General features: G+C 40.3%; 5 protein-coding genes across 5 annotated transcripts; 2 read left to right on the plus strand and 3 right to left on the minus strand.

The window, feature by feature from the left end:
* Window positions 1-4,279: 4,279 nt before the first annotated feature.
* Window positions 4,280-6,631, plus strand: CCDC184 (coiled-coil domain containing 184). The gene has a single exon (XM_033117284.1). The coding sequence runs from the start codon at window positions 4,810-4,812 to the stop codon at window positions 5,398-5,400; it is 591 nt and encodes a 196-aa protein (XP_032973175.1). The 5' UTR covers window positions 4,280-4,809; the 3' UTR covers window positions 5,401-6,631.
* Window positions 6,632-20,249: 13,618 nt separating this feature from the next.
* Window positions 20,250-53,383, minus strand: LOC117028798 (olfactory receptor 10AD1). The gene is given in 7 exon segments (XM_033117665.1): window positions 20,250-20,669; window positions 20,671-20,735; window positions 20,738-21,001; window positions 21,004-21,080; window positions 21,082-21,248; window positions 50,415-50,555; window positions 53,282-53,383. Coding segments are annotated over 7 exon segments (1,236 nt in total).
* Window positions 53,384-59,293: 5,910 nt separating this feature from the next.
* On the plus strand, window positions 59,294-61,573 carry LOC117028799 (testis-specific H1 histone). Its single transcript, XM_033117666.1, has 2 exons — window positions 59,294-59,473; window positions 59,574-61,573. The coding sequence occupies exons 1-2, from the start codon at window positions 59,294-59,296 to the stop codon at window positions 60,447-60,449; spliced, it is 1,056 nt and encodes a 351-aa protein (XP_032973557.1). The 3' UTR covers window positions 60,450-61,573.
* Window positions 61,574-71,328: 9,755 nt separating this feature from the next.
* On the minus strand, window positions 71,329-78,952 carry ZNF641 (zinc finger protein 641). Its single transcript, XM_033117478.1, has 6 exons — window positions 78,819-78,952; window positions 75,847-76,055; window positions 75,160-75,251; window positions 74,094-74,223; window positions 73,347-73,460; window positions 71,329-72,459 (listed from the first exon to the last, which is right to left on the minus strand). The coding sequence occupies exons 2-6, from the start codon at window positions 76,028-76,030 to the stop codon at window positions 71,705-71,707; spliced, it is 1,275 nt and encodes a 424-aa protein (XP_032973369.1). The 5' UTR covers window positions 76,031-76,055; window positions 78,819-78,952; the 3' UTR covers window positions 71,329-71,704.
* A 26,332-nt stretch (window positions 78,953-105,284) lies between these two features.
* On the minus strand, window positions 105,285-106,202 carry LOC117028639 (olfactory receptor 8S1). Its single transcript, XM_033117479.1, has one exon. It carries the CDS (start codon window positions 106,200-106,202, stop codon window positions 105,285-105,287), a length of 918 nt encoding a protein of 305 aa, XP_032973370.1.
* Between the last annotated feature and the right edge of the window lie 24,631 nt (window positions 106,203-130,833).

A 130,833-nucleotide genomic window follows, 5' to 3' on the forward strand; every position in this document is an offset into this window, starting at 1 on the left:
CCCAGATACTTCCTCTAAATTGAACTGATACTTGGGAAGAGGCAATTTGTCAAGCAAAATTGTCCCATAACAACAGAAATTGTGAGTGTCCTCAGGGGGTACAGCACTATCACAGCCTGATGAGGAGTCTGACTTGGAGCCAAACCAGGCCCTGAGCTGTTGGCAACTTTCTGGGGGCAGAAAATATATGGAGAGGATGGAGGGTGCATGAGGCCCTGCACCAGGGCTCTGAATGCCTGTGTGAGCGTGGCCAACTACCCAGCACAACCTAGACTGGGACTAGTCATGTCAGAGTGGAACAGGATAAAGGACTGAATGTGCACTAAAAGTGGGAAAAAGCCCCCGCAAGTGTTGACACAAGAAGCTGTTGCAGTGGGCAATGCAGAAAGGGAAGACAGGGTGAACACCAGAAAAACAGGTCTAATTGGAACGACAGGTTATTTGGAATGACAGGTGGAAATTCAGACTACAGGAGAGGTTAGAAGGTCTCCTGGAATTCTTGCTGAGTAGTTAATATGGAAGAGAAAGGAATGGGGGTGACATGGGGGTCTGTCCTTTAGGACTCCTAAAAGTAGTTTGAGGGCACACAGCAAGCAACTAGAAGTCTAGTAACTCAGGCCTTAAGTAAGGGGTGTGTGTGTGTGTGACCTCGTGGCCATGTCTATGACACTAGAGTCTCTTGAGAGAGTAGGCAGTTGGAACCCCTCTCCAGTCAAAGGCTCAAAAGATTTGAGGGTTCTTGTAAACTACCATGCCAATTTCTCTGTATAAGCATGGAGATGAGCAAAGAAGGGTGGCAAACCCCCATGAGAGGCAAACCTCCCTCCCAGGCTGATAAAATTTAGTCTAATATGTGACAGACAAAACCTGCAACAATACCAGTATTCTTAGCCTCTCAATATTTCTTACCCTCTAGGAAGGGACCCCTGTCATTGACAGCTGGGGCTCCTGACATCTGTGCAGATGAGGGGAAGGGGGGACAGAATCAAAGGAGCTGAAACAAGGAGTTTCTTCTTGTAGAAGAGAAAAAGGATCCATCCAAGAAGTGAAGGGGGGCAGGCAGTGAAAAAGCAAGGGCCATGCTTGAGAGAAAGTTTGGGGATGTTTGGGGAGAAAGGAGAGAGAATGGCAGACAGCTATGCCATAAAGAGAATGATGAGGGAAGAGAAGTTTAAGATGTCTTCCTCTATGCTAAACCCCTTTAGAGTTTTCCCAGAGATTATAATAAAAAATATAAATTGCTTTTTAATTCTATTTGGCTATTAGATATGTTTCTTTTGAATGTGATATCATGCCGAGATGGGCCACAAGGCAACTCAGCTTCATAAAAGTTGAATTTGGGGAGACATATCGGTGATTGTGGACTTAAGGATGAAACAGTTATTCTAGATCTAGAGGAACAGAGCAAGCGTCTTCACCATGACTGTTAGATTTATAATGCCAAAAGTATACCAGCTATATAGAGACTGGAGATAAACTACACAACAGCTAGAGAAAACTGGCAGAACTACTGAGAATCACAATTTTAGAGAGAATGTGACGTTTGGGACTAAGTGTACCTATGTGGAGACTTCTGTGTATGCAGCATGGACTCTATTCCCCTCCTTAGCCTATGAGACTGGAATGAAGGAACAGAACAGCTAGGTGATTCCCAGAAGACAGAGAAAGGCGGGAAGCAGAAGAAGAGTGTGCAGGGTTTCTTTTTTTCTTGCTATGTGGCATACTTTTTATATGTGAATACTCTAGTGACATGGCCAGAGTACCCATTCAGCCTCTTTTTCCTTGGGAATGGACCCACTCAACAAACGCCAGGGAATTGGAGTCCAGAGGGCTCAGCCCTGTATCCCAGCAAGATAACTGAGGCTCTACTTCACTCTCTGCATCTGTCCCCCTTACTTTCTGAGACTAAACCCTTCTCCTATTTTCCCTGTCTCATGTTCACATGGAATTCCTAAAATTATCTGGTTCTGAATCTGAGGCACCAATTGTTTCCTCCTTATGTTTTCAAGTTCTGCTACTTGTCCACTCCCCCACTTCCCACCACCCCTGGCTCTCAAATGTCTGACCTGGAGCTTGACTGGATCAGCCCCACCCCTTGATCTCTGCACTTGTTTCCCAGGGTCTTTCATGCTTCTCCAATAATTTCCCCTCCCTCTAGGCTCAGACCCCTGGCACTCTCAGTGGACTTCTGCCAGCACCTCTGGGAGCATGATGTAATCTTATGCTGAAAACCTTGACATACATGGTATCCCCAACAATAGTGGCAAAGGGCCTTGTATGATGGTATAATCCAGCTCCTACAATATGGGGGCTACATTTAATGTAAGGTGAAGGCTAAGAGGGAGGCCCTATACTGGGGACAGGGTCAGTCCTTGTAGATGGAAGCAAGAACTCACCTGAAGGGTGAAGGAGCCGACAAGTCCATGCCAAGTGTTGGTCAAGAAATGTGAAGCAACAGACCCAAGCAAAAAGACCTGCAAGTCACGACTGTCTTTTCTAGTTAGAGCAGAGTATAGATTTTTTTGGTAAAGTCAGCTGTGCTTAGGGAAGCCAAGGAAACGCATTTTTGTCTTCTCCTGAGCTTTCTGAATAACCTGTAGGGCACATGACAAAGGTGGGAGAGATAACCAAGGTGAGAGCGCCACAAGTTTGTGGAATGAGTAAGGAAGGAATGAGCAAGCAAACAGGATTAGATCATTTGTTTTAGAAAATACAATACCGTAGGGGTTTTAATTTGTTCATATATTTGTTTAGAAAATCAAATTTCTAATGGGTGCACAATACTTTATTATATCAGCAATGCCTTAAACACTCTGCTGTTTAGGGTATTTTCCCAATTATTTCTATTTTAATAGCAGTAAAACAGGCATAAGCCAAACAGTTCTTTAGTGCCCATAAGAGTTCCTCTGGGCCAGTCCTACTTTTCCTTACCAGAGTACACAACCAGGGAAACCTTGAACCACCAGGATACAAAACACTCCCTCATACCTAGCTCTTCCCCCATCCTGGAGTGATACAGTTCTTTTCTCCTCCCCAGATTTATTTCTTCTCGTGAACTTCATTTTTGGTTTCTGATCATTTGGCCTCTCCAATTGACTAAGGTTATATTAGTATGCTGCTACCCAGGTGCTGTTTACTTCTGAGTCTGAAGTCATCTGTAAATATGTGAAATCCCATTTTTCTTCCTCCTGCTCCCCTCCCACTTGGCCCCTTAAGTAGGGAAAGGAATTGTCACGAAGGTTGAGACACTCAGTGTAGGTCTGTACCTGGGCACCAGGCCTGAGGAGGGGCAGCTATCCTTACACACACTGTCACCCTTTCCACCTGTGAGCTGATGCACAGGGTTACTCAGAAATAACATTATAAATTATCCAGTCCAATCCTCTAACAGATCAGGAAAACGACTTATTTAAGGTCTCTGAGTTAATAAGTGGCAGATACAAAACTGAGTTCAGGTCTCCTAAAATCCACTATGTGTGGGCTGGAGGGTTACCGATGGGGGAACAAGACATAGGGTTCTTGTTCTTCATTCAACAAATGTATTGAGCACTTACTACGTGCCAGGCACTATTTTAGGTACTGGGGATTCCCTGATGGTGATGGAAGGCACGGAGGAGACAAAAATCTCTTCTCTTATGGAGCTGTCTTTTTCAAAACTTAAGTACTTTGCCTCATCATCCTGGAAAAATTCCCAGTGCCCTGGGTAGGAGTGGGTGGGTCTCATACGGGAGGGGGAATCTCATTCTTTCTCGGTTCCTGTGCTATATCTACACGCAGAGGGCTGATTTACTGCAGAAGCCGAATAGAGATGCGGAAACCTCCAGAGTGTCCTCCCCCCTACACCTCCAAGGCCGGCCGGGCCGGCTCCAGGGCGCCGCCGCGTCCCAGCTCGTCTAGGATGCTGTATCCTCTCTGCTTTCCTGCGGACCGCTGGAGGACAGAGAAGCAGAACTCGGCTCTAGCGCAATCCTCTGAAGAAGGACTGCGGGCAGATGAATATCCTTCCAAGGTAGTAGGCTCAGTGTGTAGCACCCAGACTAGGAGAGGGGATGACCTCTCCCGGACCTGGGGGTTTATGCAGCAAACTGCTCTCATGCTTCCCTAAGAAATATTGCAACCACACGCTCTTTCCAGCCTCAGCTGAGGCCACTGCAGCGTACCCTCCCCTCCCGCCCCACCCGCTCGCTCACACACCAGAGCCCCACTGCAGCTTCCCAGCCATCCTCCCTTTTCTTCTCCACTTCCTGGTTGCCATGGAGACACGTCATTTACGTACCGTGCGTCGCCTTGGAAACGGGAGCATCCGCGGCGCTGCTGGGAAGCCCGCCCCTGCCGCTCCTGTCACACTTGCAGGCGCTGCCAGTTAATGGCCGGGGGGGAGTCCCGAGCTGGACCTGCTGCTGGCCTTGGCCTCGACCCGGGTCCCTTCGCAAACGCTTCTGTGATCCAGGGAATCGGCGGGCACTTGCTGCTCGTGGCTCCGGGAGGGCGGCGCTGACACGAGCGCAATCCAGAAGGCGAGGCAGCAGGAGAGGGCACTTTCGCCCCGGGGCAAGCGGCAGAGACACCGGCCCTGGGACTCTCGTCGGGTCTTAGTCCCGCAGGCTCTTCCGGGCCTCCCCGGATCCTGCCGCACCCTCTGCCCGGGACTCGTCTCCTCACGTCGGCTCCCCGCCCCTCTCAGGAGCATCCCCTTCCCTCGGCTCCTCCCAGTCCCTCCCGGGACCTCGCCTCCTCCCCGCCCCTCCCCCACTCTGGAGGCCGGGCTGGACCGGACCCAGAGCGGCCACCGCCCGCTTCTGCCATTCAATGGAGGACGGTCTGCTGGAGATCATGACCAAGGACGGCGGCGAAATGCCGGCACCTCTGGAGGTGTCCACCGTGCCGGCGGTGGGGGACGTGATCTCCGGCGAGTACAACGGCGGCATGAAGGAACTCATGGAGCACCTGAAGGCCCAGCTGCAGGCCCTGTTTGAGGACGTGAGGGCGATGCGGGGGGCCCTGGACGAGCAGGCTTCGCACATCCAGGTGCTCTCGGACGACGTGTGCGCCAATCAGCGGGCCATCGTCTCCATGTGCCAGATTATGACCACGGCGCCCCGCCAGGGTGGCCTGGGCGTGGTCGGCAGCAAGGGGAGCTTTCCGGCAGCCCCGCAAGAACCAGAGACCCCTTCTCCTGGAATCGAGGACAGCGGTTTGCTGGGTCGAGATCCTGAGGACGAGGAAGACGACGATGAAGAGGACGAAAAGAAGATGCCCCGCTCCGCCACACCCACTAGTCACTGTGAGCGCCTTGAGAGCCCCCGTGCTGGTCTCCTTGGTGGGGCCGGGCCACTTGTGGAGCCCCTCGATCTGCCCGACATTACCCTGCTGCAGCTGGAGGGCGAGGCCTCCCTGTGAGGGGACTCCGAGGGGCACTACTTTCCCGGGCTGGCTTTGGGTTTCCGAGTGCATGACGCCAGCGGACTCAACAGCGCGGTGCAGCACGCTTCACTCCGATCGCTGCTCTTGTGGGTCAGGCAGAGAGAGACTCCCTGGAGGAAAGATCGATAGGGTGAAGGACTTTTTGGGAGCATCAAGAATTCTTTCTGCCTAACCATGCGAGACGTAGCAAACTGCGGAAAGGTGAGGTTCCCGGAGAGGAAGCGCCCATCTCTGGACTCTCCCATCCATCCTCTACCCTTCCTTTCCCCCTGCCCAGCCAACAGGAGAACCCCTGAATTGTGTAAATAAAATTCTGCTTTTTCTATTATGAAAAAGGACTTTTCTAGGACTATGGCAAATAGTCTCTAACGATTTACCTAGAAATTAAGGAATTGGGGTATTCTGTTCTGGCAACAGAAAATTTACCCTTCTGCTGAAATCCAAGATATTCAGCGCTCTACAGAAGCCTCTCCCCCTCACAGATCTCTGCGGCTGCTGATTGGTAAAGAAAGCTTGAGGAGGGAACTGCAGCCCTAGGAATCTGAGAGAATGGGGTTCCCAGGGCCCCCGGGCTGGGAGGAGCTGGCTGTGAATGTGCATGAAGACATAATAGGTCGACCTCTAGGATTTTGCATGCAGAACGGATCCTGCCTTGCCACTGACTTCATCTGGAATTGCTTTATCCACTCACTGGGGCTTAGAGAACAAAGAGCCCAGTTCACAGGCAGAGACTTGGGGTGCTCAGCAACAGCCCAGATTTAGGGGACATTTGAGGGACTCTTGGGAGCTGCAGCCAAAAACTGTCTCTCTCCTGGCTACACCCGCTTAACTTCAGTTCCTTTCCTGTCAATATGTCCCCTGCCTGCTGCCTCTCGGTGTTGCCTCCATGTCTTGTGTGTGTTACGTGTGTTGACTTGTGTAGTAGTGTGTGAGCCCTTAGGGGCAGGGCTTGTGGCTCTGGTGTTAGGTTCAGGGGGCTTCAGACCCTTCTGTGAGCCCCTGGCTATCATGGCGCTTTCCCCTCTCCTTTCCTCTTTTCCCCCACAACCAGGGCATGGAGCATGTGGCTGTCCTGAGGTTCTTAACTGATGTGCCTCCCTCCCATCTCCTCAATTGGTGACTTTGTGTGCCCTTCCTCCTCCTCTGTGTATTCCTTCTGAATGCTTTCCTTGGTATTAATCTTAATAAAGAGGTGTCATCTCCCCTCCTTGCTGACTGGTCCTAGGGCGATGTCAGTGTCGGGCTTCTGGGCCCGTTGCATGGACCAGGACTTAGAGGGAACCACAGGGACCATGCCTTCCCTCCTCTCTCCTTGCCTCCAGTTCCAAGGAGTTGACCATCCCTGCCCTGGTTTGGACAGTCCTTGCCAACTCTATCTGCTTTCCCTTCCATCCTGGACCTTGACTTCCAGCTGGACTGGGAAAAGAAAGGGTACGTGTTGAGACTCCCAAATTAACAAGGGTTTTTAGTAGCCAGAACTCCAGATGTACAAGAGACTTCTTTTCAAGTGAAGCACCTGGCCCCTGATACATGATTTCCAAATCTGAGTCCTGGAATGGCAGGCATGACACCTGTTTCCTGGGAGGTTTCCGGAGAGGGTATTGTTCGGGAGGTTTTGCCGGGGATCTCTGGGCAGAGTGACACATCATAAAGGAAACCGCAATAACTGCCTCAGGCCTCTAGTGGAGAATGCCGGTAAGGTGTTCCCCAGGGAGCTTAGACTGACATCAGCTGTAGTCAGCTCCCTTGGGCGTTGGAGATTTCCCAAGGCTATCCCAAACAAAATTTGGGAGAAGAATGAAATAGGATGCTGTGTGTGTGTGTGTGTGTGCGCGTGTGTGTGTTTGCTGCTGGTTGCTGCAGAGAAGTGAAAAGAGCATTGGAGTCAAAGAATCTCAGTTCCAACACTGACTGACTTCTTGAGACTTAGTTTCTGTATGTGTAAAATGGGGACAAAAAGTTGTAGGGGAGAAAATTATCTAAGGCCCCTGGGAAGTCTTGTGCAAATGTTAGTTTTCTCATATGTAGTTTTCTTGGTGGGGGTCGGGAGGTGTGATGGTGATGACTGCTCTTCTGGGAAAACAAAACTACCTAGGGAAGGTTCTAGAAACTCTCTTGTTATATAATCCTTCCCTATCTAAAGAACTTTTATCCTTCAGAATAATCAAGTAAAGGGGGATGATGAGATTCCCAAGCTGAAATGAGTCTTTTCATCATAAATGTCATGCAGTTATGGGCCAAAAAGGTCTTGGGGGCCAGCCCTGTACAGGTAGTATGACCAGAGGAAGCTTTGAGTTGTAGAGCGGTTGGGGAATGTGGGCTGGGGCCCTAGAGAGGGCAACTAAAGCATATTAGTGGGGATGTGTCCCTGGAAGTGGCTAGGAGATAGGTTCCTATTATGGTTCCAGTATTCAGCACCAATATCAACAATAGTAGCTATCATTTATTGAGCACTTACTATGTGCCAGACACCGTGCCCAATATTGTCTCCCAACAACCATACAAAGTAGGTACTATTATTTTCACTTAACAGTTCCAGAAACAGATTCCAAGACTTGCTCAAGGTCACACAGCTAGTAGTTGGCAGAACTTAAACCCAGGTCTTCTGACTTAAAGAACCCTTGATGGGAGCCATTCTACTAATTGCTCTTTTATTTGGATCTTCAGAGAAGAAAGTCCCTTATTCCCCAATCAAGAGTCTAAGAGTCCTGAAAAGGAAATAACATTACTTTCAGTCACTTTTTTATCTTCTCAATTGGAACAAGAAATTGCAATTCAGGTTTTGGTGACCCTTCTCAGATACCAGTGGATGGCAATACAAGAATGGCACCAAGAAGATGGTCTTCTGGACCTGCTCCTTGCGAGGAAGAAGCCGATGTTCCCAGATACTCCCTGACACAGCTCCATTCTTGTTCTTTCCCGTTCCCTATAGCTCACATTCTGCAGAGGCTGATGTGAATCCCAAAGCAGTGTAGCCCTTTTAGCCTCTGTAGAAAGGTCTGGTTGAACCCTTGAAGCCTTGACTCTATTTTGGTTCCCCTTCCTATGCCAACTGTCCTAAATGTGTCATCAGTCCCTTAGCCCTGCCTCCTAGAAGTCTTCCACCTATTCCTTCTAAGTCCAGATAGATAAAAAATATCTCCCCAATAAAAGCAATTCTTCACCTTCCTTCAGTGACCTGCACCAGCATCTCACAGGGATGCAACACAGATTAGTCTCCCACCTCCTCCTTCCTCCCTATTCCCCACTCTCCTCTTGCATTTCTCCTTTGGAATGCTCCTGATGAGTGAGTTTCAGATGAGATTCCTAACCTGGGACATGATGGGAGTTCAGGGGCCATAGCCCCTTGAAATTGAATGCAAAAATCATGTAAGTATGTACATTGTCTAGAGAAAAGGTCTGTTATTTCAACTTAATTCTTAAAGGTAAGAATTAAGTCAAAAAGAATCACTGAGCCAAAGAGTAATGAGACTTTTTAACTTGAAAAACACCAAAGAAGAAAAGATCCTGCCTGAACTGGTACTATATTGAACTGGCAATACACCCTTGCTTCCTGGGACCTCCAGGGTACTTCCTACACTGAATGGAGCTCTTCACATGCGTCTGATTACTCCCCACCTACTCAACAAATCCAAATTATACTGGTATCCATTAGAATGTGCTAAGAATATAATAATACTTAGAATCTGCAAGGGCACGACTGCTACACAGAGCTGAGGAAATGGTCCCCTCCGTAGCTTTGTGCTGCGCTTCACATCTGGGCCCCACACAACATTGCATGTAATTCATCGCAGCTCTTTCAGTTCCTAGCACTCCTACCTCTTACGGTCTAAGGGAAATCTCTCAGGGTTAGCTCTTCATCTCAAAAGACAAACGCATACACATCTGTAGAAATAAGCTACAACTTTAGCCTGGTACAACTAAAATCTGTACTAGAGAAATAGAAATAGCTTATTTTTCTAAGAGTTGCAAACTGGCCTCCAACATAAGTCCACAGTTTTATATGGACTCAGTATCACCACAGACATGGTCTCCGCTTGATACGTATAACGAAATGGCTCACCCAGTTTCCCCACAAATAAGGAACAGTTCTTTCCCAAATATATTTAAGTCTATACTTCTTACAAGAAAAAAAAACCTGCATCTTTGAATAGGCAGGTTTTCCAAAGCATTTTCCCCCAGCTACGTCACTATAGAAATTCAGCCAAGATACTCAGCTACAATAAGGCACGACATAGAAGTACAAAAGCAGTATTCTTGACTCTTTTATCCCAGCTTTCACTCCCCGCCTTCCCACCTCGACTATTTCCAGAGGTGAATTCCTCCAGAGAAACACAGCCTTTCTGCTTGGAAGCACTGTGCTTATAAAAAGGAGCCTGCTTTGTAAATACTGCCGTAATGGTGCCACCTGGCGAGGTGCGGGATCATTACAAGGGGACCCTCAAAGGGAATTTATGGCTTTCAATTCAGCAAGCACTACCAAACGCTTACTAACCGCCGGGCTCTCTGCCAAATAGTGGGTGGCAGGGATAGAAGAGGAAATTGAATAAATAAAATGTATTTGGAGAATATAAAAACAAACTGCGATACATTCCTAACACGTCTCCCCCAGCCTCATACACACCTATAATCCTGAAGATTAATCTTTCTAAACCACAGCTCTGAACACATTCATTCTCCTCAGAAATCTGCATGATGTCCCCATCACTTCCTGAATTAAATACAAAATCCAGTGGTGGAGGGGAGTCAAGAGCCTCCCTAATACGACCTGGCATGCTTTTTGCCCATACATTTCACTTCCCAGGTACAGTGACTAGTCACCAACCCATCAATTGGAAGATCGTATCATACGGTCAGCTAGAAATGATTCCCAAGGGTGTCCCAGTTCTTTTCATCTCTGGATGAGTTCCGCCTGGCTGTTAATTACATTTCCCTTAGTCTTCCCAAGTGCAGTCAGATACAAATCTTTACTCCAGAAAAGGGACTTCTACCTCTGTCGCCTGCACCAGCTTCTCATGGGGTGTCCACCAAGGCTGCTTTTCCCTCTTCCCTCTTTTCTACTACCTGTAAATGGGAAATCCCCAGAAACAATACGCGAAGCGCTTTGATTATGAATGTGTGCTTTTATTTCTAGGCATAGGATTCATAGCTTTCATCAAATTCTTAAAGTGGTCTATAAAGCCAAAAAGATGAGCAAACCCTATAGTCCAAATATGCTTTCACCATTCCCCAGAAATGCTCGTTTTCCTGATCTGATTCTTGCCTCATTCTCTTTACTCTTCTTACTCCATTCCAGTCCAGTGTGATCTCTTCCTCCTTTTTAAGTGCCCCGATTTTTTTTTTGTTTGTGCCTCCTTTTGGGACAATTACTATATTTTTTCTTACTTCCATTTTTCTTCATGTGCTTCTTATTCCCCCTTCCAGATTATGAAGACCTTGAGAGCTGGACCTGGTTTTTTATTTTTACAGTCTCTGAAGTATTTACCTTATTTTATTGACTTTAACGCACCATCAATTGTGTAGTACATCATTATTTTAGGTGCCATTAAGAAAGAAAAAATACTGCCAATTAAATTATCACTATGCTTTCTTATCTCTTATATTTTAAAATCTCACTCATATTTAAAGAGCTCATTTAGACTTATTTAGAGATAAAACTTTTTTATATCACTACAATGCACACAAATATAACTTAAAAGTCATTACGATGTTCTTATACTTTCTTCATATTGAGTCTGACACTTCTGAATCACGTATTGATTCAAAGTTGTTGATGTCTGTATTTTTCCATGCATTTATATTCTCTGGACCATGTTAGTGTTACTGAAGCAGCATTTCTTAAAACGAGAGTGTCACTATTGTCTCTGGGAATTTCTTCTAGGCCACAACACCTGTTCCACAAGTTTTAAAGCTGGGACTTTTTTATCGTGCCAAAAAGTGTTCAAGGAAGATGTTCAGACAACAGCCAGGACTAATATTCCTTCAAATGATCTTTAAATTGTTAATTAAATGAAACACCAGGGGATTGTAGATTTCTAGTCATGCCACCTAGAATCACAACAAGGCCCAGCCAGGCATATGTAGGCAATGACAACTGAGCCATAACTGCTGCTTGGCCAACAGTAATTGTAAGCTGACATCGATAATTGCTTATGGACACATCCCATTTCAGAGATGTTAAACTGTGAGGGGAAAGTGTGTCTGGCATCAATGAAATTATCAGCAAGGGACCTTTCTCATTATAGGCAGAAAATAAGTGTTTAATTGAGTCTTAAATATATAAATGAAAAATTAAAGGGTTTTAGAGCTGGGAATAAAAAATAATATGCCACCATCTCTTAGAATCTTCAAAAATGTTATTGCTGAAAGAAACCTTAGTGACGCTCATACAGCCATTTTATATTAACTCACATGTCTGACGAGACTGCCAATGTCTCAGATAGATGATTAAATGTGGCCCAAAGTCAATCTCCAAAACCTGGGAATTCCACAGCATTTCATACAATTTCTACAATGTCCTATGGTTTATTTGCTTCTGATTCCCTCTGTGTCCACACCCTGAATCCATGCAAGCTGCCTCAGTTGACTTCTTATCAACTCTGGGACAAATAAAATAACGCTTTTACTGGTTTCAATAAGAAATATAACCCTACAAGGCATTTAACAATTTTTACTGTAGACTTGAATAAAAAAAAAAAAAATAGACAGGGGGAGTGACCACAAGGGAAGTTCCCACTGAGGACTTTATACCTTTCACAGGTCCTTCACCCTATCCTTCCTTTACTCTCTTCCTCCTCCTGCCTGTTCCAGTAAGGAGCATTTGAGAAAAATATTTTCTCTCACATTTCATCCCCTGGGTGGTGAAAATTTACCTATTTCTACCACAAGTACTTTATTAAAAAGTATAGCCTCCTTCTAAGAGGATTTACAGTGAATAAATATTATTTCATTGCATATAATTAAAGAAATGGATGGGGTGACATTCCCAAGGTTGCAAGTTAATGACAGCACGAGGCCCAGAACGCTGTTCATCTGAATTACAGATCAGTGGGTTTCCCCCCGTTAAATGGTACTGCACCTCACTCTGCTATAAGTGATCACCATCTGCTAAGGAAAGCTTGGGGTGGCTTGGATTCAGCTTTGGGAATGAAAAAGGAAAGTCAAAATTCCTTCTGGAGCAAGCAAATAATTCTTATAAGCATGATGATAAAAGACATCCAAGAAGGGAACCATGACTGAATTTTGATGTCAGCAAATATTTCACCAACTGCCTAGCATGTCTTATGGAAAGTGTTAGGCTCTGGGGCAGACTCCAAGAAATTATGCTGCCCGCCCTTAAGTGGCTCACAATCTAATGATGAAGGAATGACTTGGGACAGAGTGCTTCTCAGAATACTGAAGGTAAAATCTGTGTTCAGTTGGCATTGTTAACTGAATTAAAAGCACTTTAATCTAAAAATGGGAATGGTATGTGTGTGTGCTGGTGGCCAGGAGGTGGGGATGACAAGATAAAATGGAGAGGACAAACGTTTTAAAAATACTGAGAAAACCGCCCAAATTTTATACTACAGAGGACATCAAGTATGACATTGGAAGAAAAGCAGTAGCAGGGGTGACATCCTCTAATTCTCTGGAAAAAGTAAGTAGAAAGGAGTTGGGGTGGGGGGCAAAGTACTTATGGTCTTTACATCGGTGCACAGAATACAGGAAATACACAAATAGAACTTGAGATTGTATACAATGAGGAAAATAATATCTCACAGATATAAAAAAAACCACCCCTGGTAAGATGGGACTCATGCCTGGAACACGCAGTAAAAAAATGATACAGTGCATTGTTCCAAAGAAACAGAACTGGGTTCCAATGTGTAATTGGAAAGGAATTACCAGTTATGCGACACACACCGCATGTTTGTGAAGAACCTGCTTCTGGGACAGAAGCAGCAGCTTTACTGTGATCTACAGAAAGTCAGCCCTTGCCTTCAGCGTTTCCAAAATTGGAACAGGGAAGGAGGAAGAAAAAGAACAGGGAGGGAAGGAAGGAAAGAAGGAAAATGATAAAAAAAAAAAAAAAAAAAAGTAAGTAGGAGGAATAAAACAAAAACGAAAGAAAATGATAGTAGAATCAGAGGAGCACTTCACATCACAAAGAGTCTTATATGGGATTATATGTGCTTGAGAGTGGAAACAAGAAAGAAATTATCAAGGTGAAGATAAAAGAGAAGAAAAGAAGTGATATCATTATAAAAATATGCTAGAGTCTGCCAAAACATAAACTGGATCATATAGATCCCGGAAACAAATAAATGAAACCAGCGCAAAGCCAAGTTCCAGATGTGAGGGGAAAGTTCATTTAACGTAATATAGTCCTTCAGAAGGAAGAGGATGGCAGAGCAGAATAACAATTCTGCATCTAATTCTGACCCACAAAGATAGAATTGATTAGTGAAATGGGAGTGAGGAAAATCTTAAGAGAAAGTAACTGCCATTTTGGTTCTTCCTGACAGACAAGGAGATGAGGTGAGATGTGTGTCCAGCACTATGGGAAGTCTAACTTCAAAGAGTTAAAAGATGTGATTTTTCGTAGCCTGAGGGAAAGGCTCAAGGAAGATGAAATTCTCTTAAGAATGAAATTCAGTCCGTGCAATTACTTTGGAGTCGAATGAAGAGGTGTGGATAGAATGACTCTAGGGACCTTTCCCATGAACTCAGATTGAGAGATGTCAGGCAGAGAGTAGGCATAACTAAGAAAGTAGTCCACATAGTTCAACACTTTCAAAAGCACAAACCATAAAGCAAAAACTGAGGAATTTGATTACAGAACAATTAAAGATTTACGTTCTATAAAGGGCACCATGGACAAAGTTAATAGGCAAATGGCAAAATGAAGAAAATATTTGCTTTGTCTAAAACTGACAAGGATGTAATATCATCTTAGAATATATAAGGAACTCCTGCAAATGAACAGGAAAAAGATAACCCGATAGGAAAAAAAGGATGCAAAAGATATCAACGAACAATTTACAGAATTAAAAAAAGCTAATATGTATATGGAAATTTAATGAAAACCATTAGTAATCAAATGCAATTTAAAGTCACAATGAGATAGCAGTTTACACCTATCAAACCAAGAAAAATTAGAAATCTAGATAATTACAAATGTCAAATATGTAGAAATATAGAATCTTGCACTGCTGCAAGAATGGTTGCACTACTTCTGGAAAGCTATTTGGCATTACTTGGACACATTAAATAGAATCATACCCGATAGCCCAGCAATTCCTTTGCTAAGTAATATAAAACCAATTCTTTACAAGTCCAGAAGGGGATTAATATGAGGGTGTTCTCCGCAGGGTTATTTGTAGTGGCACGGAGTTGGTGTTCACCACTGGAGGAGTGGATAGGTACAATGTGGTGAGCACACACCATGGAATGCTAAACGTCAGTGTGAAGCAACAGACTGAATGTTAGCATCTGGCAACGTGGGTGGAGACGAAACACAGTGCTTAGTGAAAACACTAAGACACAGAATGAGACATATAGCTCAGTAGCTTTGGAGTACATTTAAAAATACATGCCTACAAAATAATAACTATTTTCTGAGAACATATTTAAACAGAAATGACACATTAAGCACATTAGAAAAATGCCTATAGTGGGGTGAGAGGGTAATGGGGGTGGAGATAAAGGGTATAAAGAAAGAAAAGGAAATAAAGATAGAAAACAGAGAGCCTTTCTTTGCCAGGGACCAATGATGGAGTCCACACACAATGATGGTGTGTCGTGAACTGAGGAGTGTGATTAACTCAATCCTTTGAGGAACAAAAACTTCAATACAAAATATAGCAAAACACAAATATATCAGCATCTAGAGCATGAACAGAATAGCATTTGGACGAGGAAAAGCTGGAATGAGGAAAACCTTGCAAAATACTGACAGTGAAATGGGCTTGTTATTCCCAATAAGAAGTACAAAGGGACAGATCAGTCTGATGTTTGGGACACATGAGGTGTTGTTTACAGTTAGAAGAGTAAAAGGAACATTTTTGAAGGTACTGATTTAGATGTTTGAAATATTTTACCTAATTTAATCCTCATAACCACATTGAGGTAGATATTATCTTAATTAAGACTTGTTTGGTTGCAACAAATAGAAACCCATCTGTAATAGTTTTTGTTTGTTTGTTTGTTTTTTGGGGGTGGGAGAAGTTTATTAAAAGGATGCAAGGTTTTATGTCACAAAACCCGAAAGCAAGAATGTAGCTGGGTCTCCCAAGAAACAGATGACATACTCAGGGTAGTTTGAGAAGAGTCTAACAAAGGATTATTTACAAAGGTGTGGCCTGGTGTAGGAAAATCACAAGGTGGGTACAGCACCCAGAATCTAGTATTAGAGGGGCTAAACCTGAAGAGATCACAGGAATGGTGGCTCCAGAACTCAGAAAAAGGGAGCTATCTGGGGTTCCCTTCTCACATTTTTGGCTCCTGGGGTGGGGTATAGTAACTAGAGCCTGGCGTTGCACCCTCCAGACACCGGTAATGGGCGATGGAGGTTAGAAATACTCAGAGAACTCGGTAAAGACAGCCACCTGACAGGACTTGAGCTCTTAGCTAAAGGGACTCACGGGACTTTGCCACAACCCCCACAGGGAAAGAGACAGAAGATTAAATACCCCACCCTCACACTTCTACTTCATTTTGATCTCCTGCCTATGCTACTCATTGGCTGAACCCAATAGAAAGCCAGAGGTAAGGGAATCTGTTGACTTGGTCCCTGCAGGTCAGCCTCCCAAGCCCAGAGCTAGGGGAAGAGCGCGAGGCTCTGATCTGAAGATGCAAACAGACACCTAGGGCTTTAGACTGGAAAATAAAAACAAACACCTGTAATCAGATTGGAAGTCCAAAAAGATGAGATTTTTAAGACTGCCCCTAGAAGCTCTAGACATGTTTAATTTTCATGTCCTGGGTAAACCATATTTCAATATATTAAACTGAATATTTCGGCTGAAGTCACTATTAATAGGCGCCTCAGGGCTTCCTTGTGGGTTCAAGGGCTCTGCATACTCCCTCTCCACTCCTTTCACCTTTGCTTTTGTTTGGTTAATACATGGAGGAAATAGAGCTCCTATGTCCAGGTACTGTGCTAAGGACTCAAAAATAAATCAGAATAGAAGGAAGACAGTAGTACAGTGTACAGGAAGAAGAGTACAGTGTTAGGAAAACGCACAAGTTATGAAGGAAACTCGGAGCAAGTCCAATGAACCCAGAAAGGGCAAGGGATCAAGGAAGGTTTTGCGGAGTGGATAACTGGAAAGGGGAGGTAAGGAAGCTCAGAAGACATTGCCGCTCTACAAAAGAGGTCAGAGGAACCCAACAATTATGCAATTCGCTAAAAGGCGGGAGGGCGCTATCACCTGGAAAGACCTAGGCTAGGGATCCGTGGACAAGGCTAGGAGCTACCACCCCGTGTGACTGGCAAGATCTCCGCCCGGGCCTGCCTCCAGCCTCGCTCCGCCCGCATCCCATCCCATCCTCTGACAAAGGGACGCGGCATTTCAACAATTCCACTCTGCTGGGAGGGGATCCTAAGCCCAGCGTCTGCATCTTCCGCGGGGGAGGGTGGCTGCCCAGTCTCCAAAAATAGCTCTTGTTTCCCAGAGGTGGTCCAATTAGCGCGATCCAGCCCTGGCGGAGCGGCCAAGGAGAAGGCGCACATTGGTTGCCATAGCTGTGATCCGAGAGGCTGTGGAAAGCTGATTGGTGGCAGGCTGTCAGCGCGGACCACGCCGGCTGTAACTGGGTCAGAGCCCGCAACCTCTAAGGTAGTTTGGCCATGCGGGCACCGAGCCTGGCTCAAGGAAATGAGAGGGGACTGGGAAGGGACACGCACTTCAGGGTAGCTTCTTGTCATTGCATTTATGGGCGTTTTCACGGCCTCTGGGATCTCTGGGGATTCCTTGTGTGCGTCCCAGGTCCAGGGACCAAGGCAGAGGCTGCAGCAGGGGAGACGCTTCCAGGATCGCTCATGCGCGAGAGCCCCCCTCTGTGTGTTCCCGCCTGGCATCCGGAGCTCCCGGGTTCCCAGGACCTTGAACGAGAAAGTGCTCGCCCTTGAGAATACAGTTCTAGGTCGCTCAGCCTGCTTTTTCAGCATTCTGGTTCCTGCTCACCCTCTGCCATCCACGTTGAACGTACCATTTAAACAATCATGCAGGTCCTCTTGCTTGGAATCACTCCTCCCTGGCTTCTGTCCCCTCTTCTCCCATTTTCTACCTTACAATTCACAGCTTGTTCTTTAAGGCTTAGTTGTAATATCACCGCCTCGGCATAAAGCCTGCCCCATTCTTCGAGACAGTTATTCGATTACCTCCTTAGGAGCACTAGCTCTGGAACTGGTGCCCCAGTTAGAATTGCCGCGGTGCCATTTGAAGTGCGGTGTGATTTTGAGCAAATCACTTATCCTCTATAAGCCTCGGCTTTGCATCTCAAAATGGAAGTAATACTAGTGCTTCAAGGGTTTTGTGAAGATTAAATGTAAAGCTGCTAGAATATAAGTGCTTAATAAATATAAGCTGCTGTTATTATCTGCCCTCCCAACGTACTTTTTATAGGCCTCTTACAACATTTTTCCTTTGTATTACCATTGTTTGTTCTTGTCTGCCCTATATGTGAGCTTAAAAACTAGAATTGTCTTGTTTATGATGTCAGCAAACAACAGTGCCGGGCCAATGTAAGCTACAAAATTATTTTTCAGAAAACTTTTTAAAAAGCATCCTTTCCTCTCCTTTTCCTTTTTTCTTTTTCCTTGACTTTTTTCTTTTGCCTTTTAAAGGCTTGTTGAGGCAGTAATTTTCAGATTTGGAGAAGAAGCTTAAATCCTATGGGAAAGAACAAGCACTTCTTTTGTTCTCCATGGTGACCAAGAAGACCTTAACATTCTCCTTTCCACTCGACTAAACTTTACACAGGTTTCTTCTTGACCATGGGCCCCTGACCTCCCCTTTCTCAGAGTATTTACTTGTAATTGCAAATTCTTTCTCTGCCCCTTTGAAATGTATATAAATCTCCTTAAAAGCCTCTTCCTATTTCTAAGACCCAGGGAATGTCTTTCTCAAGGACCTGGGAGTCATCCCTTTGAAATGTAATCCTCAAGGAAGATAGCACTCCTATTTCCTAGTCTCTGTGGGAGGGTGAGAGCAAAACTTCAGTGGGCGCCTTGTTCAAAATTGTGAAACTACCGCCAATAAGCTTACTTTTTCTTTGGGTGAGGCTCCCCGCCATTGCAGCTCTAAAAAACTCCCCAGCCACTTGTTTCAGCAGAGTTAAGTTCAATCTCCTATTGCAACAGTATTAACGTCTTTCCTGCCCGTTTAACTTTTCCTGGTGTAATTTTTCTTTGATAATGGAAATCTTTAGGTTTTGCACTTATTGTTTCTTCTTGATTTCAGTAGTACCTCATTTCTTCCACCTCTCTGACTAAGAAGTGCTTCTCACCTGTCCCATGATACCTAGAGATTCACCAGTTTGGACTCAAAGGATTAGAGCTTGTAGAGTGAAGCTACTGCTTTAAGTCATTGCAGAGGGTAATATGCGATATAAAGATGTGGAAAGGTAGAACATCTATTTGAGGGCATCCTAAATGATTTGCATTCATCTTATGGAAGTGGTACCAGAAAATAAAGAACAGGCTTATCCTCTTTTCTTGCCTATCTATTATGAAAGGGGCATGAGAAAGATGCAATTTTCAAAGGAAGAGAACAGCTGAGAATGTAATACCCTCTTAAGAGGTGCTGGGTTTGGTTAAGGAGAGAAGCTAGAGGAAACCAGAGAGGTCAGGGTTGCAAATAGAAAGGCTTCTGCAATGGTGAAGGTAGGGTGGAAAGATATTCTTTAAAGTACAGGAAATGAAATGGATCCATTTCAGATGAGGAGGTAAGGTGGAATAGGATTGAGTTGCAGTGAAATGAAAGATGGTTGAGAAAAAGGATGGCTGGAGGGAGAGGGGAGTTAATTTAGGGTATGAATAACGGAAGGAAACTGGTAGTCTGAGAAGCTTGGTAGAGGCACTTACTATTTGGATCTGAAGGGAAATACCAAGCAGTCATGTTACTTTGGAAACTAGAGGATTTAGGAGAAGGGGTTTGACACACTGGCCTCTCCCACCTGTCCTTCCCCAACAAAACACAAATATAAATATAAAAAGAATGCAGTGTTGGCAATTTAATGCCACCACAAATTCTGCCTCAAGGACTAGTGGAGGTTAAAAAGATGGAGTTCGGGCTGCTGATCTTTAGTTTTTCTTCTTATCTCTAATTGACTTTTCTTAATATCAACACTGCTCTCTAATTATCTTTTTCTTACTTCTTTCCCTACTTTTCTCATATAGGAGCAGGGTGGATGAGGGCATATTCAGGATATGAGAGTGGAATGTGAGAAAGAAAAATAGAATGAAATGAGAAGTTGAAAGAGGAAAAGGTTTACTCCTAAATGTGTATGCAAAACTCAGGCTGGGAATAATAGCTTGTCAAAGTACTACACAAATGAAATGGAGTTAAATGCACTTATGTATTTATCAGATTTTGTTGTGAAAACTTAGAAGAAATAAAAGCTTAGAAACATCTCAAATTCTCCTGAGGAAGGTCCAAAATAAAATAATGCTTGAAGTAAAGTCAGACAGATGAGCTTTAGACATGAATAGGATCTTCCGGGTGTGACTGCTAGTACAAAGGAAGCTATGAGTACTCTTCTTTCCTGGAGCCTTTCAGCATTGGTGAGTTTACCCAACTGTCAGAGCTAGAGGAGGGAGCTTCCCTTCCAGGAGCCTTCTAGCTAGACAGACTCCGCCTGCGCCAGGCTGGTCTGTCCAGGGCCCTCACCATGGCCCCCTTCCTTTCCTTGTTTTGGAAACTGTAGATGATGGGTTTGCACATGGCGGTGGTGATGGTGTAGAGGAGGGAGAAAGGCGTGTCTTTGTCAGGGCCATGTGTGCTGTGGGGGTTCATGTAAGAGAACAGGGCCGAGGTATAGCAAAAGCTGACCACAGTCAGATTGGAGGTGCAAGTAGAGAAGCGCTTCCCCCGAGCCGAGGAGGAGGCTCTGCTGAAGACAGAGGCCCAGATCAGGGCATAGGAGACGCCAGTGAGCGTCGTGGGGCTGAGCAGCCCCACAATGGCTTCAGCAAAGATCACCCTCAGACTAAAGTGGGGGTCTCCACAAGAGAGGGTGGTCACTATGGGGGCCTCACATACAGAAGAAGTTTTCTATGTGGTTGTCTACACAGAACGGACCACGAAATGTCATGTAATCAGCCTGAAGAACCAGGCAGGACCCACCAGCCTCACACAGACCTGCTGGCTCATGATCTGGGCATAGTTAAGCTGGTGGCAGATAGCAGGATAACGGTCACAGTCCATAAAAGCCAAGAGGATGCACTCGGCCACACCCACACCAAACACCAGATACATCTGGGTCATGCAGGAGGCAAAGGAGAGAGTACAGTTCTTGACCACCAGGTGGATCAGCATCTGCGGGAGGGTGGTGGTGCTGAAGCAGGTATCCAGGAAGCACAGGTGGCCAAGAAGAAGTCCATGGGGCTGTTAAGCCTGGGGTCTGTCCAGGTGATGAAAATGATGAGGCCATGCATGGCCATGGCAAGGAATTAGGAAGAGGGAAAAGAGCAATACCCAAGTGGAAAGGCAACTCTGCTCAAAGCCCACGAGGATAAACTGCCACTGTGCCCCCGTTCCTTCCGTCCACCATCTGGGGTCTGCTTGAAGAGGGAGGACAGGAAAGGCACAGACGAGGTAGCTTTGTATAGGGGCTACCTACTTGTATAAAAACAGATTGGGAATAAGGGAATGAGAAAGATAAGAGTTTCAGAAAACTCCATGTGAGTCAGCACAGGGCAGTGTCATGGGCACTGAAAACGTCAGGGCTATTGTAAGCAGCAAAAGGTAAACCATATTATGAACCAAGGGAGATTCTATTGTACTTTGTGTGGCTTGGGCTGTACCTGATATATTGCATCTAGTTCTCAGAGCTCTATTTTAAATGATCATCCACCAAGGGGATTACGTTCAGGGACAAACATGGTAAAGTACCTAGGAATCATGTGACAAACTAGGACTAGAAAGAGGCTTCCACGTCATAATTTAAGGGGTACAAAGATTGTTCAACATACGCAAATCCATCAATGTGATACATCACGTAAACAAAATAAAGAACAAAAATCATATGATTATATCAATTGATGCAGAAAAAGCGTTTGACAAGATACAACATCCATTTATGATAAAAACACTTAATAAAATAGGTATAAAAGGAAAATACCTTAACATAATAAAGGCCATATATGACAAACCCTCAGCTAATATCATAATTAATGGTGAAAAACTGAAGCCCTTTGCTCTACATTCAGGAACACGACAGGGCTGTCCCCTATCACCTCTGCTTTTCAACATAGTGTTGGAAGTCCTTGCCAGAGCAATCAGACAAGAGAAAGAAATAAAAGGCATCCAAATTGGGAATGAAGAAGTTAAATTGTCACTCTTTGCAGTATGACATGATGCTATATATAAAAAACCCTAAAGACTCCAGCAAAAAGCTATTAGAAACAATAAACGAATACAGTAAAGTTGCCGGCTACAAAATCAACGTACAAAAGTCCATTGCATTCCTATATACTAACAATGAAATCTCAGAAAAAGAAATTAAAAAAAGCAATTTCTTTTGCAATTGCAACAAAAGGAATAAAATACCTAGGAATAAACTTAACCAAGGATGTGAAAGACCTATATGCTGAAAACTATAAGACACTTGTAAAAGAAATTGAAGAAGACACAAAGAAATGGAAAGACATTCCGTACTCATGGATTGGAAGAATCAACATAGTTAAAATAGCCATATTACCCAAAGCAATATACAGATTTAATGCAATCCCCATCAAAATTCCAATGGCATTTTTTAAAGAAATAGAACAAAAAATCATCAGATTTGTTTGGAACCACAAAAGACCCCGAATAGCCAAAGCAATCCTAAGGAAAAAGAACAATGCTGGAGGTATCACACTCCCTGACTTTAGCTTGTACTACAGGGCAACAATAATCAAAACAGCATGGTATTGGCAGAAAAACAGACACGTAGATCAATGGAATAGAATTGAGAACTCAGAAATAAAACCACATAAATATGGACAGATAATTTTTGACAAAGAAGCCAAAAACATACAATGTACAAAAGACAGCCTCTTCAATAAATGGTGCTGGCAGAATTGGAAAGCCACGTGCAAAAGAATGAAACTAGACTGCTATCTGTCACCGTGTACCAAAATTAATTCAAAATGGATGAAAGACCTAAGCATAAGACCTGAAACAATAAACTGCATAGAAGAAAAATATAAGTACTAAACTTATGGACCTTGGGTTCAAAGAGCATTTTATGATTTGACTCCAAAGGCAATGGAAGTAAAAGCTAAAATAAATGAATGGGACTATATCAAACTTAAAAGCTTCTGAACAGCAAAAGAAACTATCGACAAAATAAAGAGGCAACCAACTGAATGGGAGAAGATTTTTGCAAACAGTGCCTCTGATAAAGGGCTAATATCCAAAATATACAAGGAACTCATGCAACTCAACAACAACAAAAAAAACAACCCAACTGAAAAATGGGCAGAGGACCTGAAGAGATATTTCTCCAAAGAGGACATACAAGTGGCAAATAGATATATGAAAAAAGGCTCAACATCACTAATCATCAGAGAAATGCAAGTAAAAACCACAATGAGATATTACCTCACCCCAGTCAGAATGGCTATCATCAACAAGACAAATAGTAACAAGTGTTGGAGAGGCTGTGGAGAAAAAGGAACCCTCATACACTGTTGGTGGGAATGCAGACTGGTGCAGCCGTTATGGAAGGCAGTGTGGAGGTTCCTCAAAAAATTACGAATAGAATTACCATATGACCCAGCAATCCCCCTTCTGGGTATCTACCCAACAAATCTGAAAACATTTATACATAAAGACTAGTGTGCTCCAATGTTCATTACAGCTTTAATTACAGTGGTCAAGACATGGAAATGTCCTTCGATAGATGAATGGATAAAGAAGTTGTGATATATATACACAATGGAATACTATTCAGCGGTAAGAAAAGATGAAATAGTACCATTTGTGACAACATGGATGGATCTTGAGATTATAATGCTAAGTGAAATAAGTCAGAAAGAAAAAGTAGAGAGCCATATGATTTCACTGATATGTGGTATATAAAACCGAAAACAATGAAAGAACAAGACAAACAAATGAAGGAACAAAAACTCATAAACATAGACAATAGGGGTTACCAGAGGCTGGGGGGGGGCTCCAAAAGAGAGAAAGCGGGGTCTAATATATGGTAATGGAAAGAGAACTGACTCTGGGTGGTGAACACACTATGTGAGATATAGATAATGTATTACAGAATTGTACACCTGAAATCTATGTAACTTTACTAACAATTGCCATCCCTAAACTTAGTTTAAAAATAATTTATCTAACTTAAAATAATCATAATACATACCATATGTTAAGTATTGTTTGTTCTACATGGTTATAGGTAGTAAGATTTTTAAGCTTCAAAACAATACTATGGGATAGGTAGTCTTTCTTTTATTGTCATTTTACAGATACACAGAAAGGGTCAGTAATTTGCCCAATGTCACACAGTGAGTAAGTAGTGAAGGCCGAATGCAAATCTGCAGTCCAATTCCAGAAGCTGCATTGTCTACTACCCCCACAGCTTCTGGATTTTGGATGCCCTACAAGGATTAGCAAAAGCATTTGACAAATGAACTAAAGGAATGGTGTGTTTGTATGTGTTTAACAGATGGGTCTGTGAGGGGCACCTGATTTGTAGCATTTGCCAATTTCATGGTGTAAATACTCCCACTGTGACCTATTTCAAGCTAGAAATGTGACACCATTAAACATGGAGTTAAGAAGGGACCCATATTAGGTCACTATTATATGGTTTTCCAACCATACAAATACAATAGATGTAAATAATCTCGAGGGCATAGATAATAGTAAAATGTAGTGAAAAATCTTAGGAAGTGATGAATTTTGAGTATTTATTACCTTTGTTTTGGAATATAATTTATTTAGTAGTGAGTTTACATAATTTGTTTATAACGGCTGTATTTAACAACCAATTCTTAACATTTCTGAAAACTTAGCAGTTGGCTCTTGAGGGCTGGTACCAACTGGCTCAGCACACCACCACAGTAAAAAGGAGACGGTAGAATTATCGTTATTTGCAGAAGGTATTTCTAGGAGCAGGATGACTTTCTCCCTCTCTGTGCTTCTGCCTCAACCTTTAAGGAGGCCAGAATTTCTACCTAAACTTCTCCAATCAGGAGGAAATAAACACTTCTGACACCACTGTTGATCTTCGCTCTAGAGATAACCTAACTCTCCCTCAGTTAGGAACTGATGACATGTATGATGTACAAACATAAAATGGGGCAACCTTGTGGAAATCATGTCTTACCTCACTCTGTTGCTCTAGCTGGAAATGGTCGGTTTCACTGCAATCGGTAAGAAAGACAATCTCATGGAGCCCGAGGATGAGCTACCCCAGGGAGGACATCTGATGTTGGGGTCCCCTCTGGAAGAAAGAGTGCCCCTTTTAGTTTATATAATCCCTCACATGGAATCTCTCAAATCATTCCTGTGACTGTCTACTCAGATAAAACTTCTTTACCTATTTACAGTAATTTATAGTTTACAAAACATATTCACATATATTATTCCATTTAACTCTTACAAAAATCCTACAAAGTAGATACTATCTCTGTTTTACATCGAGGAAATTGAGGCTCAGAGAGCTAAAGTAATCACCCAAGGTCATACAACTAGTAACTGAAAGTAATGGAACTCAGACCGGGCCTTTGAAGTCCTTACAATAAAACCAAGGTGCTAAACCAAGGTGTATAGGGCAGAGATGCCACTACTTTCTGTAGGTTATACTATTAATTAATGTCTCATTTAGTCAGGGACACACACACCACACGCATGTGCACACACAGGAGTGTTACAATTTCATTATAGTTATACTCCTCATTCTTTAAATTTAATCCATGGTAAAGAAAGATTTATTATGAGGGGGGAATCCCTTTGAGATTTGAATACATTTACTAACCATTTTTTCCTCAGGCTAAATATCCACAGGCCTATTACCATGCCTTGCTATCCTTATTTCCTCATTATCTTTAAAGTTTCCAGAAATAAGAAAAGAAACAACTAAAGAAGAAATTGCTTGGAGACATGAAAGAAAGTATATAAGAACTAAATAAACACATACGTTTTACATTTTAAAAAATTCAATATATATATAATGCCTCTGGTCAACAGGCTGACCGGATCATCCCTGAAACAAAAAATTATATATCACAAAGGGGGTTGAATCAGAAGAACACTGTAAAAAGAGATTTAAGAGATTAAGAAAAAACATTCTGGGAAATATCCCTATTCAAATATGGTGACCAGCTGTTGTCCAACTCTTACAAGACAGAACCACAGGAAATGGAGGTTAAGTGCAACAAGAGTAAGAGTATTAGATTAGACAAAAGGAATACTTCACTAATTTTAATGAGGGATTTAAAAGCATCAAAGTGACTGACGAAGGAATAATGAAAAATCTTTTCTGAGGTCTTTGGAAACAGGACAGGTTCCAGTGCACAAGGTCTCGTTTCAGCTCAAAATGGCCCCAAAGCAGAGTGGACTGGAGACTATGCTTCCTTCTGTTTGCTTTCTTGTTTAGTAATCTCAAGATACATCCGCTCACTTAAATGGGAGACTGGGTGACCTCTTCCACTTCTCCCTCACTGATCTCCCCATCCAATTGGCCTTTCATTGTCTCATTTCAACTTCCTCCACCCCCTTTACACACCCTATATGCTAGTTACTATTTACCATACACAAATCCATTCATTTGTTCAGTTTTTATTTCAAGCCTCCTGTGCACACAGTCTTCTTGCCTCCATGCTTTTACACATGCTGCTCATTTTGTATGTAATGTCCTTCACCCCTATTAGCATCTGGTGAATTCTTTCCCATCTTTTGTGATGCAGATCATATGCCACATCCTCAGCAAAGTTTTACCCAGTAACTTAGAATTTCTTCCCCTTTCTTTTAGTGAAAATAGCTTAATTACTTTTAGAAGTAAGCTCTTTCAATCCCATTATTTGCTCTTTGAGCCACATGTGCTGTGGACAGTTTATACAAGGCCCCCAAAACAAATAGTAGAATTAAATTGGCTTTATAATAGACAATTCTTGGCAATAGACCAATACTGAGATATTTGACAATTTTATCATTGATTGGCTAAGAAATACATACTAAATATAACTGATAGAAATAATCGATACAAAATACAACTGAAAATAGGTAAAACTGTATGTGGTAAGGTTTAGGTCTACAAATTTTGACCTGGGAAAATGGGATTGGATAAAAACAATGCCCACAAAAGAAAACTCATAATAGCAGAAGCTATTATGGTAAAAATTGATTTGGATGGACAAAAGACTGATATAATAGAACTGTGTTGGTAAGTTAAACATAAATTAATTAATCTGGGTCAAAATGATTTCAGTATTTTTATTCACATGACAAAATTGGAAATATTCTAAGCACTATACTATACTAGAAAACTGATCAAGGAATTAATTTGAATTAATGGAATTAATTATTAGAAGTAATTTCATATCAAGAATCCATTGGCGTTGGTATAATTCTCATTTAAATGTTTGTATTCATTAACATAGAATCAATCCCAGTGTCAAAATAGTGAGGGAAACACAAAGGATCACAATAGTGGGACAAAAATATCTACTGGTTCTAAAGCACAGAGTAAGCTTTTCATTAATAATTTTTGAACAAGTAAATAAATATTTAAACCGTGTGGTTTTTGTTGATCACTTTCTAACTATATAACCCACTAACTGAAATCTGCCTGAAATTCATACGTATTTATCAAATTCATGTTAATCAAATTCGCAATATTTAATACATGACTAGATTGTTCAATCCTCTGAAATATTTGCCTTCTTTTGTGTATATCTTGTTTTCTATTTAGCTTTCTATTTAGCATTTCAAGGAGTTTTAAATTCCAATTTATCTATGGACCTTTGTTCCTTAATTTCCAACGAACAAGCAGATCACATTCTGTTAATCATAAAATGAGAAACTCAATATAAGTTCATCATACAGAGAAAAAGGGACAATTGTTCCTTTAAATTAGAAAAACCACCATCATAACATTTATTATTTCTTTATTTCATTATCCTTCTGCTTTCCCAGAAGAAAAGAGGGAAACTTGAGGTCAAGGGAAGAGGACTGAAAAATGTAAATTAATTTATTTCCTTTAGTTTGTTTTAAGGAAGCAACTAGATGCTTCACACCACAACCTAATTATAGTTGTATAAAATTCTGAATATATTTCAAAACCCACAGAAAAACAGGAAGAAAGTAGAATTGAATTTTGAATGAAAGGGAACTTCTGAGCCAAAGGTGGTAAGTCGTTAGCCCTGTGGCCCATATAGAAAGACATGTTTTATTAAGCCCGCAGCCTTTCTTTCCTTGGAAGGATATCTCACATAAAAATCTAGAGTCTAGCTTCTCAGGGAAAAACAATCTAGACCTTGCTGCACTGTGCCTATTCTAATCAGTAACTAATTGGAGTTTTGTGGTGCTTTCCCTGTTTGAAAAGCCTCAAATCCTTGCCAGTCCCAAGACTCCCAATTGTCACTTCATTGCATTATCTCTATGACCATTAGAGGGATTTGAGCTTCTGGGCTTTGTCTAAGTCATACAAGAAATCATGAAGAGAAAGACAGATTTCACTACATCAAATGGAAAACTTTGGTACGATCGAAAAAAGAAACAAAGCTACCTTACTTGTTTTTAACAGGTAACTGATTAGAAATAGATACATATACAGAGGCAATGATATATTAAATTTATTATGTAAAGAGCTCATCAAAAACACCAAGATTTTAAGAGATAAAAGGACAAGAACTCATATTTGTAGAAGTGGTAAAACCATCCCAAAGCATTCAAACTTCATTAGTAATCAAATAACAATTTTAAAACAATTAGATACCATTTCTTACCCATTAAGTTAAAAAAACAATTTTTTAAAATGATAACATCAGTGCTCGTTAAATGGTACTCCATTCTTGGTTGTAAAGCAGTTTGGCAATATGTACGAAAAGCTTCAAAAATGTTCATTCCTTTTAACATAAGATCTCTTTAATAGTACAGACCCTGGAGTCCAATTATCTGGATTCAAATACTGGTTTCTCCACTTACCAACTGTGTAAACTGAGGTGATTTAAATCAATATGCCTCAGTTTCCTCACCTCTAAGATGCAAATAATAATGATAGTACCTACATTCTTGGATCATTATAAGGACGAAATGAGTCATACTTGTGAAATTTTTAGAATAATGCTATATAAATTTGCTAAATGGGAATATATTCAACTATTTTTAAAATTTACTCTAAGAAATTAATTACCAATTGAGAAGGTGGGGATGGTTCTGGCTAAAAGAATATTGAGATGTCTAAAAATACACATCTCAAAGGATTAAAACAGATTTAGAAGGGTTGAACTCATGTGTAACTAACTAAAATCCATCAAATTTAATAATTCTTAGACATATGAACTTTAGGCAATCATATTCTGAGATGATTTCCTTAGATATTAAAATTAAGAGAAACAAAGACAGACCCCCTAAACAGATGAAAGAGAAAACTCTAACAAAGCTGATATAATCTTATTACATACGAGATGTTACAAATTTAATAAATGCGAATTTTAGGTGAACCTGTCATCGTGAAAATTAATCATTAGGCTTACAGGAGGATTGGTTTTAGGATACTTTGTTTGTTCCCTTTAGGCCATGGTGAAATTAATATCTAAATGGCTTTAGGGAATTTTGTGGGAATTAAAAGGGATACTGCTATTAAATGCCTGGCTAGGTCTAACCTACACCTATTATGGGACAAGTTATATTGTCCTAGCGTCATCAAAGACTGAGATTTATGTTCAACCATTTCTTTACCATGTAGTAGACAAATTTAACAATTTTAAAAATTGCAATATTTTCTATTATTTTATCTAGACATTTTTCAAGGTAAATGTGGTTTCTTTCCCTTTTTTCTCTCCTTGATTCTACCTTGTTATAGTTGGATCCACGGCAAAGTCTCCATATCTCTGTACTTGAGGGACCCTGAACTATACTTTATATCTACTGATGGTCTGACTAACATCTTGAGGGCGCTTGCTTGGCGTGACAGATCTTTATCACAACGGATAAGACAGAAGCATAAGCTCTAGTCACAAGCAAACTTCTCTGGCATCCACATGAGTGAGAGACAGCACCAATAGCCTTATTTCAGGTCTTTATTTTCATCTATCTTCTTAATTCTAGATGGATCTCACATCCACTCATCCTATCCATTAAAATACTTGATGGCTGTTCATAATCTTCCATCCATCCAGAGTCACAATCTAAACTATATATAAAGCAAAATTCAAATACATATGAGAATGCATTTCTCCTCCTGAAAATAGCCACCTCTAGAAGGGGGTTTAAATAATTTAGGGGGGAAAAAGCCAACCCCCCAAACTTCCTCTTTCCCTCTCAAACACCCTAAAAGATAGAGGGAAAACAAGATGAAATGGTGACCAGTTAATATACACATAGAATGATTAGTTCCTGAATATTAAGAGTTTAGCTATTTGTGTAAGATAGGTTTGTAGGAAATTATGTAGAAGGACTTTGTGATTACTGAGGGCAAAGCTGAGCATTAGCTTGGCTCTTTTCAGCAGTCTTAGTGGTCATGGTTAATGTGAACTAACTATGCTGTCTCTAAAAATTGCACTGATTGTAAAAACAATCAGAAACACAAAGATAGGGAGATGAGATTGTCCCATCTGAAAGTCTTGGAAAGAACTAGAGAGTAATCTGGTCAATGACATCAATAGTATTAAGAGGTAAAATAGATACTTTTTTGAGACCCAATATCCACATTTGAAATTCACATATATATGGCAGATGTGTAGAAAAATATTAGGGTTTGGAATTTGATAAACTAGTACTTACATCTCAGCTTTACAACTTACTAATAGCACTTTGGGATAACGTCTCTGACTTGTCGATTAATGTAAAGATTGATAATAGAAATAATATACTTAATGTGACTGACAAACAGTAATTACTTAGTACATGTTCATTAGCTTCTCCTTTACTTCTTTTCTCCCTTCTTCCTTTGTTTTTTTCCTCCCTTCTCTTTTCTTCTTTGCACCTCATGTGTTGGAAGAGATCTTTTAAGGTCTTGAACCATATTCCACTGCCATGGAAAATTCCTGGGTGGAAACTATGGTTTTTTTTAAAAATCACTTATCTGGATCAGAAAATTCTTTTGTATAGCAGATTAAACTCCTGTCCCATCTCTGACTCCTTGCCCCATTTCCTTTTAATTTTATTCATTCTGTTGATCTTAAAGAAAATAGGAAAAACTGAATCTTCATGTTACTGACCTTATTTTGTAACATATCACAAACTCTTTGAGACCCCTCAGCCATCTTTTTTTCAAAGGATAAAGAAAGAAAAATGCACAGATAAACTGGAAAACTATTCATGCAGGCAAATGGATTGAGAGTAAAGCACAAATGGGAAAGGAGGAAGAGAAATAAATTGTGAAGCAGATAAAAGAAAAAAAGGTGGATGAGAAAAAAAGCAAAAGATGACATTAATTAGGGAAACAATGTAAAAGTTAGAAATAAGAAGAACTTTTGAAAAACACCATAATCACAACAATCCCTCCCCTCTCTGTGACTTCCATGGTTTAGATTCTCTCATAAGCTCCTCACAACAACCTGTGAGGAAATTCGTGCTCTAAAAAGGCATCTCTAAGACGACTTTAAGATGGGGAAATGGAGCCTCAAGAAAGAGTAAGTGACCTTGTCAAGTAAGTGACTTGTCAAGTAGTAGCTAGAGAGGGATGGGGGCAAGACTCTAATTGTCTTTTAGCATCCTCAAAACCTCTGTGGATCGAGGCCACTTCATCATTAAAGTATTAAAGCCAAAATAAATTTTCTGGCTCCTGGGACAGTGCCCTTTTCTGCTCTTCATGCTGAAAGAAGATGGAACAATGAGGAAAGGGGGGGATCTAAAGAGAGAGATGAAGGACACCGTGAAGACAGACAGAGACTAGAAAAAGAGGTGGGAAAACCTCCAGAAAGATGGAAAGCCAAATAGGAATAGACTGAGAAGCCCACAGAAGCTTAGTGACACATGCTCTTGAATGATAAGGAACCAACCTCCCAATCTAGGGGTTTAGAACCTTCTCACTTCAACCGGTTGACTCTGAGAAGAATTGGTCTGTTCTCTGGGCTCAAAATCAGACCAGTCCTCTCATCTAAGCCATCTGCCCTTCAGCCAGAGCCATGAGGGCAGGTGGACAGTCTCATAGAGCCTGATAGAAACATGGATGGGAGATACAGAGGAAAAAGCAATTAACTGGAGAGAGTTGGGAAAGTAGTGACATCAGCTAGATGTCTAGAGAGGAAGAAGCAGCAAGTGAGAGGTAAATGGAGTCAAGATCTATGATATCTCATCCACAGCCACTGTGTGCAGAGCCCTGGTGTGATCTGAACAAAGTTGTTTGCTGAGGGAGCCAGTGAGTGTTCATCTCCAATGGATGCCAACAGAGGCAGAGTCGCTTTCCACACAGAAGTGAGCACATTCACTGACCTTCTCTATGGGCTTTGGCATATACAGGTGAAGACATTGTCTGTGCTCATATCACGCCCAGAATGGGGAGCAGTGAGTTCTGCTGCAAACCAGCTGCTCATGGAGTATGAGCTCCTGATTCTCTATTCCCTCTGACTCTACTGTACTCTCCATGCTGTCTCCTCACTCTTTCCTCACATACACAACACATCCACACACACACACACACCCAGCGTAGCAGGACATCCAACAGGCTCTCACCATCAGGGAGGTGGAAACTGCCTCTCCCTGGTCACTGACTGGAAACTGACTGTAACAGATGAACAACCCATTCTTGGTCTGCCATAGTCTGACCAGGTCTCTGGAGTTTAAGCAGATCAGACCAGTCGTAGGATCCTCAGGGAAACTGGTCCAGTGGCAGAGGGCCCTGGACTTTCTGAGTTAGTTTGGACTGCTGTTTGGAAGAACTAAGGGTCAGGATGTTTCCTACCTCCTGTGCCAGACAAAGAACCCCCATCCTCAGGTAGAACCAATCACCTTGCCCCCCAACCCAAAGGGTTTAGGGAGATCCAGTCCAACATGAGATTCCAGGAAATATAAAGGGTAAGTAAGGTTCCTTTAGAAAAAATGTCTATTCAGAAAAATTCCTAAATTGAATCAACTATGCAGTCATGTTCAAAATTTCCAGCTTGTCCCATAAACTTTTTTCTTTTTAAAGTTGGTTTAATATTATAGAATGAGAATCCAAACAAGACCCAGAACTTATAAGCAGCACAAGAAAGAGTGGGCCCAACAAGACTAATTCTGCACACCTCTGCTGGCAGAGGGGAGTTCTAATTTTCTGTCCTGCCTTGTTCAGATGGGCTTTGCAATTGCACAGGGCTGAAGCTACTGGAGCAGCATTTCAGTCTCTGCAGTGAGGTTTGCCAGGGACTTCCGGACTGGTACTGAGTTAATGTACCACACATAAATCTCTATCCCCATTTGCATCTTCTCCTCAAACAATCATTGATACCATGTGCCAAGGGACAGTCTATTTGGATGCCGAAAGCAGCCTTTTTTTAGGAACTGCAGGCGCTTAGGACATTAGTGCAACATGAGGAGAAACCAGAGAGAGAGTGAGGCAAAGGAAGGCCCGCCTGCCAGGAGGTCAGGAGACTGTTATCTACAGAACAAGGTGAGAAACAGGGTCAGCCTCTTCTAGGAGTCTCTTTAGAGAAGGGCTAATATTTTGGAAATGATTTATGAAATGAAGACAATAAACAGCTTCCAATCCAAATAGTATGGAGATAGCTTTGAATGTATCTCTCTAGCTTCGCATCAAGGTGAAGAGACATATTCTAACCTTTCCCCACATCGTTGGAGTCATTCTTGAGGGAAATTACTTCTGTGGTGGTAAACAGACCTCTCTATAGGAATAACTCGGACCTTTAGTTCTTTAACCACAAATGAAGCCCTGAAGTCTTTTGCTCACTTTTCACTAAGTCTGAAAGAGCAACATCAAACATATTGCGCCATCTGGAGGTATGAGTATTTAAAAAACAACGCTCATCCACTTTTTTAGGCTGATCAAATTATTTAACAAATAACTTGTGTGATGTGACAATTTTTCAAGCTGGGTGTAGTGGAGTATCTTGAAGGGAAAGAGCCTTCCTGAATTAAGATGATTAACTCCAAAAAAGTATGATTTTTCTTTTAGAAATAGCATAGCTGTACAAGAGGATGGCAAAACTTTGTCTTTATCACACTTTATGAAGTTCTTCATAAAATTAGGAATTTAATTGATTTATTTTTGCTTTTTTTATTTTAACTGATGCAAGTGTTTAAGGTCATGAGGTTTTCTTTGATCACTGCTTTAAATGAGCTCCATAAATTCTCACATGTAGTATTTTCATTATAACTATTTTTTAGAAATTATGTCATGTTGATTGTATGCCCCTTTGTCACCCAGGAGTTGTTTAATACAAGGTTTAAAATTTTTCTGGTGGATTTTATTAAACATTTATTATTTATTTCTAGTTTTATTGTACAGTCATGCGTCACTTAATAATGGGGATACGTTTTGAGAAATGTGTTGTTAGGTGATTTTGTCGTTGTGAAAAATTTTGTACAGTGCACTTACACAAAGCTAGGTATAGCCTACTACACATCTAGGCTAGATGGTATAGACTTGCTCCGAGGTTACAAGCCTGTACAGCGTGTTACTGTACTGAATATTATAGATAATTGTAACTCAATGGCAAATATTTGTGTATCTCAACATAGAAAAGGTACAATAAAAATATGGTATAAAAGAAACAATGGCATATCTGTATAGTGCACTTACCATGAATGGAGCTTGCAAGACTGGAAGTTGCTCTGAGTGAGTCAGTGTGTTAGTGGGGAGTGAGTGTGAAGGCCCGGAACATGACTGTCTACTGCTGCAGGCTTTATGAACTCTGCACACTTAGGCTTCACTAAATGTACAAAAATTTTTCTTTCTTCAATAATCATCCTTAGCTCACTGTAACTTTTTTACTTTATAAACTTTTAATTTTTAAAACACTTTTTGACTCTTTTGTAATAACACTTACCTTAAAACACACATTGTACAGCTGTACAAAAATATTTTCTTTCTTTACATCCTTATTCTATTTTGAATTCTTTCTCACTTTTTAAACTTTTTTGTTAAAAACTAAGACACATACTCATTAGCCTTGGTCTACACAGGGTCAGAATCATCAATATATCTGTCTTCACCGCCACATCTTGTCCCACTGGAAGGTCTTCAGGGATAATAACATGCATGGAGGACAGAGGTGTTTTTTTTGTTGTTGTTTTTTTTTTAGTGCAGTGAAACTATTCTGTATGATGCTGTAAGAATGAATAATATATGTCATTTTATATTTGTTAAAAACCATTAAATGTATAATACAAGAGTGAACCCTAATGTAAGTTAGACCTTTCTTCTATTTTAATATAAGCATTTGTTGCTGTAACTTTACCTTAAAGCACTGCTTAACTATATCTCACAAATTTTGATATGTTGATTTAAAATTTTTGTTCAGTTCAAAATAGTTTCTAATATTTCTTGTAATCTCGTCTTCAAGTCATGGATTATCTAGAAGTGTCTGTGTTTTAAAATGTTTATAGATATTTGGGAATTTTCTATATATTTTTTTGTTATTCATTTCTAATATAATTTTATTATGCTCAGATAACATAATTTGAATGATTTCAATTCGTTAAAATTCTTTATTTATTACCCAGCATTAAGTCTATCCTGGTGAATTCTCCATGTGCACCTGGAAAGGACAAGTATTCTGCCATTGTTGGCTATAGTGTTCCAGAGATGTCAATTTGGTTAACATGATTGATAGTGTTATTCAGGTGTCTTATATTTTGTGATTTCTGTCTACTTGTTAAATTGATTACGGAGATATCTCTATTATTGTCTTTTTCTCCTTCTAGATTTAATTATTTTTGCCTCATGTATTTTGAAACTCTGCTCTTAGGTTTACACATTTAGGATTGTTATGTCTTCTCAGTGAATTCTCCTCTTATTAACCTTTGTCTAATTATAATATAATAACTCCAGTTTTCTTTTGATTAATGTTTGTATGATATATTCCTTTTACATCTGACAATCTCTGTCCTTTTACAGGTGTGTTGGAACCATCTTAATATAATCAATGATAATGATTTGATTAAAATCTACCATATTACTAGTTATTTTCTATTTGTTCCATCTGTTTTTTGTTCTTTTTTCCCTCTTTCTTGCCTACTTTTACATTAATTGGTATTTTTGATTCCATTTTATCTTCACTATTGGCTTATTTACACCTTTTTAAAATTGTTACTTTAGTGATTGCCCTAGAATTTTTAATAGACATATTAATTAATTACAGTCTACCTTCAAATAGTATTATGACACTGCATGTGTACAGTAATAATTTAATAACGATATGCTCCTAACTCCTCTTCCAGTTCACTGATTTTTTTCTCCTTGGCTATGTAAATTCTACTTATAAGCCGCTTGGAGGCATTCTTCATCACTATTACCATGGTTTTTTATTATTATTATTTCTAGTATTTCATTAGCCTTTTTCCTTTACTTCCCATTTCTGTCCTGAAATTACCCAACTATTGATGTATGTATGGCTCATCTTTTCTACTAGAATCTTTCACATATTAATCAGAATCATTTTAAATTTCCTGTCTGATAAGGTAAATATCTGATTCAGCTTTTTCTGTTTTTGTCTTTTTCTTGCTTTTTAAAATATGTGACTCTTAATTTTTGGTTGAAAGCCAGATAGCGTATGTAGGACAGCAGAGACTGCAGAATATAGTAGTACACCTGACGTGGCCACGATCTAGTGTCTATAATTGTGGGGAAATTCTCAGTTTACCTCACTGTCCCTCCAGTTATCACCTCAGTTCCCTTCAGTTTTCAAAGGAACGTTCCTTAAAGAATTGTCTGTATAAATTATCTCTACTTCCTTATGTTTCTTTCTTTATCCCATTGTAATCTGCCTTCCATCCCAATTCCTCTGGAACTATTCTTTTTTTTTTAATTTTTCAATTATAGTTGATACACAATATTATATTAGTTTCAGCTGTATAGCATAGTGGTTAGACATTTATATAACTTACAAAGTGATCACACCAATAAATCTAGTCCCCAGTTGATACCATACATAGTTATTACAATATTATTGACTATTCCCTATGCTATACTTTTACATCCCCATGACTACTGTGTAACTACCAATTTGTACTTCTTAATCCCTATACCTTTTTCACCCATCCCCATACCCCCGTCGTATATGGCAATGATCAAAATGTCCTCTGTATCTATGAGTCTCTTTCTGTCTTATTTGTTTTTTTTTATTTTGTTCTTTAGATGCTACATATAAGTGGAATCATATAGCACTTGTCTTTCTCTGTCTGACTTACTTCACTCAGCACCATACCCTCGCAGTCTGTAAGGGTGAAATTTGGTAAATCAACAACATAGACTGAATTTGCAGTTTGATCCACCCTGATATTCAGCTATTTCCTCTTTGTTTCTCCCCTCATTGATTAACTGAAAAACTCTGTTTTAGTTCCTTTCTCAAGGCTACCCATACCTCATTAAACCATTTAATTAACAGAATCCTAACCTGAAAAGAGCAATTTCTTAATCTTCAAGTGTCCAGACACTGGAAGACACATAAAGCCCCAGACCTCGGTGGTTCAGGACGAGTCGGGAGTCCAGAGATAACATTATCTTAAAACAGACCAGACCCTGGGAAGCGATGTCAGCCCTCAGACCTGCCTGACTGACTCCCCCTGTCCTTTGTTCTTCTTGTGTACCTATAAAACCTTCTGACCTGTCTAGGAACAGGGAGGTGGCCTTTGGACAGGAGTCCGCCATCCTCCCAGAATGCCGGCATTCTGAAGAAACCTGCTTTTCTTTCCACCAACGTTGTCTCTCGATTTTGAACGTTTGCAACCGGCAGGCAGCTGGAACTTAGCACGGCCTCAGGACCGTCCATGTTGCTGGAGACAGCAAGATTTCATTCTTTTTTATGGCTGAGTGGAACTGTTCTCATGAAAGTCTCCAATAATGTAGATGGCCTCTTATCTATCCGAGTTGTATTTAGTCTCTCAGCTGTTTCCTTTTTCTTTCTTGAAACAACAGACTCCTTCCTACCCCATATTCATTCACATTATTCTTGTTGTTGTTGTTGTTGTTGTTGTTATTAGTTTAACAAAATCCTAGTCTTATTGACTACAGATTTTCATCAGCTGAAAAGACATTTTTTTCAGGCTTCCTTGCATATAGAGATGGTCATTTGACTAAGTCCCAGCCAGTGAGACAGATATAAGCAAGTCTCTGGATGGGGTTTCCTTTAAAAGGGGTAGGGGCTGACTCTGCTGGGTTTTGCCCCTTGCCCAACCCAATCCCCCCCCTTTTTTTTTGCCTGGAATGAAGACATCACCATTGGAATCCAGAAGCTCTTTTGCAACTGAGATGACCTTGAGGATACTAACATACTATCACTTCTGCCTACATTCTATTAGTCAAAGAAAGTCACATAGCCAAGTCCAGATTCAATGGGCAGAACTGTATAGTCACATAACAATAGATAGGGATTACTATCCTATTACAAGAAGAAGGAAACTAGTATATTAAGTCAACCTATGTAACAGCTCATTTCAGAAACCCAGGAGTCATTTTTGACTCCTCCATTTTCCTCACTCCCCACATCTAATCCATCAGGGCAGCCCACTAAACCTTTTGTCAAAGTACGTATAGAATTCATACTTTTTCTTCCTGCCACCCTAATCTGAGATATTATCATCTCTTGCATGGGCTCCAAGAGTCTCCTAATTGGTCTTCTCATTTTTACTCTTACCCTCCTTCTATCAATTTTCCTTAATGCAGCAAGACTGATCCTAAAATGTAAATCACTTTGAATTGTTCATTCACTTCAAAAATAACTTTCTGTTGCACTTAGAATAAAATTTAAACTCCTAAAAATAGCATTCAAGGCCATGTATTGTCATCTCTCTACCTATCTCTCCAATCTCATCTCGTTCTGTTTTTTTCTTTATTCACTATTTTCCAGCCACATGAGTCTTATTTTAGAAACTTACTTTCCAAGCTCTTTGCTATTTCATTGCCTTTGCATATGCTGTTGCATCTATCTAGAATGCTCTTTCCCTAATTTTTGCTATGACTAGCTCATTCGCATTCCTTAAGTCTCAGATTATAGCGAGATCTATCATTTTCTCAGATAGGCCTTCTCTTACCCTCCTCTCAAAGCTGGTCCCCCTGCTATTCTCTACCTAGCTCTTGGATTTTATCCTAACTCTTACTTGTCTGTTTACTGATCTCCTCACCTAGAGGGTAAGCACCAGAAAGGCATGAGCCATTTCTCTGTTGTTCATTGTCATAGCCCCACATCTGTCCTTGACCCTGGCACTTTGTAGGGTTTTGTTTGTTTGTTTGGTTTTGGTTTTTCTATGTTGAATGAGTGAAAGAATGAATAAACGAGATAACAAAGGTCTGATCCAGGGCAGTGGCCATGGAGAAAGAAAGGAGAGAACACTTGAAAATTTTAAGTTTCAGGTTAAATGCCCCATCCTCTCCAAGGCTTGTCCTTATCTCTTCAGTCAGAAATTGAGTACAGTGTCCCATGGCTGAACGTCCTCTGATTTCTGTTGATGCCTCATTTGTGGTTCTTAACATTCCCTAAGTCTCGCGGTGATTATTTTGAATGACTTCTTTCCTGCCAGATTTTTATCTATCTTAGGCAAAGACTGTATTTTATTCTTCTGTCTCTCATAATATGCAGCACCCTGCTAGGTACATAGTAGACTGAATAAGTGTTTTGAATGAAAGAATGAGGGAATGACCTGAACATTTTCCAGTTCTAAGTTTGAGGGGAAGGGGTCTCCATAGATTGAGTCCCTGGATTACTTCGCTGTGACTCATCCTTTTGGGGAGAGGCCCATCCTGCTTGTCAGTTTTCCAATCTCATTACAAAGGTAATTTGTCCAGAGCATGAGCTTGCCATACTTCTTTCTGGTGTTGACCAAAGAAAGATGCAAATAATGGATTGATCTTTTTCCAGATTTAATAATCTCAAGGAAAAGCCTGTTATTCCCCCAAAGAATTATAATACAGAGCATTTCCCAGCACATCCCAGTTGGGCCAATAGACATGACTTTGAGTTTCCAAACTTTTCTACCTGGGGAAGCCTGGTAATAGTATTAAGCACACTGAGGACGCACTCGGGTCCCAGCCGGCCTCTCATCCTCCCTCCTCTGGTATGTGTGGGAATAGACCTAAGGGGAGGAGAAGGTAGAGTCAAACTGGAACGCTCAGTGGCTCATTAGCATTTGCAACTTAGAGATTCCCAGAGGTTTCAAGTGTGGAAATCCCTACAGGCAGCTTTAGTTCAGGTCAGTTAAGATCAGCCTGAGTTTTGCTTTTACTCTAAATGAGTCTCAGGAGGTTAGGTAGGAAGATGCCGACAGGAACTCCCCAAAAGACAGCCCAAAGAGGATCAGGAACAGCTGGGATTTATTAAAGGGTGAGCAAAGGGCACATGTCCAGCATATATCCTTGCAGATCTTGTTCCTCCCATAATGAGTAACCTGGCAGCTCCAGGGCCAGCTCTCTGGGCTAGGTTATGTGACTTAAAGACTGCTCCCAAAAGGCCCTCTGTACTCCCATCCTAAATCTTTCCTTTGCAGTTACTTCTGGATTAGTAAAGAGAGGTTGGTCTCTGACTTTCAGACATCTCTGTTAACATGCACTTCTCTAATTTACCCCAATCAAAAGTAGCCAGATCAAATCCCTTTCTGGAAACAGGACCTTTATCTCATTGTATTCTGCATTAGATTGTTTCTAACAACAACAATAAAAACAGAAGAAAACAATCCAATTATTCCACAATAGATGAACTGTTAAGTGAACTATGGAACACGTATATAATGGCATTTTATACAGTCATCAGAATATTTATGAGTTGTTTACTCCATGAATATCTATTTACCTATAACTTTAATGAAAAATCAGGATGAAGAATTCTATATATCTTATGAAAAAGCTATATAAAATAACATTTAGGCGAGGGATAAATACAAATATACCAAAATGATAACCATACAAGTACTATGAATACTATTTCCTAATTGTTACTTTTCTTTAAAATTTTCTATACTTTCAATAGCATGTATTACTATCATAATCAGGAAAAAAATGCATTAAAATGGTAATGGAGCCATTTAGCACAGAGTTACGACTTTCTTACATAACACCAAAGAAAAATCACTGATCAATGTATTTGTTTCCTAGGGCTGCCATAACAAATTACCACAAACTGGGAAGTTTAAAACAGAAATTTATTTTCTCATAGTTCTAGAGGCTAGAAGTCCAAAATTAAGGTGTTGACAGGGTTGGTTCCTTCTGGAAGCTCTGAGGGAGAATCTGTTCTATGCCTCTCTCCTTCTGATGGTTGCTGGAAATCTTTGGCATTCGTTGGCTTGTGGACACATTACCCCATCATCACATAGACTTCCTTCTCCCTGTGTGTCTGTGTCCAAATTTCCCTTTTCTTATAAGGACACCAGCCATTGGACAGGTGCCTACCCTAATCCAATATGACCCCATCTTAACTTGATTACATCTGCAAAGAGCCTATTTCCAAATAATGTCACATTCACAGAGAAGTTGCTGAGAGAATAAATACCCAGAACTCATTCTTTGTTCTACCTCTCATCTCCAGCCAGTGCCCCTCTTGGTATCTTGGTAGAACCCAAATGGAAGCCAGAGCGCATGATGGAGATCCGCATACTAATCATCCGCTGGGAGCACTGAGCAGGGTGGAGAATGGATTTGTAAGGGAAAAAGAAAGATATCCAGCACATTGGGTATTTATTTAGTGTCAAGAATGTTTGTCTGGACTGAGGCCTCAATTCCTCCATAGTAGTTGGTGAGAGGCTGCCCTCAGCTCCTTGCCACATGGGCCTTTACATTTTGCTTCATCAAAATAAGCACCCAAGAAGAGCCAGAGAGAGAAAATGCCAACCAGATGGAAGCTGGAATCTCTTATAACCTAATTGTGGAAGTGACAGCCCATCATTTTTCCTGTATTATGTTTATTAAGAGCAAGTCAGTAGGTCCAGTCCACAGTCAAGGGGAAAGAATTAAACAAAAATGTAAACAACACTGTCCCTCTTCATTCTCTCTAATAGACTCCTAATTTTGTTACCCCTCTTCCTAATGACCAAATGCTCTAGGGGTAGCTGGGTCCCTTCCCAGCTCTAGTCGGTCAATCTAATTTAGCCTTAACCAATCATGGTGATCCTATTTCCCTTGCCGTGGGTTACTTTAAGTATTTGTATGAGTATGATAAAAATCTAGTAAAAAATATGTAAAGCTAATCTCCTCGGAGACTTCTGGGGAGATCATGCTCACTCTTAAAAGGGATACAAACAAATAAGTCAGACAGAAAAAGTCGAGAACCATGATTTCACTGATATGTGGTATATAAAACTGAAAACAACAAAGGAACAAGACAAATGAAGAAACAAAAACTCATAGACACAAACAAGTTTAGTGGTTTCCACAGGGTAGGGGAGAGGGTGGTAGATGAGGGTAAAAGGGATCAAATATGATCCCTTTTGATGTGATGAAAGGAGAACTGACTCTGGGTGGTAAACACATAATGTGATACTATATAGATGATGTATTACAGAATTGTATACCTGAAACCAATGTAATGTTACTAACAACTGTCACCCCAATAAATGTTATTTTAAAAAAAGGGAAGATACAGACAGGGACACTTCCTGCTCCTCTGAATGTAGTTTTGGGCATTTGCTGTCTAAAACTATATCAGCCATCTTAAAAGTGCATGGGCATTCAAACTAAGAGGGCAAATCAAGTGAGAATGTCAGAGTGGAAAGATTTAAAAAGCATCTGGGCTTCTGAAGAGATCATCGAGTTGTTGAATTACTGTATTTTGCCATGTATAATGCACTCCCGTGTATACGAGTGTAATGCACACCCACATTTTTGGCCCAAACTTTCAGGAAAAATATCTTTCAATTCGAATTTTTATTTGTTTACATTTAGGTACTTGTTTTTTGTATTATAAAGGAATTTTAGCATTTATTTTTTAACATGTTATGGTACAAGAAATGTTATGTAACAAATAATTACAAAACAGAAGAACAAATACAAGGTACAAGAAATTTTATGTATCGGTAACAAATTTATGATATTTGTGCATCATAGAAGGCCAAGAACGCTGTCACTGAAAGTTCATCATAAGTTCAACAAAACCAATTATCATATTCCAGTGTATTCTTTTGCATACGGATATCGTTATCGATTTCTAGAGTTACACTTCTAACTCATAAGCATAAATAAAAGAATTAAAAACATTTATATAGATACGGAATTAGTACTACAGCTGTATAATGTGCATCCTTATTTTTCCCTCACAAATTTGGGCAAAAACGTGCACAGTATACATGGCAAAATACGGTAACCAATCCTGGATCATTTATCTCTGTAGTCCCTGTTATGTGATTTAACAATGTTTTTGGCTATATCTACTCGGGCAAGGGACTCAAAAGAAAAAAATAAACAAAAAAACCCCAATGTATTTATTGTTTTGTCACTTTTCGTTGGATTTATATTACATGCAACTGAAAGCATCCCAACAGATAATAATGTGCCTTATTTCTTAAATAGCAGCTATCACATACAGATATTTAACTGTTGAACAAGTTATTTAATGTCTTTACCTTGGTTTTTTCACCTGTAAAATGAGAGCAATAATAGTACCTATGTAATATATCTCTTGTAAAGATTAAATCCATCAATGTACATAAAGTGAACAATACCTGACACATTACAAGGGTGCAATAAATGTGAGATATTATTATAACTTATGTCAGACATTAAATTAGGCAACTTCCATAGTCATTTGTTTTCCCCAGTGAGGAAGACATTATTACTTTTATTTTACTGGTGAAAAAAATGAGATCAAACAGATGAAATAATTTATTCATAGTCACACAATAACTGTATTAGGTATGGACTAGTATATCTCCATTTTATAGATATGGAAATTGAGGTTTAGTCACACAACTAGTAAATAGCAGAGTCAGGATTTAAAGCCAGACATTCTACTTCCAGAGCCCATGCTTTTAACCACTATTCCATGCCCTGCCTCCAGATGGATCATATTTTATTGAACCATTCTCTTATTGTTGGATAATTAGGTTTCTAAACTTTCACTGTTACAAGTAAATGAACATCTTATACACATATCCTTGACACAGTTGCACAACTATTTCTGTATGATAAATTCCTGAAATGGAAGAGGATCTGTTTTTTAATATCCAACAATGCTTTGCATAATCAAAGGAACAAAAATCAGAAATTAATAAAAACTTTTTAACATGAGCTAGAGCAAGCCATTTGAGTTGGAGAAAAGAGAGATCTGTGCGTATTTTCTAAATTGCACTTGAATATGCAAATTAGGAGCAGATCTGTGCTCCCAGCCACCACCCCCAACCACACAAATTTAGGACTCTGTGTTTTTGGTATTATCTTGAGGTTAGAACAAGAGTATGAAAAAAAAAGTCAGAGGGAAACTTATGGCTGGGCATCCTAGGCCTGGGGCTGCTTGTTCTAGTCTTTTCCACAGCTACTCTCACCCTCAGTAGCTTCTTTCCCCCTTTGTTCCTCTAGAGCTTCCCCCACCTCATTGGAAAGCAGGGATGTGGAGTGACGGAGGGGAGATATTCCATTGATAGGAAGTACATGGCGTCATCCAGAATTAGTATTCATGGCTGACATGATGATTTTGGATATTGGTATTATTTGTGTCATCCCCATTCATTTATTCATCGTACAAATAGGTACAGAATACCTATCATTTGGCAGGCACTGTTCTGAAGGCCAGAGGTACATCAGTAAACAAGAGCCAAAGTTCCTTGTCCTTGTGGAACTATATTCTCCAACAATTTATTAAATGAATGACTACACAGGAAACACCAATACACAGATTCATTATGCCATCCATGAATACTAATACCATTTAGAGAATCTCTTCTACCTTATTCCAGAAATTCTCTCTATCTTCACTCCAGTCCCCAGAAACGTCCAAAATATTTGCTCCTCCAGCAAAACAATGCCTCTCTCAGGAACACAACTCAAAACTTAACTTCTTCACCTGAGTAAACAAGGTGAGTGATATTAGAAATTTGGAGATATAAGAAAGATCCAAGATGGTAGAGTAGATAAACACTGTGCCTATGTCCTTCCATGAACACATTAAAATTACAACTAAAGTATAAAACAATCAACCTGGAGAACCAACTAAAGTCTAACTGAACAGAAATCCTAGAACTAAAATTATAAAGAAGCCACGCTGAGACTGGTAGGAGGCGTGGAGACTCAGAATGGGCTCCAAACCCCCCTGTGGCTGTTGAGAATCAGGAGAGATATCTTGGCCATGGAGATTCCCCCCAAAGGAGTGAGGGACCCCACTCCCTCACACCAGTCTCCCCAGCCCAGAGTACTGGTGCCAGGAAGAGGAGCCCCCACAACTTCTGACTGAAAACAGTGGTGATTCCAACCATTTGGGTGGGACAGAAGGCTGTGGGAAACCCAGACATCCTCTTAAACGGCCCGCAAACAAACTCACTCACTCACAGGCACTCACCTTTGGCTCCAGTGGAGGGATGGTGACTCGGGGGGCCTCGGTGACATATGGGGCACAGACTGAGGTTGTGTCTTCCGGGGGAGGACTAGAGGACAGTTGGCATTTTTCCAGTAACGAGTCTTCCTCCCCTGTAGCCAGCAGGCGGGCGCCATCTTTCCTATGTTGAGCCCGCCCCACAGGCCAAACCTGAATCTGATTGGCCTGGTGTGCTCCACTGCTCCTCCCTGCTGACTCAGCTGGGACCCCACTGCACCAACTCATGCACCGCTGGAGGCACTTTCTCTGAGAGCCGCCAGCCCCTCCCCCATCGCACTCTTTCTTGGAAAACAATCAGAGTCCATGGGCCCCAGGCAGGCTGTGACTGGCCTCCATGTGCTCTGAGACTTTTGCTGAGTCACTCCAGGCCCAGCACTGGCACCAAACCAAAGTCTACATTAACCTGGGGATCACAACTCTTCCCACTTTAGTGACTCCCTGAGACCCTGCCTCATCCAACTCACATACCACATGAGACTATCAGTGGCTGAGCCTTAAGGGAGCTGGCAGGCGGCAGCAGGCCTCCAGGTGTCCTGGTTTTCTTGGAGTTACCTCAGGTCTGGTATTAGTGGCAGCTGTCCTCAGTTCACAGCATGGCCTTTCCCACGTGCCTCCAGGTTTAGCACAGGCAACAAACAACCATGGATCACTTATTAGCTCCTACCAGGTAGCCCCCGGCCAGTCACAGGCAGTGGCTGACCTAGGCCCACACCAAAGGCGCTCCCAAGAGGCCCCAGAACCAACATACTTGGAGGTTGGCTTCAGATCATAGCAGAGCACCACCCAATTAGCCCCACAAGTGGCACACACGAAGGGTGGTCTCAACAGGTACCAGAGCCCACTGAGGCAAATCCCACTCACTGGTGTAAGCCTCTTGCACAGCAGCCCATAAGCTGTGGATGTGGGCAAACCCCACAGCCAGTCAGCCGGAGGGTCAATCCCACCCCCTGACATGCCAATAGCAATCAAGGCTCAACTATAACAGGAGAGCACAGACAACCCACACAAGGGACACTCCTGGACCCAGCTCAGGTGATGAGGAAGACTGTGCCACTGGGCCCCACAGGACACCTACTACTTAAGGCCACCCAGCCACGACTGGGAAACACAGCAAATCTACCTAGGATATAGAAACAAACACAGAGAGGCAGCCAAAATGAGGAAACAAAGAAATGTGTCCCAAATGAAAGACCAGGAGAAACACCCAGAAAAAGAACTAAACAAAATGAAGGCAAGCAACCTACCAGAGACAGTGTTCAAAACAATGGTTATAAGGGTGCTCAAGGAACTTAGTGAGAACTTCAACAAAGAGATAGCAAGCATAAAAAAGGACATAGAAACCATAAAAAAAACAACCAGTCAGAAGTGAAGAATACAATAACTGAAATGAAGAATGCACTACAAGGAATCACCAACAGACTACATGAAGCAGAGGGTGAAATCAGTGATTTGGAAGACAAGATAGCAGAAAACACCCAATAGGAACAACAAAAAGAAAAAAAATGTTTAAAAATTAGGATAGTTTAAGAGACCTCTGGGACAACATCAAGAGTAACAACATTTGCATCATAGGGGTACCAGAAGGAGAAGAGAGAAAGCGGGAGATTGGGAACCTATTTGAAGAAATAATGACTGAAAACTTTCCTAACCTGCCTGAGGAAATAGACATACTAGTCTAGGCAGCATAGAGAGTCACAAAAAGAATGAACCCAAACAGGCCCACACCTAGACACACTGTAATTAAAATGGCAAAGGTTAAAGACAAAGAGAATCTTAAAAGCAGCAAGAGAAAGGAAACTAGTAACTTATGAGGGAGCTCCCATAAGATTGTCAGCTGATTTCTCAACAGCAACTTTGCAGGCTAGAAGGGATTGGCCGGAAATATTCAATGTGATGAAACAACCAAGACTATGCTCCCCAGCAAAGCTATCATTTAAAATAGAAAGACCAATAAAGAGCTTCCCAGACAAGAAAAAGCTAAAGGAGTTCATCACCACCAAACCAGTATTACAAGGAATGTTAGAGGAATTTCATTAAGATGGAAAAAAAAGAGATCAAAATTATGAATAATAAAATGGCAATAGCTACATATCTATCAACAATTATTTCCAGTGTTAATGGATTAAATTCTCCAACCAAAAGACATAGGAGAGCTGAATGGATAAGAAAAAATGAACACTTACATTTGCTGCTTACAAGAGACTCTCTTCAGATTGAAAGACACAAAGACAGAAAGTAAAGAGATGGAAAAGATATTTCATAAAAATGGAAAAGAAAAATTTTAAAAAGCTGGGGTAGCAATACTTACACCAGAAAAAACAGAGTTTAACACAAAGACTATAAGCAGAGACAATGAAGGGCCCAGTAGTCCCACTTCTGGGTATTTATCTGAAGAAACCCAAAACGCTACTTAGAGGGGACATGAGCATCCATGTGTTCATTGCAGCATTGTTTACAATGGCCAAGATGTGGAGTCCATCGATGGAAGAATGGATAAAGAGGAGGTGGTACATATATACAAAGGAATATTGCTCAGCCAGGGAAGGGAATGTATTTTTGTCATCTGCAGTGGCGTGGATGGACCTGGAGGGTACTGTGCTGAGTGGAGTATGTCAGATAGAGAAAGACAGATGCAATGTGATTTCACTTATATGTGGAATCTAAGAACAAAATTAACAAACAAAACAAAAACAAACTCATAGATACAGAGAACATTTTGATGATTGCCAGATGGGAGGGGGTTTGGGTGTATGGATGAAAGAAGGGGAAGGGATTAAGAAGCACGAATTGGTTGTTAGAAAGTAGTTATGGGGATGTAGGGTGTAGCATAAGGGATATAGTCAATAATATTGTAATAACTATGTATGGTGTCAGATGGGTACTAGATTTGTTAGGGTGATAGATGATAGAAGGAAATAATTCGAAATGAGCAGGGTGAAAAAGGTGAAGGGATTAAAAAGTAAAAATTGCTAGTTACAAAATAGTCATGGGGATGTAAAGTACAGCATAGGGAATATAGTCAATGATATGGTAATAACTATGTACAGTGCCAGGTGGGTACTAGACTAGTCAGGGGGATCACTTCCTAAATTATACAAATGTCTAACCACTGTGCTGAACACCTGAAATTAATATAAAATAATGTTGAATGTCAATTGTAATTGATAAATTTAAAAGGGGGGGAAAGGGGAAGGGGAATAAGAGGTCCAAATTTCCAGGTATAAAAAAAAATAAACCATGGGGATGTAATGTACAGCCTAGGGAATATAGTCAATAATATTGTGATAGCGTAGTACAGTGTCAGATGGGTGCTGGACTTATCACGGTGATCACTTCTTTAGGTATATAAATGTTGAATAAATATGGTGTACCCCTGAAAGTAATATAATATTGTATGTTAGTTATATTTTTCATAAAAATCTTTAAAAAAGGAAAATAAAAGAAGAAAAAAACAAAACAAAATGTAAAAATATTTTGTTTTTTAATTGGGATATATATAAAAGTCAGAAGACATAGCTAGAAAAGGTGTCAGAAGTTGTCTCTCAGGAGACAACACTTGGGGAAGTAACGAGGAGTTGGGGTAGACAGCCATCATATTCACAATACGTCTTTTAATACTATTTGACTTTTTATACTTAGTGTATGTACTATGTTAATCAAAATCAAAAGTAATATTTAAAACCACTGGGTTTAAATTGAGGCCATATGCCTGATTTGGGCCTGTACTGACATTGGATGCTCATGCTGAATATCCAGCTTGCTCTGTCCTTGTAAATGCCCACATTTTACGTCCCCCTCCTTACTCTCCAAAATGCACAAAGAAATCTCATGGACATAGAATGGGGGGGGGATAAACTATATCCCTTAGGCAAAATCGGCTTGCTGCCCGTTTTTGTGTGACCTGTGAGGTAAGAATGGCTTTTACTATTTTAAATGGTTGAAAAAAAATAAAAGAAGAATATTTTGTGATGTAAAATGATATCACACATAAAATTGTATCCATGCTCATTTGTGTACATTTTGTCTATGGTTGCTTTTGTGCTACAGTGGCAGAGCTGAGTAGCTGTGACAGTGACTGGTTAGCAAAGTAAAGAATATCTGCTATCTGGCCCTTTATAGGGAATGTTTGCTGACTCATGACTTAGTATCACAGAATGGTATGTGTAGGACCACCTGTCCTCTTTTAGCACCCTTCTGAAATCTATTCCAGAAATACATGTACATATTAGCAAACGCACACTCCAAACTATCAGAAAATCCTCTCCCCTGGCTTTGGTATTGTAGCTTTATGTCGAATTTCATCATAGAAATTCGATGGCAGTACCCATTTCCCAGCATTATGATTTCTGAATTGTTAACATATAGCCTGTCATCTTCTCCATAAGAACAAAGAAAAACTTACTTAGGATCTGACTATAAGAAAATTGGGGATGCCATCTTCCAGTCTCTAGCATTACTGTGAGCAGGATGCGAGGGAAATTAGAAAGGTGGGTGATCCAGAAAAGAAGGAAGTAATTAGAAATGAGCAATATCCTGATTTTCTTCATTAAACAGGGTCTATCTCCCCAAAGGTAGCCCTATTAGCAACGCTTGGAAAATGAAAGCTGAAATGTAATTTTTGTATTTTTTTTCATCATTAATTTGAAATCTAGGTCTATTCTCCATAAAATTGATTTTAGAAAGGTAGTTTGACTTTAAAACTTTTTCTTGGTAGGCCCTAGGGTAGTCCCAATCTGACTTTGCCTCTCAGAAAGTGAGCTTAAGAAGTTTCGGGTGGGAACAGAGGATAGAGGTCATAAACTGTTCTCTGTCCTGTCAGTCCATATCAGGTTTAAACTACTGAAACATTTCTACTCACTTACCTGGGCCTTCCCTGTTCCTCTAGTCTGGGAGACAGATGTTGTGAGCCTTCCTCTTCGAGCAGTTCTTCATGTTATGGTTCAGTTTTCTCTACTGGGGAACTCAGTGATGCCAGCTCCACCAAAAGAACTCTCTGGTCCTGTTCTGGATTGACAGTGACCTGAAGGCCATTCCTTGCTGCTTTAGCATTTAGGGTTAAGGTTGCTTGGAAAACTGGCTTGAGTTTTGTGTAGACCTGAGGAATAAGAGAAGAGGAAAGAGTCCTGTTTTCAGGGGTTGTTAGGGACATTAAAGAAATTTCCAAAAGATTCTGGCCTAAAGCAAGAGCTAGGATCTACTGAAATATAGGAGTACTGAGAGTTAGCAGGAGGACCTTCTAATCGCTACTCAACTTTGTTGCCCTGGATTATACCTCTAGTTTCGTTCATTCCCATCATGACCTTTGCTGTGCTTTATTAGTTAATAACTTCAAGCAAAGAGACAACATTGGGGGATATAGGGTCTCAGGAAGGAATCACTAACCTCTTCTCTCAAAATATTAGGGACTCAAAAGAAACATAAATCTCCATATAACAGAAGAAGGATACTGCCCCCATCATACACCATTCCATTACTGCTCACTGTTCTCCTTTCTGGCAGAAAATTCTCAAAAACATTTACCAGTATTCCACATGCTGAATTTGTATGTGTTCTTATGAGAAACAAAGAAGCAATGAGCCCCATTCCTTCTCTCCAACTCTGCCCTTCTAGCACCCCTCCCTCCCAGATCACCCAAGTGCCCCATCTCGCCTACTGTATGAGCTTCCAGGATTATTTCAGCAAGTTTTCTCCTATGTCATGATCACAAATTCCTCATCAGTTTTTGGATGCTGCTACAGAACCCAGGACTAGATATCTTTGGGAAGAACATTAAGAATTTGTACCTGTAACTCCACGATCTGTTCTTTGGTGTTGCTCTGCCCTCAACCCCTTAAGGCATAGCTGTTACAATTGAGTCAGGGCTAATTCAAAGAAGCTATGGCAGGAAATCTCAGAGCCAAAAGAATTACCACTGAGGTTGAACTCCTGATTCTAGGGGGAATATTCCTGAATTTCACCTCTTCTAGCTCCAATGCCTGGCCTTGAAAGCATTATCTAGCTTACAGGACAACTGCAAGCCAGAGGGAAGCCAGCTTCTAAGAAAAGAGATACAAACTTTCAGAACTGTAGCTTCCTATATGGCACAAATACAGGAGCCCCATGGAAATGAAACGCCATCTCAATCTACGTGCTAACATTTCAAATTCCTGTTATATACCCCTGCTGATTACCCTCCCAGGGAGAAAGAGCTTCCCAAAACTTCCTCAAAACTTCTATTTGTGTTTCTTACTTTTTTAATTCTTCTATTACAATTCAGGGACATTTAGGGACCTGAGAGAGGCCAAGTTCAAAACCCTTGAAACCAATATACCTTCTACCATGTATTAAGTACTTTACTTTGTCAAAAATCTCATTTGTGCTTTACCAAAGCCTTATGAATTAAGTATTACGAAAAGTAACTTGACTATGACAGATTTAATGATAGAGTTGAGACTTGAATCCAGGCTTTTCTAAGGTCAAGGCTCTTTCCATTTCCCCTGCTTCTGGTCATCACTCAATTAGTAATTCAATTTCTAAAGGTTTCCAGGAAGGAAAGAATGAAACCCTCTAATTCCATCATTCCAGAGACTAGTTTAGAACTGATCATATTAATAATAACCATTAGAAGAAAGAGGGGACATGAAATGGAAGGGATAATACAGCTTAAGCTGGACTGTATGATACAATTGAATATATCTACTTTTCCAATGTCATGGGTCCCAGGTTCCTTGTCATTGGGGATTCAGGCAGTTATTCCTCCCTCCCTGAGGCTCACAGGAAGGGTAAGTTCTCTTTGTATAGCCAAGCTACACAATAGATTCCTAGGGAGCAGGAGACTTCCATTGTCTAGACCGAAAGGTCAGATTCTGACAACCCCTTTCCCTGACACTGCCTCCCTAGTCCTTATTCATCCTTAGAGGCTGTGAGAAGCTGATCTCTCCTTTCACCGATTCCCCTGGAGGTGAACTAATGAGAGGGAGAGCTCTGAGTACTAGTTTTGATGACGTTGCTCTGCAGTGGCGGGACCTTGGGCAGGGGCCCTTTATCGCTCAGTTTTTTCTTCTGTGAAACGAGGGAGCTGGCCGATCTACTGTGCAGAGTCAAACAGGCAAGGACAGACCTACCCATCCTCTGACTCACACCATATATTCCTCCTTCCCAAGCCCCTACTCTAGAATGGGTAGTCACTTTTACTACCAGAGGCTTTAACCATGTTAGACTCAAATGCCACATACCACTGGCCTCTTTCTGTCAAGCACTGTGCTGAGCATCTTCATGTATCAGGGCTTTCCAGTTGGCACTCAAAGGGAGAAAGAAACAAAAACTAAACACAATCCCCACCCTCTCACCTCAGTGCTTAGGCGAGCAAAATAAAAGTCCTAGTCAGATTCTGAAACCCTCAGCAGTTTCAAGGAAAGAGACTGAAGGAGAGAGTAGGACCAGTTCTTCAGGAGGGTGAAATTTAGGAGGCTGCCAAATTCTACGCCAGATTGCCTATAGCTAGCCTCTCACCATTTTTCATTCTTCTATGCCTCGTAAATAAGGAACACAACAGCCTTTTCTCTCAGGGGCTAATAACTGCAACAGCATCTTTAAGGGGAGCAGCCTCTCAGGCCCCTTCTCAGACTTGACACAAGAGGCCCTGAGACTACATTTCCCACAAGCCACCGCTCCGGTCTTCCAGTCTCAGAACGTCCTTCCTAGGGGGTGCGCATGCTCTGAACGTTAGTACAAGATGGATGGAAATGGCAAGGCCATTGGAGCATAGGACAAGTCAGTCACATCCAACCTTCAGAATACGGGAAAGGGGTGCGCGACAAAACGCGAATTTGCAACTTTTACCCACTCGAGGCACCCAGTCTTTCTCCAGCACCTCTTGCGGGAACCCTGGGACCCCTCATGGTCCCTCTGTAGGATGCCTGTGATCCCCGGAGTCCGCTGCATGCGTCCCCTCAGCCTCAGGGCAAGAAGGAAGTCACAGCCCCAGGGAAGGGCCTTCGAAGAGACTGCATGGAAATTATTTATGCAGTTTGCATAATTTTAGTTTTGCATAGTAGGTGGAGAGAAAAATACGTACTGGAGTGAGATAAGCAGTCGATTTCTTAGCCAACCTTAATGCAGAATTGATGTTGCAGACCTAAATAACCCACTTCATTACCATGGCAATGACCCAGGGACTAAAATTCTAGTTTTTCTTCACTTTCAAATCAGCAAACACCGGTAAAGGCCCACCAAATAAGGTCTGGCCCTTGCTCTATAGGAGTTGAAGTAAAGAGGACAGGTGGTCAATCGAGAAATATTTATTAAACTCCTACTGTGAAGGTAACACACTAGACACAGAGATAAAACAAACAAAACGCTGCCCTCGCTCTCAAGCAGACTATTCTAAGACAGAAGTGATGATTGTTGTGATGTGTACTATGGTAATAAAACACAGGGACTTATGACCCAGACTGTTGAAATGGAGGGGCTGAGAGTCCAGGAAAGACTCCCAGAGAAAGCAACGGATGTGAATTTTAATCCTGAAGTGTCCTAGATTTGGAAAGAACTTCAATCCTTATTATCTGCACTCAAAATTTAAATCCAGATGGATTAAAAAGCTACACATTGAAAACGAAAAATAGAAAATATAGAATACTATTTTTATGATTTAAGAGGGAAACAGTCACAAAACTAAGGAGTCATAAAGGAGAAGACTGATAACGCTAACAACACAAAATTAGAAATTTATCAATAACAGAAGATTCCATAAACAAGGTTAAGGGACAAGAAAAAGACAAGGAAAAAGATATCTATATCATGCATGAGAGCAATTAACATCCAGATGTCTGTGTCCACCAGCCTAAATTACCAGGAAATGCACCTGTAGGCAAACAAGAGTTGGGTCTATTGTTGCAACAAGAGAGACTGCACCATGGGGAACCTGTGGGACATCTCAGTAAGAGGAGGTTAAGAGGGGATTGTTTTATGATTTGGACTTGTGTTAGGTTTGGGGAGAGCCTGTCTGAAAGTGGGGCAATTCTATGATTGGACATCTTAACCATCTAAGAGATGGGAGGAATCGAATGGATACAACTGCAATTGGTAAAGCAGCAGCAGGCCCTCGTGTTAGCTGGGAGAGTTCAACACCAAGAGCAAAGAAAAATTACCTGTTATAATTCTTGAATGAGAAACATCAAATATGAGATTTCTATAAATGGAATGTAGTGAGAAAGAAAAAAAAAAACAACAACTTACTCTTAATATCCAGTCACTGACTTGACACAGCTATGATATGTGTTGTCCTCCTATTGGACATAAACAATATAACAAGAACGTCCACTTCAGACAAGATCATTGTACAACCCACAAAATGCCAAACATTTCCCTGTCACCTAAATAAATGACTGCCACTTCTTTACCTATTACAGCTTTCCCTTTGCTCTAGTTTGCACTCCCTATAGATAAAATTTATTATATACCCAATCATAGAGTTGCTCCTGCTTTTTGACAATACCAAATCTAGAACCTTCGCTTCCTTAGACTCTCCCCAAAATTATCTAACCAGAGCCCAGAATAAGTTCTTTCTAACATCCTTTTACTGAGACATCCCAAAACTCCCCATGATGTGTTTTTGCCCTTGCTACAATGAGTACTAGATCTAGTTTGTTTAACTGCAGGTGTTCTTGTGGTCTTTAATTGAAGGGTATTGACAGTAGCATAAATATAAAAGTAACCAGTGGTAAATTTCGATAAATATTTATGCAGCCTATGCAAGGTATTGTGTTAGGTTCTAGGGAGGATTTGTGCCAAGGAGCTTATAATCTATTGAGGCTGTAAAATAAATATTCTAAAGATGCACAACGTGTTTGGGTTTTAAGCAGAGGCAAAGGTTATATATTGAAGGAATTAGGGCAACTTCATGAAGAGGTGCATTTTGACATTTGTCTCAAAGAAGAGGAGGGTTTATGATTTCGACATGTAAATGAGAAGGAGGATATTAAGAACTAAGGCAAAGAGTATGTATTGTACTGTATTTGCTTTCTTAAGCTATAACAACACTTTCTATAAAGCACTTTTTACATACTCTAGAAATATTAGCCTTATTTGTTCCTCCTAACATCCACATTTTATAGATGAAACTGAGGGAGGTTACGTCACTTGCCCAAGGTCATACAGCAAATAAGTGACAGAGTTGTGTGATTCAAACCCAAGTTTGCCTGACTCCAAAACCATGCTCTTCTTAGCCATTCCAACAGTGCAAACCAGGCTTTGTGGGTAATGGCAAATGTGCCCTGATGTCTTCTGGTGGTGAAGTAACTGCTACAATTTAAGCCAATTAAGTGCTGAGCTCCATTAATGTTGTTAAAAACAAGCAAGCACGCAGACAAACAAACCAAGAAAACCTCAAACTGAAAAACAGGAAGAAAAGAAATAAATTAGTCAGTATGAATAAGAATACTGTTGATGTCTAATACTTGGAAGAGTTCTAGGTACTTGAGGATATCAGTAACCAAGGTACTTTCTAAGATAAATTATTCCACTGAATTTACATTGACCAGCTAAAGGTCCATCACTGTTGACACAGTGATAATCAGTGTCAACTCTGATTGGAGGGGCCCTTCATGGGAGGAAGGGGTCTCTGAAGGAGGCCAGCCAGGGGAATAATTTACTTCTGAATATAGTGGGTATTAACAGAAGAACTACAAAATGGTGGTCCACGAGACACATAAGAATTATGAAAGACAAAGGTGGCGCAATTTCAAGCCAATAATCTAAGGTGGAAGCTGATGGGTCAACAGGAATACAGTGTTATTTTAAAAGAGCAGTCTGATTGCTGAGGGACAGAGCTGCTTCTGGTGGTGATGAGGGTGGGGGTTGAAATATGTGGTATTTGTTTCCAGCACTTGCTGTCATTTTGTGGCAGTTTATAATATATGAATAGTAGAATTCTGCTTTGAAGAATATAACTTCTGACTCAATTTAAGTGCTTTGCAAAGTTAGCTCTTTAATAGGTTAAGTTTGTAGCTGGCTTGTGTTTGTTGTATTGGTAAATAATCTAGAATTCTAGCCTAGGTCTACAGGTCCATGGATTTCTTTCTTTTAGAATTTGTATAGAAGCCTGCTCCTCTTTTTGGCATATTTGTGTCAAAGGAAATTTTTGTAAAAATAATTTCAGAGCTCTTGCATATATTGATATATATATAGAACCTGTCCCCAGGAGGCAGTGAGGTGACAGGAGGCAGGACGGTGCCTGAGCTTCCAGGCTTCTAGAACAGGCTTCGTTGTCCCATACAACTTCACTTACAAAACACAAACTCAACAATAAGATTATTGAGAACTTTAACATGGCAACCTCAGTATTAAACTTCAAGCATGGAGCCCTGTGTGATCGTACACTAGTCACATGCTCATCAAGCTGGCCCTGCTAATTACATTAAAGGAATTTTCCCCAATGTAAAAGATGAGGGATATACCTTCCTTATGTATTTCTGTTGTGTGATTTATCTTGTGCAAAATGGAAGGCTCATTGACATTGGTGACATCCAAAGTATTTCTCTATGGTGTGATTGCTCATCCATTACCTCAGTAAAAAGAAATTGCTTCTTACTCATTGGTTACATTCATAAGACTTCTGTCCAGTGTGAATTCTCCTGTGTTGTCTAAGGAATGAAAGAGAAATAAATGCTTTTCAACACTTGTTGCATTCATAGGGATTCTCCCCACTGAGTACTCTCTTATTCATAGTAAGCAAAGAACTACAGTGAAAGGATTTTCTATACTGATTACATTCATAGGGCTTTTCTCTGGTGTGGTTTGTCATGTTTTCTAAGGGGTAAGTAACACTGAAGGCTTTCCCAAAATGACTGAATTCCATTTTGTATTCTACTTTAGACAGTAGGGGAAATGCTTCTCCTGAAGGATTTTCCATCTTGATTACAACTGTAAGATTTTTTTTCCGTCAGTGTGAGTTCTCATGCGCACATCAAATGTGAATGCTTCCTGAAGATTTTTCCATAATCATGGCATTTGTAGGGTTTCTCCCCAGTACAAATTCTTACGTGTGCTGTGAGGGTACAACTTATGCTGAAAGCCTTTCCATATCAATCACATTTATACAGATTTTCTCCAGTATGAAGTCTCTTGTGCCCTGTAAGAACTTGGGTAGGATTTTGGTAATACTGAAGCCCATATTTCTCTCTTGCTGACATTTGGGGGGTGGTATAGGTTTTATATATGTGGGGCGGGGGTGTGTTACATAGGGTGTTTAGAGCTTCTTGGGAGGAGTCAGGGAGACCAGAACTTCATAGTTTCAGGCTAATTGCTGAGAGATTTGCCTGGTCCTTCAGTGAGATCACCTGGATCTAGATTCTCTGAACTAGTAAAAGGATGAATGCCCAATTGCCAGACTGCCTCTATGCTTTCAAGAAATCTTGTTATTTTATTTTTGCATTTCGTTTTGTGAACTACTGTAGTCTTCCCCAAAGCCATGAGTGGACTCGTGGGCTAATTTGCTGAAATAACTATTGTGGGGTCATTTGCATTGAAGTGGAAGGCACACTGTAGTTCAGGAGGGGGAAAGGGTCTTAGAATATGTAACAAAATGAGAAGAAAAGTTCCTTTTGGGAAAAAAGAACTAGCAGTTTAAAGTCAGTAAGGGAGTTGTAATAGATTGTTGAACACGTTTCTGTCATTCAGTTTGGGGAGAGATAAACTGAGTCACTACAAGATAATTGAGTCAGAAAGACTTAGTTAGCACCTTAGAACCCTAGCCCTGGGGATTAGAGAGGGGCAGTGAGATACAGATTGAGGTTAAATCAGTGTGCTACTAACTTTTGTTGTGCTCTGGCATGGAGTTATCCTTGGTGAAGTTAGAGCTGCATAACTCTGTGTGAGGAGTGAGAGTCATTGAAACCTCTGATGTTCTTAGAATTTAGTATAGTAATTAAAGGTTGCTTATTTTCTGAATCAACCAAGTTCCAGGGAGGAGCTTAAGTAAACTCAATCAAATGACTGCTATGTATAATGAAAGATAATGTTAAGTACATGGACATAGAAATTCAAAGACAATCTGGCGCTCAGGGACCCTTTTATTTAGTTGGAAAGATATAAATGATCAGAGTAAAATAATTTTATGCCTAAAATATTTTTATGGGTAGGATTTTCTCAACTACCATCACTTTCTCTGAACCTTTGCAATAATTCTGCAATGTTGGTACGAGGGGATTATTAGATTTTTTTAAAAAAAGAAATCAGACCCAAATATTAACCAGAATATGTATCCATGTTTTCCAGCTCCGAGTCCACTTTTTTTTCTTTTTTAAAATATTGTGCTACATTGCACCCTTTAATACCAAATTTATTTAAAATAAAGAAAAAGCAGTATAGGATTACAAAAGTGATTGTGATAGGAGAGAAATCATTTGACTGCAAGTCTGAGGAAGCTTCAGAAATGATTTAGCAGAACTTTGAACAATGAGCAGGATTTATCTGGGCAGAGAAAGGGGATGGGCAATCCAAGAAGAGGGGTTTTAGAAAAGCACAAAGTCTGTTCAAAGAATAATGATTAGACCAGTGTTCTTAGTCTATTTGGAATCTGTTTCAATCCAATTGAATGAGGCATCTGGACTTCCTAGGTGTGGGAATTATTGTTTCGGATAGAGGAACCACAGGGGTTCTTTCATTTGCTTCATACTCTTGCACAAAATCCACCAAGTGGAGGGTCAGGGAGACATGACTGCAGATATTTCACTAGTGGGACCTAATGGTGGGTGTTTCTAGGCCGGGTTGTGTTTTATAGACAATATTTAGTTTTTAATGGCATTGTATGACTTGTTTTGGATAGTAGGGAAGAGAGTCTCTCATCTTAGGGAAATGTGGGTAGATGGTATGCACTATTTTTCACAGAAAACTGGTGAACTTCGAAAAGTGGCCGAGATGAAGATCAATGATAAGTGTGAGCATAAGAGAGCAAGGAACGACAAAACCCTGACGATTATAAAGGTTGATGCTTCCCTAATTGTTCGCATAGGTATGGAAGATCTGGATTTCCAGGTTTAGACCTGGAAGAAAGAGGCCTGATAGGTTATTTAAAAGTTAAAAAAAAGGGTGGGGGGCTAAAAGGGTGGGATCTGCCAGCCCTCCTACTAGGTAGGACCTGAAAATCTGCCTTTGTGACGTGGCCCAGCCAGCCTCAGCCTTAGCTCCTGTAGCGGTGCGTGAGGCCCCAAACCAGCGGCCCCGCGGAGGGGGAAGCTGGGCCATGGCCGAGGTGGCCGAACCCAGTGGCGAATCCCAAGGCGCTGAAGTTAAAACCCAGCAGCCCACGGAAAGATTCCTCGGGCGACCGCCGAGGCGGAACCTGCGCTCCGTGCTCAGAGTGTCCCAGGTATTGCTCAGAGCCATCACCGAGCACGGAAGGTTGACTCTGTCCGCTCTCAAGAAGGAGCTGGGAAATGCTGGCTACCAAGTGCGCAGGAAGTGCTGCCGCCACTCGAGCGAAGCGCCCAAATCTGATATTAAGGGCACACTCATTCGGGTCAGCGGCAACGACGCCGGCTATTTCAGAGTTTGTAAGATTCCGAAGCCGAAGAGAAAGTTTGGACGCCCAAGGTTGGAGGTGGGCGTCCGCTCCAGGAAGAGGAGCCCTGCAGGGCCGCGGGGCCCACGGAAGCCCCGAGTTCGTCGCAGGGCAACCAAGAAGGCCAGGGAAGTACGGGGACGAAGAAGGGCGAGGGCGAATGCCACGGTGAGAAGGATAAGGCCAAGAGCCAAGGACCCGGTGCGTTCCAGAGCCAAGGAGGAAAAGAGGGCCAAGGTGATGGACGAGAGGAGAGGACGGACCACGAAAGAAGACAGGTCTAGGACCCGAAAGGAGAAAAAGCCAAAGGAAGAGAAGCATGACCCTGAGAAGCCGGTAAAACGGACCAGGCAGAGGTCAGCCTCAGTAAAAACCGTCCCAAGGGCTGCTTGCACAAAGACTTGCACTAAATCTGAAAATCCTCAGAATCCAGCCTCCGGGAATCTGTAGCGAGAGCGCAATTTCCCTTCCAACAGGCACAGATGCCTTTCCCCATAAGGCTCCAATTAGAGCAGCTCTCACACTCATTGTAATGGACAAACTATTCATGAGACCTTTCCACTACCACATGTCTCTGTTTCCTCTTTGCCGCATCTGGAAAGATGGTGGTGGTGGTGGTGGTGGTGGTGGCGGTGTGTTAAAGCGAGGCCTGTAGCAGGGGCATTGTGGGGTGGTGAAAAGGGAGTTGAAATTCTTTCTGCTGCAGGACTCAGGAAAATGCCTTTCAGAAGGAAAGAAGAAAACAGGTAGAAAACCAGCAACTTCACCAGATTAGACAGAAGTGTTGAATTAATGTCAGACACCCCAACAAATCCAAAATGAGTTTTGGGGTGAAGAGCACGTAAGGAAAGAACTGGGGGCATCAATGGGGGAAGAGAAGAGTAGATAGCCTTCAAGTTGAGTGGTCCCGCTGACCCAAAGTGTTCTTACCTGAAATTCCTTTTAGGAAAAAGTCCCTTCTCCAGAATTGAGAGTAATGTAATAGGTTTGTAGTTTTTGCCCTGACTTGATAATCTTAAAAAAAAAAAAAAGTTTTATACATTATCAGTTAAATGACAGTGTGTGTGAAGCATCTTTACTGGGCTTGGCATAGGGTAGGTGTTCATCCCTGAGAATGAAATCTGAGTATGAATAATTCATGATGAAGTGATAATATTCCATAGCAGAAGACTACTGGATCAGTATTTAATGAGACCAGGATTCTAGTCAAAATTCTGCTACTGTGACTGTAGCTGTTATTGCATTCATTGTCTTGGTTTCCTTCCAAGAAAAAAAGTTGGGGGTTGGACTAGGATGATTTTAAGTGATTTAAGTGTCAGTAACATGATATGAGGGAGTTAACTATCATGACAAATGCTTTGATTGATAAAATGCAATAATGGGATTCTCAACTGGGCAAGTATCAACTCCTAGAAAATAAACTATTAAGATTAACAGAATGCATATCACAATTATAAGGAGATGGGGAACATTAGATAATGAATACCTAGCTCTTTTGATTGTCTTAAAAACATGTATTAAGTACTACGAGGTTGGACAATGAAGTTCACGAACTCAGCCTAGAAAAAGTGGTACATACCTCATTGCTGAATATCACTACGGTCACCTTTGAAGTCCTCCCCTTGGGAAGCTATGTAGGGACACCAGCGCCTAGTCCACCCTTCAAAGCAATTTTGGAATTCGTTTTCTGGAATGGCCATGTATTACCCTTAGTGTCCTGAATGTTATCAAAATGTCTTCCTATCAATATTTCCTTTATCTTTGGGTAAAGAATGAAGTCATTAGGGGCCAGATCAGGTGAGTAGGGAGGGTGTTCCAACACAGTTATTTGTTTACTGGCTAAAAACTGCCTCACAGACAGTGCCGTGTGAGCTGGTGCATTGTCGTGATGCAAGAGCCATGAATTGTTGGCGAAAAGTTCGGGTCGTCTAACTTTTTCACACAGCCTTTTCAGCACTTCCAAATAGTAAACTTGGTTAACCGTTTGTTGGTACAAATTCATCATGAATAATCCCTCTGATATCAAAAAAGATTAGCAGCATCATTGCAACAAGTTCGCAAACTTAATTCGTATATACCAAATGGAGCAAATGTATGATTCATTTTAGTTCTGAATGCAGGGGTTAAGAACAGAGTGGAAGTAGTTCTTATTTCATAGGCCATGACAGGACACAGAAATGGTTCCTCGGGAGGGAAAGAGCAGAGTAGCTGATTCAGGGAAGTAACTTGCTGTTTCCAGCTGAAGCCAAAGGAGTGGGGAGAAGGGAAGCACCTGGGAGGTGCTTTTAATTCTTGAAAAGAGGTGAGAGTGAAAGTGGGAGGTGGGAAGGTGTTAGAACAACATGGAGAGCCTTGCAGAGTATACCTGACCAAGCTTTTCCCAGGAGAGTCTGATATCTTCTCAAAGGAGAAACAGGGTATGTGTATTTTAAAAATAAAAGCTTAAGTGATACTAATATTCACATTTAAATGAGAATCATTGCTTTAAGACTTTGCAAAGCTACATAACAGCAAAATGCTTGCAGTGTATCTCATCTATAGATCCTCTGACCTTTGAAATTTCCCCCCACTATAATTAGGTGTATGTGCTCTTGAATTGTCTGGCAGAATGAAGCAAACAGAATCAGAATAGGGAGCCATCTGAAAAGAGGCAGTGAGAAACACTGTTGAACACAATTAGAACAAATTTAACAAATGCCCTTATGATAGCCACATGTATTGCTTCTTTATAGTCCCGGATATTTTTCCCTAAAGAACAGATGATCTAGAATTAGAAAGCCCTTCCCCCTAAGATAGGATGGAATGGACACTGGCAACAATTTGTTTTCTAGATTTCCTAAGAACCATCATACTTCTGTTTGTATAATGATGGTTTCTTCATGTAAGCAAACTTCATTCATTCACTAGTAAACTTATCAAATTTATTGTGTCAGACCCTGACCTTATGTAACTAACAATGGTCATTTTAGATTATTTTGCTTTGCTAAACTTTGGGGTGGCTGTAGTCCGATGAAATAGAAGAAATGAACTTCACTCATTGGCAGGTTATCTAGATCATTATCCTAACTGGGTACTTATATGGAAGGTATTCCCCTAGCAAATCTCATCTCTAGTTTTCACTACGTCTAAGTGTTTGCAAAGGGCTGGGCCCTTTGCTGGGAATATAGATGGATAAAACATAATCCCCACTTTTCACTGCTTACATTCTAGTAGCATATTTGGGCATTTCACGTTAGTCAGAGCAAATGGAATCTCCGTGACCTCAATTCTTTGCTTCCCTTTTATCTCAGCTGGCTGGTGCAATGATGATCAGAAAATTGTCATGAAACTGAGATGCCCTCTAGCATCAAATATTCAACCGTCGTTGAAAAAAGTTAACAGAAATACAAATGGCCTTTGAAAATATGAGAAAGGTGCAATTTCACTCATAAAATAAATGCTCATTAAAACAGTAAGATAGCTTTTTGAATCCAAAAAGTTCAAGAACCTATCGACTCCTTTGGCGAGGCTGTGGGGCAACAGGCACTCACAATGTTAGTGGGAGTGTAAACCTCCGCCACCCCAATGGGGGGAATCTGGCTTTCCAAACTGCAAATGCAAATGTCCTTGGACCCGGCAGAACCACTTTTAGGAATTTATCTTTTAGATATTAATGTGAAAAGATTTATGACAAAGGTATTCAGTGCAACATTGCAGTTAAAAGAAATGGAAATAATCTAAATATCACTAGGGGATTGGTTAAACTGTGAAGCGTCCATACAGTGAAATAGCATGCAGCTGAAAAGGGGAGATTCTCTGTGTATTGTTATGACAAGCTCCCTAAGTAAAAGAAGAAAAAAAATCAAGACACTGAGTATACCAATACCACCTTGTGTGTAAAATGAAGGAAAATATATTTCTTTGTAATTGTATAAACAAACTGTGGAAGGATACACACAAAAACTAAGTGGTTCTCTATTGTAAGGGGAAGGTGATGGGAATTGTAGATGAGACCTAGAAATGAGACTCTTTTTTTGTATGTTTTCAGAATAAATTGTAACTTGCTCAAAAATAAGGTAGAAATTTCCACGTAATTGTCAGTTATAGCTTTTTCATTTATAAGGTGGCTTGTACTTTTGCATGAATTATTTCATTTCACCTTCGCCTCAATTTCTTAGATCCTATGTAAAAAAACTAATGTTTAGAATATGTACAATTTAGAAATTGACTTTTAACTGCAAATCCAGTGCTCTCTTCACTACAATTATAGATACTGAATGGGGCCTCACCATCTACTCATTAGCTCTATGAGACATCTTTTTTAAGTAAGTGCAGGTCAGAAGTTTAGAATTCATGTCTACAAAGTGTTTTAATGATTTAGAGGTTTCTTGCAGGGGAGGATGTGCTCAAACACATTCGTGAGGGGTTGTTTTCAGAACAAGTGAACATCTCCATTTGTTAGTGGTCTTAAATCAACAGATCTCTTTCTCCTGTTCTTCCTCCTCCTCTGGGGAGTTCTAACATAGAAAGGCTGTCTGGTTGGGCTGGAGTTCACTTCAGCCAAAACCTAAGTGCCTAGCAAGCATAGGGAGATAGGATGTTTGAGAAATTAATATAGGGGTACCAGGTCAGCAAAGGACTTATAAAAAAAAAAAGCCAAAGGACTTGGAAGAGAGAAACTAAAGATTGAGGCAGTGTCAGCATGACGCCTTGGATGAGGCTAGGAACGGCATGGATAAGTAAAGGCATTGAGAGTAAGAAGGAAGTCAGGATTTCAATAGTCCACTGGAGCTCGCTGAGGGAACAGGCGCGTCCATGAACAATCACAGCTGTTTCTTCTCTCCTTTTTATATGTTCCTTCCCTCCACTCCCTTTTGGTTAGGGGAAAGACCAGACTTGTCAAAAGTTTTACTCTTCGTGACTGAAAGGAAGTGAGAGTGAACTGCAAGAAAATAGGAAAACATATGAGACATGGAGGCAGGTGACAGAACAGCCCGGCTGGTGATGGGAAAGCGGCAGAGGCGGAAGAGCTCCTAAGCAGTAGGCTCGAAGCTCTTTAAGGCAACTCCCATGGAGGAAGAGCAAAGCCTTTGGGTTGCGCTCGAGGCCTGCAAAACAGAAGCTCCAGGCATGGGAGGCCGTATCAGTGGGTCACAGGCTGGAGGCTTCCCCCAAGCAAGCTTCCATGTTTTCTCCCACACTATTTCTTCCCCCATCTATCCTCTTGATACCCTCTGCCAGTTGCCTGGCCTCTTCACCCTCTAAGGTGAATGCGTCTGGTGGACTCAGTTCCTGCCTCACCCCACCCCTGTGCACCTCGTCTGGTTCTCCCCAAATCACCAATTATTGTGAATTTGTGTAGGGGCTCAATGTGCTCCAGGCTCTGCACTCAAGTGTCTAAGGCTCAGACTCTAAGGGGCTCCCAAGAGCAGAGTCGGCACTTGAATTACCCCAAGACCAAGGACGTCCTTAAATTTGTGCCCTTGGCCCTCCGTCGCCTGCCTTACCCTAGGCCTGGCCCTGTTCAGAGCTCTGCTGTCTCCGTCTCCAGGATGAGTTAAGCCCCCACTGACTGGGAAGCCAGGACATGAGAAGGGATGGAGGGAGGCCTAACTTGTGATGTCTTGAGGTTTGTTTCAGGAGGGGCAGCAAGGGGGCTCGCACAACTACCCCTAGAGCTGTCTGGTGTCCCCCATTCTGTTGCAGCCTTTTTGTCAGGAAAGCAGAGCTAAGAATGGAAGGAAGAGTAGAGGAATACAGTAACACAGCCAATACATCTTTTATTCAACTGACAGGGACCACAAAGAGCAAATTGTAAATCCCTAATGATACAGACAAAGGTTCCCCATTGGGTAATCTGTGGGAAGTTCACAGTCCGTCAGAGGGAATTAAGTCAAACAATAGCTACAAACCTGGCAGGCACGAGCAGCTGGGCTGGATGGCAAATGGGCATACACCCCTAAAGCTTCCTGGAAAAGAGCACCTTGGTGTGCAGTGGCATGAGGCACGGCAGGAAAGTGGTGGCGGGGAGAACTTGGCTGAGGAACATACGAGTCCAGGAACTGTGGTCACACTCAATCTCCCAGGCCTGGAGCAGCCAGTGCCCGGGACATAGTAAGCACACAAAAAATGGCTTGTAGAATTGAGACTGATTCTCAAGAACCACAACGACAGGAAGGGACTGAGTATATCAAAATGGCAAAAAGTAGAAAGCCACTTTGGAAGCGACATCAAGGGAAGAAGAGCCTGTAGGGAATGGAGTAAAGGACCTGGATTTGACAGTACCAGCAACCTTGGGCAAATCCAGATGTGGGGAGGTGTGTATGCGAGAGATGTACAGTGGTGAGATGGCAGCTGAGCTGCTATAACCAAGCCAAGAATTTGAGAAAAGAAAGTGGGAAGTACGAGGAATGAACCCTGCTTAGTAGGCTTAAAGCTGTCAGAAAAGCAATTGGACGACAGGCAAAGAGGCAAGTAGTGAGTGGAATGGAACTGGCCAGAAGCTTCAAAAGAGGAACTATGATGGAAGAAGAAAGATAAGAATTGGGAAGAACAAACAGCCTCAGGAAGGTGTGGCACTACCCAGGCAAAACAAAAATACCAAACCAAACCAATCAAACTGAAAAAGAAGTGGGAGTGAAGAGTGGAAGAAGCGTTCCGCTCGTTGGGAAAATGGAGGCGGTGAGAGGAAAGAGGGAGAGAGCCTGAGGCTTGGAGTTGAAGAAAGCCACCATCAAGCTTCTCTGCCTTAGGGGAGAGGGGCTGATCACCTCCCCCAAAGATCCCCACCGGGCTGGCAGGTTTGCAACTTTCAGTTCAGTCTGTCCTCGTGGGTGTGCCAGGAGGAGAGCTGGAGTAGGTTACAGGGCCAGGGCCTGTAAGACAGATCCCTTCCTGAAGCCTGAATTGGACAGAATCTTCAAAGTAGGGGAATGCATTTTTGACATAGGTGCCATGGCTTAATTGATTACAACCTCTACCTAGTAGTCTGGGTTGAAATCTTGTTTGTGTCACATCTTACGACATGAGCCTGGTTCCTTCTTGTGTCCCGGGGGCTCTCTGATGCTCCTGCTGCCCTTGCCCATAGGGTAGACCATGGTTAGAAATCTTTTACATGGCACCCTACTGTTCTCCAGTGCACTGTGAAATTGGAAAACTTGGGTTCTTAAGGACTTAGGACAGTTGGCCTTACTCCCTACCTCTGTGCTGAATGCCCACCCCGCCTGTCTCCAGGGCAACTTAGTACACCTGGAAAAGGACTAGAGCAAAGAGGACCATTTCCTTGAATGTCAGTTTTTCAGTTTTACGTTGGATTTCCCATCTTTGATGTGTCTGCTCCTCTTTGTCCTTTCAGATTTCTGGACCCACAAATCCTCAGTGCCCATTTTAGAAGCTCCAATCCCAACCAATCATAGCAGCTGAGTAGTTGCCCCATTACAGTTTTTGAAATTGGTGACTGACCCAGACCTTTCATTGACTGAAGAGTAGCGAAAGACCTTGGGACTCAAAAGGAACAGAACTGAGAAGTAACTAGCCTAGAGAGGTTGCAGAAAGTCAATTTGACAAAGGGTGTATAAAGATCCTCTCTCCCCGTTTGAAGAGGGCAAGGTACCACTGATTGAAATGGAACTGGAATCTCCAAGACAGAGGTTCTCAAATGTTAGCATACTTCAGGGATCCTGGAAGGCAGGTGAAAAGACTGACTGCTGGGCTCCACCCCCAGAATTCCTGCTTTAGTTTGTCTGGGGTAGAGCAGGAGAATTTGCATTTCTAAAACGAATTCCCAGGTGATGCTGATGCTCTGGTCCCAGGACCACATTGTGCGACCCGAGGCCTCGTATAGCGCTACAGGGAAGAGAAAATTTTGCCTGCTCAGGACCTCTAAGGGGCCTAAGGGAATAGATTTCACTCTTCTGTTACTGCACAGCCCACTCGCCCCGACTCAGATACAAATGGAAAGAGCCTGTCTTCTGCCACCTATGGTTCTGAGTCAGGGCTCACTTTAATGGAAATAGGAAACTGGTTTAATGATCACCCCTTTAGCTCCCTAAAGTCGTAATATCACTGTAACAGGGGAAAACCTTTTCCTTCCACTTCCACTATTAGAGCTAAGGCTTAAGGTGAAAATAGATGTGGGAAGAGTGAACACTTTGGGTCACATTCTCCAGTGTAAGGGTTTTTTGCAGAGATATTTTGATGGGGTGGAAAGGGGAGGATACTTGGGCACTGAATAGAGCAGTAGCACCACATAAGGTGACAGGTTCCTTAAGATGAGACTTCCCTATTTTACATTTTGCCCAGTGAGAACAGACACTTTTTTTTTTTTTTTTTTAATTTAAAGGGGTACGGTGGACATGTGGCAGATGGAGTTGGGAGGAAGATGGGAGTTTGAGGCTGATTCCCTGTGGGAAAAACCATTAAAATCTATTCACCTATCTGATGGGTGTTGCTTATTTTATTTTTCGTCCAAGGGAAGTGGTGTTGGATCGAGGTAGAGAAGGCAGCGGTGCACCAGAAATGACCTAAAGAGATGCCCCATCTGCAGAAGGCCTCAGCCTCCATGACGCCTTTCAGGTGGGTGGTGTGACTGCACCTACACTTTAGGGGTTTCACTTTCTAGCCTTACAATTACTAAAACAGATCAAAGGTCAGAGGTTAACATCTGATTATTAAGAGATGTGATCCGATAGTATGGAGAGTCGCTTCCTACAAGTCTTTAAAACAGGGTTTGTGAGGAACTGGATTTGTTAGCATGTCATATACGAGTATCTTTCAAAAAAATATATAGATTATAAGCAATACCCTTCTAGTCATTAAAGACCAGGCTCTATCCTTATAGCCTACTGTCTCTGGTATCTTAGTCCTTGAAATATTTAGTGCCCCTTCCCTTGTAATTCTTGACACAAATATATAATGACCATATAGGGTTAGGGTAACTCCCTTTCTTTGACCCCAGTGTAGTGATTCCATGGATAGGCTCTGAACCTGCTAAATGTGTATGCAAAACTGAGTGGATGGCTGATGTTTATTTTTCTCAAAAATGAGTTTCTGGTTTTTATCAGATTCTCAAAAGGGTCTGTGATCCAACACAGGTTCTGAACTATTGCTTACATAGAGCTGATTTGCATTAATGAATGAGGCATAGTGGGAGGGAAAAAGAAATGGCATACTTCAGTTTTACCACTGGAATCCAATACTTTTCTTTTCCTTGGGGCATCTCCTAATACTGATCCTAAAATGCTCCTGTCTCTGAGGACCTAAGATAAGGCCATCTTGCAAATGGCTGGCGATTTTGCTCTATTCACAGGAACATAAGCAAGAGAAATGCATTCCAAGCAAAGAAGGAAGGCTGCTCTGAACAGCAGAAGGGAGGCAGGGGCTGGGTTGCTCAAGTCAGACCCACTCTAAGAAGCCCAGTCAGCAAAATGACCCTGTTCTCAGCTCCATTTGGGTCCGGGCCTCTGAGGAGCTGTGATTCACTTCGTTGTTCCTTAAGCAAATGGGACAATCATTACACTAGATTGTTGCAGCTCACTTCCTCTTGCCTCTCTGGCTAATTCTACCAGTTATAGTTGAAAAAGAAGTGTAAGAAAAAACCAGAATCTAAGCATTGAAGAGAAAATATCCCACTTTCATCCTCTTTGTTCCTTTCCCTCTCTAATCCCAAACTGCTTTTCCATACAAGGTAATTTTTAAATTACAACATTGGTATTAATACATCATCAAAAAGAGAGACAATGACCAATGCATCAACTAACAGATGCTAGAATGCAAGTCCTGAAGTTAAAAGTCTTAGCGTGGACACATTCCCAGAATTAGGAAGAAAACTGGAAAGCTCATTACCCTGCATCAGCTGAAAAACTAAACCACAGCCATTTCCCCTAAAGTTCTGTTTCTGGGAGAATGAGATCCTCAAAAATAACTCTGCCCTCTTGATGGGGCAATCACCGTCCAACAAGAGTAATGACAACAACTTGTAAGCACTGTGATTCCTGCCCTAATTTCCCAGCACTTAAAACAAGACGAAAAACCCACTCAGCAGTAACCTTCTACATGCATCTTGCTTGAAATAAACATGAAAGAGCTCACCTGACTGAGGATGTTTCTTTCTCTCTCCACCCAGGCAAAAAGAACCTGCAGCCCAGAGGTTTAGACCTATATATATATATATATGTCTATATATATATAATATATATATATATATATATATATATATATATATATATATATATATATATATCTCCACAGTTACCTTGATCTCAGTGACACTGAAAACAGCTTTATACCTCAAATTCCACAACATCACTTAACCATTTTCCACTAGGGTTCCCTTAATTGCTCAGCTTACTTCCTATGTTGAAACAAAACAAAAAACCCCATAAATCCCCACTACCCTTATCCCCAGAACACAGCCCCTAGAAAATCTAGCTTGTACAGTTTGCACTTTACATGCTCTCTTCAAAGACCCTGCACACAGATACACATAGACACATAGAGACACAGTCAAGAGGAGAGGGGTCTGTTCAAGGGGATAAAGTTTTTTTCTTCTGTGTGGGCCTGGGTTACTTGGGGCTATAAGGTCCACCTCTGAGCATGGTAGTGTGATTTCTCAGCTGGATTTATGTATGTGTGGGATGAAGGGACTGGAATAAGGGGGTGAAAGTGTTTCTATTTTTCAGCAGGTGGGTGTGAGAGGTATGGATGTATATTTGGATGATTGAGGTAAGGGTGATAGACCCACACAGGAATGAGGTCTGCCCCTCAGCTTTCATTTGGATTAAACAAAGGGGGCTCTGGGTGCCTAGACACTATCTCTTTCCTGTTTCCTCATTGCTCTAACCCGGTGCTCACCAGAGTGTTTCACGGAGTCACCAGTTCTGTGGGATGTGAGATAGAAAGGATATTGAGGTCAAATACATTTAGGAAACATTGCATGAAAAGAAGCTTAACAATTTGTCCTACTATGTAAGTTGTCGGAGCTTTTAACATGCTAATATGGTCTCTCTATATATATACATATATATGCAGAGGGTGCCAAAAAAATGTACACACATTTGAAGAAAGGGAAAAAAACTGTATTAAAATTATGCGCATGGTAACCACTTTGAGCACCTCTTGTAATTGCACAAGTCAAACGTGACTTGTATTCATCTTTTGTTATCGGTATATATTGAATATCACAATTTTAATAGTTTTTTCCTTTCTTAAAATGTGTATACATTTTTTTGGGACCCTCTGTATATATATTATATATACACATGCATATATGTATATTATATATATACACACACATACATATATGTGTATATATGTATATATACACATACATATATATATATATATATATATAAAGAGAATATAACAGTTATAGTATACAATGGTGATACTCAAAATATTTAACAACTAGTATGGCAGAGGCTCCTACCAATCAGAATGGACCTCAGCCATAAACCACTGGTATCACTGTGCCCTTCAGAAAGGGCTCAGGCTGAATATCAGCCCATGTAGTAAGCACTGTTTCCCAAAAGTGTTGCCCAAAGAACTCCATTTTGTGTGGTCTATCACAGAACTGGTGAGACATGCTCTGGTCAGCACTGGCCTCGTCTTTCCGGGGGTAGGGCCAGGGCTCATGATTGTGGCCTGGGTGCAGGACAGAGGCAGCTCCGGCACAGACTCCTGGTAGCGCTGGCTGATAGATGTGACCACAGCTGCAGCACGAACAGATTTCAAAAGACAGCTGTCCCTCTGTCCCAGCTGCTCCGGGGACTCTGTCCCTGGTGAGTCAGCAGGTGCCTGTCCAGGTGATGTTTCCGGCCGAAGCTCTTCTCACAGCGAGGGCACTGGAAGGGCTTCTCCCCAGTGTGGGTCAGCCAGTGTCTCACTAGGTGGTGCCGTCGGCCAAAGCTCTTCCCACACTCAGTGCACACGTGGCACTTTGGCACGGGTGGGGCACGCTGCCGTTTCCTAGCCCCAGGGCTCTCTCCGACCTCTTGGCCCTTGCAGGATTTGCCTTCTGCGTGCACTCTCTGGTGACTGGCCAGGTGGGAGTTGCATCGGAAATTCTTGCCACACTCAGAGCACCTGCTGGGCTTGTCATGCAGGTGGGTTTTCTGGTGCCGGATCAGGTGATGTCTTCTCCCAAAGCTCTTCTCACACTTAAGGCAGCTGTAGGGCCTCTCTCCAGTGTGCGTTTGCTGGTGCCTTGCAAGGTGGGAGCCCCACACAAACTGTTTCCCACACTGGGGGCACGTGTGCGGTCTTAATAGGGAATCCATCTCTGTGCTACACAGAAGGTTTGAGAAGCTATCTTCCTGTAGAAAAGGTGGGCCCAGGAGCATTCCTCGGGAGCTCCTGGGCATGGAATCCCAGCTCTCCTCGTGCTCCGGGTTCCAGAGAACAGTATCTTCGGACACACTAGATAACATTCTGGGAGGTTCTGCTTCTAGTTCAGGGGTATCTCCCTCGTGCTCACTTCCATCTCCTGTGGAGAAGGGAAAATACCGACCCCAAGAGGGGAGTCACAAGAGAGTACCCCAGGACCCAAGTCACAGGTGAGGTTTGTATGATGTCTGTTAGGGCCTAAACCTCACCCCACCAGGGCTGAGAGAACAGATTTTAATGTTGTACAAGTGCAAGAGGTGTAGGACTTAAAAGCCTAGGCTTAGGAGACAGACTACCCAATTTTGAATCTCAGCTTTCCCACTTTTGTGAGCCTTCATTTCTTCTTCTGTGATAATGGGCATTATTATAAGATAGCACAGTATCTGCACTAGTAAGCACTTAGGAAGTGGTCTATGCTGCTGTGATTATTTATTTATTACTATTATTTATTCACCATGGGTGGTTTTTTTTGTTTTGTTTTGTTTTTACTATTAATCATCATCTTCCTGCCTAAACATAAATGGAGAGAGTTAAGGAATGTGCTGCAATCGTAACGGGCTGGGTGACCACCTGTCGGCAATAATAGAGACATTGTGGAAGGCATTTCTGCAATGGCTGGGAAGTTGAACAACAACAACAACAATAACAACAACTAACGTTTATTAAGTGCTTATTATGTACGTGGTACTGTTCTACTACGCTAACATATTTAAATCTCACAATAATTTACAGATGAGAAACCCAAAGAGAGGTTAATTACTTTTCCAAGGTCCCACAGGTATGGCCCTGAATTCAAATCCACGAAGTTTGACTCCAGAGCCTGCTCTCTAAACCACTCTGCTACACTGGCTTGCTTTTGAAGAGAAAGATTTCTAAAGCTTTTGACTTTACGACTCCCTGAGGCAGCGGAGGGATTAAAAGGACATGTAATGATGACACTCCAAGAAGGGTGAAGGCCATGGCTAAAAGTCCACTCCACGTTCTTACCTGTATATGTGACCCTCAGGATGTCCCTCTCCTCTAAGTCCTGTGGGTCAGGGACCCACTGCTCTTCCCCTCCTTCTAGTTGAGAAAGCATGTCCAGTTTGGGGATTGGAAACCCTACCCATGGGAAAGGAAAATAAAGATGTCAATTAGTTCAGCCGTAATTCTGTATTTCTGAAGAAAGCTGTTTCCTAGATTATTCCTTGGAATCCTAGATAAAAGAAGGCCAGGTATAAGAAGGCCCTCTTCCCCCCTCCCATTCCTTAATTCCCTCCTCTTTCTTCTAGAAAAATCACACTTTTCCCCAACAAGTCTGTTCTCCTCCAGTTATATTTCAAATACTTCTTGCCCAACTGTCCTTTCTGCTCATAACTTCATTTAATTAGCTCCAACACAGCCACCCCACCCCTGCACTGCCATCTTTCCCTAGATGATTTCTGAGTTCCCAAGGACTCTGTTCCAGCTCTTAGATGTCCTTCTCTCTGCTTTGTAAGAACCTGTGAATTCCAAACCAAGAAGAGCCTAGTTCTCTTTTCCGTAACGCAGCATTATTTTGCTGTTGTCTTTAAAAAACGACTCCTCACTTCCATCCTCTTTGGATTAGCCCTAGTATTCTTCCTCTGGAGGAAGTCTAGACAGATTTCCCGCCAAGAAAAGAACCCTAGATAGACGCTATCCAACAGCCCTGGAGTACATGGCTGCATCCTCCCAGAGTACAGTCTTTTAGTGGCTGGGGAAGGTCATGCTTACTTAGAGAGACCACTATCCCACAGTTTTCCTGCATGACATATTCTCCATAAAAGTCTGTCTGAGAAGGGTCCAGGCTCCGCCACTCCTCCTGAGAGAAGCACAGTGACACATCCTTGATGGTTACCAGGCCCTGAAACAAAATGTAGCATCATCTGTCACCAGCTGTTCCTTAAGGAAAATGTGATCTCAGTATAAAAGGCCGGGGTAGTATAGAAGAGAGGGCAAAAGAGGATCTAGAAAAAGAATTTCCCAGAGGTCCCTGGGGAGGGCACACTGTTTTGGTGAAGGGGAAATGAAGAGAAGGGTAAAGATAATGGTCAATGAGTAAGAGAGGAGTATCTCTAAGGAGTTTCCCAAGTGGGACCATGAGGAGTCAGAGGCACCAGAAACTACTGCCCCCTGTGTTACCTACAGGTATCTGCCGTCTCTACTCACCTGCCTGACGATTTTCACTGAAATCGCCTACTATCTCCTCCCTCCTTTCCTTGACCTTTCCTTTTCTATCAGCACAAAATGATATAGATAAAACATTCTCTCTCACCCCCACCATCAGGTCACCTTCTTATCTTTTGAGGCAGCATAGGATGGTGTTTAGGAGCCCAGATTCTGGAGCCAAATGACTCCTAGCGCTGCCATTTATTAGCATTATGGCCTCAATCTCTTCTTGCCTTTTTCCATAAATGCCCCAGCATCCACCCAATCCTGTCTGTTTTATGTCCTTTCAAGCTCTCTTCAGGTTCTCTTTTTCTAACCTTTCTAGCTTTATTTCTTAAAGGACGTTAATGAATTATTCTTAAAATCCCCCTGCGGATAGCATAGCCATCTATTAAAAAAACAAAAACAAAAAAACCTAACTTCTAGGAACTCCTCTCTTCTTGTTATGCCTCCATTCATTTTGTTCAAGGGTGTTATGAACCCCTTGGAAAGGGACAGAATCTGCTCAGTTATAAGATGAACATAGTATTAGTGATCATGTGAAATAACAAATCAGTGGGATGATACTCCGGCTATAGAAAGGCAGCAGGGGTGAGACCCTGGGAGAGGCTGAGGGAAGCGCACAGCCCACCTGTGATCCGGCTGCAAGAAGTGCAGCTGCCATCTCCCAGTCTCCGGTGCTCCCCTCCTGGGGAATAGCAGGAACCCAGGGAGCTGACTGAGCTGGTGAGGGGAGAGAGGAACCATTAGAGATGGACTGTCCACCCTCTCCCAATAAGAGCCTAGGCTCCATTTTAGAGGGGCTCCGGGGTCACATTTTTTCCTGCACCTATGCCCGTTGGTAAAACTCAAATGCATAAATGTAGTAAAAGAGATCTTCACTCAAAATGTTCTGTAAGGGTATTGAGTGGTGTTTAGTAGAGCTTTTATGTCACCCATCTTTACTAGACTAGCGATGGTTTGAATTTATATTATTTGAATGTAATTTTCATCTTGCAAAGTGCGACTTACTGGGTGTGTTCTCCAACAGTAATCAGTGCTGCTGTCACTTCCTTTGTTTTCCACATTCAGTATCACTAAGCATGCACTTGCAGCATGTGGAAGGAGGAGAGAAGCCTAGTTATGTGGTTGGTAGAATCCAGGAGCTCCTTATATTCCCATGACTAGGGCCTAGGAAGAATGGACTAGTACTGGTATTGATTGTGCTGTTCAGTCCATGGCAATTTGGGAATTTTAAACTACTTTTTGAACAGAGATTAGGAGACTACTCTCTGCGCTGTGCTTCTCCCCACCCCACACACACGCGCCAGGCTCTCACCCTTCTCTTGAAGGGACTGTGGCTCCTCTTCCAGGTCACAGCACAGGTGTTCCAGGGGCCCTGGTGCTGTTCTCCACGGCCCCTCTTCTTGGCTGCCCCTTTCTACCTGGGGCTCTGCTCCATCCAGCTGGACATTCATCGACTCCCATCCTGTCCCCAGGGCTGTTGTCTGTTCTGAAAGCATTTTTGCTGCAAACCCAAATTGTGACCTGGAACAAATTCATATCAGCTGTGCCCATGAAAATGGGAAGGGTTGATATTCCTAAGGGAGTTATGGAAAACAGCCCAGGGATAAAAGAGGAAACTGGATGAGAAGGGCTTGATGGAAGATGAACTTTAAAAGCTTGATGTGTTCCAATCAACTGAGCCTGAGCCAAGCGTCTTGGAGGAACTAAGAAATGAACAGGTGCTACAAAGCAAAGTCACTAGTGGTTATTTTAGGAACCTCATGGTAGAAATAGCATATCCCTAAAAGCTGAAAGAACTAACTTCATCAAAAAAAAAATTCTGTAAATTCAAAAGTTATCCATTAATTTCAACCACTGAAATTAAAGTAAGCAATCTAGAAACATGCAGAAAGGAATGCACAGATTGGCACTCAACAAAAATGGATCTAATCACAGATAAGGTTTCTGTCACAAATCCCATTCTCATCAATTAGTTTAGAATGAAATGACTACTATAAGTCCCAGCCAAAGGGTGTATTTGTGTCATGTGTGCTCATAACACAAATACACCCTTTGGCTGGGACTCATAGTGAGGACAAATGGTGTCTCACTTAGAACACATCTCAACAAAGAGACATGTGACCTGTCCTTCAGATAGAGAAAATGAGAACTGATAGTAAATATGGTAGAAAGACCAATAACTTGGAAAACAGGTATAAGACTCCAAAGCAACCTCAACAGATAAGAGAAATTATTGCTCAGTGAGGAGCTGATGTCTAATTGGGAAAAGCAAAAAAGAGCAGAAAGGGTTTGGGCCAGAGGCGGAAAAAGGGGAAGCAGTTACTGCTAACACGACACCTGCGGCGAATTAACAGGCCTGTCATTTAAGACACAGGGAAGAACCAGTCAGATCTTATTAGAAAAATACATTCAATTTTAAAGAAGGGCATGGAGAAGCCAGAATGTGTACCTCAGGAGTAATACAAATGAAGAAAAGGATGGGAACTATAGCCATTGGGGAAAAGTTAAAAATGATGCACACAGTTTTGCCTGGCCTAGGGAAGAAGGCTGATGAATGATGCTACCAATGAATGAAAAGATAGATGTTTTCTATCTCTATACAGGTCTCTTCTTTTGATTGCAAGAGAAGAGATTCAGGATAGATAAAAAATAAAAATAAAAAAAGATTATTAACAATAATTCGCCAGTGCACAGGACTGGGTTTGTGGGCTCTTCTTTTCTCTGGACATCTCAGGAGCAAGACAAGTCCCACTTGAGCTGTGACAGGGCCTTGAGGCTTCTGGTAAAGACACAGTCTATGAGACTGTGCAGAGTCCCTTTCTCCTTGGCAACATAATATTTTTGTGATTCTTATCCAATCCCCAAGCCATCAGAGCCAGTGAAATGCTTCCAAAAACAGGTCAGAACCTTGGTAACTACCCTCGCTCACTCACATCCACCCAGTAACGTCTGCAAGAACCTCCGAGCCCAGCGTAGGTAATGACAGATATCAAATTGTTTATTTTCTTGCCATTTGTCTTTGATAAAAGAGGTAGGTGGGAACACTAAGCCCAATGTACAGGAAGGGAACAAATTCTCCTTTCATCTCTTAAGTCCAAAGACGTCTCAAGGTCTCATGGGAGCATCCTGGACTGATTCCCAGTTTAGAAGGTTTCTTTTTCAGAGACTTCTCATAAGAAAGGAAAATTCCCAATAAAACAATACAGGGAAACTTCCATTTTAGCTCTCTTCTGAATTCTGGCACCTGTATTCGCTTCACTTTCAACATATAAGACACCGATTTCCCCTCTTCACCAGAGTCCTTCTTCCTTGTTGTGTAGCTCCCTTCACCAATCTTCCCTCAGGGCTTTACCTCTAAGTATCCGGACACCTATCTCAAACCCATGTCTGCATCTCCCCAGCAGCAGAGTCCCTTGATGGAAGGCCTCTCTATGCAGAGCCCACTGGGCCAGCTGTGAGCCTCCCCAGACTACTCACACAAAACCTGTGGAAGTGCTGGCAAAAATGTCAGCAAAGGAGTGGGCAGGGACTTATCCTCAGACTGCATTTCCTAAGATGTTGGCTGTGTCAGAGCCAGCACCTGGGCAGTCAAGATGTCAGCGCTAACCTGGTTTCTCCTGGATCCAGGATGATCCCTATTGGAGTCGGGTTCTAGGGCTTTCCTGTCCTCCTTTTCCTCCCATATCTGAGGGTGGGGGAAGTGGGGAGGGGCAGGAGAAGGCACCTGCAGAAGTTAGTTTTTGCAGCCAGCGCTGCTGGACAGAAAAAGGAGGGTATCGAAATGAATAGCCCAAGGGCACAGGGACAAGTAGCGCTCTGTCCGAGAAGCCTGGCCCCTGCCTCGGGTGGGGCGTGGGCGGGACGGGCGCCTGCTCCGGGGTAAGGTTGCTTCTTCTCTCCTTCTTGTCACAGTGCCCCTGACGAGGGTCAGATTTCAGAGAATCCGAGAGAGGCAGAGCTGGAGCAAGGGAAGTGAGATCAGAAAACAGGTTTCCCGTGAACTGGGGCATAAGCAAGTGAAGAGAAAGGAGCCATCGGGTAACCTGTGCTCGAGTGACAGCGGCGGGAACCCGCGAGCCTGACAGCGACGATGGGGACGAGGGAGACAGGGCGACGGGAGCAGACAGGATGTCAGTGGGGCCGACCCCAGGGAAAGGCAGCGACCCAGAGGCCGCGTCGATTTTCCTCCCCGCCCCCACGGGTGACAGGGCCCCCACCCACCGCCCCAGGAAGCCAGGCGTCCCTCCCTCTCGCCGCGAGTCCCTCCAGCCCGTCCCCACTCACCCCGGTCGGCTTGGCCAGCGGCCCGGTGCCTCCCTCCTGGGCGCCGCCTGCCCCTCCCCTCCGCCCTTCGCTTCGTCGGAGCCGGCGGCCGCGGAGCCAGCGACAGGCGGAGACGGCGGCCCAGCGGGCGCTGGCGGGGCGGGCACAGGAAATCCCCGCCCGCTTCCGGGGCTCGGCGGCGGCGGCGGCGGCGGCGGCGGCGCGGGGGGTAGGAGGGGGCGGGCCGCGGCTCCGGCGCCCCGGGTCAGCCCGCCGCGCCCCGGTCCTCGGCGCCCGCCACCCCGGGGATGCCACCCCGGGTCCGCCGCGGGCCCGGGCGTCCCGATCCCGGCCTGCCGTGGCCGCTGGCCGGCGCCCTCTCCCTGACTGGCCATTTTCTGTCCCCGCCACTCGGCCTCCCACGGGGTTCTTCGCACACGGGTTCATTAATTACCTCCATATTTAATAACCGCTCGTTATATGCCAGGCAGTCTCTGCGAGAACGATTTCGCGAAACAACAGTCTGGACTTCCTCAAGGAGCTTACCTTCTAGGTTTCAAGATAGCGAGGATAGGGGCCTTGAGAGAGCAGTGGAGAGGAGTCACTAATTGTGAAGGAGGGATGGTCAGGTTGACTTCACCAAGACCGTAGGCCTCGCAGCTGCACTGTCCAATTTGCAGGGGCCACTAGCTTCACGTGGCTGCTGAGCTCTCCATGCGTAGCTAGTCCAAATAGAGGTGTGTTGTAACGTACACATCAGATTTAGGAGACTTCATTAACAAAATATAAAAGAGCTAATCAGCAGTATTTTGGATATATTGGGTTAAATATATTATTTAAAAGAATTTTATGTACTTCATTTAACTTTTTAATATGGCTACTAAAATGTTTAAATTTTACGTATGTGGCTTGCATTGTATTTCTATTGGACAGAGCTAACTCAAAGCAGTAAGATGAATTGACTGGAAAAGATGAGAAAGGCCTACAAAACAGAAGAAGCACATTTACCATTAGAATCTGTTTATGATCCACAAATCACATTCATTATTTCATCATCACAGTTCTTTAAAACTTAATTGTATAGACTTAAAAGTAAGTGATTCACTTAAGGTCACAGGTGACAATCATTCTTTTAATATGTATTTGTTTTTCTCTGTGTCCGGCACTGCAACTAAATGCTGGGAGTCAAAAGTCCCAAAAGAACTGTTTGTGGATTTAAGGACTCAGTCTGTGGAAACACACGTCAATAAATAGGGTTTTTCATTTATGATGGTGACAAATACATGGTATTTTACTCGGAGTAGGCTAACAATACCAGTATCTCAGTGGCTTAACAATAAAGGGTTCTGTTTCATACAAATCACAGTGTGTAACAGGTTGGTTAGGGCCAGTGGGTGGGGAGTCTGTTCCTTGCCATCATGGAACAACCAGGTTGATTCTATCTTGTTGCTCCACCCTCCTCTGTTGCCTTGGAATCATCCAATCTATGAGCCTCAGGTAAGGGAGGAGAGCTGTGGATGACTTGTTGGAGATATTGGGGGCCAGCCCTGGAAGTGGTGTACATTATTTTCACCCCATTCCCTTAGCCAGAATTCAAGTGCATGGTCATATGGTCCTACCGAACTGCAGGGGTTGCTGGGAAGTAAAATGTGTGCCTAGTAGAAAAGGAAATTTGGTTTCATGAACACTTAGCCTTGCCTCTGCCACACAATCTTAAATTGAACATAACCAAGTACTTAAACCTGACTTTACTTGAAAGGGACGTTTGGGGTGAGCTGGCAGATAGATAGATATGAGAAGAAGCCCAGACCCTCCTCTATTCTTTGGGAAACAAACCAATGTGAGATTGTATCCAAAACAAACAAACAAAAAACCAAGGCAAATGAGCTTTGGCCTAAAGGCATGATAATGGGTCAGTAATATTTATAATAAACATCTACTTTATGCCAGAACTTTGTCTTAAACATCAGTGGGAAAAAATGTCAAATACCTTTCTTTATATTGTATTTTGATGTGCCATCTCTTTAGTTATCAATTAACAAACTGTGAGGTGTAGATATTATCTCAGCATGGGTTCAGGGGCATTAAGTAAGCCAACAGGCAAAATTGGGAATTGAGCCCTGGCCTTAGATTTATAATCTGGTTCACTTGTCATCAAAGTGGTACCTTACCTTTCACAGTAATATATGGACAAGTCCAAACTCCTATATATGTTACAAAGTAATTAAATAGGCAGTGAGCAGCAGGCAGATGATTCCATCTTTTTAAGACCTTCCGATGGTAGGGTTTCAAGATAATCATTGAAGGCAAAATGTAGGAAGAGCATCTTGGATAGAATCAGAAGGCAAAGATGGACATGCTGTGGCATGCTGTGGGATGAAAAACACAGATGTGGGGGTGTCTATCTACAGCAGAGAAGATATTAAATGGGGAAACTGATAGAAAGATTAGAATAGTGGGTCAAGGATTTTTATTTGCCACCTCAAATAATAGGGAGCCACTATATTTAGTGTTATAAGGAAGTGGTATACCTGATGGGTCTAATTATATCATTCTAAGGAAACTTGGTGGTCCCAGGCTGCCCTGTTGATAGAGTTCAAAACAACATAAGGGGATGAGTTGGGCCCATAGCCAATTCTAGCATGTGGAATATAGAGTTCCTTAGGACAAGCAGTGTCTTCCTGGGGATCAAGGAGAGATCCCAAACATTTAAGGTTCCAAGTGGTCAACAGGACTTCGGGAGACCTTATGAGATTAATTCTTTTGCTTATCAGCCTTGGCTCCCTCATTTCTGAAGTCTGGTTCTGCTGTGGTTTGAATAAGAAAGTACAATGCAATTGTTCACAAGTTTAGGATTGTGTTACAAAAGTTCCTTTATTAGTCAGTTGATTGTAATGAATTATCAGCTTGGCTTATAAAAGCCTGTTTAGCCATAATGAACCATACCTTCAATTGCTAATTAGAACCTAACCACCATTTATGACAATGTGTTTCTTCCATTCAAAGTTTTGAAGCTTGATGTCAGAGATGAATTTTTTACCAGTAAGACATAGAGATGTTGCATCCTCTATGTCCATGGTTATAAAGGAAAGAGAAAGGTTGAGGGAGGTGTCAGGTTAGACTCCTGTGGAGAGAAAGGGTAAGGGCCCCTCCCTAATCAGTAGTTAATAATTATAACTAACACTTGTAGAGCACTTTACGATTTACAAAGAACTTTTTTGTACATGTGATCTTCACTACTCAGGGAGATAAATTACCTTTATCCTTAGTTTAAGGTTAAGGAAATAGTTCAGACATTTAAAATTATTATTATTTTTTTTTTAATTTCCATAATCCTGGGCAGATTTATGTATATAAACATGTTTCCTAATCAACAATATGAATGTCATTATATCTACTCCATAGAGTTCTTGTGAAGATAAATAAGATGATGTAAATAAACAATTTAATACAGAGTAAGAATTCAAATAAGACCTAGGAATTGAAGCTGGATAATTTGTGAAAAGAGGATTTATTAGGGTTATGGATGATGCAAAGATGGGATGAAAGATAAATTTCATTCCGGAGTCTCAGTGAAGGAGACAAATTGGTTGAAATCAAGTGAGCTGAAGATGTAGGTGGCAGAGTGGGGTGCTTGAACTGGAGATAGGGAAGGGTTGCAATTGTTGGTAATATTTAGGTCTAGGATATGACTGTGAGAGCGAGTGGCTGAGGTGGTAGATAAAATCTTTTAAGGTAAGAAAAAGTCAAGGAGCCGAGAGGCTGGGTGGTAAGAGGGATAATATTCAAAGTATTTAATACTTAATACTAGCATGGACATGGATTCATCAAACTGGATGGAGCCTATGGTGCTGATGCAGAGTCCTGGAGACACCAGTGGCTGTGAAAATATTTCAGTATTTTAATAACCATAATTGTGCAATTTAACCCAGGGCATGAGATGGATTGTCCACATGGATATTGAAGTCACCAAGAGTGATGATGGAGTTGGGGAAAATGAGATAGCAAGCCAGTTGAGGGAGTCTTAAATGAAAGAAGGAGAAAGACCAGGAATATGGTAGGTGATAATAACACGGAAGCATAGTGTAGGGAGTGGTTTGATGGCTTGTGCTTCATAGTAGCAGGACGTTATTTAGGGAGGAAGGAGGGAAATGGTCCTTGAGGCAACAATGAAGCGCAAAGAGAACACTTACTCCGCTTCTAACCCTAGGTGATATAAAGCAGTGCTTGTCATATATATATATATATATATATATATATATATATATATATATGAATGTGTATATATATATATATGAATGTGTATATATATATGAATGTGTATATATATATATATACACACACACACACACACACACACACATTTGAAACAGAACTTTCATGAAACAGCACTTAACTACATACAGTATATGCCGATGTTTTCTTGTCTATTATTTTAAAGTTTTCTATTTAATACCTATTACATTGATTTCACAACATGATAACAGGTTGCAATTTACCACTTGAAAAGCCTTGGTTGTAGGAGAAAAAATAGCCACCCCTTGAGAGGAATGCAAAGGAAGCATGCTTTGTCCTAAAGGGATAGCCAAGTTTGTTAGATAAAAGAGGTGAAAGAAACATCTATCAAAGATGTTGAAGGATATAGGGGTGTCTTAGTTTTTCGGGCTGCTATAATAAAATACCATAGACTATAGACTAGGTGGCTTATAAACACCAAACATTTATTTCTCACAGTTCTGGAGGCTGACAGATTCAGTGTCTGGTGAGAACCTGCTTTCTGGTGTCTTTTCACTGTGTCTTCACATGATGGAAGGGGTGAGGGGAGCTCTCTCAGGCTTCTTTGATAAGTGTACTGATCCCATTCACGAAGGCTCTGCCCTCATGACCTAATCACCTCCTGAAGGCCCCTCCTCCAAGTACCATCGCATTGGGGATTAGGTTTCAACAACATATGAATTGGGGCAGGGACACAAACATTCAGTCAATAACAAGAGGACTTTGTTAATGACAGACCATGAATTCCAGAAGTCGCAGTGGAAGGAGTTAGAGTTTGCTTTGGGGGTAAGAGTCTGATTCAAATTAGGCAACGTAGAGGACTATAATAGGGTAAGAATCTCTATGACCAAGGATGAGCTAGAGACCAAGGATTCTTGTGGTGAGTGTTGAAGCAGAGATATAGGGCATGATGGAATTAGTACTCTCAGGGGGAGGTGGATAATTAGTTCTGATTATAGCCTCCTTCTTGGGACTGGTCTCTTAGCTTGTCAGTGGTGAGGTGAGGTGTAAAGGGGGTTGAGTAGATGAAATGTGGGTGATAGAATGAGGGTCTCACTAGAAGTGTGCTGAGCTCTGCAGACCTTCTTACAATCCTATTGTGGACTGAGTTAAAGTTAGAGGGGGTATCTTTCCAAAAGTGCCAGAGCTCTGAGGGTCCCTTGAATCATGCTTGGCAATGGGTGGTCATGGTGGTGTCAGGCTTAAGAAGTTCTGTGTATACGATGTCAGAGGGGTAACATAGATTGGGGGAGAGGGGTTATCCCTTTGCAAGGGGTGAAATGTTTAACTATCACATTGCTTTGTAAACCTAATAAATAAATAAAATTTAAAAAAGAAGAAGTTCTGTGACTTACGCTTACATCATGCTGTCCTTGATATTGATGGGGAGGGAAAGAGTGGCCTCACAAGATGGTAAAAGTTTCTTGTGTACTCTTTAAGTAGGAAAATTTTAATTAAAAAGACAGTGCTACATTAAATAGTGTGCACAAAGGTGTACTAGAAATAGCACTAAACTAAGAACCAAATTAGTTGTTTTTTTAGCTCTGGCTATGCCTTCGGGTGACGGATCAGAACCTTGACCTCATCTGTCAAATTGGTATAATGTCATTCTTCCTTTCCTGAAAAGCTGTTTTGAGGATTAAATTAACTAAAAATATAGGCATATGGTACAAAATGTATGAAGCCCTGCTCAAAGGTAAGATATTGGCTGTGGGCAATACTTGGCAGAAATAATTTGTGGTCAGTGCAAATAGTGGACGGAGTGCAGGCAACTGTCAGTTTGTGACAACGGGTGTTGTAATCAAGGTAAGACTAGATGTTTTATAAGAGTTAAAGTTTTGTTGTATTTTTGTTTGTTTTTGTTTGTTTGTTTGTTTGTTTTTTGATGGTGGGATACAACTCAAGCACAGCTATATGAAAAGCAAAACTCTGATACTTACAGCTCCAAACCAGAGCAAGCTGTTATGCATGGCCACAGGGGGTTGCACCCAAGGACAGGGTGACAGTAAGCTGGAACTGTAGGAGGTGCTTCTGTATGACAAAGAGAATGGAATTAGCTAGCACTCACTGGCTTTCTGGGGATTGTGTATTTTGAATAATTCTGTCGGCCTAAGAAAGAAGAAGCTCTCCTTGTGTGTTGGTATCTGGGGGCCTCTGGCAGTTGAGTGTTTATATTGTAACCCAGGAGTGTTAGAGCCTGATAAGGGAAGTATTTGGGGTTGGGGCTGACAAATTGCCAGCAAAGGGGAATTGAGAGTTTTAGCCATGACATCAAGACTGGGTCAAGACAGCACTTGGGAAACATCATGTTACACTGGGACAGCTTCAAAGTACTGTAATCTCGAAGTGTCTTTTTTTTTTTTAAATTGTACAGAAACTTTCTCTAAGCAGACTTTTCATTGATATAGTAGAGTTTCTTAATTTACTTATTTGTTATTAACAACACATTCTACTTACAAGAAATTATAATTTAATTACAGAAAAGATAATCTTTAATTCTATTATCTCTCACTCTTAATATTAATTTAAAGTAGACCAGATTGTTGAATCATTGTAGACAAATACCTGGTACAATCGAATACCCAGAAAGTGGTAGAAAGAATTAGAAGCTGGGTTAAAAGTTCTTCAGAGATTATAAATGCCTACAGCATGTAATGGCTGTAATAATATTGTTTTCCGCATCGGGTTAGGATTATTTTCCTACTATATGCTGTGGTAGGCAGAATTCTAAGACGTCCCCCAACATTCTGGCCCCCTGGTATTCATGTCCTGTATAAACCCCTCCTCTTGAATATAGGTGTGACTTGTAAATATGGTGGGATTTCACTTCCATGATTAGGTACTAGTCAGCCGACTCTGAGTTAATCAAAAGGGAGGTTGTTCTGAGTAGTACTGACCTAAGCAGGTAACCCCATATAAGTAGGCAATTCCTGAAGTCAGAGAGATTAGAAGCTGCCATATTGTGAGAGGGCCATGTGCCTAGGAACTGAAGGCAGCTCCTAGGAGCTGAGAGCAGTCCCTGTCTGACAGCTTGCAAAAAAGTGGGGACCTCAGTCCTACAGCCACAAGAAATTGAATTCTGCTAAGCTCTACATGATCTTGGAGGAGGACTCTGAGTCTCAGATGAGATCATAACCATAGTTCACACTTTGGTTTCAGCCTGATGAGACCCTGAGCAGTGGATCAAACTGACTCACACCTGGACTTCTGACCCATAGAAACTGTGAGATAATAAATTTGCCATGTTTTAAGGTCCTGAATTTGTGGTAATTTGTTATTCAATAATAGAGAATGAATACTTTGTATATCCCATTTTTTATTTTTATGGTTGAGCATGTATAGGAACTAAATTTACCTTGTTTCTTGTAGATGGAAATTTGAGTTCCTTTTTTTGTTTTTCTTTTTTCCCTCTGTGAACAATGCTACTGTGAACATCCTTGTATGTTACTTCTGGGGCACATTTTCAAGAGTTTTTTTAGGATTAGAATTATTGAACCATAGAGTATGGGAATGTTTAGTTTTACAAAATAATATCAAATTACAAAAGTAGTTGTATTAGTATAGACTTTTAGCAGCCAGCTGTGTATAACAATTTCTTCCCATTGATCCACATCCTTGCCAACACCTGATTTTGTCAGATAGCTAAATGAATGATATTTCATTGTGGTCTTGATTTGCATCTCCCTAATCATTAATGAAATTGAACATTTTTTCATATTTGATTAGCTATACATGTTTCCTCTTCTGTGAAATGCCTGTTTTTATCTTTTGCCCACTTTTTTATTGAGTTGTTTAAGCTTTTCTTATTGATTTGTAGGAGTTCTTTCTAATATATGTTCTGTTTATTAATCCTTTGTAAGTTACATGTGTTGCAAACAATCTTCTAGCAGTTTGTGTTGTGTCTTCCAGGTGCACATGGAACAATCTGAAGCTAGAACTATGCTGAGCCATTAAGAAAATTGATCACAATGGAACTAAATTATAAGTCAATAATTGAAAATATCTGGAAAGTCCAAAATAGTTAAATATCAAACAACACACTTTAAAATAACCCATGGACCAAAGAAGAAACCACAAAGAAAACAGGAAAATATTTTTTAACTTAATAAAAATGAAAATATCAACATTTGTGGCATTCAGATAAATTAATATTTAAAGGGAAATTAAATGCTTATATTAGAAAAGAAGAAAGTTCTCAAATCAGTGGTCTAAGTTTCTATCTTAAGAAGTAAGAAAAAGAAAATCAACTTAGACTCAAAATAAATATAAAGAGGCAATAATGAAAAGCAGAGGGAGATATAGGAATCCTAATTTGAATATATGCTGTGGGGATGCAGGATATTGGAGAAAAGGAAAAGATTAGATGTGAAGCAAAAGAATCACAGTGGCAGTAGATTCCATCATATTCGGTCACATCCAGGGCTGGGAAGGCTAATTCTGTGTCATCAGACCAGGCCCGTTAGAGGCACATGAGTCTCAAGACAGAGAAGGGATCTTGTGTCTGGACAAGAGGAAGGCTACATAGTTCGGCTCATTGACTGCCATTGTGTCAAGGAGAGTTCAAAGATTGTTGAGTCTTTGGACATAGTAGGACCTTCTCTAAAACAATAAATGCACTAGTAGGAAGTAAGGAGAGTGGCCTGCTAAGGAAGCCTAATCCTGCTGAGAAGGGAGAAGGCTAATGGCAACTTCAAAATGGTTCACAGCTGAAACTCAGGATGAAGTGAAAGGTGAAGGAGACCTGTCCTGGCCACCTCAAACAGGTTTCCAATAGGATCACTGTTGGAAAGAAACTGGCCACTCAGGAAGGCTGAGAAAAATAGATCAATATAATCACTGACAAGAATCAAAGCAATGATGCAGAAATAAGCCTTAAAGCTGGGGGAAAACACGTAAAGGTCACAGGCCTGAGCTTTGATAATTTATGTACGTGACTGTCTGACCCCAAGACACATGTGCCAAACCAAGCTTATACATTGAGCCAATCACACACACACTAAAACAGCAATACTGTTTTCTTCTTTGTGATTGCTGAGTTGTAGGTCCTTTTAAAGGGCAGGTTAAAAAGGAGGGTTAGGTAGGGAAAATGGCATTACAGAGAAACTTTAAATGTCCTTTTCTAGGCAAGAGATGACTTAATCTAGGCCAATTGGAGACTTTTACCCAGGAATTTGAATCAACAAAGGGTATGGTTGTCCAATAGGGATGATCTAAAGAGAATATCCATTCGTTTCCATGACTTAGATCTCCACAGGTGCTCTGGCTCCTGATCGTCCCAAAGCCTGAATCTTCAGCTGTCTCTGATTTTGTGAGACTCTCTCTTGAAGTCCTTCAAATAGATTCCATTATTATTATATTTACTTAGGTTGGCTATGTGGTGTCTTTCCATTTATTCAGATCTTGTTTTATTCACTTAATATAGTTTCATTCATATAAAGTCTGTACCTTTTTTGTTAAATTTATTACTAGTTATTTTATGATTTTTTTGCTAATGAGAATGGAATTTTTTTCCCATTTCTGGTTCAAATTGGTTATTGATAGGATAGTGAAAGGCTCTTTTTGTGTATTTATTTTGTATTTTGCTGACTTAATCTCATTAATTTTCTTATTTGCCCCCAGCCTATTGAGTTATCTGGGAATATAATCATATTATCTGCATACAAAATAAGCAATTTGGTCTTTTATAATTATTCTAAGTATTTCATCTTCATGTCTTGTTATCTTAGTTATAATCTTCAAAATAACGTTATGAAATAGTGGAGGAAACAGGTATATCTCCCTAGTTTCTGGTTTTAATAGAAATTACTTCAGTATTTCACCATTTAGTTTGATATTTATAGTTTTAAAAATTTTTTGAAATATGCCATACATACTGAAAAATACATGCAACATTTATGTACCATTTAACAAACAATTATAAAGTGAAGATAGATGTGAAAAAGAAAAAAATTTTTAAAGATTAAGAAATAGTACATTACTAGCCCTGGGAATGTAGACCACTCTGCTCCGTCCCCTCTTAATGATAACCCAGGCTGCCCTAACATTCCTACTGATTTCCTTGCTTTTTTTTTTACTGTTTTACCACTGATATATGCATCCCTAAATAGTATAGTCCTGTTTGCCTTTATTTGAACCTTATATGAATGGAATAATGTTTTACATATCATTTTGTTCAATATTATATCTGAGATTTGTCCATGCTATTCCATGTGACTACAGTTGGTTCATTTTCATTGGCTGTATTCACTTCACAATATGGATCTATCAAAATGTGTCTATTTCTATTGTAGATGGCCATTTGAGTTATTTCCTGGATTTGGTTATTACAAACAGTGCTACTATGGACATTCTTATACATTTATTTTGGTGCAGTGGGTCTGAATTTCTCTAGTAATGGAATTCTGGGCTGAATTAAATTTACCACATAGTGGGTAACCAAAACTCTTTCCAAAATGAGAATTCTCGTTGTGCTACATTTTTGCCAATACCTCACTTTATTGGGTTTCTTAATTTTTTCCATTCTGATATCTGTCTAATGGTACTTTTCATTGTAGTTTTAATTTGCATGATTATTGTTAAGGCTGACAACCTTAGGGATTTAGATTTCCTCTTTTGTCAAGTTCCTGTTCTAGTCTTTTGCCCATTTTCCTAGCGAAATTATTTTTTTTTTCTTTTGATAATATAAAATGCTAGGATTTTGATGTTTATGTGTGGCAAATATTTTTCCCACTTTGTGGCTTGTCTTTTCATTCTTATGAGAATTTTTAATAAATAAAACTTCTTAATTTTAATATGTTCATCAACTTTTTTTTTGTAGTTGGTGCTTTTTGTATCTTGTTTTTAAAAATCCTTCTCTATCATGCATACATTGTCTATACTATTTTATAAAAGATTTATAGTTTTGCCTTTCACACTCAGTACTTCAGCTTTCTGAGGATTTTTGCATATCATGGGTGAGGATAAAATCTGGTTAATTTTCTACATGGATAGCTAATCATCCCTGTATGAAGCATTAATGATTGAAAAGTTCACCCTGAACGAATTGATCTGCTTTGTACCTCAGTGTCTACTTCTGTACTTGGGGTCCACTTCTGAGTTCTCTCCTTTTCCATTGGTGTATTTGTCTGTTTGTGTGTCAGTAACAGAAAGTCTTAATCACATAGTTTTATAATAAATCTTGATATTTGGTAGAAAAAGACTGTCTGCCTTGTTGTTAGCTTCAAGAGTAGCTTGGCATTTGTTGCACCATTTACTTCTACATAAATTTTAGAATAAACTTTTCAAATTCATAAAATATTCTAGAATTTTGATTGACATTATACAGAACATATGAATTGATTTGGGAAAAATTGACAGCTTTACAATAATCTACCAACCCACAAGCATAGTATACGAGTATTACTCTCCATTTATTTAGGACTTCTCTAATGTTTCTCAGTAAGCTGCTATTATACCAGGGGTGCCAAAATAATGACACTTTGGTCAACATTTGGACAACAAGCAGTAATCAGAAGTGTCTGGATGCTGATGGTAACCACTTTGAGCACCTCTTGTAATTGCTGAAGTCAAACGCGACTTGTATTCATCTTTTGTTATCGGTATATATTAAGTATTACAATTTTAATAGTTTTTTCCTTTCCTTTTTTTTCAGATTTTTTTTTTTTTTAATTGGGGAAAGGGTACAGGACTTTACTGGGGGAATAGCGTGTTCTTCCAGGCCTTTTTTCCAAGTCAAGTTGTTGTCCTTTCAATCTTAGTTGTGGAGGGTGCCGTTCAGCTTCAAGTTGTTGTCCTTTCAGTCTTAGTTGTGGAAGGCGCAGCTCAGCTCCAGGTCCAGTTGCCGTTGCTAGTTGCAGGGGGCGCAGCCCACCATCCCTTGCGGGACTCGAGGAATTGAACCAGCAACCTTGTGGTTGAGAGCCCACTGGCCCATGTGGGAATAGAACCGGCAGCCTTCGGAGTTAGGAGCATGGAGCTCTAACCGCCTGAGCCACCGGGCCGGCCCAGTTTTTTCCTTTCTTAAAATGTGTATACATTTTTTGGCATCCTCTGTATATTTATGTTTATTAATTAAATAGATGCAAAGGGTTAGGCCTCAGGTAGGAGAGCTTAGGAAAAATAAAATAGGCACAATATACTGATTTCCAGTCTGTTCATTTTTCTTTCTCTGCTGTATTGGTCATGGATCTCAAAAAAAAAAAAAAAATCCAATAGACTATAAAGAGATTTATTATAAGGTATTGGCTTGCACAGTTATGGAGGCTGAGAAATCCCAGAATCTTCCATCTGCAACCTAGAGGCCCAGGAAAGCCGGTGGTGTAAGTCCCAATCTGAGTGTGAAGGCCCAAGAATCAGGAGACCAATATCTGGGGCAGGAGAAGATGGATGTGCCAGTGCAAGCAGAGAAAGCATATTCACCCTACCTTGGCCGTTTTGTTCTATGTGGGCCAATTTGACGATACCCATCCGTATTGGTGAGGGCAATCTTCTTAACCAGTCTACTGATTCAGATGCTAATCTCTTCTGGAAACAACTTCATAGACACACCCAAAAATAAGTGCTTCACCAGCTATCTGGGCTTCCTTAGCACAGTCAAGTTGACACAAAATTGACCATCACACCAGCCTACATGCAGGCCATTTGATGCCAATGAATATCACTAGGTCAGGTAAATGAATGGCTCTGACTGTCTTCCTTCTGGAGCATCATCTATACATGATTCTTTCAATTGTTGTAGGTCCCTTTCTTTATTGTGTATCTTTGTGAAAATTCCAAGAAAATGTCAGCAATTTGCCCAGAGACCTTGTTCTGCTCCAATACACTTCATCTGTGTCAGCCCTGCTATCTCCTCAGATGGAGCCAAGCTCCCATTCGCAGACTGTTTTTGCAAAGGGTTGCTGGATAGGAGCCTGTACATCAAACTCTTTTCCCTCAGTCTCCGTTTTTGTGGAAATTTATTTACTTCAAAGTCTAGACAAATACTTGAGTTTAATTGAAAGACAATATCTCCAAGTGCTCTGTGCCTATAAAAATCTTTCTCTGTTAGATATAATTTTTCTATTTTCTGAGCAGAAGTACACAGCCTTTGCTTACCCTAAGGCACACTTTTGTTGCTTCAGCATTCTCTGCAGAGCTGCTATCACCTCCTTGAATCTGTAGAGGAGGGGATTCATCAAGGATGTGATCACACTGTATTGAATGGAGACCACTTGTTCCAACACTGAGCCAGAGGAGGGGTTGATGTACCTGAATAGAGCCATCCCATAGAACAAAAGCACCATGGTGAGGTGTGAGGAGCAGGTGGAGAAGGCTTTGCCTTGGTCCTCAGAGAAGCAAATGCTCAGAATGGCAGAAATGATTCCGGAGTAAGAAAAGAGTATCAGGGAAAGTGTCAGCAGCCCCAGAAATGTACTGGACCCTGAAATAAGGAACTCATTGGGTGTGGGATCAATACAGAACAGAGGGAAGAGAGAAGGCAGTTCAAAGCAGAAATGGGAGATGATGTTGGACCCACAGAAATGTAACTTGTGGATGAAAACATTAGTCAATAGTGAGTTGGGTGAAACCCCATCACCCAAGCTTCACTGACCACTGCAGTACAAACAGGCCTGTTCATGTCCATGGTGTAGAGCAGAGGGTGGCAGAGAACAGCATAGTGATCATAGGCCATGGCAGAGAGAAGACTGGCTTCAGCACACCCAGATAGAAGAAAAAATAAACTCTGGGTGATCCCACACTGAGATGCTGTTCTTCTGAAACAGGAAGTTCTGTAGCATTTTGGGCATGGTAACTGAGGAGAAGCAGATACCCAGGAAAGACAGGTATCTGCGGAAGAAATACATGGGGATGTGGAGGTGAGACTCCCCTCTGATCACCAGGATCATCACCATCAGGATCAGGAGAGAAACCCCCAGGAACAGCACAAAGAGCAGAGCTTGGATGTGTCAATGCAGACAGCCCAAAGGGATGAACTCAGTGAAGAAAGTGAGACCATTCATGGTTGTTTATAAATTTCATTCCTAGAAATAAATCAACCATACTACAGAATCTGAGTACTTTCTAGTGATCAGAATATCATCCCCATACCCTAAAACTTCTCAGGTAATACTTCTTTCAGCTTCAGAATAGAAAAGGAAAGCAGTTGAGTAATTCCAATTGTGACTACTGTAGGTTGAATTATTGAAAATATGTTGAAGTCCTAACCCTCAGTAACTCAGAATGTGACTTTATTTGGAAATAGGGTCTTTGCCGATGTAGCAAGTTAAGATGAGATGATACTGGAGTAGGGTGGGCTCTTAATCCAATATGACTGGTGTTGTTATAAGAGAGAGGAGAACACCATGTGAAGAAAGACACACAGAGGGAAGACATCTTTGTGACAACAAAGGAAGAGACTGGAATGATGCACCTGAAAGCCAAAGAATGCTAAGGATTGATAACCATCACCAGAAGCTAAGAAGAAGCAAGGAAGGATTCTTCCCTATAGGTTTTGGGGGATCATGGCTTGCTAACACCTTGATTTCAGACTGATAGCCTCCAGAACTGTAAGACAATAAATTTCTATTGTTTTAAGACATCCATTTTCTGGTACTTTGTTACATCAGCCCTAGGAAACAAATACAGGGATTTTCAGAGTTTCTGCCCCTTTGGTCCTTCCCAGTAGGACTCTTACTTTTGTCAGTGAATATAGCAAACATTTTTGAAAACAAAATTGGATTATATGCTTTGACAATTTAGAGTATTTTTATGAGAACAAACAAAGGATGCTTCAAATGAAATTGTTTTAGAAAATTTATTTGCAAGTCTTTTTATGTTTAGGTTTGGGTCTTAGAGCCAGGAACTATAGAATTTACCATCTTATCATAGACATTCTAGTTTTGTATAAAGGGACTTGAATGATGCTACCAGAGGTTGAAAGAAGCTTTCCAAACATTTCAAGATCCCTTCGAGGGTACCTTATATCTCCAAATCCATACTAGCAAAGCTTGAAAAGTATTTGTGGGAACGGGTGGAAGTGCCTCAGGAAAGTTTGCTCTGTCCTCAGGTCAATGATAATACTAAGCAAATTTCCAGAAAAAAAAAAGGTGTAATGGTGCTAAGTCCTTCAGAATATGAAAACATATTATAAGTGTTGGAAAATTCAAGAAAATAGGTCATGATGGCAGAGTAGGTAAATGCTGTGCTTACCTCTTCTCGTGACCATATCAAAATTACAACTAAACTACAGAACAACCACCACTGAGAACTGCCTGAAGTCTAGCTGAACTGAAGCCTTACAACTAAGAACATACAGAAGAAGCCACCTCGAGATGGGTAGGAGGGGCTGAGACATGGAATGGGCTGGTCCCACACCAGGTGTGACCATTGAAAATCTCAGTTATGGAGGACCCCTTCATAGGAGCAAGGGATCCCAGCCCCACACCAGGCTCCTCGGATTTCAGTGCCAGGGAGAGAACTTCTAGTTGTAAAAATCAGCTGACATTGTTACTGAGTGAGACGAAGGGGCTGCTGCTGTCCTCCTAATGGGCTTGCACACAGACTTACTCACTGAAAAACTCACTTATTCTGAGCTCCAGCACTGGGGCAGCAGCTTGAAAGGCAACAGGGACATATGGGGAGGAACTGAGTTGCCTGGCAAGGGCTGGAAGGGAAATTTTCTCCCAAACATAAGAGCTGGCAGAAAGCCAATGTTTCTTTGTTGAGCCCACCCCCTTCCCAGCCTAGATTCAGGCAGTCACCATATCTGAGCCTCCACCAACCTGTCTAACACTGTTCGTTTGCCCTGGTGATTCTGAACCCTGCCCCACCCAACTTTCAGGCACACCTAAACCACTCCCAGTGGCTTTTCTGTACAAACAACCTGTTTTGGCTTATGCTGAAAACCTTCCTAAAATTTCTCAAAGGTTCACGAAATGCAAATAAGCAGCATCTGGCTTCATTGTGTCTCATACCTCTGGCTGAACAGCCTGGCACTAGTGACAGCCAGCCTAGGTTCGTGGATTGGCCTCTCCAGCCACCTCCAAGCACAACTGGAGTCGCAGCCATCTATGGGCTACTTTGTGGTTCATGCCAGGGGGCCCTGGGCAGGGTACAGCCTGTGGTTAAACTTGTCCTGAAGTGGGTCTCCTCCCAGGAGGCCCTGGGGCTGGCATGCTCAGTGGCCATTATCAGATTGGCCAGAGCATCACCAAGCCTCCTCCAAGGATGACACATCCAAAGGGAAGACGGAGCAGGCACCAGAGCCCTGTTAAAGCAAGTCCTGCTCTGTAGGTTCAGTCCCTACACAACAGCTCCTCCATTGTCGTCACAGCCAGTCCTCACAACTAGTGAGCCCAAGGGTCAATCCCTTCTATTGACGTGCAAACAGCAACCACATCTCAGCTACAATAGGAGGGCACTCACAACCTGCACAAGGGACACACCTGGCGCACCCAGCTCTGGTGACCAGGGAGAGAGCCCCACAGTATGCCTACTATATAAGGCCACTCTACCAAGACTGGGAGAATAGCAACCCTACCTAATACATAGAAACAAACACAGGGAGGCAGCCAAAATGAGAAGACAAAGAAACATGTCCCAAAGAAAAGAATAAAACAAAGCTCCAGAAAAAGAGTTAAACAGAATGGGGTCAAGCAATCTACCAGATGACAAGTTCAAACCACTGCTTACAAGGATGCTCAGTGATCTCAGGGAGAACTTCAAAAAAGAGATAAGAAACATAAAAATACAGATGGGAAACATAAAAAAGAACCAATCAGAAATAAAGAGTACAATAACTGAAACAAAGAATACGTTTGAGGGACTCAACAGTAGATTAGATAAAGCAGAGGTTCGAATTAGCAATTTAGAAATAAGGTAGCAGAAAACACCAATCAGAACAACCAAAAGAAAAAAGAATCTCCCTGCCAAAAAAAAAATAGGAGAGTTTAAGAGGCCTCTGGGATAACATCAAGCATACCAACATTCACATCATAGGTGTACCAGAAGGAAAAGAGAGAGAGAGTAAGGAACTGAAAATGTATTTGAAGGAATAATGATGGAAATTTTTTCTAATCTGGTGAAAGAAAGGGATATTCAACCCCAGGAAACACAGAGAGTCCCAAACAAGATGAACCCAAAGAGGCACACACCAAGACACATCATAATTAAAATGCCAACAGTTAAAGAGAAAGAGAGAATCTTAAAAGCATCAAGAATAAAGCAGTTTGTTACTTTCAAGGGAACTCCCATAAGACTATCAGTTGATTTCTCCACAGAAACTTTGCAGAAGGGATTGGCACGAAATATTCAAAGTGATAAAAAGCAAGGATCTACAACCAAGATTACTCTACCCAGCAATGCTATCATTTAGAATCAAGGGACAGATATAGAGCTTCCAGACAAGAAAGAGCTAAAAGAGTTCATCACCACCAAACCAATATTACAAAGAATCTTAGAGAGACTGCTTTAAGATAAAAATAGAAAAAAGAAAAGATCAAAACATGAATAATAAAATGGCAGTAACTACATATCTATCAACTATTACTTTAAATGTAAATGGATTAAATACTCCAATCAAAAGTCCCAGGGTGGCTGAATGGATAAGAAAACAAGACACATACATATGCTGCCTACAAGGGACTCACTTCAGACAGAAAGACACACAGAGATGGAGTACAAAGAGATGGAAAAAGATATTCATGAAAATGGAAACAACAACAACAAAAAGCTGAGATAGCAAACTCACACTAGACAAAATAGACTTTAAAACAAAGGCTATAACAAGAGACAAAGAAGGACCCAGTAATCCTATTTCTGGGAATTTATCCGAAGAAACTCAAAATGCTACTTCAAAAGGACAAGTGCATCCATATGTTCATTGCAGCATTGTTTATAATGGCCAGGAAGTGGAGCCAGCCTGGGTGTCTGTCAATAAATGAATAGCTAAAGAGTAGGTGATACATACATACAATAGAATATTGCTCGGCGATGAAAGGGAATGGGTTCTTGCCATCTTCAGTGGCATGGATGGACATGGAGGGTATTGTGCTGAGTGGAGTATGTCAAACAGAGAAAGACAAATGTCATATGATTTCACTTATAAGTGGAATCTAAACAACAAAATTAACAAACAAATGAAACAGAAAAAACTCATAGGTACAGAAAACATTTTGATGATTGCCAGATGGAAGGGGTATTGGGCGGTGGGTGAAAAAGTGGAAAGGATTAAGAAGTACAAATTTGTTGTTACAAAGTAGTCATGAGGATGTAGGTATAGCATAAGGAATATAGTCAATAACTTTGTAATAACTGTTTATGGTGTCAGATGGATACTAGATTTATTGGAGTGATAGATGGGAAGGTAGATTGGGGGCAGGGTGGAAAAGGTGAGGGGATAAAGAAACACAAATTGGTAGTTATAGTACAAAATAGTCTTGGGGATGTAAAGTAAAGCTTAGAGAATATAGTCAATAATATCTTAATAACTGTGTATAGTGCCAGCTGGGTGCTAGACTAGTCAGGGGAATCATATCTTAAATTATATAAATGTCTAACCACTATGCTGTACACCTGAAATTAATATAAAATAATACTGAATGTCAAAAGAAATGAAAGTACAAGGATAGGTGAAGTTATACCAGCTAAACAAAAACAAACAGAAGGCATGTGGTTAAGATCTTAGTAACAGATAAAGTTAGATTGTTGGTAAAAATATTACTCCCATCAGAGAAGAGCATTTTATATAATAGTGACTATTCTTTATGATAAAGAACTAATAATTGTAAGAAGTTCTGTTTCAAAAACAGGAAAAATTAACCTCCAAAATAATCAGAAATGCCAGAAATATACTGAAACAATTTAATAAAAGCAGATTTTAATTCAACTATTCAATTTATCCTAGACCCAGAGAAAAAAAAATGAAGATGTAAGTGATCTTAGTAATAAAAGTTAATTATATATTTATGATTATATAACTCATAGAGTATTTTTAGATATACTATATATTTTATTTAGCTAGAAAGAAAACCTTAATAAATATTCCCACATAGAATAAATATAGATGACATTTTGTCAAATGCAATAAGAGTAGTAACTCATCCTTGCCATCTGAAACAACTCTTATAAAAACTTGTGGCAAAGAGAAAATTGAAATCAAAATTTGAGAATATCTAACAAATGTTTTGAAAAGCTACATACCAATTATGATGGCATATTAGTAAGCAGATATAAGAAGAAAAATGTATAGCCTTAGTTAGTTATCTTCATGATGAAGAAAGAACAAAAATAAGTGAATTGAGTATTCACCTTAAAAGCTGCTTAAAAACAAACAAAATAAATTGAAGAAAGTAAAAGGAGAGTCAGTAAAAAGATAAGCTAAAATTAATTCAAAGAAATACCTGAATTAATAAATCCAAGAGTTTGTTCCATGAAGAAATTCTGATTAAAATAGATAAACTGTTAACAACTCAAATTAAAAAAAAAGAGGGAGGGAAAAATCACTGAAATGAGAAATAATAATGTGTAAATAATCACAGATACAGGAAAAACAGAAACCATTACCAACTAATTACCATATAAATATCAGAAACATATTGTTAAAGATTCCTCTCCTCAGTAGGAATTCTTCCTCTTCTCCCATTGCCAAAAGCAGTAAGCCCAGGATATTTCATTGTGATTTCTACCAAATATTTAATGAAATTATAATCCTAATACTACATAAATTGTTCCATGGAATAGTAAAAGAAGAAAACTTTCAAGTTCTTCTTATAAAGTGCGATATTAAAGCTCCATGAAATAGCCCAAATGAAAAAAAAGACAACTAACATTGATGTAAAAATCCTAAATAAAATATTAGCAAAGAAAGTACATCATGATATCAAAAAATGATAAACTGTGACCTAATGTTATTTTTGTGAGAATGCAAAGATAGTTCAATATGAGGAAATTTATTAATATCCTACAATAACAAAGAAACTAAAAATGATATAATCATTTCTGCAGATTCATTAAGCATACATTTATCGAATGCTTACCATCTGCCATGCACTGTTCTCATTACTGAGAACACATTAGTGAACCAAATACCGTGTTTCCCCAAAAATAAGACTGGATCTTATATTAATTTTTGCTCCAAAAGATGCATTAGGGCTTATGTTCAGGGGATGTCATCCTGAAAAATCATGCTAGGGCTTATTTTCCGGCTAGGTCTTATTTTGGGGGAAACATGGTAGATAAAAATCCCTGCATTTCTATTTGTTTGGAGCAGTGGAAAGCTTCAGGCCTTGAACTTAAAGACCATTTGACTTAATATAAAGCCTGTACCACTACACTGTACTTTTTCAAAATAAGAATTATAAACTCCATCTTGAGCGGTGACATTAGTCCTCTATACTTTCTCCTCTACTTAACCACTACAACATCCAAGTACTCTTTCCAACACTCTCTCACATTTAAAGATGCTGTTTATTTTATTAATGAAAACTGCCAATTTTGACACGGCCAAAATTTGGTTCCTCTCTTATCACTTTTCTCAACCTCACTCCTTACCCACATCCCCAACTCCACCCCCAGTTAACCATACAGAACTATTTCATCAGATGTGTTCAGAATATCAGTCTTTTGAGAAACTGAATTTAGTATTAAAAAATGGGCAAAGAAACCTAATAGACATTTCTCCAAAAAAGACACACAAATGGCCAACATGTATATGAAAAGATATTCAATATCACTACTAATCAGGGAAATACAAATTAAAACCACAATGAGATATGACCTCACACCCGTTAAATTGACTACTATTAAAAAGAATAAGATAAGTATTAATGAAAATGTGAAGAAAAGGGAATCCTTGTGTATAGTTGGTAGGAATGTAAATTGGTGGAGCCACAGTGGAAAACAGGATGGAGGTTGCTCAAAAAATTGAAAATAGAACAACTATATGATCCAGCAATTCCACTTCTGGGTGTTTATCCAAAGAAACCGAAAACACTAACTTGAAAAGATATATGCACTCCCATGTTCATTGCAGCGTTATTTACGAGGTGTGATAAAAAATATGGTGAATGTTTAAATAAATAAAAAAATTACAGTAAAAGACACATTGCCATTAATCCCCCTCAAAATACTCCTTCTCATACAATAGCCAAGATATGGAAACAACCAAAGTGTTCACTGATGGAAGACTGCGTAAAGAAAATATATATATTTAGTAGACTATTATTCAGCCATAAAAAGGAATGAAATCTTGCCATTTGAGACAACATGCATGGAACTTGAGGGCATTATGCTAAATGAAATAAGTCAGAGAAAGACAAATACCATATGACCTCACTTATATATGGAATAAAGAAACAAAACCAAGTTCATAGATACAGAGCACAGATTGGTGTTTGCCAGAGGTGAGAGATGGGGTTTGGGCAAAATGGGTAAAAGTCAAAATGTACAAACTTCCAATTATGAAATATGTAAGTCATGGAATGGCATGCACCGCATGGTGACTATAGCTAATAATAATACTGTATGGTATATTTGAAAGCTGCTAAGAGCATAGATCTTAAAAGTTCTGATCTCAAAAAATTTGTAACTATACATGGTGACAGATGTTAACTGTGGTGATTATTTCACAAAACATACAAATACTGAATCATTATGTTACACACCTGAAACTAACATAATGCTATATGTCAATTGAACCTCAATTTAAAAAAAAACTAGAAAAAAACACAGGAGAAAATCTCTGTGACCTTATGTCAGGCAAAGATTTCTCAGGATAGAAAAAGCAGGAAGTATATAACAGAAAAAAAAATGAATTAGACTCCATCAGAATTTTAAAACTTGCACTTTAAAAGGCACTGTTAAAAGTACAAAAAGAAAAACCACAAATGAGAAAATATCTACAAAACAGATCTGAAAAAGACTGGTGTCCAAGATATGTAAGAACTTAATTAAAAAATCCAATTTAAAAATGAGCAAAAGTCTTAAACACTTCCTAAAAGAAAATACATGAATGACTACTAAATGTATGAAATAGTGTTCAACAAAATAAGTCATTAGGGAAATGCCAACTAAAATCACACGGATATTTCACTAAACAGACACAAAAATGAAAAAAATTTAAAAGACTGACTACATCAAAGGTTGGTGAGATATAGAGCAACCAGAATTAGCAAACACTGTTGATGGAACTATAGAATGATACGAATATAACCCCTTTCGAAAAATATCTCATGGTTTCTTATAAAACTTATATCTACTTATGACCCAATAATTTCAATACTAGATATTCTCCAGAAGAAATGAAAACACTTATGCACAAAAAGGCTTTTACAAGAATGTTCATAGAAACTTTATTCATTATAGCCCCAAACTGGAAGCAGCCCAATAGAATGGATAAACAAATGGAGATGGACTCATAAAAGTATATACTCAACAATAAAAAGATACAAATTACTGATACATGGAACAACACGGATGAATCTCAAAATCATGATGAATGAAAGAAGTTTGACACAAAATCATGCATACTGTACAATTCTGTTTATATGATGTGTTGCAACAGGCAAGATTATAATGGAAAAAGCAGAACAATGGTTAACAAGTGGGTAAGTGGGGACAAAATTGACTGGAAAGGGACATGAGGTCGTTTTCTTGGGTGGTAGTAATGCTCCATATCTAAATGGAAATTTGAGTTACATAGCCATAGAAGTTTGCATTTCTCAATATTCACTGACTCATACTTTTAATATTTCAGCATGTAGATTTTTACCTCAAAAGAAGAGGAGAAAGTGTAGTCAAATTTTGAACTTTGATTAATAATATGCATGTTGAAGTATTTAGAGTGAAGTGCATTGATGTCTGTAACTTTTTGAAATGCACAAAAAAAAGGTAGATTGGTGAATAGACGATAGGTAGTTGAGAAGGCACATATACTAAAACATTAATAGTAAAATTTAGATGTGACTATATATATGTGCACTGTAGAATTCTTCCAACTTTGCTGTATGTTTGAAGTTTTTTATTTTCAAATTAAATGAATGTGGAAAATATTAGAATATTATAAGTAACAAAATACTAATAAAATTTAAAACATGAAATGAATAACAGGCAAAAATTAGAAATTACTAAAATTGATTTATGAACAAATATAAAACCTAAATACATCACTAACTATTCAAGGAATAAACTGGCAATCAAAATTTTTCTTCCACAATAACAAAAAGACAAGAAGTCTTCAAAATTTTATAGATGAGTTTTATAAAACCTTCAAGGAAAGGATAACTCATTTTTTATGCAAATACTTTAAGAAAACACAAGGATGAAATAAAGTATACTATTGATGCCAAGATCAGACGTCTAGAATAGGCAAATTTACATGGGAAAAAAGTAGATTAGTGATCTCTCAAGGGGATGCTTTGGACTGTGACGGCCCATAAGTTTGGGGTGATGAAAATGTTTTGAGATGGCGTTGTGATGATGGTTGCACAACTCTGTGAATGTGCTAGAGACTATTGCAGTATGTGCTTTGAATAAGTAAACATTATGCTGTGTGAAACATCATCTCAATAAAGCTTTTAAAAAGAAAAGACCAGAGGAATGTAAGAAAAAATTACACGATCTCACTTATGAACATAAAGAGGAAATTCTTAAATTAAATACTGATGAAAGTTAATTCCGTTTTCACTATTTCACCTAAGTAGGGTGATTCCAGGAATGCAACAATTCTTCAACACCAGAACAACTACTGATACAACTTATTATTTAAAAATTAAATAATAAAAACCATATGACTATCTCAATAAACTTATTTTTTATTGCGTGCTTATTATGTGACAGACACCATACATTAGTAGACAAAAGAGAAAAAGTTCTTGTCCTCCATAGGAACAGAAAATATATTTGGTAAAATTTTATACCAATTCTTAGCAAAATATGGTTAGAAGACAACTTTTACAATAAGTCAAAGGTATTGATCAAAACCAGAACAAACATCATCTTCAGTGCTGCAGCACGAGAAGCTTTCTCACTGATCCCAATAAAAAAAAGTCTGTACTAAAGTCCTGGCTAGTGAATTAATTTTAAAATATGAAATATATAAAAATTGCCTAAATAAATTATTTCCCTTTATTTAAGATGAAACAATGAAAACATAATTTAAAAATCTAGTAGTATCTATAAACAAGCCATTAGAACTAGGAAGATATTTCAACAAGATCGGTGTGCAAAATACCTCAGCATCCCTATATACTAAAAATAGCCAAGTAGTAAATGTAATTTAATTTTTAACTCAAAATAGAAACCAAAAGAAGAAAGTGTCGTAATATATATAACAAAATTTGTGTGTGACTTTTATCAAAAGAAATTTCACAGTGGCAACAGCAGAACAGTCTTCATGCATAAAACTCTTATTGAACCTTTTGCACAACCACCACCTTGCCCATCTATGGCCATACTGTTTGTGGCTCCATGAACCAGAAGTAGGCTCACCAGGAAGAAAGAGATGTGCATTCACGTGGTAGGCTATTCTACTCATGTAATTATTTCAAACTGCTTTAACAGTGGAGTCCCTCTGGTGAGACGCTGTCCTAGATGTATTCTCATTTCTTTGCCCATAATTTCACATTCAAAATATATTTATTGTGGAACAAGCATGTTTGAAACTATTTTAATATTCTTTAAAGTGTTAGTGAAGTTGCCAAAAAATGTCCTTGATCTCTTTGAGTTTATGTTCTCCGCTGCTGGGGAATGCAGAGTGAAGGGGATGATGACAGTAGACAGCTTGTAAATAAGCAAAAATTAAAAGGTAATTTCAGAAAAAAAATACTAATTAATTTTTGACCATGATAGTTTTAATCTACACAACTCTCCCAAATCTCCTTCTCACTAATTCTCCAACTACGTTTCAAGATCTAAGGGACCTTTGCTGAAATTCTGTTGGTTTCTTTTAGGAGTTGCCACAGGCCTTGTGCAGCATTTGCTCTGCCATTGAGGCTCTCATGTTCTGCCATTTCTGCAGCATCATTAGGGCTGAGAGGCAGCACCACTTGTCTAGCAGTGTGCTGAGGAATCTCCTCTTGTCCTGAGGCCACCCACAACTGTGGATAATCGGCCATTGGAGAAATGGTTTGAAGCAGGATAAACAAATGTGTTATTTGTAGTCTCTATTAGATATGCGTAGGTCCAACAAATAGTTTCAAATATTCTCATTGTATTTGGATGTCTACACCTGCAATTCCATTATATCCTGTAGGTCCTTTCCTTGCAAATACAGAATCTAATTCTGACTTACTTAAGCAAAATAAAAAAAGAGAACTAAAATAATAAAGCATTAAAAAGGAAATTCATGAAACGGGGTCTGGGGTAGCTCACAGCATCAAGAGGAGAGTCGGTAGCTCAAGATGGTAAAGAAAATAGGATTTGGGGTAAGCTCTTTTGGTTCCAAATTCCCCCCCCACCACTCACTATTCTGAGTCAGTTTCCTCTTCTTAAAATAAGACAACTAACGCACTCACCTAAAGCAGTTGTAGTGATATTTAAATGGGATGATGTATGTAAAGGGCTTAGCACAGTACCTGACATGATGGAAATGTCTAATCACGAGCTCTTATTATAATTCACGTTGATAAATCTGCCTTGAATAGAATCCAGGATAACACTAGTGATCTTATCAGCAGGGACACTGGCATAGCCTGTCAGACTGCTGCAAACAGAATGGCTGACCTCTGCCTCTCTGAATCTCTCCTCAAGATTAAAATTCCTTCTTGAGTGAATGGCCTAACATTGGCAATGTGCTCGTTCCAGTGCCAGCCACTATGCAGAGAAGAAAGAGTAGAAAATGGGGGAGGGGGTGGAGGAGAAGGATTTGGGGACACTGTGATTAACAGTCCCTTGGAACCATATTGAACGAGTGGAGTTTAGCCACTAGAAGGATGGTAAAGAGAGCCTGAGCAGGCAATAACGGTGTCTACCATACAGTCTGTAATAAATGCAATGTTTCTGTAAGAAAAATTGCTAGACAAGAAGGTTATTTACCCACCTTCCTCTGACTAGGACTGAACTTTGAATTTTTATTCCAAGAAAATTAACACCACCACTTCTTAAGTACTTTTTTTAAAAAGCTTTAAGATATTTGGCAGATCCTGACATCAGAGAATCCACCTTAATATCCAGCACCACTTATTGCAATTCTACCCAGATTCCTCTTCATTCTGATGTTGTAGTCTATTACTTGAAACACTAGAAACATTTTCGCAACATCCTTCTCACACCTGCCTTCACCTCCCTGTTCTTCAGGCTGTAGATGAGAGGATTAAGCATGGGAGTGACCACGCTGTACTGTACAGAGAAGACGGCTTCCAGGGGAGAGCCTGAGGGAGGCATGAGATAGCGGAGGAAACCTGAGCCATAGAAGAAGCAAACTGCTATGACATGGGAGGAGCAGGTGGAAAAAGCCTTGCTTCTGCCTGTGGTGGAGTTGATGGCCAGGATGGTGGACAAAATGCGAACATAGGAGAAAAATATCAGAAGGAAATTTCCAAAGAAATGGAGGAAGCTGGAGCAGAGCAGGGTAATGAAACTTGTAGTCACATCAGAGCAGGACAAAGGGTAGAGAGAGGGCAGCTCGCAGCTGAAGTGGTGGATAGTTTGAGCCTCGCAGAAGTCTAAGCTGAGAGCCACAAGGATATTGATGAGACCATCCAGAAAAGCCAAACCCCAAGAGGCCCACGCCAGCCCCACACACCGCTGTCTGTTCATCACCTGGCCGTAGAGCAAGGGAGAGCTGATGGCCACGTAGCGGTCATAGGCCATGGCGGTGAGTAGGCAGGATTCAGTGCCCCCGGTGGCAAACACAAAGAAGACCTGAGCCATGCAGCCCTCCACTGAGATGGTTTTCTTCTCAGATAGGAGGTTCTCCAGCAGCTTGGGCACAGTGACCGAGGAGTGGCAGAGATCCAGGAAGGACAACTGTCCCAGGAAAAAGTACATGGGGATGTGAAGACGGGAATCAACCCTGATCACCAGCAGCAGCATCAGGTTCCCCATCAGAGTCAGGAGGTAAATAACAAGGAACAGCACAAAGAGCAGAGCCTGGACCTGGGGGTCAGCAGACAGCCCGAGGAGGATGAACTCAGAGACGACACTGTGGTTTCTCATTGCTGTCAGATTTCCTTGGGAATGGCAGAAATGAATTGGGTGGAGCCTCTTCTTATGTCTAACAAATATCCCAGCGTCTTAACCTTCTACATTCACAAAGTTTCATACTTCCTCAAAAACGTGTGTTTCTAAATGACAAACTTCCGAAATCCCTACATTTCCTACTACCTGTAATAATCTTTCCTCAGGCTCGTTAGGAGCCTGATAACTCCCTGTCCACCTTTATTGTTCTTTCCTTAATGTCTTAGACTTTATTTGTTATTGTTGTTTTATTATTAAATCTACCAAAGGATGTTTTAAACTGTTGATAATCTAGGAGAGAGAGAATTTTGCAGGATGAGTAAGATAAACCTCAGAAATGGTGTCTCCGAGAGCAGCAAGCTTTCAGAACATAAGCGGAGCGTGGCCTTAGATGAGAGCAGGTTTAGTTCATCACATCAAACAAGCACAGAATCAGCAGATTTGGTGTCAGAAAGGAGGCAGTTCTTATCTAATGGTTTTTATTTTTAAATAAATATTTAAATGAGATCATTAATGTTAATGAAAAGTGAAGAGGGGTAGTGGCTGGACATTTACAAGAGTCAGAAGAAAGGGACTTAATTAGAGAGAAAATAGCACAGAGATATCCCAGATGCTATGTAATTTATCACAAGAAAAGTGTTGACCCATATGCAAACATACCCTGGACATAATCTCCGTGCCCAGTTTGGGTGATGTGTCCAGTTTCAGCTCTGGTCTGTGCCCTCGTGCCCTGTGTAAATATAGACTATCTACCTATTTTCTAAAGCGTGGCCTTTTTGTTTCTGACTCTGAACTGACAACCCAGATCACAGCTATGACTCAGGATAACCCTTCCACACAGTAACCGCACCATCTTGACCTTCAGGTGCTGCTCTGTCTCTTGTGTTCATACTGCAAGACCAGCACATTCTATTTCTCACATGAATTATGATTTCTCTCCCATTGTTTATCCAAAAAGCACAAAGAATTAAAGCTATCTCAGGAATGAAGTCCACATTACCTATATTTCTCATCAAGTTGAGCAATAACGAGCACAGAATTAAAGAAAAACGTTTTCAAATCCAGTGGTCCAGGAGATGAATAAGTTCGAATGTCAGTGTGAGAGTGTGGTATTAAGATGCAGTCTGAAAATTCTTGTTGCATATAGACCTCCTTGATTTCTAAAAGAGGAAAAGAAATGGGTAAATTGCATATGTCGCTTCTAAAAAGCTAAATACTTACAATCATATGGAGACTGCAGTTTCTATTATTACGACTATATTTTATTTTTTTTTACTCACCACTCTGGTTCTAGCTACAGTGACCTGGATTGATCCTGAGAAGAGTACATCATTGACAGAAGATGCTGGAAAGGCAAGGAATCGAGCCATGAAATACAGACAGAGAACCATCCATTAATATTTTGAAGGGCAGTAAAAAGAAAGGTTCCCACCATTCTACTCATCTCAAATGGAGCCCCACATACTAGCACTAGAAATTCTCTAAACTATGGGGATACTCTCTCTCTTAGGAATAATGGCCAAAATGTGAATATCATGCACAGGACATTTTCATGAAGGACAAGCCTGGAAACTGGATCCTGTCGGAGGCCAGACTCCCTCACAGGTAGAGATGCACTTTGTTAGTAACCTGAAGGGTCACAGAAATAAATAAAATCCTCACCTTTACCTGCCGCTGCGATTTCACTATTCTGAAGGCTTCCTTTATTCAGACTGGTCCAAATTTAGAATAGAAACAGCTCTGAGAATGTTAGCATTATATGCTTTCAGTTATTATCACAGTTAAGTGGAGTTAGCTGACTATATCATTTCCAAAGAAAAGCTGCCTGAGAGGAACTCATTTTAAAAGGAAACATACAAAAGTACTTAGCATTATAACTGGCCCAAAGGAGTTACTCAAAAAGTGTTATTTAAAAACAAAAGCGAATGTGTGAATGAGTGAACAAGTCAGTGAATGAATGAGACTCAGGAGGAGGATAGTCAAGGACTTTCCTATGCACAGAGATCATATCTAATTAGGAACCAGTAAGGGATTTGGACACCCTGGGCTTGCGGGAAACCAAGTGTGTGAAAGGCACTGGAGAAAAATTTCACCAATGGAGAGGTTTGCCCTAGCGCAGTGTCTCCTGCCCTGTTCTCAACTTCCACATACCTCTGAGTTCCTAATTATGGGGAGTAGTTACAATTCAAACTACAATTTATTTCTGGACCCTATATGTTTGCAGTGCTTGGAGAAGCTTATTTCTGAGTCATGAGATAACCAGAGTCTATCACTGATGTCCTGATCTCCTCCCCCCACTTACAGACACTTCTCAGGGATTAACCTCCCCAAACTTCCAGGTTTCTGACATAGAGTGGGCTTTCAGCACCAGAAACAAGGAATATAGGAAGATACAGGAAAGAGACTTGTCTCAGTTGTCCCAGACGTCAAATGAAAGCTAAAACTAATTGCTGGGAAAGTTGTGAGGATTTAACTTCCTAAAAATGTGCTGAAGACAACTGAGGTGCTGAATAATCGTTACATCCTCTTTCCTTCACCAACAGTCCAAATGTATGATTTTCCCCAAAGAAGGGAGACAAATGATTTTGAGGAGCCGATCAAAACATTTTAGGTAACAGAAATGAATACCATATCAGAGAGAAAGGTTCTCCTACCTCCAGTCTGGGAGGACAAAGATAAGATGAGCAGATTGAAGGGAACAGAAGTGACTGATGAGGGAATGACAGGAAGTGGTGGGAAGTGAGGGTATAAGGGTTCTGCAAAGGGAACACAGCAGCAAAGAAAACCACCAGAGAACAGAGGAAAAACATTACCGTATTTCTCTCTTTTCCTGGTACAGAATACATCCTGTTTTTCTGAGCTGGTGGGCATGCCTCTGAGCTCAGGAGAAATTCAGATGAGAGAAAATGTACTACAGCAGTTCATCATGTGAACTGACTTGCTTTTTCTATTTAAGGTTTTGTGCATAAAAAGAAATATGTAAGCTCAGTCCTCAAAAGTCTCTGCAAATAGACTTCAGAAAGCTCTTCTGAACTTGGACAGCATTTTTGCTCTTATCCCTTAATGATTCCATAAAACGACAATGAAAAGAAAAGCTTGAAAATTTCAGATTCCTAACAAGTAATAAAACTTCTTTCATATTTCCTCTAGCATAATTACACAATAATTTCTTCACAAATCTCTCTATGACTGTTAATATATTGCTAAGAGCATCTTCCTAACAAAGGAGGCTCAGGTCTAGCCATTCAGAAGGGCTTCTGGGTTAAGGTGGCCAATGGGAAGGCGAAGTATAATCTGAAAGCCTGGGGGGATGTCTAAATCCATCCTGATTGCTGGAAAGCTCAGCCTGAGGCATACTTTGGACTCATTGGCTAAGAATAGTTACCAGAAGATCCCCTTGGGAATTCCCACTAAAGCTAAGTGACTCAAAGCTTCCCTTTAGATCATCTTGCTAATGTTGTCATGTATTTAATTATTGTATATAGTAAAGACAATTATTACTCTATATAACATTATTATATTATTATTGCAGCAATGGTAATTTAAATTTACCTACATATTTGACTTGTTTTTGCTCAACTGTTTTACATACAGAATTGCAAATTCAGTAACTGAAACTGGATTTCAATGGATGAGTTGAACACAAATTAGACAAAGCTAAGAGCTATTAATGAAGCAGAAAATAATTCAGAAAAAAATAAATACTTCTATCTGTGAACATTTTCTCCTTGAAGAACTCCTTTTAATTTTTACTTCAGTGTAAGTCTTCTAATAATTCATTTCATCTTCATTCTTAAAGGATGTTGTACTGAACATAGATATCTCTTTTTTTTCACTTTCTTAACTTCTTCATTTCATCTTATGTATAAAAGGAAACAGTGAAGAAGCCCTAGTGATATGCTTAATGGAGCTAAGAAATACATTTCTGAAATTATCCAATCTTATTGTTCAGTGACTGGAAAAGAATTACTAACCTAGTGCCCCAAAGCTTATATACTATTGAAATTCCATCCAGTTCCTAGAATTAAACTGATGAGTAAAGAGAAGCCATGGGTATAGTTAGAAGAATAGGTGCTTTGGAGTCAGAAATCATTGGAAATCAAATTCCAAATACACTCCTTACTAGTTTCATGAGAGAGGCCATAAAAATTATCTGAGCTTTATTTTCCAGTATCACCAAAATGGGAACATCAATAATGGGGATCATATTCCCCCCCCACCCCCATCATTCCTCTCACTTTCTTAGTCTGTGGTGTGGATTCATTTTTTTTCAGGTTTTTTGTTTGTTTGTTTGTTTGTTTCAGTTGCACAAAACAACATACTGACCAGACATTTATTCCCCTCACAAAGTGATAACTCCCCTCCCAACTACTGCCCCTCTGACATTGTATATTGCTTGAACACAAAATCCTAATGGAGGAGTTATTTTTTTTTTTATTCAGAACTTTGAAGATAATACCTCATTGTTTTCTGTCTCCTTGTTAATCTAATGTTTCTCTTAAGAAGTTAGCTGTTAGTCTAATTATACTTGTCTGCAGTTAATTTGTATTTTTTCTTGCCATTAATAATATTTTCTCTTTAGATTTTTAATAATTTTATTATGATGTGACAAAGTGTAACTTTCTTTTTCATTTATCAGACTTGGGATTTACTTATAGGACTTCTAGTATTTATAGTTGATGTATTTTTTCAGTTTGGAACATGTTCATCCATTATCTTACATATTGCCTTATTTTCTCATTATCCCATTCTTTCTCTCTTCGTGTATGCTGTCCTCATTCTATATGTTATGTATCTCGTATTATCTTTTTTTCTTCATTATTTCCGGGGCTTACTGTATATTTTCTTCTTACCTATCTTACAAGTCACTAGTACACTCTCAACGCTGTATAATCTGCTTTAAATTTATACATTAGGATCTTAATTTCAGCCATTGAGTTTTTTATTTCTAGAATTTTCTCTTAGATTTTTTTTAATGTTTCCAGAAATATTATGCCAAAATTCTCAACCTTGTCTTAAATCTCCATAAGTAGTTTCAACTTATTTATTTTAAAGTAGCATCTCTGGATCTGTTTCCACTGTCTCTAGTTTTTGCTTCGCCATATTCTTATTTGATTTTTTCCATTGAGAACAGGATATTATTATGAAAAGTTATGGAAATAATTTAAGGCTCTGCGTTGTATTCTCTTCCTCCAGAGAAAAATTTCACTTGTTTTTATCAGACAGCCATGGGCATCAGCAATTCTGTATCACGCTGTGTAATTCCACGGGCTGAGACGAAGCTGGGCTTCAGTCCATACAAAGCCAGCCTGTTTCCAACCCAACTTTACTGCGGGGTGTTTTCCTTTGAGGTTCCAACGCGGCTCTTGGTAGTCCCTGAATTCTATTTTTTCCATTCACTTTAGGAAATTCTCAAAATGTCTTTTAATATTCTCAACCACCTCTTAAAGATGCCCCAATGGGAAAAGGACACCCCCAAATGCTGAGCTTGCTTCTCTGGATTTTCTTCTTTGGGATGATGGCTTCATAATTCTTCACTGCTTTCTTAGCTTGCAGATATCATCAGAGGAGATCTTAAAAACATGCTGTTCAGATTTTTTGTTTTTGAAAGGTGTGTTGGTCGAAATTACCTAGTCAGTAGTTAACAGAAGTGAAAGTCCCTGATAATTTCATTTTAGTCCATGCCTTGTCTATTATTATTATTAGGTATTGCTAATTTACTATTTGATAATGCTGATTTTTTTTTTAGCTTCTATTTAGTTTACTTTATTCTTTTGTCTCCATTTTTCTCCAATCCCAATTGTTCTTTGCTCCCTACCCTTTTAAAAGAAATGTTCATATTACATATTTCTACCAAAGGAAGCATAAGGCATTAATTTGACGTTTTAGTTCATTTTTTCATAGATTGCTTTCTTCCTCTATATTGGCATTGCATTATCGGTTAACATGCATTTGGATGAAAATAGGAGAAAACCTAAATAGCCATAGTTTAACCAATAAAAACGTTACTTTTTATTTAAGAATAAATCTGGGATGTATGAGATTTGGGGTTTGATTCAGCATTCCCATGATAAGTTATTGGCTTAATGTGACTATAGTTTTTTGCCCTGTCCCTCGTAGTCTCAGTACGGCTCCTGTAGCTCCTAGCATCACATTCTCATACATCATTTCCAAATTAGAAAGGAGAGCAAACACATTTCACCAGAGGGTTCCCTTTAGATTCATTAGCAAATACTGTATCATGTGCTACTCTAGCTGCAAGGAAGACTGGGGCACAGAGTATCTGGTCAAGGAGAACAGAATTTCTTGAATGGTTAGATAATAATGACTTATTCCCTGGTGCTCGGGATCTAAATAAAATTAAAGTTGTTAGCAAGTAAATAGGTAAAATAACAACAATATAGGCAAGCAACAGTGTGCATCCATATGGCATGATTCTTCCCTTCCTAATTTTGAATGTCTTTGTCATAGAATGCCAGAATTCTCGTTGTTGCTCTTACCTTGTTATTTGTCTTTTCTTTTTGCTATAGATTAAGAGCTTGGATGTTTCACTGCATGCATTTTTTTGTAGCCAACATATAAGAACATTTTTACATATCTTCCTATCTGTGACTAGATACCTTTATATATGACTGTTTTTACTCCCTCCTTCAATTTGGTAGATACTACAGACTAAATTTGTCCTCCCACAAAATTCATATGCTGTAATCCAAACCCCCAATGTGATAACATTTGGAAATGTGGCCTCTGGGAGAGAATTAGTTTGACATAAGATCATGAGGGTGGGGCCCTCACCATGGGATTAGTGCCCTTATAAGAAGAGACCAGAGAAGTTGGTCTCTCTCAATCTCCACCACTCAGTCAACGCTATTTTGTTTTGGCAGCCTGAGCTAATATAGTACAGGAGTCCCTTCTCAATCCAAGACAAATACTCCACCTGTGCTGCACATATTATTCCATTCTGCTTTCTGGGACGTAGCTCCTTTAAACTTCTGTAGTTGGCTTTCAATTTTTCTTCTCCATTTGTCTTTTGCATTTAACACATTCAAACTATTTTCTGTGTGTGTGTTTGTGTGTGTGTGTGTGAATGTGTGTGTGTGTGTGTGTGTGCATAACAAGTATTTTTTTCTAAAGATACTTTCCCAGTTCCATATGCCCTTGTAGCTTCTGTCATAGCCTTACACGCAAGTGTATTACAGTAATAACTGCATTACCTGGCAATCATTTCTGCATCAATCATTCTTCTAAAGCATCTCTGTGACTTCTGAAACCAGTGTGAAATTGCTCTAAAACACTGACATGCATAAAACACCATTTTCTGTATTTTACAATGCTTTTTGTTTTTATTTATTTCAGGAAGTGTTTTTATTATGTAATTTTCCAAACATACATAAAGACTTGAAAATATAAAGAACCTTCACTACACCCCACACATACTTAATAAATCTTAACTTTTAGCTCATTTGCTTCAGACTGTTTCTCAAAATGGACATTATAGATTTGAAGCCTTCTTTGTGCCATTCCCCCATCCCTTACTCTACCTATAGACAACCACCATCTTAAAGTCAGAACGTGGCCTCCTGTGGGAGGCAGAACGGCCCCTCAAAGATGTTCACTCCTACTGTTTGGAACCTGTGAATATGTTACCAAACATTCTGAAATTAGCTTTATGTCCATTCAATGTGTTTTAGAAATGTATCCAGGCTGATGTGTAGGAATAGTTTATTCATTTCATTACTATGTAGCATTCTATTGTATGAACATACCACACTTTATGCATTTTTCAGCATATTAAAGCACATGTGATGAATTTGAATATGTTTTGGGTTAATCTGTAGATTCTATAGGATTTTCTATGTAGATCAGCACATCATCTTCAAATAATAACTAATCTTTATTCCTCTTTCTTTCCAGTTCTTACATTTTAATTCATTGTTTTTCCTTCTTTTATTGCATCAATTGGGACTTTCAATACAGTATTAAATTGTAGAAGTGAAAGTGGCATCCTTGTCTTATTGTAATTGAAGACAAATTTCTAAAATGTATTGTTTAAGCGAAAGTTTACTGTAGGCTTTGTATTACTCTACCATGTTGAGAATGTTACCTACTATTCCCAGCTTTCTAAGACCTTTATAATGAAAAGTGCTGAATTTACTGAATGCCTTTTTGCATCTCTTGAGATAACATATAATATTTTTTCACTTAAAATTTCAACTAGTGGATTTAAATAAAATATTTTCTGAAGCATGAATTAGAGAATTCTTGCAGTAATGGTATAAATCCAACCACTTTTAAAATTAGAGGAGTAAAGAAGAAAAAAATCCCTTTATATATATATATATTCCTTTTATAAATCCATATATATATATATATATATATATATATATATATATATATATATATATATATATATATAAAATCTAAGGTTCAAATAAATTAAGCAACTTGCCCAAAGCCTTGCAACTAGAAGTTTAAACATAGTGTAGAGCCAGGATTCAGCTTCAAGTTTATTTAAATATAAAATATTTTGCACATTGTCTGTTTCTCTCTCTCTCTCTCTCTCTTTCTCTCTCTCTCTCTCTCTCTCTCACACACACACACACACAAAGTTATTTATGCAAAACAGGTAAGAGAAATGTCATATATCTATCTACACAAACACACATAAACACACATATCATTTGCAGCTCATTTATTCTTGCCTTGGGAAAACCAGGAAGGACATATTTTACTTCTCAACTGAGCTGAAAAGAGAAAAACCTTTTGATTTAGATAAATTGGAATTAGAGGCTCCTTTAATTCTGGAGCGTCACGGCACTATAAATCAGGCAACTCCTGTTATTGCTAAGAAATAAAGCAGGGGCTCTACGTTACAAGAAATAAAACTAGGATGGTTTTTTGGATGAGATGAATTAGACCTAGCAGGTGGCATAGCCATTTTTACCTGAAGTAGAAACAAGACAGAGATGATGACACACTGCGGGCTGATTAGGAAGGCCTGGGAGATGTGGAGTTTGGCTAAACAAGTCTGATTAGAAAGCTGAGAATAAAGCCTGCACTACCTTTTGTCTGCCTACTCCTACTTCTTTTCCTCTTTTATTCTCTTCTTTTAATACAACCAAAAATTCAAGATAATTAGAATAAGAGAAAAATACATAATGAAACCTTGACTTCCTTTTTAACACTGATTCCTAATACCATATTTTTAAAATAATGCTTGGGTAACCACTGTATCAGAAATTTCTATTTTTTTTAATTAAGTTTGTGAAACTCAAGTTTATAAATCTATGGAAGCATGAAAGTAAACATGCAGCTAGTTCAGACCTAATGGCTAGGATACCACTGCCTCCTTGTGGACAATTCCAGAATGTGAGGGTCTGATTATTGAAAGCTTTTCAAATCAGAGTTCTTGTTTTTCTGTTTTGTTTTTAAGTTGATAAAATTCTTTTGTTTATTAGTTTCAGGTGCACAAAACAAAGTAATACTTAGACGTTTATCATTTATATCCCTCACACTGTGTGAACCCCCCTCCCCCCATCCACTATCCCTCTGACATCGCACACAGCCATTGCATTTCCACTGTCTCTATTCCTAATGCTGTACTCCGCTTCTTGTAAGTATATATCTGTATATATCTATATCTATCTATATCTATCTATATCTATATCTATATCTATACCTATACCTATACCTATATATATATATATATATATATATATATATATATATATACTTGTTGTTCATTATTGTTCAGCTTAAGCTTCAGGTGTACAGTGCAGTGATCAGGCATCTACATCATCCCTGAGGTGGTTAGGATTCGGCTCTCTCAAATCAGAGTTTTGAGAGCCAATGTCACAGAAGCCATAACTTGGGGTAGAAGTTGTTACAGGTCCCAGAGAGACATGAGAAGAATAGCATTTTTGGACAGAGACAAAACCACAGAGAGTTATCCAGGTTTTTCTTTTGAATCTCCCAGGTATGGTGGCAGTTACGTTAAAGAAAATACTTGAATAATAAGAAAACCTGGAGTTGAGCTGTACCCGAGCAATGTGCAGTCAGAGGATCATTGTACAGAAACACTAACAGACACTAAAACCAAGTCTAGGTTACAAGCATTGCACCTTCGTGTATTATATATTTAAAAAAAACCACACATATATCACCTGGGTGTTATATGTAATACATATTACATATGCATTATATATATTATGTTTAACATATGCATAATTGAATATGTATATAATATATATAATTATATAGAATATATTATATAGAATATATATTGCATATTATATATATAAATAATTATATACTATAAATATGTGTTATATATAATACATAATATACATTACATATATTATACGTATTCTATATTCTATACTACATTTAATATATGATATATAATTATTTACATTATATACGTTATATACTATATATTATATATAAAATTATATATATAATTATATATATATATATATATATATATATATATATATATATATCAGAACTTGAATCCCAGCTCTCCCTTTGCCTGCCCTATGACCTTGGGCAGAGTACTTCATTTCTTCCAGTTTCGTTGCCGAAAATAATGGATTTGATAATTGTACCCCATCATAGCTTGGTTGTGAGGATTAAATGAAATGTGCATGTACCTTTCAGCACATTGCCTAACCCATTATGCTCGTTACTATTAATCTATTTCCCTCTAACTTGTCATCAGAAGGAAAAAAAAAGCACCTAATAATTGCCAAATTTTTCCTTTTTCGTCAAGCAGAATAAACCACATTATACGACACGTCAATGAAAGATGCATCTGAATTTCAGAAACAGTGGAACATGAAAAATGTTCATCTTAGAGTCAACAAAAGTGTATTACCGTCATTGTGATGACCAGTCTACAAAGAATCAGTGATACCAGGCTGACTAATTAGATTTGATCCTATTGTTAAAATCCTTCCCTTCTTGGTGGTTTCTACATACTCTGTAGTTCTTAAATCATACATTAAAGTTAATATCTAGTGTTCTGTCTCACGTGGTCCCTGCCAAACACATCGTCAGCACATACCAGGCATTCCATAGATTATGGAATTAGATGGAATCTGACCAACTGGGGGACTCGTTGGGGTGAGAGGTGATCGTCAGGGTCTCATCCTAGAACTCAGAGAATGAGCCAGAATCTCAGTGCCAAAAGAACGAACAAAAAGCAGTTTTTTCCCCGAGTCTTGTAGCTGATACATAGCTCACCCCCTCCCACTGTGTGTTTTGGAAATCGTACAAAAGAAACAACTACAGCAGTGGTTTACTAAACATTAGTGTGCATCTGAATTGCGTGTTAAACACTGGTTGCTGTGTCCCACCCCAGAGTTTCTGATTCAGCAGGTCCAGAGGTGGAGCCCCAAGACGACTTTCTAACAATTTCCCAGGCGGGACGGACACATCTTATCTGAGGACCAAGCTTTGAGAACCACTGCAGTAGAGGAAGCTGAGACCCCAGAACCTGAGGCAGCGGTAATTATTCTGACTGGCCTCTGGACAATCATATCCGAGCCTCTCTCTGCTGGGATGGCTGTCGCTCTCAATGCCCAGAAGGCTGTGAGCCTTTCCAGTCCCCTGTCTTCTCTGGCTTTGGCTCTTCTTTTTCTTGGGCATTTTCTAAATCCACATTCACACTGAAATAATTGTCCTGGGAGAAGCACCTGTGATCCCTTTGAGCTTTACTTGCCAGCCTGACGGAGAGATGACTGGGGACTGAGATCCTGCCAAGTGTCTTGGGGTCTTGTTACTGCAAATGACCCTGGTGTCTCTTCCGTCTCCAGTGGTCTATCTCTTTCACCAGATCATAGGAAGCTAGTTGGGGAAATTCCTGGAAGGTGGCCCCCCAGTGTGTGAGCCCAGGAACAATTGCTAGAGAAACAAGGACATTAGCCTCCCTCCTCTGGAGAGTCTGAAGAAATTGGCCAGATGCCCACTTTGTCTTCAGCTTTCTATCAACAAAAGTGGAAGAAATGCAAAAAAGGGAGGGGATGCCCTGGAGGCTTTCCTAGTGAGATCCAGCCTGCCCTGCCCTAGCCAATTATAGGCACAAATTGCCCTCAGCCTCATTCTCTGCAATTATTCAGGAGCTAGCTGGGAGAGAATATTCTGGATTTAGAAAATATTTGTTGACTGATGTAAAAGACTGTCAACACCCTGCACTATAAACTTTAAAACACATAACTCAGTTAAGCACAGATGGCATTTTACTGTTGGGGTATTTCAACAGAATAATCTCCTCCTTTCCATCGTTCACACGTCCTTTCTACTGTTTTGTGGCTGTACCAACTACCACTCTGTTGGCCTCTGTCCCTGATTACACTGTCATTTACTGCATGGCTCACCCCCAACATTCCTGCTTATATAAACCTCTGCTCAGGAAGAATTCCACCATGGTTACATTAAAAGGTACAGAGTTAAGGAAGATCCAACAGGATAAAAGTAAACATCCCCAATAACCATTCATGCAATCTTTCTCCAATTAGGATGTTTCTGTGACTTGTTCATCACTGAATTCCCAGCACCTAGATGTGCCTGGCACAAGTAGATATTCAATAAAAATTAGGTGAATAAATGAAAAAAAAAATACATCAAATCCCCTTCTCCCACCATTGACCACAGCCCTTCAGCGCCACTTGTCTTGGTCCAAAGAATAGATCAATTAAGATCCCAGGATTTTCCAAGCTGGAACTGGGTGGGGGAGAACATATTTTTACTCCATAATCCACATCTATAAAGGTATGAAATTCCTTTTGGAGAAAGTACTCCATGAAATGGAGCCAAAATGAGAAGAAATAGTGGAAACAGAGAGAGGGATCAAGGATCCTACAGCTTTTAGCACTTGGGTCTATCATCTCTGAGGTGGATTACGTATGTATCTTGGTGAAATTTTATTACATTTTCCAATAAACTCCCCTTTTTGGCAACAAAAACAAACAAACAAACAAACAAACAAAAACCTCTGCTCAAGGATGTGGACCATTTTCCTTCAGGTTTTTTATCCCTGTCTCCATCCTAGAGCTCAAGACACAGCAGGTGCATAATACACATTGACAGAATAAATTAACTAATGTTCACATCAACTTCTGGATCTCTAGTCAGTATTGTCTTATCCCTACGACTCTCTCAACGAGGATAGCCTCAGTTGTTCTATTTTCTTACACAAGCCCTTCCTGGTGATACCCCTCTCCTTGTTTTAGGAGGAAGATTGAGATGGCTCAGACTGGATGAGCAGACTCATATACTATCTTTAGTCTTCACTGAAACATGTAAAACTTTTACTTAGCTCTTCAAATAGACATTTTAAAACAGTTTATGTAGAACTTATCAAATCTTTTCTCTTATTTCTGCTACTGTGTTTTTCAAAAGCATTGTCCCGGTATACAGACATAATTTTTTGCCCATCAGTTCTTCCTTAAACCTCATGGCCCCCTAAGCGGCTTCCATAGGTCCTCCTCCGCACGAACTGCAGTCTGTGCACCAAAGTCTTCTTCTTGGCAAATCTTAACTACATCTTCTTTCTTAGCTTTCTTTACTTGTTTGAATACTATGAAATTGTACCTCCTTCTTTCCTCGTACTTCTTGTAATGCTTTACTCTGCTTAGCAGGTCCTGCTGTCTAAATGGTGGAAGTCTCAAGCCAGGACCTTCAGAGCTGGCTCATGCTGTGTAATCAGCAAGGCCGTTCACCAATGTTCCAGTTCTCAGTCTGACTACACGGGGGACAGAACTTCTCAGCCACCTCAAAGCCAAGAGTGCCTATGTCTCATTTGGGCCAATGAAATGTGAGTGGAAATTATGTATCATTTTAAGGAAGCACCTGTTATATATGAAAAATGAAGAAATAGCCAAATGAAGCTATAAAGAAAGGTAGACTAATTTAAGTATTTACATTTAATAAAATAAGACTTTTTGAGACACAAACCCAAATTTTTGGTACCCTATTTGGAAACTCAAAGTGAAAAAATGATTCTTTTGGGGGCTCATTTCTACTGTGTCTCAGAAGGATGTTGTAATGGGTGGGAGTCAGTGAAGCAGCAAAATTCACAGAAATTAAAATTTCACAAGATTATCTCATTATCTTACATTGCCATTTGGATGGAATGGAGCCAGGGCTGAGGGTGGGAGGGGAGAGCCAGTTGGCTCAGATCTGTGAGGTCACAGCTGAGGTCACAGAAGAGTTGCAAAGGGCAAGGTTGATAAGTGAGCAAATGCCATGGGACTCAAGGAGGAGAAATTCTAGGGGGAAAGGGTGGGGGGGTGAAGTGGGAGTTGGAGCACCCCGCTGGGTAAGTTTGTGGGTACAATTCGCCTAGTTCCTGAGTGGGCTTTGAAGGGAGGAAGGCTGAGAGGGGAAAACTGGCTCAAAGGAGGATTTCACTCTTGTCTGCTTTGGCTTCTCAGGCCCGTGTGTGTTTGACAGTGTCAGCTATGAGCTTTCCCTCCTCCCCTACAAAGCCCTGGAAGGCTGGAGCAGACAGACCTCCAGCCTGCAGTGCTACACTTAGTTGACCATGAAGATTCTGTGAGGTGACACAGGATGGAGAATTTGCCAGTCTGGAATTCATTCTACACTACTTCCTATCCTGGCCTTAGAGCTCACCCTCTCCTCAGGAGCCTCTAGCCAACTCCCTCACAATACCAGCCAACTATTAATTTTTACTTAAGATTACTTCTCTTTCTTTTTTTCAACCAATCATCTCACTGGAATTTCTGTTCTTACTGAAAAAGGGACAGAAAGACTTCACCTGGGGCAAACACTACCTTCCTCTCACCCTTATCTTTCTTTCTTTTTTTTTTTTACATTTTATTAGGGAATATGAGGAACAGTGTGTTTTCCAGGGTCCATCAGCTCCAAGTCGTCCTTCAATCTAGTTCTGGAGGGCGCAGCTCAACAACCTGGCTGTTGAGAGCTCGTGCTCTAAACAACTGAGCCATCTGGCTGCCCCTCCGGAAACTCAGCGGCAGCTCATTTTCTTCAGTCTAGTTGTGGATGGCGCAGCTCACTGGCCCATGTGGGAATCATACCTGCAACCTTGTTGTTCAGAGCTCACGCTCTAACCAACTGAGCCATCCAGCCGCCCATCCTTATCTTTCTCACACACACACACACACACACACACACACACACACGAACTTACGCATTCGAAACACAGATGCTTCCTGAACTACTGAGACATCTGTCCAGGTAGTTCTCCAGTGAGTAAGGGCTTATCTTCTCCCTATACACCTGCCCTTTCTCCCTATTGGTTTATGTCTCTCTAGGGCCTGAAGCCACCTCCATCCTCAACTCCAGAGTCTCTGATTTCTGTTTTAATGGCATAACATGCCTTCCAGGATTGAGAACAAAACACAGAAAGAACATCCAGGCAGGAGATAAGGTAAATGGGATGACTATGACCTTCAAAATCATTCGATTTGGATATGCTCTATGGGAGAAGAACTAGGGTCACCTGTCCCCCATCCTTCTTCTGGCTGCACCTATTTCCGGCTGGGAAGGTAGAGACTTTCATTGTTCTCTCTTCTCCACCTCCTCAATGGAAGGACAACAGCAAATCTCTGCCATTCTAGTTTAGAGGGTGGCCATCAATCTGATAATCCTCTAGCAGTTAATTGGGCATACAACCTAAGGACATTAATTTCTCCCAGGGTCGACTTTCTCTAAGAAGTCCTCATGTCCTCTGTAGTGTAAATCAAGGCCAGCCATCCAAAACCACGCTTCCCTTGGACAAGGTGGAGAGGGGGCCAGAACCTGCTACTTGAGACTGAATATGTTGTCCATAAAGTCGGGGGAAGAGCCTTCCTGTGAGCTTGTGGTATAGGAAAGCTTCAGAAAGGAATTGGGACTTGGCTGGAGCTTTCGAACTATGCAGCATGTTTTGAGATAAGCACTTGTAGGAACTCAGGCTGAAAGAGAGTGAAAAGTGTCTTCTAGGTTCCTAGACTGCCTAGCTTATTAAAGTGCTCAGAATGTTTAACTGGGCCTCAAGTCTGAGAGCCAGTGAGGAGTTGAGAAGCCTAAGACTTGGAGGAAAATGAAAGCCTGTTCTATGGTAAGAGTAGGAATTCTCTCCCAGACAGCTGCAGGATCTGAGGACACATAGCGAGTAGATAGCGGAGTCTCTGACAGTTCCATATGGGAAAGCACGGAAACCACTACGTGACGTCTCTGCTGATGAACAGATGTTTTGGTTAAAGTGGGCAAGACACTGTGAATACAGTAGTAACAATAATATATGAAATGAACTCTACAGTTACACAGGCTTTCATATAATCCACCCCCGGCCCCCTAGCCGTGTGACGTAAAGATCATTCCTCCCCGTTTTTAGGTAGGAAAACTTTGCCACAATCGGCAGAGATTTGCCAAAAGTGCTAGGCCTGGAACGTGGTGAAGTGGAATTCAAACAAACTTTTCTCTCTCCAAATTCCAGTGCTTCCCCCTGCAGTATAATTAGGCTCCCGATGACTCAGCATGAAACAAAGCGAACACAATAACGTGTGTTCCTTTAGGGAACCCAACAAAGAGTGGAATCAAATAGACCTGACCTGAGTTGGAATCTCAGCTTTTTCACTGTTATTACTTAGCATATCAGAGCCTGCACAGTAAAACAGTCCGCCCACACCTCCCTCACAGGACTGCTCGAGGATAAGATATGTGGATCAAAGCACCCACCTCAGTGCCTGGTTCAAGGAGGCCCAATCTTCTTTGGTCCCAATTTCCAATGATAAATCACTAGAATTCTACTGTGAGTGCATCTGCTTCTCTCTTCTCCTCCCTCTTCTCCCCCTCTTTCTTTCCCCCTTCATAATGTGATAATAGTGTATATATATATATATATATATATATATATATAATATATATACACACTATTATGAAAATAATGAAAATATGAAAATAATTTTATATATACATATATATAATTATTTTCATTTCACACCACACACATGCACACACACACTTCCCAACCTTTCTTCCCAATGTCCTTTACCCAGTGTGTCAATTATTCACTGCCTATTTACAAGGATTTGGATTAAAACTCATCCTGCAGGAGAAAACCCCAGGTGAACATTGTCTGTTTTATTTTCTCCCCTCCCCACTTCCTAGAACAGGCATGTGGAATCCTGAGGGAAACAATCTTAAAAATAAGGGGTTTTTCAGCATAAGGGGCATGGCTTGGACTTGGAGTGAGGAACGGCTGCCCCCAGGTTCCATAGAGAAATAGCACTGTACCTGGCAGAGGTCTGTGTATGAGCCATCTGATATGATGGCTCCAAGGAGATTTGCACACTGTTTTTTGGTATCCTGAACCTATGTTCATCAAGAGTCCCTTCTTAACTGGAGATCTGTTAGGCTCAATGTCTTATTGGGCTCAGTGTTTGCCCTCTTCTGCATCCCCCAGACTTCCTGTGGTTATTGGCTTCCCTTTTTTGGAAAGACATTGCTTCTTTTTATGGCAGGCATTATACAAACAGGAACCCTAAGCCAGAGATAGGGTCTTTGTGTTCTGAACCATGCTCTGCCTTCCATCACCTTTCCCCGTTTTATTCATTCCCTTCTGAGGGTTCTTCCCTAGGGTTCCTAAATAATTCTAGGAGGTAATGACCAACACTTCCTCTCTCAAGTTTGTTACCAATCCCCGTACTTCCTTTGACCTGTCACCTCTACACAGGTCTATATCGAGCCAGAAGATCCAGGCTGAGTTTGCTCAGGACCCACTAGCATGGTACATGAGACTGGTCGTCCAGTTTCCACACCTCTCTTCCTGCCAATTACCCCTCTAAAATTATATACAGCTACTTCCTTGCCCAGTTGGTTTTTGCACTGATTCTAGTGGTCTTTAGGAACAAGAGCTTCAGTTGTGCTGCCAAGAATAAGCAAAATCTTTCAACTGCTTCCTCAGCCTTAAATCCCCATCTCTACTCCATCAGAAGTCATGAAGAAAAGGAGAATACATTTTGGGGATGGAAGGGGCAGACAAAAAAGGAAGAAGTTTGATAATGGAATGTACTTTCTCAAGATGGACCTGGGATGGACTTTCTCAAGATGGACTTGTTCAACAAGTTAGGTAGGGTGCAGGGAGTGTAGCAAACACCATCAGGGAGGAGGATGGTAAAGTTTAATGACAGTGACCATCACTCTTACTTCTACCCCTCTATGCTTTAGAGTTCTCAAAGTTTTGTCACAATAGCCAAGACACTGGGAAGATAAGGTCATAAGTTAGGATAGGGTTTAGGAGAAGCCTTTGACTTATGTTTCCAGCACCTCCTTAGGTTTATTTTATTCTTTGCTATATATATTTAAGATGTACAGTTTGAGGATTTGATAGACGAAGCACACAGTGGAAAATACGCGAACTTAATTGTCTGATCTTTGCATGTGTATATATTGTGAAATAATCATAATCATGATAATTGACATATCCATCACCTCACATAGTTTTGTTGGGTTTTTTTTTGGTGGTGAGAAGAATACTTATGATCTACCCTCTTAGCAAATTTCAAGTATACAGTACAGTACAGTATTCTTACCTATAGTCAACATGCTATACATTAGATCTCTGAAACTTATTCATCTTGCATAACTGAAACTTTGCAGCCCTTCATCAATATCTCATTTCCCTCTCACCCAAGCCCCTGATAACCACCATCTACCCTCTGTTTCTGTGAGTTTGACAATTTTAGATTCCACATGTATAGATCATACGGTACTTGCTTTTCCGTGTCTGGCTTATTTCACTTAGCATAATGTCCTCCAAGTCCATCCATGTTGTCAGAAACGACAGGATTTCCTTGTGGTTTTTTTTAAAGGCTGATTAATATTCTGTTATATGTATATGCCACATTTTCTTTAATCATTCATTCATTGTGAACATTAGGTTGTTTCCACACTTTGGCTATCATAAATAGCTACAATGAACACTGGGGTACATATATATTTTCAAGTTAGGATTTTAGTTTTCTTTGGGTAAATACCCAGAAGTGGAATTGCTGATCATATGGTAGTTCTATATTTTATTTTTTGAGGAATCTCCATACTGTTTTTCACAGTGGCTGCACCAATTTACAATCCCACCAACAGTACTCAAGGGTTCCCTTTTATTCACATTGTTGCCAACACTTGTTTATTCTTGGCTCTTTTATAATAACCATTCTAACAGATGTGAGGTGGTATCTTATTGTGGTTTCGACTTGCATACCCTTGATGATTAGTGAAGTGGAGCATTTTTCATATACCTGTTGGCCATTGGGATGTCTTCGTTGAAACAATGTTAAGTCCTTTGTCCATTTTACAATTGGGTTATTTGTTTTTCTGCTATTGAGTTCTATGAGTTCCTTATATATTTTGGATATTAACCCTTTATCAGATACATGGTTTACAAGTCTTTTCTCCAGTTCCATAGGTTGCATTTTCATTTTGTTGATTTTTCCTTTGTTGTGCACAACTTTTTAGCTTGACATAGTCCCACTTGTTTATTTTCACTTCTGTTCACTGGGATACTGGTGTCATACCCAAAAAATCATTGCCAGGAATAATGTCAAGGAACTTTTCCCTATGTTTTCTTCTAGAAGCTTTACAGTTTCAGGTTTTATGTTGGTCTTTAATTCATGTTGGTTTGATTTTTGTGCATGTTGTAAAATAAGAGTCCAATTTTATTCTTTCGCTTCTGGATATCCTGGATATGAAATTGTGTTTCAACACAATTTATTGAAAATACCATCTTTTCCCCATTGTGTATTCTTGGCACCCTAGTCAAAGATTATACACATAACTATATACATGTGCATTTATTTCCGGTCTCTCTACTCTGTTACATTGGTCTATGTGTCTGTTTTTATGCCAATACTATAATGTTTTGATGACTATAGCTTTGTAATATAGCTTGAATCAGGATGTTGATGCCTCCAGCTTTGCTTTTCTTTCTCAGGATTGCTTTGGCTATTTGGGGTCTTTTGTAATGCCATACAAATTTGAGGGGTTTTGTTCTGTTTCTGTGAAGAATACCATTGAAATTTTGATAAGGATTGTACTGAATATATAGATTGCTTTGGGTAGTGCGGACATTTTAACAATATTAATTCCATTCCATGAGCGTGGAATAGCTTTCCATTTATTTGTGTCCTCTTCAATTTATTTCATCAATGTTTTATATTACAGTTTTCAGTGCACAGACCTTTCACTTCCTTGGTTAAATTTATTCTTAAGTATTTTATTCTTTTTGATACTACTGTAAAAGGGATTTCTTTTATTTTTAATTACAGTTGACATTCAATATTATATGTTTCAGGTATACAGCATAGAGGTTAGACATCTATATAACCCATGAAGCGATCCCCCTGATAAGTCTAGTACTCACCTGGCACCATACATAGTTATACATTATTATTGACTGTATTCCCTATGCTGTACTTTACATCCCCCTGACTACTTTGTAACTGTCAATGTGCACTTCTTAATCCCTTCACTTTTTTCACCCAGTCCTCCAACTCCCCTAGTGATGTGTTCTCTTTCATTTATATTTTCATTTGAGTCCTTTGATTTTCTTTTTGACATATTAGTTGTTCAGGAGTGTGTCATTTAATTTCCCTGGGTGTCTGAATTTCCCGAATTTCCCCTTTATTAATTTCTAGTTTAATACTATTGTAGTCAGAAAAGATACATGATATGTTATCAGTCTTCTTAAATATGCTAAGACTTACTTTGTGGCCTAACATATGACCTCTCCTGGATACTGTTCTGTGTGCACTTGACAAGAATGTGCATTTTGCTGCTGTTGGATGGAATGTTTTGTATATGTCTGTTAGATCCATTTTGTCTATGGTATTATTCAAGTCTACTATTTCCTTATTGATAACCTGCCTACATGATCTATCCATTGTTGAAAGTGGAGTATTGAAGTCTACTATTATTGTTGCTGTCTATTTCTCCCTTCAGTTCTGTTTATATATGTTATGTATATTTAGGTGCTCCAATGTTGGGTGGATATATGTTTAGAATTTAAACCATCAGTTTATTCTCTGTATCTACGAGTTTGTTTCTGTTTTGTTTGCTTGTTTTGTTTTTTAGATTCCACATGTAAATGAAATCATATGCTATTTGTCTTTCTCTGTCTGACTTAGTTCATTTAAGCGTAATACCTTCTAGGTCCATCTATGTTGTCACAAATGGTAAGATTTCATTCTTTTCAATGGTAGAGTAGTATTCCTTTGTATATATGCACCACTTCGTTATCCATTCATCTTTTGATTGGAGCATTTAATCCATTTCATTTAAAGTAATTATTGATAGGTATGTGGTTATTGCCATTTTATTAATTTATTCCTGATTATTTTTGTAGTTCCTCTCTGTTCTTTTCTTATTCTCATACTCTCTTATCTGTTGATGACTTTCTGTAATGTTATATTTGGATTCCTTTCTCTTTATATCTCTTGTATATCCCATGAAGTTCATGGGTGCATCTCTTGGTCCACAAACCAGCTAGTAGGATCTGCAGCTGGTTTTTGAGATCCATGTGGCGGTTGCTATCAGTGCCCACCCCTTTTCTCTGCTCCCAGCTCCCACCACACTTCAGTGATCTGGTTGTGGTGAGGCAAAAGTGGGCCTCTTGGGGAATGTCTCAATAAGCTGGGGAAGCAGGGTGCTCGTTCCACTTTTACTTTCCCCCCTGGGAGAATCACAGGCTGAGAAGCTCTCTCTTGGCATTGAGCTATGCTGCCTTTGGGGCAGGGTGACACGGGTAAAATTAAACTGTTTTTTCTTATCCTCTTCAATGCATCTATTCATGGATTTTTATTTTTATTTTCTTCTTAAAGAGGCGCTGGAATCTCTCCACTGGACTCCTGGTTTCCCACAGAGGTATGTCCATGCATGGATGGTTGTCAAAATTGATGTTTTTATGGGGAATATGAGGGCTGGAATCTCCTATTCTGCTATCTTGCTGATGTCACCCACCCAGTGCCTCATCAGAATTATATCATCCTTTCTTTCCAGAAAAATCCACTGAACAAACAATGAAACCAAAGGTGGGTAAGACTTCCAAATACACTGGTTCCTTTGGGGTTCCTGGTTCCTAGAGAAAGTAGAGGAGAAGAGGCTGTGGCTTTACCATCTAATTGCAGGAAAGCTACCTAATAAGGACTATACTAGAGGACTTGGGCACTGTAGTTCAGAGTATTTGTGACCAGCTGGTGGGTCATTGCCTACCAAAACTAGTAATACCTTCAATGCCCTGGCTACATTAGATGAGTCCAGGGGCAGACCGGCTATGCGGGTATTGATAAGTGGGCATAAACATATGAGTCTGTTTATACCTGTCACCCACCAGCTAGATCAAGAGATGACAGGATCTGTAGGCTGAAAAATGATTCTGTAGGGCTTGAAGGAGTCTTTGGGCTTCCTGACAAATGGGGTGATTTCAAGTGTCCATTTCAATTCCCAAAATACCTTGTATTCTATCAGTTCCATATGTGTCAATTCAGATTCTGGGAGAGTTATGGTAATGTTCCCAAGATTTGTCTCTTATTTCAATAGGAAATACACGTAATGCTCACTGAAGCCCTGTGGGACCAGGTGAGTACAGCTGTCACCAGCTTGACAGCATGGTGAGAGGTGGGAGAAGAGAATGAGGGGTTAAGAAAGGAGCAAATTTCTTTCTTTCCCCTTGAGTAATTCACTGTTTGATGGTGAAGAATTACTACACTCTCTCTCGTCTTATTCTATTACTCATCCAGTCCCAAATCCTCAGAGACTGCTGGTGTCTGTGCACCTCAGCATCCCTTGTCAACATCCAGCAGTCCATTAGACAAGCCCTATCAAATATGTTTTCTGGGCCAGCCTTTTAATAAGAACTGTATAATGAATAGTTTAAATCTGATCCACTAGCAAATACCTTAGAGCAAGTACAGAGAAAGCCATAAACTTTGGCACTCAGATGAGAAAGAGACAAAGTTACCATTTCGTTATGAAAAGTAAAGATCCTAATTCTATTTCTGATCAGAAAGAAAGCTAATTCACCTCAGGAGTCAATCAAATTGTTTGACAAGTACTTGACTGTGGCCCTTAATTCCCTCATCACAAAACATAATTTTCTGAAAGATTTGACCCCTCCTGAATGATTTAGCTTCACAATGAACTTCTCAAAAAATAAATGAATCAAAAGAACATAATAAACAAGCAAATAAAAAACATTTTTTAAATAAATGAATCAACCTGAAGAGTAGAGATGTTTAGTTTTATCCATTTGAATGTCAAATTAAGTCCATAAAAATGATTAATTTTTGTATAATTCCTACTGAGCTGCTGTTTCTGAGAGTAACATGGCAAGAGGTCCCATTGCTTCCAAAGGTCCTGGAATATGATTAGGATGATTAGCACAGAGGAGAATGTTTTCTCCCATTGGCTATGGCTGGAGAGTGTATATCGAGACACTAAAAGACATAAAAATTAAATCATTCAAATATAATTTCAGCATAATTTCAATAGTTAGGACACCATTTTGCTTTGCATTACTTATAATGGGAGATTGCTTTGTTACTAAGCATTTCTACCTGTTCTGAATTTCTTCAGAGTATTTCCATAAAGATTCTGAATGAGCACAAATGTCAGATTTGTGCATCAGAGGTTGCCAACAAAATTTTTTAAATGCTTCAAGATGTCCTACATATTCCCAAATTTATTGACAATAGTTTAAGTGAGAATAATGGCTAACAGTAGAAAAGTATTCCTGAAACGTTCCTGTTCTTTAGTTTATTAGATTTGAGAGACTCAGACCTGCTATTTGTTGGGGAGTCCTAAGCATTGAGAAGAAAGTAAAAGAATAAGAGTTTGTACCTTGTGAAAAATTGTCCTTTCTGTGGTTAAGAAAAAGATAATATTTTAATTTCATTTCAAGGAAATGAAATTAAATCATTTAAATCAGTTTAAAGAAGTCCAGTTGAAAAAAAAGTCTTCTTTTGTAGAAGATAGTTAAGTCAGATGTTTGATAATGAATAAAATTGTTGAATCCTATCAAGAGAGTATTTTGGGATCTGAAAAACTATGAGCTGAAAATGAAAAATAGACTCATTAGGTCACCAAGGGAAATTTGTTGCTTTCAGTCTTCTAACTAAAGCAATGCTATAAGCAGTAATGCTCGGAATCTATATGATTAAGCCCTGCTTTTTGAAATTGTTTTAAAATACATTTACATTTAATGAATTTCAGAGTAGCATTTTTAATTCCATGAAAACTGATGTTGTTTTCATTTTGAAAATGTCCTTGGTTTCACAGCTATATGAAAATGACAATTAAGGTGGCCAATTCTCAAACATGAAAATGTCAAGTTTCACTTTACATTTGAATGATATATTGGTACAGAAGTTAGTTATGCCCATAAGATAGCCAGAGCAAACTGTTGTGAACTTTCATAACACAGACATTTACTTGGAGTTTGTGAGGCCGTCCCCAAAATTAATTTAGTCACTTCAACTTCCCAATCTTGATGTTCTAATTGCATCTACATTTAAACTCTTGGAGAGAGATGAGAATTAGAGAACAATTGATCACTTTTGAACCTATATCAATTTCCTATAGGGAGCCAAGC

This window comes from Rhinolophus ferrumequinum, chromosome 10, assembly GCF_004115265.2.
Source record: "Rhinolophus ferrumequinum isolate MPI-CBG mRhiFer1 chromosome 10, mRhiFer1_v1.p, whole genome shotgun sequence".
NCBI lineage: Eukaryota > Metazoa > Chordata > Mammalia > Chiroptera > Rhinolophidae > Rhinolophus > Rhinolophus ferrumequinum.

Coding starts and splice junctions, on each gene's coding strand:
- CCDC184 (XM_033117284.1), top strand. CDS start 4,810: ATGGAGGACGGTCTGCTGGAGATCATGACCAAGGACGGCGGCGAAATG.
- LOC117028799 (XM_033117666.1), top strand. CDS start 59,294: ATGTGGGTAGATGGTATGCACTATTTTTCACAGAAAACTGGTGAACTT. Junction 59,474..59,573: donor TGGAAGATCTGGATTTCCAG/GTTTAGACCTGG, acceptor CCTACTAGGTAG/GACCTGAAAATCTGCCTTTG.
- ZNF641 (XM_033117478.1), bottom strand. CDS start 76,030: ATGCTTTCAGAACAGACAACAGCCCTGGGGACAGGATGGGAGTCGATG. Junction 73,461..74,093: donor TGGGATAGTGGTCTCTCTAA/GTAAGCATGACC, acceptor TCCCATGGGTAG/GGTTTCCAATCCCCAAACTG. Junction 72,460..73,346: donor CCTGAGGGTCACATATACAG/GTAAGAACGTGG, acceptor CCTTCTCCACAG/GAGATGGAAGTGAGCACGAG.
- LOC117028639 (XM_033117479.1), bottom strand. CDS start 106,202: ATGAGAAACCACAGTGTCGTCTCTGAGTTCATCCTCCTCGGGCTGTCT.